A 121,896-nucleotide genomic window follows, 5' to 3' on the forward strand; every position below is an offset into this window, starting at 1 on the left:
TAAATAACAGTCTTATTATAACCTTTTTTCATACGTTTTCATACTTTCATACTTTGAAGAACATTTGTTATTCTATAGAATGCCTAGGTATTATGTACAATGCCTAGGGAAAATATGTAATAATTCTCATATTTCATACTTTGCCTAAAATCGTCCGATTGTATATAATGCCGGGCGCTTCATACTTTGCCGGTAACATATATATTTAACTGTTATCATAAGTTTCATAAAAATAAATGTTATCATGTTTGTTATCAAATTTTTTAATCAATTATAATTATTTGTCCTTGATTTTTAAAGTATGGCAATTTTTATAAATAACAACATTTTTACTTTTCATCACAATAATTTATTTCTCTTAATAATAACATTTATTTTCATGAAACCTATGATAACCGTTAAATATAAATGTTATTATTAACCTTATCATTTAAATGTTATTTGCATTCATTGGATAGATGTAAGTTATTTACCAATTTAATAATTTTAAAGGAAAATGCATTCATTGGCAACATTGTATTTCATATCTATTTTTGGCAACAATAAAAGAAAATTCTGAATATGGATTTGAAAACCAAATGTATGAGAAACTTCTATTGTATAACAAAAATCCAGTTTGGACAGGATTTATGTAAAATCCGTTCTTAGTGCGCGTTTACATCGTAGAATGAGTAAGTATGCAAAATTTCAAGTCAATCGGATGTCTAGTTTCGAAGATCTCGTGAAGAGTCAGTGGTATTTCGCTTATATATATATAGATAATGTAGTCTGTACCTATACTATTAATATTGTTTTTTGTGACATAATATGCTGCACGTGTTACATGTATTGCTACCATTAGAAATAAAAAAAAAAGATAAATTCGTTTGTGTTTTATGTTAGCAAATGATAAAATAAACAAGAAAAAATATCGATACATATTTTATGGTTCTTTGATATGTCGGAAATTTTTAGAATGTCTTCAATGTTTCACTGTTCTTCTGCTCTTTAACGTTTTTAATCTGTCCCAAATCTTTAAAATAGTATCTATTGTTTTTGCTGCAAAATAAACAACTCGTATGAATGGAGTTGTGCAGTTTTTATCTGCAACTTCAATAAATTATTGGATTCTGTTATTGATTATAATAAAGCATAAGGGGATTATCTACCGAAAGTGAATGAAGAACTTTGTAAACAAAGAACTTTTTAATAAAGGCTAGCTTATACTATATTATATTCGAAGAAAAGCAAATTTCCATAATGATAGACTTTTTTCTGAGAAACAAATCCAGAGAAACTTACCAGCGATTAACCATGTTGCTTATTAATGAGTACAATGATCAACTACAGATACATAACCATAAAAATTAAATTTCGAAATCTGCTATTTTGATAAAAATTTAACGAGAATTTAAAATCATATAAAACGTTTTATATGCTATCCGAATTAAAACATTTTTTGCGACATGTTCACAGTTAGCTAAATGGGTACACAAAATCCATATAGAAACAGTTTCAACGCAAAATATTTTTTAAATCAGGATCAGATGAAAGTGATGATTTTCGAAAGTAAAACGTTTTAATTTAATGAAAGCCGAAGAAACAAAATATAATGCTCAGGAATGTTTCAAGCTGAAGAATTTTCAATCGATCAATTTTTTGTAAAATTTTTATATGCCAAATTAAATAAAATGGTACGCAATTGAATGCAAGAATGAAACGTTCTAACAGGAATAATTAAAATTAACAAAAGTAATGTAAGTGAAAAAAAAAAAAAAAAAAACTGATAAGCGTTCACAATCATAAAAGAGCGGGAAAAGGTGGCGTAGCGAATGCAGGCAAGAGCATTTTGGACGTTTGAGTCAAATCGATGGGCATTTTCATCCCTGTGATGCAACTATTTGAACCAGCGCACAGTTCTTCGAATTTCAGTTCAGGAAGTTCACTTAAAAGCTTTTCGCGAGTTCGCTGGAAGAAAATGGTTATCGAATTCGATGCTTTTGGTAAATTGTTACCATTCTGTAGAGTTATTTTACGTCTTTTGCAATTATCTTAACATGCATTTAATGATAGTCTGAATTAGCTTAAAATATTTTAATATCCAACGATATATTTCAGCTTACATTTGTTGCAGAACTTTTCAGACTTAACACGTGCTTAGCTGAGAATTCATCATTTTTCCGAAGAGAATTTTGGTAAGATTCGTAATAGTTTTATTATTTTCCAAAATATTATGTAAGCATTCATAAGTTTTGGGTCTATTTGGATTTTATTTATATCATTATGTAACATTGTGAGAGAAATTATTTATGTACAAAATATAATTGTAAATATTTGTAAATATTTTCTGCTAAAATTTAAAAAAATGCATATAGTGGAAAGAATTTTATGGTCAGTATGGGATATATTTGAACTACTTAAGACCAAAACTGTTTCAATCAAATCGAAATTTAACTGCAGCAGGTTTCTTCTTTGGGAATAATACTTGGAAAAGATTCAAATGTTGGTGTTGATGACTATATTGATAGTACAAAAGCTCGCTTCCCGAAAGACTAATGAGACCCTAAAGATTTTACGAGCTTCTTCATTATAGTTTATCATACTTGTATAATATATTTCATTCGTATTCGTACAAAATAGTTCAGTCATACTTACGTTTCTGCGCGTATAATGTTTCAGCAAAAGTGGAAAAAAACTCAAAGAAACTTTTGCTTTTATAAAAAAATTAATTAAAATGTGGAAAATTATTCTTTTAAGTTTCATAGGAGTTTATATTTTATTTGAAGCTTTTACCATTTTTGTTGCGCATTTTTGTTTTGAAGCATACGGACTTGATTTACTGTAAACACTAAACAAAGTATCCAGTAAATGTTTTGAAGTAAGCAAATCTAAAGCTAATTAGTGTTTTGCAGACATTGAAAACCGAATTAAATGTTGCAGAAAATTTAGTAGGAGAATATATCATTTGCAATAAAAAATGTTTATATACTATTTTAAATTTTCTTGACCTTTATATCAAACCTCTTTCCTTTATTTAGAGAATTAAATGTTAAAACGTAACAAAGACATACTGGCTGATGTAATTAACGCGCTTAAGAAATAATTATTATGAAATATTTTGTTGAACATTACAGACCTATCTCCATTTAAAGAACGATTGTTATCTTTGTTTTTTAGAATTTAGTTACTGGCGAATAGACATCTAAGAAAATTTTCCGAAAAACATTTTTCCAATTTAAAGAGCTAAAATATAATATGGTGAGATAAAATTTATGCTTATTTATGCTTAAAAGTTAAAATACTTGAAGAAAGTAAAAAGTAGTCAATTCTTGATTTATCTGGGTACCTTGATTTACTTTGTGGCTTTGTTGTTGAATTGTATAAATGCAAAGAAGCTAAGAAAACGATGCTTAATAATGAAGTTAATAAGACAAAAAAAGAAAAGAAAAAATAGTTAGCAGGAGCGAGTTGCAAGAGCAGACTGGTAGATTGCGACATCTGCGGGAGCGTAAAAATCTTAGCAAACCCTTCTGGGCAACCGCTAAAATCTGAAACCTTCCAGACTTTTTTAACAGCTTCTGATGATTTCTCCTCCAAATAAAAAGGAGTTGACCGTAACACATAAAATAAACTTCACTTAGCTTAATTTTGCTTAGGATGAATAATTGTTTTACTTACCATAACACTATAAGAAAAATGTATCTCGGTTTTTATTTGATTTCTTAAAGCATACATTTTTTTATTTTGTCCTGCATGCTAGTGAGTGCTAATTATTAAATCTAATGTCTAAGCAACAGACATAAGTATAACTCAAATGCGTTCAAATTTACATATGACAAAAGTATTTTATTTTCCTCGTGCATATACTGTTTATTTTCCTCATACAAATTCTATTGAATTCTTCAAATAGAAAAGTAAAAATCGAAAACTAATAACATAACATTATACCCGATTTTTGTTTATTTTAGCTCCTGTCTTCGGTACAAGAAAATTTTGTATTGAAGGGGAAAGAGAAGAAAAGAAATCCAACTATATTATGCCAGGCTTTATGTTTTTATGTTTTATTAACTCGCTTAAAATAGGATTTAATTCTAAAAGGGTATATAAGTAATAATTAGGTGTTTTATGAAGTTAAATTGTAATAAAATAATGCAATAATATATTAAGTTTTAGTAAAATGTGATTTAATGTAAAACATATAAATTTAATATTAAATTTGAATTTGAGCTATGAAACTGAAATTTTTATATTTGGAGAATATTTTAAATTTCATAACTTTTTCAATTTTAATGAGATGTAGCATCTAACTTCTTTCCGATACTAAAGAGCCCTTTAAAAAGAGCTTTTCATAATATAAACTATTATCTGATTATATCAATATATATATATATATATATATATATATATTCACTTCTTAACCATGACTGAGAAAGCTGCTGCTGCTTAGATGGCTGGAAACTAAGGTGTAGGGGATAACCGGATGCAATTTTGAAAGAAGCACGACCAGCTTGCCAGTTAAAACACCATTTAGTTCTGGTTGACGAATTTCTTAACACATCTTCTTAGTTGGTAGAACACTAGAAGTGCTAAACGCGCCCTACAATTTTAGAAATGTAATTACATCTTGCATAAAGGAGAATAGCTAGCAGAGGCTAAGCGATACGTTGCGAGCAGAAAAGCAAAATAGCAAAAGAAAATTCGTAATTAATTGCAATATTATTCATAGGATCGCAGCGATTGGGCAAAAGATTTCGCTTTCAGTTACTGCATAGAAAGCGTCATGTAACATGGTGCTATGTGGAGGCTTAAAGAGCGGTTGTATGCAATTAAAATTAAGAATTTAAAGGACCGTCCCAATTAAATTTAATATGGTAATGAGTTTTTCTTCATATTTTGATATCTTACACACACAGAGACACGCGCAGATATATATATAGTAATAACAGCTTTTTAAATTTATTTTTCAGTGTTAAATTATATCTGCAATAACAAGTTAACATTATTTCTAAATTTAGATTAAAAATAAACCTGGCGTGAGGTTTCATTGATAATTTTTACAAGTGCTTTAGAGGCCTTTAATTTATAAAAACTAATTTGAATTAATAATTTGTAAGATTAACTATTTAAATCAACCAGTTATTTATAATTTTAGCCTTTGCTATAACTTCTCCTTTCCGTTTCCTCACCAGAATGTAAACGAAGGTGGAGAGCATTAAAGCTGAGGTTTCAGATTTTCAGACACCGTGTTTCTGCCTCTCGCGGGCATGTTACGTAGTTTCTAGCAGCTCTAATAAGTTTATAATTGTTCTGCTTTACGTTATTCCTGCCGACATTTAAATTTGATGAGGCAGTGTCATAGCCAATGAGGTACTACCGAGGCGTGACTATTGCTAGTTGAAAACTCTGGTTAGAGCTCTGAGCCAGCATAGATTTAAATTTAATTGTGTAGTCTCTGACTGTTAGTATACGTTTGAAATTTGAAAGTGTCTGTTATTTTATTTAAATCGCAACAAGTGGTGATTTATTCTGTTAACACAAGAAATGGGTTTTATGTTCAAAAGTTCTGTTTCAATAAAAAAGTTCAAAAGTTGTTTAAAACTTTCAAGTATCTGTAGTTACTTCAAACACAGCGATAATTCTCTTATACGTCTGTTAGTAGTTTTGAACTTGTTTATGCTTCCAAAGCCAAACTATAAACACTTTGTGAAGCAGTTTCTTATTTCATAAATCCTTATCCTGTCACTTTCAGTATCATTTATTTCCTATGGGAAATAAATGTCACACACTGTCAAATATTTGATCAAAATGGTAAGATTTACAGAGCTTTCGAAAAAGATGTCTGCGTTCTTTGTTTCCTTCAGCTGTGAACTTGAATGTGTAACTTTCAAATTACTTAATTTTTTATTTAAAAAACTTTTTTTTAAGTTACTAATTTTCTTATTATAAAACAAGTAATTTTATAACGGTTGCCTTTACATGACTATGGGGAAAAAAAACCCTATGTTTTATGCAACTTGCGCAGAGTAAAAATATCAATTAGTGAAATATAATACTTAGGCAAAATTTGCCGCGGTAATCTTAGTACACATTTTGAAAGAATCAGTTAAAAGGTTAATGACAAATGTTCAATCGAAATGTTCAGTCGTCAAAACCAACAAATTTTGTTTCGTAGATGCTTCTTTACAATTTTTATTTAAATTCCCCAATTACATCAGTTAACTCAACTGCATTGCGGAAAATTCACTGTAAATTTTATAGGTAAGTGGAATTATTTGCTTTTTACTAATTAAAACATAAAAAATTGTCCAGGAGTAAATTTTTACTTTTTGAAAGATCGTCTATTAGTTTAGATTTTATTTTTACAGTACTTTCTTCCGCGATTTGGAGATTTTCCCATACAATTTTGTATATCCTTTATTTAAACTTTAAATGAAAGTATATGTATAAAAAATTAAAAACATTTGGAAATCAAAGTATAAGATCCATATTTAAGTGCATAAAGCCCATAGCCACCTTTTTTCGAACACTCTGTATATCTGAAATAAATATGATTAGTTTGTAAAGAATTATCGCCTACCACCCTTGCAAGTTTTAGCAGTGTAACTGGTAGTACGTCCAACTAGCACCAAAAGATGTATGGCTTGAGTCCTGGCAAGGGTATAGCTGATATATTACGTTTGCAACTTCAAAAGAAACCTGCTAGTTTCAAGTTAAAATCTATCTTTTTAGTCCAAAGCGGCTTTGTGCTTGAAGGACTATTGTTTTCGTTTTGCGATTTTGTGTTGGTTCACTATAAATGTCCGTTTCACTTTTTAAACTGTTGCCACCAAATGTTAGAGTCCTGCATTATATATGAAGAAATTAAATAATAAAAAATCTGCATAAATGTATGTATATTTCTAACAACGGTACAACGGTTGTGATAAAACAACGGTACATAGAGCCATCGAATTTTGAATGAAGTAATCCTACAACGAATATGGGCATGTGGAAGCACAAATTTGAAATTTGGAATTTGTTTTATTATCTATTTCATATTTTGTAGAACTTTATCGAATTTTTGATTACTAAAGGACTTCAAAGTGAGCAATTTCAAAGTGAAATGTGTGTGGAAAACATTCACCTAAAAATTATAATACATATTAAGAAATTCTATATCAGTTAAAAATATCTTTTTTGAAATAAAAAGAAATGTGGTAAACATTTCCCAGAAAGTTATATATAGATACTGAACATAGAATTGACAGGCAAATGCTCCTACCAACGCATAAACAATTTGACTCCTCTGGAGCTTACTTGCTTTCCAGCATTGGACAGTTTGATTTCCTATAATATCTCAAATTTGCCCAATGGAATTAAAATCAATCAATTCAATGGATAATTATATTCCTTAGGAGAATGTTCACTGCTATGGTTCGTGAGGTCTGATACCCATACATAGAAATGTTTCTCCAGTAGTCGTAAGGACAAAATAAACAAGACTCGTAAGAAAAAAAATAAACAAGACGATAGCCTATTTGTAGTAGCAATCGTTTATCAAATTTCCACTATCTAGCACTTGCAGGTCATTATGTCTACGAAACATCATGCCGCCCCATATCATCACACAGGCACCAGATATTTCTTGTAACTTCATTATGTCAAGTGAATTGGCATCCGGCATTCTATTGTAGACTGAAGTAACCCGCATTAGAAAGCAACAGCGTTGCTGTCTTGTCTAACTATGATGGAAAAACCATTGTAAACTCCTTTTAAGTTGATTTCTGGAGACTGCTGTATACAGATGATAGCTTTTTGAGCGTACACCTATATGTAATTCTAAGAATTGGCCACAGTTTTGGTGAAATATATTCGTTTCTATATTGAAACAGAGGTAATCTGGAAGTTGGTTGGCCATATATCGTCCACTGAGCTTAGCTATTTTCTCTAAATAAGGTTCTTTAGCAGTTCATCTGGAAACAATACCCTGAGTGATTCCAAATTCTGACGCAAAATTTATCATTTTGAGGCTTTCATCTAATATTTATGTAAACGTTCCCAGGACAAAAACAATGCGATAGTGTTTATGAGATATGATGAAAAGTTAACATTTGTAGATTTACTCTTTCGCATTTAAATTTTCTAAAAAATACACCTGATCAACAGGGCTCTTTTACTTTTATCTGCTTTCTAGATAACGTGTGACTTCAAAAAAAAAAAAAAAAAAAAAAAAAAAAAAATCAGAATCTGTCTATTTATTCGCTTTCTACAATGCATACTTCATGTATGTAATAAGCGAATGTAATAAGCTGTTTCGTTGAAAATTAAATATCTTTCGGATACTCAGAAAAGCACAATTATAAGAATAATACTTTTTATTATACCTTAGTATATTTTTTCATAAGAAATGACTGTGCAAACTAGGATTAAAATCTTTGCTTCGACTGGATATTTAGAAATATATGTGTTCAAGTATTCTGCTGATTGAACACTAAAGTGCTTTATTCAAGTCCTTTTTTCATAACAAGGAGACTTTTGTAGCTCAAAGGGGCCATCTGCTCAGAAGGGCTATTAATTTAGTTTTGGCATTTTGCGTCTATTCACTATAAACGACGAATCACTTTTTAAATTGTTGCCACCAAGTATTAGAGCCCTGTAATATATTTAAAGAAATTACGTAATGAAGAATCTGTATAAATGCATGTATCTTTCTCGCATTGTGATAAACTAACGGTACCTACAGCCATCCAATTTTGAATAACGCACGTCTCCACTCGAATATGGGCATCTAGAAGCTCAAATTTTGAATTTTGAATTTGCTTTATTATCTATTTCATATTTTGTGCAGCATTTATGAGTTTTTTGATTAAGAAACTCAACGATTTCAAAGTGAGCAATGGCAACACTACGAAAAAACAAAACAGCATTTTTATCTCCAGCGCGAGACTGTGTATCGGAAATTCTAAAGATATGTTCTTTTAAATATTCTGTGATATTGCTGTTGAATTGAATTTTATGGTTTAAGTGCGAAGAACATGATATTTAATAAATAAAGGTAACGCACAAAACGTTAAAAAAACGCCGTTTTGGACGTAATATAAAATCTGAAAGCTTTCAATTTTTTTATCTATATTTTCCCTTTTATTATTGTTTATTTCTTCCAATTTGCAACATATCTTAATTTTATCGGCAGTATGTCTTGCCTCAAGAGCAAACCTACTGCGTCTAACTGCATAACGGAGAAATCGCTCCTTCTAACTCTCGGTTATAAAGTATTGCTAGGCGGAACTTTTTAGCGGGCCATTCTTCGAATCTGGAATCACTTGAATTGAGTATAGAAGAATATTCTGTCAGCAATTTTACAAAGTTCGTTTCTTCTTAAACTTTCGTTTTCGTATTTATCTGCGTTCTGCTCAAGACAGAAATAAGCAGACATAAACATAGTTAAATAAAAGGCAGTAATTCATGGATCATTTATCTGTTTAAAGGATGACAAAAAATGCTCCCCCACAAATATGATAAAAAATCATCAGTCAAAATATTCTTTATTTTAATGTTGTTTATTATTGTGAAACACAGAGAACTATGTGTTTTAGGAAAGAAATCTTCGTGCATTGCATTCGAAATGAAATTAGATTAGGTCTGAGTTAGAACATCTTCTAAAAACGTTAATTTAAGTGAATAAACTTATATTCATACTACGTATGTGTGAAACTACGAAAGACCATGCAACAAGCTCATTCAGTCGCTGGACACGGATTTCCGGATGAACTAACATCATTTGTTGTTGCATTCACTGCTCCATTGGATCAGCCATGTTAAATGAACATCTAGTGATTTAGTTGAAAAATAAATATCCGTTGTACAGTAAGTTCTGAATTTTATGTGTTATTCGGATCTAAAGTTAGGGTATTAACTAAATATTTTGAAGTACAAACAACTATTATCAAGAGTTCTTTTTTGTTTGTTAATGGCAGGCTCTAATAATTTTTACCCTTTCGCAACCACTAAGAGCAAAAGTGGTGGCCATTTTATTATGGAGGCAGCTAGTAGGCAGCCACCTTACCACTTATGAGGAGGCAGACAATTTATATCCATGCCTTCTCCGGGATTTGCACCCGTACCCTTCGGTATCGTAGTCAGCTCTCGTAACCACTGTACCTTTTATCAAAGGTACTCTACCGAATTTACTAGCGTCCTCAGAGAAAAGAATTCAGATTTCGAATCGAAGTTCCTATATGACAATCCGAAGCCAAAGAAACATAAACCAGTACGTAATCACAAAAATGTTAATTATTGTTTTACAGTTTTGGTAACACAAATTATTAAAGTGACTGCCTTAAGAAAGAGAGAAACATGTTCTACATTACGGTTTTCCTTTCACGTGATTTCACCAGATTTTCTCAAATAATATTTGGATTGAATCTAAAATTGTTGATTTTAATGTACTTGCATACTTTAACAAGCTTATCTTTAATTAAGAAATTTATTCGTAGAAAAAAAGTGGAATTTTCTCTTAAGATTTATCCGGTTTGAAAAGAGTCTTCTTAATAATTTGAAGAAAAAGAATCACTACATTAGATTGAAAGGAAATTTACTAAAATATAATTTCGGGAATGAAATATCGTAATATCCATTAGTCTAATGCCAAGGTTATTAAAAGATGTCTCAGATACAATGATCTTAGTTAAACAATAGGAATTATGTTACATGCTAAGGTAAGAAATTTTCGCCTTTTATGCAACGAAGAACCTTTATGTGATAGTAACATGAATGCATTAAGCTCAGTTCTAAAATCAGAACAGCCCATTTTATTTCTAACTGCATTCTCAAGAGAGGGAATGGCCAGATATAAAACACAATGATTATCGGTTGTTAAATTTTGCTTCTAAGCGATTTCACTTTATGCAGCCTTTCTGTAGTGTAAATCTCGAGCTTTCTTCCGTAAAACTAAGAAATGGATTTTTTTTTTATCTTAAATATTCCGTGTCTTAAACTGTGTCAGATAGAAATACTTCTGGATGAAATATTTTGATAGGTTTAATACTTTATGGATTCAGAGGTAATAAACGCATTATGAGTGTTTTATTGCAGAAGAAAAGGTCAAATGTATGAATAAACTGTATTTTTAATCTTAAAACAGCATTTAAAAGGAGTCTAGGAAATTTTATTACATGCATCTCTGTGATGAATAATTTATTTCAGTTTCTATGAATGAAATAAAAATATTTAGTATACGTAAGGAAATATTTTTATATAGAGTAAACGTAATTGCAACATAAAAAAATATATAGTAGAACGTTTGACAATTTCTGTATGCGAAGCAGGAAAATGAAGTATTTCACTTCGAATAGTCTTAAAGATTTTCTCCGCTTAAGTAGTAGGATTCAATAGCAATGTGAAGTATTTTGAACAGAAGATGAAAAGAAAAAAATGTTTCAAGCTGTAGTATTCAAATCGGAATGCAAGGAAAGATTATTTTTTAGAAAATTTATTACAATATTACCTGTTTGGTACCGCATATCTACACGATGATGCAAATGGGCAAGAAAAATGTTATTTTATGCAAAAACGTATTCTCAGTGTGAACAGAATTCTATTAAAAGTATGGCCTTTAGAATAAGAACCGAATCAGTACTGTCTTACATAATTTTGTGATATCTGAAATTAGAAACACTTGTACCTACTTTCTGCTCTAAAGTTTAATTAAGCCATCCCCTATGATATACACCACCATTAAAATTCAACGATTCACTCTTTTGCATAGTCCTAGAAATAACATGGCTCAGTAGGGAAATTTCAACATTTCTCTTCTTGGTTAAGTTTGTTTTGGTTTGGTTTATTTAATTACTGCAAAGCATTCGATGACTATTTACCTAAGAGGAGGGATGACTTTGTGGAAGACTTTCTAAGGGAAGCTGACATGTAATGCACGTAACACATTGAAAAAACTAGGAAACGGCCAGGTAGCCAGCCTGTTCGCCGAAGGAATCGAAACCCAGACCGAACTACCAGTGTTCAGCGACTTTACCGCTCGGCCGTTGGCGGGCCCTTCCTGGTAAAGATAGTAAATAAGCAAATAATTATGATCGCCCACTGTCTAATGAAGACCATTAGATTGTGGCAAAAGTAACAAAATTTCTTTACTTATATAAGAAATAATTCCCTTCAACTCCGCCAAAAGACGCAAAGTGGATAAGATAGGAAAGACATGTAAGCACAGAAGAACCACGGTTGACATGACGTGTTTGCACAATACGGAATATCAGTAATGACTGGCTCACTGTGTTACTGAACTTTCTGTGGCCAGAGCTGACAGTACAACCAATCAACGATATATATATATATATATATCGCCCATCGCCATATGTGATATTTTAGATGATACTGTAGGGCTTCCCTTATTTTGCATAACAAATTATTTTAAGTCTTGCTACCTTTCCTGAACCTGTCATTTTCTCCTCATATGTCCTCACCAGGATGCAAATTTAAGGTTTAGAGAAGTGAGTAAACAGACGAATCTTTTAATTTATTCAGAGCGTGATTTTGCTAGCTAGCACACGTTACGAGTCTGTCCTTGCTGTTAAGCGGAATTGCTGATACACCTTTTGGCCATTTAAAAAGTATATCGTCTGGTAGATTGTTGAGTCAGCCTCGTTATACTCAAATTAAATTGTTAGTCCAGCACTACGTTTTATCTTTGAATTTATTGTGAACTATTCTTAAGTTCCACCGCAAGTCGTAGGTGTTTTTGTAAGCACGAAATGCGTTCATTTTATGTTAAGAGTTTGACGAATAATAAAAGGCTATTTTACTCTTCTTTTGTGCTGGTATTCTTTTACACCTGTGCGAGAAGTTGCCAGGTTATTTAGTAAGATCATTTTTACTTTATGATAGCTAAGAAGGCACGATCTTGACAATGAAACTGTACAATGAAAAAAATTCCCGAATGAATTCAGCAGTTGTGAGTGGAACGGTGACAGCGTTACAATGTACAACGACTCAGCTGCAATCAGCTTTACCCGTCAATGCGATTAAATATCCATTTTTACTTCTGAGCAGGAAAAATTCTTGATTAATGCAACACTAGAGGAGCTAGATGCGCCCTCATTTTTATATACGCAGTAACATTTTAAAACGACGGATAAAAACTTCAGAAGAGCTAATAGAATGCTAGCTAGGAGATAGCAGGCGTGAAAGTGATGCGCAGTAAGCAGCAAGACCTATAAATAAACTCAGCTCCCTTGTTTTAATCCTGCACAGAGATTTGAAAAGTGCTTTCACAATGTGGAATGCTGTAGGGAAAGGATGATGTCATTGTACGTGCCTTGAAGGAGGCTATATTTAAATTGAAATAAGGAACCTTAATGGCTATTGCAAATGAAGATAGCAAGGTTTCCTTCATATTTTTATATTATACACACACATGAACACACTAGAGGAAAATGAAATCTCAACAAGAAGAAGAAGTGATGATAGATAAACGAAATTTGAGCGCTAGCGCCAAGGTGGGCATGGAAATCACGTTTGATTTAAATACGTGATGTAAATTTCGTGTGCTTTACTTATCTTTTGCATTGGGAAATGCGAGCGAGGTTTGAGTTAAGAATGCCTTAAAGGAGAAGAAGAAGGCAGTATCAGCATTTTACTGAGTACTTACCCGAACTACCCGTGTAATAGAGCTACGAGAAGGAGAAATTTCTTTTCACGATATTTCAGGAAGACTAAGGAGAGATATATCCACTATTTATGAGTGCTGACAGCAGTGGTTACGGGAAGCTACTCTCTCAAGGAGGTCGAGGTCTGCCCCATACCTACCACCACTCAAAGGGAAGACCACCCTATTCCCCGCAGGTGTGTGGAATATAGTAAAACATTTGCAGTAGACATTCAAGCTTTTGTTGGCACTAGAGTGTGCACTGTAACATTTCGATTGCTTGAACAATAGCTCTAAGCCAGACGTCCTGTAGCTGCTATACCCCTACCTGTAAATCACCGCCACCTGTGACACCTGTGGAACTCAATCGAGGGAGGAGTGGAGATCTCTTGTGTTCTCCGATGGCAGCCGTTTTTGTCTTGGTACCAGCGATGCCCATATGTTGTTTAGAAAGTGGCCAGGTGAGCGCTTGAACCGAGCTTTGCACTGGGTAGATACGTTGGGCCTGCACCACGAGTTATGGATGGTCTGCGGAGCAATTTCCAATGACAGCAGGAGTACTCTCGTCGTTTACCATATACATTGACAACAAATCTATACGTCAGACTGGTGATGTTACCAGTTGTGCTACCTTTTTTGAGCAATATTCCAGGGGGCATCTTCAAACAGGATAACGCTATTTCCCATACCGCTGCTATCACCCATCATACTTTAGAGTGTCGACAAATGGCTTGGCCTCCGAAATCACCTGTTCTTTCTCCAATTGAGTAAATATGAGACGTAATCGGACAACAAATTTAGGATAATCCACATCCAGCACGAACAGTTGACAATTTGACTGACCAAGTGCAACTGGTATGGAACTCCATCCTACACAATGATGTATGGCACAATGCATGCGCGCTTGCATTCAATATTATGGCGACTACACCGGTTATTAATGCACTATCATTTTCCATTTGAAATGGCTTTTCACGCGAGTACTTTAACCTGGGACCCTGAAATCTATGTTAAATAAATATGCTACCTGAAACACTGCCTTGACTAAATTTCATTTTTTTAACCTGATTTCTTGTTGGTATTTGGATTTAATTTTTCAGCAGTGTATATAAGAAAAAAATTCTATTTTAATTTTGAACAATTCACAAAAGTACGGGTTCGTAATGCATAAGTCGATAAAAAGTAAGTAATATTTATTCATATCCCAAGAAATTTCCTCGGAGATATTCTTACAAAATCACAATATCTCACAGTATTTATATTTTAAATTACTAAAACGTTAAATAGAACACAATTCAAAGCAGAGAAAGCTAAAACGATCTCACCGCGAATTCGCTACAATCAAAAAGAACAAACAACTGAACTGAGATTCACTGAACGGCTTTTATAAGCTTTTTAATCATGCACGGGAACATTTGGTAGTTTCTCGAAGTTTCTGGAAAGCAAAAGAGTAGAATTACAAGATTTCTATTTATTAAATATTATTAAATATTAAATGTGCGTGCTCCTGTATTTTTACGTTTTCGGTGTAGCTTTCTCTTAAAACTCGTCGCGCGCAGCATTGCATGGGGCCCGGCGAAGGCGTTCGCAAATTTTTCATCTTGCCTGCTTCCAAAAAATCCTAATGTCTCTACAGTGACACCCGAACTAAAAGGGTTGAGGATGATGACTCTTCACACCCAGAATTTGGCGATTGGGTTCCCTGAAAACCCCAATCGCTCTTTAAAAAGGGGAGTATATAAGGTATTTATCCCCCTTTCCTAGCGTGCCTTCGTTGTGTAGTGGTTCTGCACGCTGGGCCGGTGTCCAGAGGTCTTTCATTCGATTCCCGGCGAAGGCGTTTGCTAATTTTTCATCTTGCCTGCTTCCAAAAAATCCTAATGTCTCTATAGTATGAAGTGTCGTTTATTTGTTTTATACCATACGCTAAGAATGGTTGTTTATACATTTCTATCATATTCAAAGATCTATAAAGTTTTAATTTGTTCGTTAAAATTGCTGCATAATTCTTCTTGCATACCTTATTTCAAAGCTTTCTATATAGATTTTGACTAAGAGTTATAATATTTATGTTTATCTCATATAAGAAATTTAAATAGTGTAATAAATTTATAAGGAAAAGACGATCATTGTTTTATTTGAAGGTTTGAACATACTTAAACACTTGAAACATATAGTTGTTTAGAAGTAACTAGTTGTTTCTTGATTTATGTTTAATTAAATGAATTTCTCTAGCGTATCTATGTGATCTCGTGTCCACACTCAGCTAGCAGTTGCATGATCTCGAGTGCAATTCACAACTTGTAGAGACATTAAGTTAATTGGAAAAGCCGGAGATATAAAAAATTAGCAACCGCCTTTGCCGGGAATTGAACCACGGACCTCTGGAAAACCGGCCCAGTGTGCAGAACCACTGCACCACGAAAGCACGCTAGAACGACGGGAGAAATACTTTATAAACTGAGGCATTTTTACTCCCAGAATAAATGCTCAAGAATCACCTGATAACTCTACAAGTTTAGGATTTTGCTAATATATAATTATGGATCGGTTCATACATTAATACTTTTGAAGACGGCTAACTTGAACAAGATTTGCCATATGTCACACAAATATACTCATTTATATTAATTTCCTTTTATTCATACATCAAATCAAATGTGTTATTCCAGTATTTGAAACGACATACTTCCTTTACTATGATTTAAGTTACGGATTTTGGTGTCACTTTGACGAGTTTTATATTCTGTCTTGGAATTTTGCTTGTTTTGAAAATTTCAGTTTGATAAAGAAACCTGTTGTATGAACGTTTGGCAGATAATGAAATTGAAAATAAAAGAAGTCTTCTAAACTGATTGAAGAAGTATCATATATCTGCTAAACAACGAACTTTTATTTTCAAATAAATTTATTTAATTATTAATAAGCAGTTTGATTTAAAAAAAGTCTTAAAAATGTTAGTAAAATGTTTACATTAAAAATTTTCACTTCGAAAACGTAATGCTGCAAAATTGTTGCATTCCCTAAGACTTTCTACATTTCTAAATCCATTCTTTATTCTCAAGGTTGAGAATTCCCTTTCGATTTCTTTCGCTGTATTTGCATCTTTTATCCATGAAAACAAATCATTGCGAAAGAATGTTTCATTTCTGCTCCTTGAAAAACGGAGAATGCTTATGTTATTTTTACTAGAACAACGGAAAGAAATGAAGATCGAAAGAACAAGCTGCAAGAAAACTGGTCTTTGCATCAATTTGTGAAAACTGCCTCAAGAGGGAAAAGAATTCTTATGCCAAGCTAATGTTCGAAACAATAAATAAAGGCAGTTACAGAACAGTTTCAATCCCTTTGAGATAACTGCAAATTTATTCCGAAGACGTTTAAACGAAATGAATGAAAAGTAAGACACAAAGAAAATAAGACCTATGAATGTAAAAATTCATGAGAGTTTCCGCATTATTTCAAATATTATCAAGCTTCTTCTGTTATAAGAGTTTTTAAGGTTTGTTAAAGTGTTCCTCAAACTGAAAATACATTAATATATTATTATTGAAAGAACAAGTAAATCTTTCTCAGATAATAGCCACCAGTTTTTTAATGAAGCCAATACCTAATATAATTCAATGCTTTGGTTGCAATTTAATTTTAAAAGTTAGCGGACAACTGAGATACTCATTCGAAAGTGTGTATAAGAAATCTCGTTATCGTCGTGAAACTATTTTAAACAACTTAAAATATTTAACCCCAGATTTTTTTAAACAGATTATCATTTTGATTATTATGTAGAGACATTAGGATTTTTTTTTTGGAAGCAAGAGAGATAAAAAATGAGCGAACGCCTTCGCCGGGAATCGAACCGCGGACCTCTGGAATACCGGCTCAGCGTGCAGAACCAATACACCACGAAGGCACGCTAGGAAAGCGGGAGAATACCTTATATACTCCCCTTTTTAAAGGACGACTAGGCTTTTAGGGGACCTAGTCGCCAAATCTTGGGTGTGGAGAATCATCATCCACATCTCTTTTAGTTCGGGCGCCACTGTAGAACCGTTAGGTATATTGGAAAAGCTGGAGAGATGAAAAATGAGCAAATGCCTTCACCAGGAATCGAACCACGGACCCCTGAAATACCGGCTCAGTGTGATGACCACTACAGGAAGGCACGCTAGGATAGCGGGAGAAATACCTTATCATTATTTATGGAATAACTCTATGATGAGACATGTTATTATCACAAGGTAGCGTTATCTCTAAGACGTAGTGTGACTGCAAATATATCAACAAAATAGAATTTAATACTTAAGAGCATTTCCATGAACTCTAGAAAAGTCGTTATCGTTTTGCATAAAATATAAAAATATGATAAAAATGTATTTGTAATAAGAAAAGTAATTGCAAAATGTTACGAAAATTTAATTGTCAAATTTTTGTTGATTTAAAGCCAGAAAATAATTTATATCAGCACTACAGCTCCACTCTGCATACACCCACGGAAAACAGTTCAGCCTCAACCCGTCATACGAAGAGAACCCTTTGACATCTCAGCGTAGCCATAGATAAATAGAGTTCAGTAAGCGCTGCTTAACGTGATTACGGTTAATATTATCATTCGGATATTGTTATCGAAATGTTGAAGTCTCGCCCATTCGTAAAAGAAAATTTATAAATTCCATCGCTTCTTGTGATCAACAGTTCGGTTAATGTTATTAAAATTCTATAGAATGAATCTTTTAAGCTGAAAAACTGCAATCAAATAAAAAATAAAATTTTCGAATAAGGTCCAAATATAGTAAAGAAATTATAAAATGACAGAAACATGTCGCCCAGAAAGGAACAACTCACCAAGAATCTTGATTTTGATTTCGAGCAATATTTTAAGTCTTGAAATCGCATCTCAGAAAAGTAAAGAACTGTTTTAGACAGGCCAGACTTTTAATAAAGGGTGAAACAAAGGAAGCTGAGTGACTATAAACACCATCAATCGACATGAATTGTGAAGAATTTAATGCTTGGGCAGATGGTAACAAAAACTCAAGTTGTAGGGCTAATGAAAGAAGGTATCTGCTTGTTACCTTCTAAAATTATGCTTGAAACATTATGAATGCGAATGGACTTTTGCAACATAAATGGACTTTTGGGTAATGCTTACAGATCATAAACTATTAATGATATCTTTCCTAATTAAAATACTGTAAAACTAAGTATTTATGCGTTTCCAGTTATGTTAAAGAAAAGTACATTTATAGTTTGAAGGATATTTTTCTCATCTTTTAATGTTTTATTAATGGTCATGGACAGTGATCACATTAAGCGTCGCCTACTGTATTGTGATATCCGAACACAGAAAAACTTGTCCGCCGGTAGGAAAATCACTAGGAACTCAATTCATATACAGTATGCTCCTATAGTTGAGACTTTCAGTCTAGAGATCTCACGCAGTACAATAAACCCTTCGGTGGAGGGTTGGACACGGGAGAGTTTATTATACTACGTAAGTGGCTTTCAGACCCTGGAGAGGTATATCTGGGATAAAACCAGTTGCTATTATTTACAAAAATATATTTCTTATAAATTACTTCCCTCTCCTTCAATATTCTACTTATCCTCTGCACTATATTTCGCCTTCCTTTAAAGAATTTATAGCTAATTTGATCAAAATCTTCATGAGAATAGGAAGCTATATGAGATTACAAAGATATAAAGTTATGAAGATCTCCACTGAAACATACTTATAAAAGCGTCGCCTATTGTATTGTGATATCTAAACACAGTAAAACTCAGCGTGCAGAACCTTATATACTTATATACAGAACCTTATATACTTATATACAGAACCTTATATACTTATTAACCGCTGGTAGGTTCTTGAATTCGTGATTTTGGTATAACTTGAATTTTCTTATTGTTAAAGCAATTATTTAGTCTGACTTCTTTCACATTGAATGCATTTCCCAGCATCATTGTGTTACTGATGCACTATTAACGTTGTTTTCCCTGCATAAATTGGTTTATAATACCATATTTATATTCTGCATTGAGCAAATAAATGCTCGCCATGAGAGTATATGCTACACAACAGCAGCATTGCGGTAATATTTTGGACCCTAAAATTTACTTTTATGTTTAAGAAAAATGCATGTTGGAAATGATATGAAATAATGTATTCATATGGATGTAAAATAATTTATTTTTGTGAATTCAAAATTTTAACTATTGTTTCTCTTTTATTATAGATAAAAATATTTTTAAACTTATTCTTATATAATGCAGTTAAATTGGTATATTTTTTACCTTACACTGGAACTCGGCATTTTAGATATTATTTTCTGCCTAGCATCCCAGTAAAGTGTTCAAACAAGTAAAATGTTTACAACTTCTGAGGAATTACTATTTGCAACGTCTTGAGTTTATAGTAATTTTAGAAGTGATAGCCAAACCTGTCAGCCAAGTCATTTCTGTGTGTTTATATAAAAAAATCCTTGCATTTGAAATTTTGGAATGATGTAAGAATTAAGGAAAGTCTGGTAATTACAAAGCGATTTTTGACCCCTAAGGTACACAGAACAAAGGTGATCAAATGGTAGCATGGGTAGACAATACAGATAATAATATTTGACTTTATTTTATTTATAATTTCCTTAAGAACTCAAGAACTCATGAAGCGACAGTTCTTTCGCCATCAAAGTTATTGTAGAATTTGCCAATAACTCTGATCACATTGAAATGTTTAAAGTGTTGTCCCACAGGTAAAATGTTTTAATGAAATCCCTAATGGAACCATTCGCTTAAACATGCTGCCAGTTTGCGGAAGGGTATCTTTTGTAAGTTTTAGCCAATGTAGCCATCTTACATTTTGTATCTGTAGGATATTTCTCCCTTATGGGAAGAATAGTGTCCAGACTATAGTTGATTATATTGATGTGTCTCCTATAAATGGTTGGTTTAAGTAGAGCTACTTGTATTAAACACAGGAAAGTCAAAATTGACTGCTAATTCTTTTCTAAGAAAGTTTTCTTTCTTTTTATATATATAGCTGACCTATCTATAGGCCAGAAGCTATCCGATTTTAAACTTTTTAAATAGTTTCAAAGAAGATCCTTGCCTCCTGTCAACTATTTGTTCCAGACCAGTCCGTAGTTGCATTAAGGATAAAGTGAACCTTACCTGTGATTATTCTAAATGCATTGTTTTGAATTATTTCCAACTTTTTCTGGGTGGTTTCAGACGCAGTAAACAACAGCGCAGCTTCATATTCAGTAGCAGGTTTGATGTATATCTTGAAGCTGCAAAAAAAGTTTTGTGAAGTATCCCACTTTGCCCTTGATAATATACACTGGTGTGCAAAAATTAAGGACGAAGTTGAAAAATTTGCTTATCAGTGGAACTAAGAAGCCGAGCGGACTGAAAGACTAATTAGGAGATTGACTAGGACATTAGCACATGCGTATATATGCAGCTAGACATAATGGAGGAATGTAAAGATAGCTGGAGGTTTAAACTCAGCATTTTGGGAAAGCTATTTCATGACATATATCAGTTTACACGACGTCGAAGTGCTGCATCAGTGTAAAATGTCAAAGAATAAATCTGTTAGACGACATCTGGATGTTTTCTCCCGAAGTCAAATCATTGGAAAGACTGAGGAAGGTTGAAATGTGACAAATGTGACTGTGAAGTTCAGGATTGCCTACAGCATTGTTTCACGACTTTGGAGAGCAATTCAAACTACAAGAACAGCTGTCTGACGGTTCATCAGTGGTCTTTCACAAGCAACCACAGCAGCGGACAACCAGTACATTGCAATGTAGGAAAGAAGAAACAGTCAGCAAATAGTGAGAAAAATCTCAAGATACATGGAACAGGCGAGCGGGGAATACTCAACAACCCTTTTAACATCATCAAAAGGGACCCGTTTGGAGGTCGCAGAGTTCTCGTTTGAGGAGAATAAAGCTTGGTAACCGTACCGACCTTCACATCTTACAAGGACTTTCAGCTACCGAGAACTGCTATTGTTACGAGGTTCCTTCTTTACCTGATTCTTTTCAGAGTTGCTACAAGTTCTCAGTTTCTCTTCTTGGATGATAACGCTCCGCCTCATAGCACAGTTGCTGTCGAAGAGCTTTTGAAGAGTGAGGATATTGAACACATGGATTGACCGGCAACGTCTCTGGATCTAAATCCCATCGAGCATGTATGGAACTTTCTAGGGAGACGCGTGGCAGCGTGTAACGTATCACCAGCAACGATTCCGGAGATGATATTGGTGCTACAAGAGGAATGGGCAGCAGTGCCTCAACAACGCATTGACAACCTCACATTCAGTATGGACAAATGATGTGAAACCTGCACAGCACTCAGGGAAGATCATATCTCCTACTAAAGACTGGAGTTTTCTTGCTGGACACCTATCACATGGAATTTTCAGCCTTCTGTTGCATTGTGCTTCCTGCTGCCTTTTCAATAAAGTTACTTTCTATCATTTGGATTTCTTTTTTGGGAAGTTTTGCTTACATTATCCATGTTCTTGCATCTTGGGGATCTTATGGTATTATTTTTGTTGATTTGGAAAGCTTTTGCACAACGTTATATTAAAAAAAGCGTCTCGTCCTTAAATTTTGCACACTAGTGTATTTAACAGTGAATTTCTGGAGGTATCAATCTCCACAGTATTACGAGAATATTCGTTCCAGGTCGGTCTGGAACCCAAAGTGATTCCAAGAACAAACCATTTTTAGCTTTGTTTAGTTGATGCAATGTATATAAAAAAATAACACATTTAAGTTTTGTACTCGAAATAAGAACTTGATATTTCTAAGTATTATTTATAATCATTTATTTATTTCTCTTCACAATAATGAAAGACTGTCATCTATCTTTTTAAAGAAGTCCTAGAATTTTTTTATATTCTTGTCAGTGGATTATATTACTATATCATACGAGAACACAAGAGGTTCAACTGCGTTATTCATGCTCATAATCATGTGAACCACATCACTGACCTTAACGTTGAACAGGATCGGACTAAAACATTTAAACCTGGGAATTTGTATGAAACATGACTTGCCGAAGTGATATGAAAAGAGATAAAAAGCCACGGAGCCTGGCCCTAATAAAACGTTGATCTAGGAAAGATTTAATCAACTTTAAATATTTCTACATTTTCCTAAATTGACAATTCCTTAAGAAGACCTTTTTCTACGCACCTTATAAAAGGCAGATTAGTTACAGGCCTCCGTTTGCATTAAAGACATCTTTAATTAATTGGGTAAGTCTGGCTATTTGTTCCAAGGTATTTCGAATTTTTTTTGAAATCCCTTGTCCTTCAAGGGTTAAACAAGTCTGCAGAAGTTTTATTTCTTTTTTATGTAGCTTACCAGATGGCTTACAGTTACTGATGCCAGCATAATATTTATTGAAAGTCCCAGTAATCTCTCTTTTCAAAGCAATTTGAAGGCCATCTTTCAGTTTAATAAGCTTATTTCTTAGCCTAATAATTGAATTTGGAAAGGAAACGATGTGCTTTCAACGCCTCCTTCGGCAATTCATGTCATCCCTAAAAGATAGAAAAGAGTAGCTTTTTGCCTTTTAAATAGCCCATTTAAACATTCGTTGCCTTTAATGAAGCTCAATGCAATCAGACATTAGACAAGTAGATTTCGCTTTAAGTAGAATTTCATCTCATTTTTCTTTAGGGTATTACAGTTCGTCCCTTCAAAAATGGAGCCGATTAGCTTTTCTTAAATTCCAGTAGAATCTCAGTTCTATACATTTTCTCCTCTAACATATAATGAGGTCAAGAGCAGTATGTTCCCTGCTCCACCACAAGCAGGTAAAAGAACATGAGAGGTATAATTCAAAAATTAGTATGCATCATCAAAAGCTCAGAAGAAGTGACCACCCTATAAGAAAGTAAAATTGAAAGTCTGTATATTCACAACAAACTGCACCTGAATAGAGTCAATGACGTTCTCAAAGATATGGCCAACTGGGTTTAGTATTACCATAAGCACATTTCAGAAAATAAGGGAAATCATCTAATGTAACCAAGCGACTGTTCCAATAAACTTCAAGGTTTGGGCAATGATTAGGGATGCAATTATTAAAAAATGTAAAAATACCTTTGAATCCTCCAGTCAAATATTTTCAGTCATTTTTTTTATGTCTCATGCTTGCCAAAAAGTATTTCTAACATTGAGAATATAGCCAGATTAATGCAGATTAGAGTGTTTCAGAACAGAAGGCTTGAAATCCCCGAATACGATAAAAATTAAAATTTCACACAAATTCACAACTCTGCATTGTGCTTGAACTGTCAATATTATGATTTGAAATATTAAGTATGAGTTCGGAGAATTTTATCAGCAGTAAAACCACTGGAATTCCTAAACAAAATATTTAGCTTAAAGCTAACCATGCCCATATCTTGAAGAAAGACATGCCAGAAATCAGAAACAAGATATATCCGCCGCTGTAAGACAAGAATGGCTGTTCATTGCGATAGCTGTCAATCGCTTGGCAAGAAAAAGGACACCGCGAACAAACAACTGACATCATCTCCATAAAAGCGGCAATGCATATTTAATGTTTAACTTCTATTAAGTCAATTTGAATTGTGTCTTGAATATTGTGTCTTAAATCAATTTGAATTGGTTAATAAAAATTAACTTCTTCAGAATATTTCAGTCTGAGATTTTGAAATTTGAGTTTAGAAGGAAATTTAATTGAATTTAGAGAATTTATTTTTAGTATGAAATGCACAAAAAACAAACATTCGAGAAACTAACATAATTGAAAAATTGTGTTCTAACTATTTGAGTCTCCTGTATATTTTTTTATTAAGAAAGGATACATTTAATCCATTTCTGTATTTTTCACTGCGTTCTATACTTGATAGTTATATAACTATGCTGGTATAAGCCCATCAGTAAGTGTATGACGCGATACAAGAAATCCCATAAATCCAGTATCATAGAAGTTATCGTAGGCTTCCAGGATATTGGTTAGGTCATCTAGAGAATGTTGAAATGTTCCGTCAAGCTTAGAGCTGGTATTGCTAGCCTTTTAGTTGAGAGTTGCTTATGTATACGATTTACACCAAGAAGATTAGTGTAATGGCTAAAGTACTAAATTCTTGACTTTATAATGATCTAACTAAAATCTAGCAGTTTTTATTAAAATGATAACACCAATTAATTTAAAAAAAAAGAGTTATTTTGAGAAAATACTCTGAAGTTTTCAATTATGTTTCTTTTATAGTGCATCTTGTAGAAAATCAACCGAAACAAAACTGCAAGCAGATTTCTAGCTGCTAGATACAGGAATTAAAAAACTCGTTTTCTATCTACTTCTTTAAGGCTGTTTTGATATGCAAAATGACAAAGTAATAGCGATCTGAATAAATTATGAATGCTGTAATAAAACTCCGGCAATAAAACACATAAGTAAGAAATTATTCCCCATTACCTTCTTTGCATAATTGTACATATAACAGCATATATTCTAAAATTTTACAGCGTTTAAACAGCTTAACAGATTAAGGGATTTTTTGTGCAGTGCACATTTTATAGACAGATTTAAAAGTAACATAGGACTGACATAAAAGAAGAAGATGTGCAAATAATATTACACAAACTCTATAATAAAAATATTTCATCTGCTTTTTTATTATCTTTAGAGCAGTATCAAACTGTCTAAATTCAAAATCACACGTACCTGGTTAACAAAATGAGTAAAAGTGTCTAAAGATCTTTCAATAGAGAAAATCCTTTTATTTATTTTGAAATTACAGCTTTGAAAGGTTACGAAAACTTATTCTTGAATCATAATTGGATGTTTCCCTAATGCACTTTTAAAACTTAAAAGTTTATAGTTTTTTCCTACTTCTAAAAGCTGTGATCTTCAAAGAAGCTAGAATAAATAATAGTGTTTATCTCTTAAACAGAATGACGTTATTGTGAGTGAATATTTTTATACAGAAATGAGAATTAACCTTGTTTATACTTTTAAGTTGTTTTTCGAAAATGTAAGCTAAAAATGGACTTACGGCAGTTAATATTTAAAATATTGGGGTGAAAGTTAAGTTCCAATTTAGGAGTTAGAAACTATATAATTTTCAATGCATAATATTAAAATAGAGCTAAGTATCTGTCTATTATTTAATGTTCCCAAAATTATATAGTGGTCTGAAATATGGAATATTAAACGTGATATTAGATCGCTTTTATACAAAGTAAATTGATGTTATGTTTTCACCGAAATATGCTGTATAAAGTTTAACCAAAAGCACTTTCAATATATTCACTTGATTTAATGCATACATATGTAGAGACATTAGGTATTTTTTGGAAGCAGGCAAAATGAAAAATTAGCAACGCCTTCACCGGGAATCGAACCGAGGACATCTGGAATACGCGCCCAGCGTGCAGACCACCACACCACGAAGGCATGCCAAGAAGGTGGGAGAAATACCTTATATATTCTCGCTTTTAATTGGCGACTGGGGATTTAGGAGACCCAACAGCCAAATCCTGGGTGAGGAATTCTCCTCACCCAGGATTCCCACAACACAATTAATGATCATCCACAACCGTTTTAGTTCTGGCGCCACTGTAGAGGTATTACGTATTTTTTTGGAAGCAGGCAAGATGAAAAATTAGCAACGCCTTCGCTGGGAATCGAACCGCGGACGTCTGGAATACGCGCCCAGTGTGCAGACTACCACTTCACGAAGGCATGCCAAGAAAGTGGGAGAATTACCTTATACATAAACTTAGGAATTATATATTTTATCTTTTAATTTTGTAAACTGCTTCTTAATAAAAATGTTTTTGATAAATTGTGATGCAGAACTTCTTTAAATTTCTACCAGCAGCTGTTACTAAAATTACTCAAAATTGGTTGCAATGGAAAATAAACTTCAGATTGAAAATTTCTTGATTTGTGTGTTAACATCTGTTATTAAACGTAGAACGTGAGAATGACTACAAGTAATGAATAATGTGAATTCCATTTTAAGAAACTCTAGTGTATTTACATTTTTAAACTCTCCAAAAAACTTTTAGTTCTCCCACCGACGAAATTGACATTATTCGATACATATTTTCGAAGCAATCACTTTTTCATCAACTCAGAGAGCAAACTGTCATTCAAGTTTCATAAAAACTGTTTAGAGACTGAATTCAAATTAAATCCAAAATCAAAAGGATAAACAACAGTTACTTTACAGATTTTTCAATTTAATGCATGCAACTCTAATTTAAATTACGTATACTTTATGCTTGTGTTTCCAAGCGCACTCACCATAATTAGGAAAGAAAAAACATAAAAAATACAGAGAGTCAAGTAAAAGAAATTTTCATTTATTAAGTATTTGAAATTGCTCAACTTTGTTTGCTAATTTCGCTTATAGTAACAATTAAGTTAAGTATGGTTATTTGTCAAAGTTTAAAACTGCTTAACGTTTTATTGAAATGAAATAATTTTTTAAAAACAAGGAATTCGAAAACTGAAATTACTAATAATATTTTAATTCTTTCTAATAAAAAGACTATAATTAATCCTTTTCTATGCACATTTTTATTATTGGTGGAAGCCAAACTACGATATGGTGCACTGTCATTCAGAGATCTACAGCAGTCTCTTGAAATTTCTTGAAAGTTCACTAAGTTTATTGCAACAGACAGAATTGAGAATCTCTCCATTCTTTTACTGCAGTATTTTATTTTAAAATGGTTCTAGGATTATCACTAAAATTGATGTCAGGATTGTTATTTGACGCGTCAAAGCACAGCTATTTATCTCTTCTTTGTGTACGTTTTTCTACTTTAGATTATCTTCTTCTTTTATAACAAGAATTACAGCTGTCATCAAAATATGCAAGAAAACAATCCCAAAACTAACACAGCATTTCATGTCCTCTGATTTGTAGTTAAACGTCACGGAGTTAAACGTAGCATACACATTTATTGTCAAATATCTAATCAAAATGTACTTCACATATTATAAATCTGCAATTATAAAATGAATATAATGTTAGTTCGTCAGGAAAAAAGTTCCACTTTAGGGTAGTAGTTCAAAGTTGAAGACGCTTTGCAGATTCAAGTCCTTTCGTTTTCAATGAAAACTGAATCAACAAAGCGTCACGTTAATCTAGGTTTCTCGGATTTATCGGTTGGTCTAGGTTTCTCGGAAGTCTGGACTTCTGGGATTTTAATCAAATTTTTTGCTGAGATTCATGAAGCACTGTTGATACCAATATTTATCAGTCTATCGGTACCTTAATTATTAAAATTGTAAAAATTATTAAAAGTTCTAATCATTTTTATTTCTTATGAACTTTACGAAAAACGCATAAAAATTCGCACTGTATCATAGCTCGACCTGTTCATTTTTCTAAGATTTACACGTCTTTTTCAAATCTTAAATGCATCAAGCATTTTGAAATTTCTTGAACATACTATGGATAATACTGCTTTTAAAATAAGTATACTTCACGACATAAAAGTTCTATTCATGTCATGTGGAAAGCATGTAATGAGGATCTTTTGCCCTTTGATTATAGTACAGAGAACTCGGCTTATGTTTCGCTTAACTCTGTAGATAGCAAATGCTATTGGTATGTTGCTGTAACACCGACATAAAGTTGTTCAATACAGCATATTTGTGGTAATTTATAATTTAAAAATAAAAACGTTAAAATGTACTGTTTTTATAAAAACTAATAACACTGAAATAACATAGAAAGTACTGCGTTAATATTCAAACTCTTTCTTTATTAATTTTTCTTGTTTTTACCAAATAAAACCTTCAATGATTTATTTCAAAATCTACTTCGTTATGTAATTTGTGTTCTATAGAGAAAATAGTGATATTTCAAAGTTTTTTAAGGCGAAAAAAAGATTTAACTCTTTTTAAAAATTATTATTGCTATTTAAAATTTTCTAAAGCTTTTTTCACCTTAACAATAGTAATAATCAAGGTTAAGCATGTTTTGAACTCTGTTTCCGTATTCAGATATAATTAAATGAAACTGCACTTCTGAGTAATCTAAGGACTGGATTTTGTTTTAGCGATTAGAATTATCGAAATAACGTAGTTTCGAAAATCAGATATTTCTGATAAAATATCTCTAGCATTTATATCATTGGGATATTTAAATGCTAATTTAGAAGGTCCAAGTTTTAAAATACCCAAGCATCCCTCTCCTTACGCAGATGGTCCTCGTGTGCTTTGTCAAACTCAGCCTAACCTAACCTTTAAAATATCTAAATCCACTGGCATTAACTTTTCACCAATTATAAAAAGTGGAAATCGGAGGCTTATTCGTATAATTTTCGATATATTCATTTTAGTTGTGCGATCAAAATATAGATCATTTCTACTGTAGAGTTATTTTTGATGCTGGGAGACGTGAAAATGCCCTCGCCGAGACTCGAATCTGGACCTCTGGAATACGCGCCGAGTGTGCTTATGATTGCACCATGAAGCGCATGCTGAAAAGAGGGAGTAATCCCCTTTTAAACAACGACTGGGGATTAGGGGACCTAATCGCAAATCCTGGTGGTGAAGAATCTTCATCCACCACCTTTTTAGTTCGGGCGCCACTGTAGAAACATTATATTATTTTGCCGAGAGACGTGAAAAATGAGCAATGCCCTCGCCGGGACTCGAACCTGGACCTCTCAAATACGTGCCGATATTGTTAAGCATTACACCACGAAGGTATGCTGAAAGGAGGAAGAAATACCTTATACTACTGTGAAAAAATATTTACGTATTTTTGAAACAAGTTGTTTGTTTATCAATTGATTTTTGACAGTCTGATTTAGTAACCTGTTTTTTTAACTTTTTGTTATATTTTGTTGATATAGTTATCTCTAAAGCTAAATTTTCCCATTTCTCAAGAATATTTTCTCTCATTTTTCTTAAAGAAAGAGATAATCCTTCTACTTTTTTTGTTTGTTTCATTCAATATGGCAAAAGTTCGAGACCTATTTTCCTAACGAGAGGTATGCCTGTTTTTTTAAGGGAAACAGGTTCATATTTACTTTTTAAGTAAGGAAAATAACTGAAACACTTATGAAACCAAACCATTTGCCGACAATAAATGTTAGGTTAATCCCTCTGTTAACTGTTCAGATTTATGTACATTTATAATACTAAATCCACATCTCAACGAAATATTGGGTACGTTTTTGATTGCAAGCCTCTATTTTACGTTTCATTTTCTTGCATTAAATTCCAAGAAGTCATACATATAAAATTTTAAATTGATTTGCATAAAGAGGTTATTGTGTTCAATTCATTGTAAGGATTTATCATTGGATGCTTTAGGTAAGTTTGAATTTTGTATAAATATGAAGTCATGAGTCGAAATTTGATATATATGATAATGATGTTTTTTTCCCCTTTTAAATATTAAACTATTAGTAATTAATTCCATTTTCTTTTTTTAAATGCATTTCTAAAATTTGAAATGCTATTTGGCTTTACTCCCAGCCGTTTACCTGAGGCAAGTGAGGCACTTGCCCCTGGTTTGTCGATATGTAACTTAATAATACATTTAAAGTTCATTTTATTATCTGCTTTGTGCTACGATTTTTTTAACCTGTCAAATACGATTGATATGATGTATAGCATGGTTTGTTACAGACGAAAAAAAAAGATAATTTAAATTCTTTCAAAATGAAAGGCTTTATATTGAATATAATTTCATGTTAAATCATAACATTTTTTTGAATTACTTATGTTAATTGTATTAATTGACTTAGGCAAAGCACGCGAGGGTTTTCCTTAGAGCTTCTCAGTTTTTACTGAGAGTCTCCCAAAGGACGGAATTCGTACGCTTTTCCTCTACTCACCGCTTAACAGTACTTTAAAACTCTTATTCACATTTATTTACAGAGCATATGACTTATTTGCTCACATGTTTTTCCCTAGAAATCCGTAGATGCATTTTATGTTTGTTAGTTACATATTAAGCATACAGACATTAAAAATTTGGATGCCGTTATGAATTCTTATTACATAAAAACTTATTTTAATTTGCATAGTAATTTATTCTACTGTCTTTTCCCTAATCATAAAATCATTCAGATAGTTTCTATATCATGAAAGAAATAGCTGAACAAAATATTTTAACAAAGGAGACAATATGTACAAAAAAGAAATGTCTGATGAAAGTGTATATACCATGGAGAGTTTATCCCTTTACTATTTTAAAAGTATTCCTTTCATAATTTATCAAAATAATTAAGTTAGCCTTTCAGAATTATTCTTTTCATAATCACATATAATAATTATCAAATGAAAATGGATATGCATATTAAGAAATGAATTTTTATTACATTTTGGATCATTTCACATTTTATTCAGTTTCTGTTGTGTCATCAAGATCATGGATCTGGTCATGAAATAAAATTCTGTTCAGAATACTAAATGCATATATGTCTAAATTTAGTAATTCATACTTGTTTAAGCAAGAATGCAGATAGTGCTTTTACAGTTTAATTTTTAAACAGTTAGTTTTTCATTTCAAAAGGGCGTTTTCTTTTAAAAATTTTTATTCTTTAATCTTTCCTCCCTTTTTCTCAAAGCAATTTCGCTTCTTCTCAATCATTAATCACCTTCAGGTATCTCATTCGTTTCTATTCTAAAAGTGAAAAACGCTTCTTGATCATTTTTCTTCTTGATTATTTTTCGATTAATAATAGATCGCTTCGCTAGAGAGGAAACATATTATCTAAATTTGACCACGGTTACTGCAGAAAAAAAAAGTTGCGCAAAGCCTTTTGTTAACGTTAACGGCATTATCATTTACGAAGAAGAATTTTATTTCTCTTCCCTTAGTAAATAAAGAGAGCTAGCTCAGTTTTAACAGAATAAACGCTTTACCTTTTCTGTTATGGCTAACAGGAATTGAAGTTTTTGAGATGCATTTTTCAAGATTTAAAAGGTTGCTATGGCTTGAAAGGCTACCCTGGTGTTTATTAAATGTATGTTGAAAATGAAATCCGTTTTCTAAACTTTTACCGCTTTTAAAGTTTAAAGTTTTACTTCTTACAAAAGTAAGATAAATTTATGGAATTTAATTGTAAAGCATTAAGAAGTTCAACGTCATAATTAAGTAAAAAAATAATATTGCTGATTGCAGTTGCATTGGAGTATTGATTGTAGTTTCATTTGAGCTTAGTCGAACTTTATCAAAGAGTTGTTGTTACGTTGGTGAATGAATGGACCGTAACAGCAATGTCATATTATCAAGAAAGCTGTCTGACAATCGTCAAGCAAATTTCTATTCCTTTCAAGAAACAGAATAATGTCCTTTTCAACTTTAGAAGAATGATTGTCTTTGATTGTTTGTCTTAGAATGCAAGCAAGCAGAATAAACCTTAAATTTCTGCTTTCGCAAAGCGAAGTTAAAGATTTTGTGAATGCTGATGTTCGAGATTCCATTAAACTGATCTTTAATACAAGTGATAAAAGCAATAGTGCTACTATCTGTTTATTAAAATCTGAAATATACTTTAGGGTACTCACATAACGAATCGAAATATCGATTAAAATTATATTTAGAAGCCTTTCTATAGTTTGCAAAGAAAAAGACCGTTTGATGGTTATTTAAGATACGCATCTCTGTGACTTACGTCTAATAGTTTGTGTCAGAATCTTCTTGGCTTGTATTTTCACAATCATTCTCTACCTCCTTTTTTCTTGTGACAATTGAAACGATATCCTTGTTACGTTGTTGAGCCAAGCCTAAAAGCCTGGCTCAGTCAATAACCGTCATATCTTTCGTCGATATTTTCCCAGCCCACACTTTAAAAGAATTTTACACTTTCAATTATTGGCTCGCAACTTTAGTTATTGCCTTGAATTCTTCCCAATTAGATAAATCTGCGATTTCTATATTAAGAATAATCTTTCTCCATGATCGAATGAGTGTAATTGGTTTACATAAAAATGCTCAGACTATCGCGTGTTTGTCTTTTATTGTTTGTTTTTATAGCGTTAAATTACACACGAATAATCCTCAAACAGAATCATCTGCACCAAAATAATATACTATATATTCTTTCTATCATTTAGCGTGAAATACAAGAACGCTTTTTTAATCAAAGTTAACATGCATGCTATAATGCCTCGCCTGTCCATATTTCTATATATATTCGATACACGTCTTTACCACTTTTCATGACGTCCACAGCCATGTGACTGCTTACGTACATGGCACAGCGTTAATATCTGCTTTTATGAATCCAGATCACGCCTTGGCAAAGCTACAGTAAAAGATTCGCTGCATTGAATATAGTACTCTGTTTGAAGGATTTCAGTTGAGGGACCAAATTGTGAAAACTTTTAATTAAAAGTCTTAGAAACGTAGTGTATTTGAGAACATGTTTTACTTCGGAGAAGATAATGCTGAATTCTTTCTGCTCATTGTTTTGGTATAAAAAGGAATTCCAAGCACACCTAATTTTTTCTGTTACCTGGGTTGTAAATAAAGCCAGCAGGATTACTATACTTTTTCATCTTTTCTTGGACTGATCATCAGACCCATTATGAGTTACGTACCACCTGCTTAGTTGGTGCACTGTTTCTGGTAATGATTTCAAGACGCTACAACAGCTTTACAACAAAATTTGTAAGCGTTACTGGACTTTCCTTGGTTTATTCGTAACAAAGCAAATTCTTTATATTATGAACTACGACCACAAACTTCAATGACAGATTCTACTGTGATGCTACCTCGTTTTAGGAAGTTCACTACCATGAGAACTTCATATACGAGAGTTGTCGGTCTATTAGAATTCGTTATATTTATAATTTTACTGTAAAATTAATATTGTAAATAAATGTGTCTTTCTATTAGGAATTTTAAGATCCAATTGTTTTTAAATTATCTGTTAATGTCACATTGTTTGAACTTATATTCTATCTTGGTTGCCTTTGTAGTATTTATTCTTCCCAGAATCTCCATTTGCTACCTGACAACTGCTACCTGACTACTCTTTCTTTTTTAATATTTTGAATACTTTTTACATATTTACTGTTCTCTTATGTATCTTTGTGATGTATCTTACCTTTTAGGTACCTTTTTGACCTTTATTTTAAAGTGCACAAAATGTCTTTGTTGCTTAGTCTCATATTTATCAAATAATATCTTCTTGGCTTGTATCTTTACGTCACAAATCATGGCTCTTGCTGGAATGATGAACCACGTTTTTCTTATTAGCTCTCAATGAAATTTTCAGATTTTTGACGCATCAGTTTGTAGGGTTTATATTTATTTTAACTAACATTTATTCTAAGTTTAAGCTATCTTTCCTGTCAAGCCTTACTTTCCCCTGGAATTGCCAATGCCAGAGTATGTAAATTTTAGTAGAACGCGCAAAGTATTCAAATCTTTAGCAGAAGTAATTTTGAGTTAAATAGAAGGGAAACGAGTTTGTAGGTGTGCTTTCTTGATTCACGAGCGTGAAGGTTGCTAGGTAGAAGTTTAAGAACCGCGCGTTTCGGCCTGTGTGCTTGCCTCGGCAGATAGTTGAATCTTTCAACTTAATATTCAGAAAGTTTGCTGAAATATCAGCTGTATCTTAGAACGCGGTTAAGTTAGTTACGTTTTAGAGAGCCTCGTAGGTAGTAACTTGTTATTATTCATTTTTAGTTTCTTATTTTTATTTTACCGCCGGGTCGGCGTAGTTTGTGAGCGTCAAGTGCACGCATCTGTAACTTCTAAAGTTGAATAAAAAGGGAGTTAAACCCTTCTTAAGAGTTTGTGTACTTTCCAGTTCATAGCAGTCACTACTATTGTTGCGTGCAGGTTGGGGCCGCGCAACACCACAAGTTAATCTTACATAAGGTTCTTTTCACCGCTTCTATATGAATAATGCTGCGTCTCACTCTCCCTTTTTAATTCTCGTTAAATTTTTATGAGACTTCACATCAACTAAACCTCACATATTAACTTGAAGTTCCTTAAAAAAAAAAATTTATAACTAGTTTCCAATGGAAAAAATTTATAAATAGACTCCATAGTAATATTTTTAATATCATAGACTGATGCAATTAAACTACTAATGTTCTTCAGTTCATATTGTGAAAGTTCACTAATTAAGTTTTTTCATTAAGTAGAAATTATCCAAAACCGGTAGCAGAAATTTATTTGCGCTTTCTTACTGTGCTACAGGTAAGAACAACCTCACCATTGGGAACAGAAATATGGGAGTTCAAATTCAAACTGAAGCCCAAGTCTTTACAATATTTCAAGTAAATATATCTGTACTTAAACAAAAGTGGATTAAAAATTATCAGTATTTATGCATCTGAATATTTCCTTAGTATAGCTTACTTATCAGAACAGCTATAAGAACAGCATGTACTTTTGTATGTATGCATCTAATTTACGACGAAATCTTCATCAGTGTATTACGATTTTAAGATTCTAATTTTAGGATTATTTTGATTTAGTCTTATCTTCGAGAATGAAAACATTATAAAGAAAAAAATAAAGGAAGATTGGTGAATGTATACATATATATCGAAATATACTTTTTATTCACGATAAAAATTCCTTTCCGTTATATAAAATAAAAATACTTAAAAAAGTAATTAATCCCTTTTAAAAGGGCTATTTCGATCAACCATCAAAATATGATTTGATTCCGGGAATATTACTTTAAACTTTTCTATGCTCCAAACTATTTTTTAGCGTCCTCTTCCGTAAAAGAATTTTTTCACTGAATACTTTCTTAAATTTTATAGAATCTCATTAAAAACTTGAATGACAAACATGAAATATAGAGTAGAGTTTGCTTTCTTAGATTTCTTTTCTTTCTTTCTTTTTTATCGTCTTTTATCTTGAGAGATTAGTTTGGCGAGGCAAGATAATAAGTGCTTGTTTGTTTTTCCTCTTTAAAAACTTTTAACGAAGCAATTAAGGGGATATTATAAACTACAAAAATGACATTTGCAATTCTAAAATACTTAGTGTAGTAAAATGCCGCGTGGCTAATAGAATACAACATGGAAACGTGTTTGTATAAAGCATTCTTATTTTAATAATTGAGCTTCAAAACATATTAAAAATATTTTGAACTAAAAATTTAGTATCTTTTTCATTAGATGAAACTAAATATATAAAATTTTCGGAGATATAGTCGAAGTTTTAAAATCACACTTTATGGAGTTATGCTGAACAGTTCATCAGCAACATTTATGCTGATGCTGTATGTCCGTATTTCTTTCTTTGCACATCTAAAAAAGGAGAAAGAAGACTTAGTAAAAGAGCGGATGCTGTTCTAAACATAAATTATTATGTATTAGAAAAGGCAGAGAGAAAAAATATGTGTATTGTCGACGCAGTTAGCTGATCAAAGTTTATGGTTAGACAGCTGCGGAGACATTAGATATTTTTTGAATGCAGGGCAAGATGAAAAATTAGCAAACGCCTTCTTCGGGAATCGTACCGCGGACCTCTGGAATACCGGCCCAGTGTGCAGAACCACTACGCCACGAAGGCACGTTATGAAGGCGTGAGAAACACCTTATCCAGTATTAAAGTGTTGTCCGACAATTTTGATTTTGTATTCGCTATACTATTTATAATTGGGATGCAAACTGATGAAGACCGCCTGTAAAGATTGTTACTGCTTGAAATTGTAAAAAAGGGTTCAAAATTTTTGGTTCGGTACTTTTTTTTTTTTTTTTTTTTTTTTTCTTTTTTTTTTTTTTTTTTGTCCGTAAAGTTTATATGAACTGTTAAACTGCTAATACACAAGAATGCTAACTCAGTATTTGAAAACACTAAAAAATATCAAAATGCTGATTTTTTATTTATTTATTTATTTTGAAGCTGAGGATGACAATGATTTGTAAAGCAATTTCAAATGAAATCTTAAGATTTTATTTTGGAAAACAGGTAAGATGTTTCTTTTTATACATATAAAATTGTGAATATCAAGATTTCAATAACGCAGTGAATGGAATGTTATAAACCTTATTATTATGATTTGTATTCTATGAAGTGTTTTGATGTTAGGTTTTACGTATTGAGATGAATGAGCTTTAAAGAGCTCGTTGTTTACTTTAGTTTGTGTTTGCTTTTTCTATTATTTATTGTTACTTTAGTTATCATTTTCAGTTTTAGTGGTGACATTTGAATTTTGGTTAACATTATTCAGAAAGACGACGAGAAAAAAAGGGTGAATTAAAAATGAAGGGCGAAGAGCAAAAACTGCGCGTGTCGTGGACGCACTCAGCTGAGCAATTTTTACTTTCTTAAACGAAATAAAGGAAGTATTGTAATTCCGGGTACTAGTAAAATTTCCGGGTACCATATTACAACGAAAATATCCATTTTTACCGCTATCCAATGCAATTTAACGATTTTTTGCGTGACATCTGTAAGTAAGGAGAGAATAAAGGACTCTTTTTTCACAAAACGGTTTTTAAAACGGATTTGAGATGGATTCAGAAGAGATTTTTTGTGGCGCTTGTAGTTACGTACGTATGTATCTCGCATGACTCAAAAACTAGTAGCCTCAGAACGTTGAAATTTTGTATGCAGGGTGTCCCTTAAATGTTGTGATAAACTTCTGGGGAAGGCAGAACACATCATAGGGATTAAGAAATGTATAAGAACCCATGCCCGGAAATGTCAGGGGTAAGTGGTAGCAAAGGTAGAAGATGGAAATGGAAACAAGAATGTGATTAATTTGAAACGTTTATTGGACATGAATACAAATGGTGTAAGGCAGCTTGAATGTTACAACAGGTGTTTGAAATTTTCACCATCAGACGACAAACATACCTGACACCGACGGACCATTAATTGTCGGACATGTTTATACACTCCGGGAGTTTCTTTGATTGTAGAAGCTGTGCGGGCGAGTTTTGCCACGAGATCCATTTCAGACACAACAGAATCATGATACACTGCACGTTTGATGGCTCCCACGAAAAGAAATCAAGGCTGAATAAATCCGGTGAGCGTGGGTCCAAGCTGAATACATTAGAGCTTGGAGAAATTGACTTGTTAGGCTGAAGGGCCTTAATTCCAAGTGTGAAGAAATCCATCTGAGCTTATGAACACAAATTATTTCAGCGTCTTGAAATTCAGAAGTGTTTAATGTGCCACTATTAGCAGGCAGTTTTCTTACCCTAACAACGACTCGTTTAATCCATGCCACAATTCCAAGAAATTTCAACACATTACTGAGTTTTGTTACATTTAATAGTTGATCGTCTCTTTTCACAACACTATCATAACATGTATTTTACTATGGCGTTCTAGATGTTCATCGCTTTCCATGTCAAAATTCTGTTGAACTGGCCAATTTATGCAGTGGTTTTGCAACCATTCTGGACCAAACCACCAAACTGAACAAGTCTTCACAGAATTTATGGTTAAACCTCTGGTTAATAAATCTGCGGAATTTGCCTTTACCGTTACAATGTTTCTGGTTATTGGGTTTTGCTTGAACTTTTTTGCAACTCTATTAGATACAAAAGGTTTCCAGTTGCCAGAAGATCCTTTGATTCAGTGTAATACGATCTGCGAATCTGTCCATAAATACACTGGTGTGCAAAAATTAAGGACGAAGTCAAAAAATTAGCATATCAGCTGAACGAAGAGGCAGAGCGGACAGAAAGACCAATCAGGAGGTTAAGTAAGGTGATGTACGGTAGCACATGCGCAGATATGCAGGTAGACGTAATGGGGGAGTGTCTGAGTAGTATAAAGCATGTTGTCGGTGTATGATCAGTATTTCTGGCAAAGAGATTGCACGCCGTATAGCAGTTAAAATCACACCGAGTTGCTGCCTCAGCGAGAAATGGCGAATAATCAATCTGTTAGACGACATGTGGATGCTTTTAGCCGAGGTCGAATCATTGGGAAGTTGGAGGAAGGCCGCAGTGTGACAAGTGTGGCTGCAGAGTTCGGAATTGCTCACAGCATCGTTTCACGACTTTGGAGACAATTTCAAACTACAGGAACAGCTATCCGGGGGTTTAGTAGTGGTCGTCCACGAGGAACCACACCCGCAGATGACCGGTATATTGCCTTACAGGCCAGAAGAAACAGGCGGCAGACAGCGGGAGAAATCACTAGACACACGACACAGGCGACTGGACGACCGATATCGCGTTTTACCGTGGCCAGAAGACTGCACGGTGGTGGTCTGTTTGCACGACGCCCTGTACGGTGTGTACCTCTAACGCCTACCCATCGGAGAAGGCGTTCTCTGTGGTGCCGGGAACACCAGAATTGGAGAGACAATGAATGGGGACGAGTACTCTTTACAGATGAGAGCAGATTCAGTCTGAGTAGCGATTCTCATCGCATACTCATCTGGAGAGAGGGGGAAGCCGCAATCATCCCTCAAACATCATTGAAAGGGATAGGTATGGAGGTGGCGGTGTTCTCGTTTGGGGAGGCATCATGCTTGGTAATCGTACAGACCTTCACATCTTCGACGCAGGTTCAGTCAACGGGACCCGTTATTGTAACGAGATTCTTCTTCCATATGTGCGTGTTTTTAGAGGCGCTATGGGTCCGCAGTTCCTTTTCATGGACGACAATGCACCATGTCATCGCACAGTAGCTGCCGAACAGCTCTTAGAGAGTGAGAATATTGAACGTATGGATTGGCCGGCACGATCTCCGGATGTCAATTCCATCGAGCATGTATGGGATTTTCTAGGCAGACGCTTGGCAGCTCGTACCTTACCACCAGTAACGATTCCGGAGCTTCGATTGACGCTGCAAGACGAATGGGCAGCAATGCCTCAACAACTCCTTGACACCCTCATTTTCAGCATGGGCAGACGCTGTGAAACCTGCCTAGCAGTCAGGGGAGATCATATCCCCTATTAAAGACCGGATGTTTCTTGCTGGACACCCATTACAGGGATGTTTCGGCCTTCAGTCGCATTGCGCTCCATGATACTTTTTCAATAAAGCTTCTTTTTATCCCTCTGACTTCTCTTTTAGTAAGTGTTGCTTACATTACTCATGTCCTTACGTATTGGGGATCTTACGGTATTAAATGTGTTGATTTGGAAAGCTTTTGTACAAAGTTATATTGAAAATACCGTCTTTTCCTTAATTTTTGCACACCAGTGTATATCTGTTGACAAATATGATTAAATAATTTAGTTATATATTTTGCAATTCTAGCTGCCGTGTCTGCTCACAGCAATTCTAATCGGGGTAATGATATACTTTTAAGAGAAGCTACTTTTGTCGTCGATAAAATGAAACTCGATTTGATTTCACCAAACTTATTTGTATATTTGAAATATGCTACACATCCATAGGCGTTATTACTGGCATCACAGAATATGCATAAGAAAATGTCACTATTTTGCTTATCAGCAGTTTGAAAGTATTTTCTATCTATCGATATTTCTTGTAAATGAATTATTTCTGCTAGCCATTTCTTCAGTTCCAATATCATTTGAAAGCTGTTTGTTCCAACCAAGACACCTTTTGTCCGTATCTGCTACAGCAGGATTTTAATTGAAATCACGAATGGAGATATAAATTTATTTGGATCATAAATTTTAGCAGTAATTTGTTATACTGTTCTTTTAGTGTATAACACACAGCTAGTTAAAGATGATTCTTAACATTTTTAATCTATGTCATTTTCATTTCATGATTTATGTCATTTTCTGTATCCCAATCAAGGTATTCAGAAAATGACAAATCAGAATTTGAGCGTGTGCAAAGAAATCATTCATTGATAACCCATTTTTAATTACATGTCTTTTAATTCCTTAGAATTTGAATTAAAATTACAAGGATTCATAGTCGCATGCTTTAAAATGATAACTGCATCAGATGGCAGTTGATATGCCGTTTTTACTGAATTTTATCCATAATACAAATCATCGACATATAAAGGCGAATTCAACATTTCATAACTTTCAGGTTTTTTAATGATGAATTTTTTAATAGGATACTTTATTGTAACTGCTAAAATAAATGGACTAGTAGTAATACCAAATGGTAAGCGTGTCATGTTTATAATTTTGAAGGATTCAGTGTTGTCATTCTGAAACCACAGAAATTTTAAATATTTACGATCTTCTTCGGTAATTCTTATCATTAGAAATGCTTTTTCTATATCAGCACAAAACGCCCTATTGTGTTCTCGAAATTTAAGAATGACATCTAATATGTTAGGCTTTAAATTAGGTCCAGCCGGTAACAAATCATTTAAGGATTTAGAATTCTCTTCTTTACATGACGCATCGAAACCAATTCTAACACGAGACGTTTCTCAATCTGGTCTTATCACTGTTCTCTGGGGCATATAACAACCTTTATTCCAGATATTTATTTTGATATACTTCAACAATTCCGTCATTGAGCTGTTCTTCAATTATTTTTGTATATTCTTTACGCATTTCTACATCCTCATCCAATCTATCTCTCAAAATCTTAAAACGCTTTTTTGCAATATGGAGATTATTATTTAATTCATCAGGGTTAGATTTCCAAAGTAATTTAGTTTGATATTTACCCTTATTGAAGAATAAAGATTTTTCAGATTGGTTAATTATTTGTTTATCTTTAACAGGCAATTATACGCTTCCTTCTGAAATACCAATCAAGTCTAATTGCCAGAATACTTTTAGGTCATTCATTATCGCATTGTTCATAACGGCAATATTTTGTAAACAAGCTTTCTCTTTTCCAAATTTTGAACCTGTAATTACCCATCCAGAACAGTAATGTTTTCATCTAAGATGAATTTGCAAAATACATCGTCCTATTAGGATTTCAAGATCCCAAATATTTATCTCCGCAACATGAGTCAACGAGCTGTAATTTATAATTAGCCATGAATTCTGACAATTGTTTATCTGGAGGTGAAATTATAGCTCCAATAATGTTTGCGACAAAAGTTTGTATTTTAATTTAATATTGCTTTATTTCTAGCTTGGATTTCAAATTCTATGACTGGGTACTTCTTTTCTATTGCGTGTTGCATTCCCAAGAAATGATCTGAAAGTATTTCATAGCGAATAGGTTTTAACTGAAGAATTTTCGCTTAATGGTCACTGCAAAAATTTCTTCGACTTCCATCATCGAGTAAATGGCACTTTAGAATTAAATTCTGAATTTGCAACAAATGTACTCTGTTTGAAACAAGCGCATTTTGTTTTTCAAAATAAATATTACAAGCAAATTGAGGGATTAACCATGGGAAGCCCCGTCAGTCCCATCCTGGCTACATGCATTATTATGAATTAAAATTGTTTGAAACTTTAAATTTCCCTCTACGTAGACGATACTTTGTTTGAAGGTAATAAAGATGATTTAAATAAAGTTCTTTCAACAATGAATTCCATTGATCCTGTTATACAGTTCATTTTTGAACTTGAGACATGCAATTCTCTTCCGTTCCTCGAGATTTTGGTCACACGTAACACATCCAACTTCAGTACTACGGTTTACCGTAAATCTTCATTAGTTTGCCTTCCACCACACTTCAAATCATATCATTCGAATAAAAAAAAGTTAGCTTCATTTTATCCCTCTGTTTGCCGTATTCTTCAAGTTTGCTCATCCAAACTATCCCTTGATGAAGAACTAAATTATTTAAAAGCAGTAGCTATTGATAGGGGCTTTTCACCCAACATTATTAATCAAGCAGTTAAAAAATTCTCATCTCAACACACCAAAAGGCACACTCTTGTTTTAGGAGATTATAAAAATTCTGTTCTCATTCCTTTCTTTCCATCAATTAGCTATAAAGTTGCACGTATTTTACAGAAATTTAACTTTCGGGTCGTTTATTCTCCCATCAATGAAGTTCCGAGTTCATACTCGAGGACTCCATTTCGGATATGAATTCCTGGGGTATTTACACGATTCCTTGCCGGTGTGGTTTAATTTATATTGTTCAAACTAAGAGAGCCTTAAAATGTCGCGTTAAGGAACATGAGGCATATATTAAAAAAAAGGAAACACAGAAGTCTTCTGTTGCTCAGCATTGTTGCTCCGAAAATCACACTTTCAATTTTTCTGCAGCCAAAATTATTCAAAAAACATCTACCATTGGCGAACTGGATTTTTTAGAGGCATTTCACATTCAAAACAATCTTTCTATTCTAGTTAACGACCCTAATTCCAATCCTTCTTTGCCTTTAGCTTTTAAAGAAATTATGTTTTAGTTCTGGTTTCAGCAACAGATGGCGCCAGTAGCGTGACTCCTGTCCAGTCTTTCTTATCTTATCTTGTCTAATCACTATATCTTATCTCGTTCATTTGTGCTTTTGCAGCTGAGGATAATGGTTCGGTAAAACCATCGAAACTAGTCCTGCGAAAATTTGAAAACACAACGCTGATTTTTGTTGTTTGACTTCTAAATTAAAACTGTACATGTTTGTAAATAAATTTTTTTGGAATGTGTCATGCTTGCATTACACTATGAAAGTGAACTGACAATTTCAGAATTAATAGAATTATTTAACACTTTAATTACCTTAACATTAAAATTTAAATTCAATGATTCTTTACATTTGTCCTCAGTATTATTCATTTGATTTATTAATGCAGAATTATTATTTCGATTATTACCCAGACAAATGGCACTATGATAATTTTTCACTTGAAGCAAGAAAGATTATTTGAACAACAGTTTTTCTAATGTGATACATTTTGAAACATTCGAAACAACGTTTTCTTTAGAATTTCTAGTTTATTTTGTGGTGAAATTTACATTTAAATGAATCATGTGGTTCAGAACAGAAAATGTAGGTAGACTGCGTCCTATTGAATACTGTTGCTGACGGTGTTCTTTTATGAATTAGTTTCACGAATAATTTCCATAATTTGACTTCATTCAAAATTCAAATTTCCATAATTTGACTCCATTCATCATTCAAATTTGAATTTGAGAATCTATGTCCTTTTAACTGTTTAAATTTCAAATTTATCTGCTCTGAAAGTTCTTCCAAGTCTTCTTCTCTTGTTTCATTTTCTAGAATGTTAGTTTCGATTTTAGAAATTAATTTTGTTGTATGGAGTAGTTACGATTTAAGTAGTAGTTCGCTAGCCTTCGTTATTTCCATTCTCAAATCAAGTTCTAACAGTTCTTTCAAATTAACTTGATATCTTCATTTAACTAGTACATAAAGAAAAGGAGTTAGAAGTAATTTGCTATTTAAAGATTTATTTCTTAACAAAAAAAGAACATTAAATCCTACCTTGAGTTATCTCGCAGATTATTAATCTTACTTCTTTATGCCAAAGGTATCCAAAGCGAGCAGTACATATTTAAGCCAAAGGCAAGTAAGACTTTTACATTACCATATTCTTTATTCGTTGGAAAATAGGTTGATAACACTACGAACTGTATATAAATCTTTCAGTATTACATATTTCCGACCTGATGGCAAATATAGAAAAAAATATTTTAATTACTTCATGAGAGATAGCTGATCATACGTAGTATACTAATAGAAGCCAATACTTCAACACTTTAGAAAATAATAATTTTATTTCAAAGTAAACCCGGAATTCATCGGGTTCTTATTTACACTTTTACGTCGTAAACAAAACTAAACACTATTTTGTAAAAAAAAAAGAGAAGCGCTCTCTAACAGCGATATAAAAAATCGTTTGCGGGATTTTTCAATACAAGTTTATAGATAAAGCAGAACCCTACGAGGTAAGAAATCACCTATATAACTTAAGGCTTTTTTGAAGTTGTGAATAAAATACCTCTTTTCAAAGATCTTGTCGAGAAATTGGCTGTTAATGAAGAACGATTACTAGATTCTTAGATTTCCACCTTCTGATAATCTCGAGCACCTTCCAAACCTAATGAAATAGAAGATAAGCTGTATTAGTACATTTTTACTATCTGTCTCATTCCACAACACTTTTCGGGATCACACTTTCGTAGATTTGGTTAGCGAACTCAAGTCCTGTTCACTTTTGAAATCCGTTTGCAAAGTTCGGTTCTCAATGAACGATCTTTTAAATACCAATGAAATTCATAACTCTCATATATCTCGAATAGCTCAAAATGCATCTCGAGTACAAGTACAGTTTATGTCTGTTGCAAAACACAGTTTGTCACAGAACTTTTTCTTTAAAGTCAACTTGGTCTTTCAAGCTGAACTCTAGCAATGCAGGCTGCAGTCAAACTACGCGAGAATATGAGAATCGTATACATGTAGTTACCATACATCCGAACTGATTGAGTCCAATGTCCATCCAAGTAGTCGAGAAAGCCGAACAATTTGCCTGTCTTCCTCACATTTGATATAACTAAATAATAATTCCCCTTCTAAATACGCAACCAACTTGTGTTTCAAATAAAATAATGTAATAAAATAAATTTTTATTTACTCTGGCCTTAAAACTAATGCAACCGCTTCACAATAATTTAAACTTATTCATATCACTAGGAACTAAAATAACACGACGAATAACGACTATTGGAGATTCTAAAAAGACACCAAGAATCCTTCAGCTGCAAACATGCTGCTTCTTTACCACATTGTAATGGATTATAATTCGGAATTTCGGGATTATAATTTAGCAGACTATTATGCGCACGATTAATTTACGACTTACGAGAATTTTTGAAACACTAGTGGACAGTTTTTAATTACATTTAATTTGTTTCATCGTTTTCTCTTCTACCAATAAATTTCGTATTTCCATACTTAAAGGGCTCATTCCGGATATAAATTCCTGGGCTATATACACAGGATTCTTTTTCAAATAATTTAATTTATATTGGTCAAACTAAAAGAGAAACATTCGTGCTACGAAACATAAGGCATTTGTTTGGAAAACGAAATACAGATATCCTTTGTTGCCCAAACTGTTCGTCAAAAACTCCCCATTTTCTATTTTTTGAAGCCAAAATTATTCAAGAAACAACTTCCGTTGGTGAATTAGATTTTTTAGGGGTATTTCTAGGAGGTATCACAACCCGTCTTTACATCGTTTTTCATCAATAAATGGAGTCAATAACGTGATATCCTTCCTTCTTTGTTATCGCCTTACCACAGACTTCTCTTACGTCACTTCAACTTTTGCAACTGAAGAAGTAGGTTCTATATTTAATGCACAGAAGTATTGAAACACAAGAAGGGAAGCTTCAAATTGATGAATATTAGATCGGTTATTGTTGCCTCAGCACCTCTATCAAGCATATCGGTACCTTTTCAATAAAACTAAAAACCAACGCGTCTTTCGAATGTTTGCCATGCATTTTTCCGATTATAACTCCAGGTAAGCACCGAAAGTGGTTTCTAATTTTCTAAAATCTAGTGTAAAAAGATTAAATAAACAATAAGCAATTACTGTGGGCAACTAGATTAATATCGAAACTGTAAATAGATAACGATTCCTATCCCAATACGAAAATACGCATGCTGATCTGTCGATAGTCAGGAAAGAAATCAGGATAACTATATTTAACGATAAAAATTTATATCTCTTTCAACTTTAGGGGAAAGTAAGAGTGAGAAGGTACACGAAATAAGTACATTTTAGAATGGCCTTGACTATTTTTAAAAATTCTAGGGTATAATTGTCAAAAGATTTTGGGAAATGATCCTTACATACGGACGTTTTGCAGCTTTGAAGTCTAAAAGTATTTAAAAACAATTAAACAGTTTACCTCGCGAACTTTTTTTAAAAAAAATCTCATGAAGTTTTAAATGCAGCATCTCCATATATGATCGAGTTTCTTTTATAAAGTTATATTTTGCATAAAATTTGCTGCAGCACATTCTTATTTAAGGAAAGTCGAAGAGAGAAAAATATTTGTGGCATGGAGCATTTAGCTCATCATGTTTACGTTTATAGACTATTTAGTGTTAGCGTATTTTTAATATCTGTAGTAATATTTATATTTGGGATGTTAATTGCTGAAAATATCTGGATGATGAAGATATCCTGAATATATTCACCTGTAAAACTTGTAACTGCTTTAAGTTGTAAAAAAGGTTAAAAAACTTTTGGTAATCTTCGGGCATGTTTATTCACAGAGTACTGTTAACACACACACACACACACAAAAAGAAAAAAATACTAACGGAAAGTTAATAAATAAATTATAAAATAATAATTTAATGTTTTTCAATAATAAAATTTTACGGAGGGTTAGCACACAAAAATACTAACTCAGTATTTGAAAATCTTAGAAAATATCAAAATGTTTAATTTAATCATTCTTTGTTTTCAAGCTCAAACTGGCAATGATTTGCAATGTAATTTAAAATGGAATCTTAAGTTTTAAGGCATTTATTTTGGAAAACATATAAGAAGTTATCTTTATATATTATGAGATGAATGAGCTTTAAGGCATGAGTTACTTTAATTATTCATTTCTTTAGTTATTATTAGTCCAAAGGGGCTTTGCTCCTGAAGAATTATTGTTTTCGTTTTGCGATTTTGAGTTGAATCACTATAAATGTCCGTTTCACTTTTCAAACTGTTGCCACCAAATGCCTGCATTATATTTGAAGAAATTAAATAAAGAAAATCTGCTTAAATGTATGTGTATTTTTCGCATTGTGATAAAACAACGGTACATAGAGCCATCGATATCTGAATGACGTAATCCTCCTACGAATATGGGCATGTGGAAAACCAAATTTGAAATTTGGAATTTGTTTTATTATCAATTTCATATTTTGTAAAACTTTAGCGAATTTTTAATTAACGAACTCAAGGATTCCAAAGCGAACAATGGCAACACTCTACGGGGGGGGGGACCTTTTTATCTCCAGTGCGTGGAATTGTGTGTAGGAAATTCTAAAGATATACTCATTTTAAAATTATTTTGCGACATTGCTACTGAACTGGTTTAAGTGACAAAAACATGATATTTAATAAATAAAGGTAACACACAAAACGTTAAAAAATGCCCCTTTGGACGTAATTTAAAATCTGCAACCTTTCAGATTTTTTAATATTTTTATTGTTACTTTAATAATTATTATCAGCGTTAGCAGTAACATCAACATTTTGCCAGAGTTTCATGCATTCTCTTAATCAATACGTTAGAGAATCGGGTGTTTACTATAACTTTAAAAAAGCTGAAGTTATATTTTTTACCTTAATTCAAATATCCACCTTACTTTATAGAAACACACCAGTATTACATTTAAAATTTATTTTGATACCGTTATATAGTTTGTTCAAGAGAAAATGTGACATTGTTATATAACGTATGGGGAAAACAAGATGTTTATAGAATAGGTTTGGTATATATCTTTATAAAGGTGATATGTAGCATGAATCATGGTTCGATATATGGCCCATGATTCCTGTTGATGTTCTTTCTATTAGTAGATCATTAAACTTAAAGTCTATCTGTTTCAAATTAAGAGGTTGGATGAAATTAACTGCTTACGAGGAGCACTTGAAGACTACAGAGTCATTATGCACATTCACTTAGTTTTCGACAACATTCATTACAATCATTTACATTATTCATCAGACATCTTTTATTACATTAGACACCATCGTATCTGTTTATTAGTATAGCCAGAAGTGATATCACACTACTTTGAAGTCGCATAGATAGGAAAGAAGCAGTGTACAGAAATCAAGTTAACCATATTTTTTCTCTTCTAACCTCTCAAATACGCAATTTTATGATATCGCACTTATTCTAAGACACTCTGTATATACGCCTTAGAGGCCATCAGTGGCTGAGGGGACGCTAATATTTGAAAACTAACAGGTCATCGTGAATTGAATTCCACTGGTCGAATAGACTTGCTCAAGATTTTCCCCCGTGCATCATCTGAGTTATTTCTCCTAGAAACTTTTTTACTAAAGAACCCGCCTTAAGAAAGGTAATCTTCGTATACTTTGGCATTATAAATTACCAAAGTCGTGTTGTTCTTAACTACTCTCTCAGCAATTAACATGAAATTTGTTTTGCAGAAAATCTAACATCTGAATTACTAGCTCATGAACAAATTCATTTTATTTGCTTGAGTTCCATAATTAGAAACAAATTCATATGTTAGAAATGAAATTCTTAACATGAGTTTAAGGTTCAAGAATAAGAAATCTTCGATAAACGTCTAGATTCAATTATAACACAAAAAAGTCTCAGTAGCTTAAAAAGATACACCTCAAGTATTTCACCGATCTGCACTTTGCCTCACTGATATTTTGCAGTTTCTAGATCGTTATGTTTTATCATCTGTGATATTTGTTCAGTCTTATAGAAATACTGCATTGGACTGCTGTGTCGTCATCCTTTTCAAATGCGTACAAGTACATGATAACTGTGAAAAAGGAATTCAATTGTCAATCGATGATGCGAAGCTATCCTTCGCCTTTTTTGTTTGAAGATTCTATGCAGCTGCCGGAGGCCAATCTTTAGAGCTGTTTCTCGATTTTTCATCGCTGAGAAACCTATTTGTCAGTTTTCTTATTTTGTTGGAATCTATAGTATTGCCCTGCTCTGCACATGGGACGTTGAAAAAAACGATATTGTTGAAGTACAAAGTTAGACAGATTCATTCAGCAATAAAAATGTTATACTACTGCAGTTCAATACAAATACATTTTATCATTTCATTGATAGGTAACCAATTTACGCATGCAAAAGTAAATTGAATCTAAAAGATGCAAATGAAGTAACAATAAATACTGTTATCTTTATTATAAGTGATTTCAACACTGACAAATGGATTGATGTTTTTGTTTAGGAATGAAATTAGAAAATTTGGTATTTATATCCAAATTTTACAGGCTGAGCTAAAAATTCTTTTTTCAAAAAAAAAAAAAAAAAAAAAAGAGAGAGAGAGAGATAAATTGTTTTATATATTATTAATGATTTCAAACTATTACTCCATTTTTATAAATATTTTTAGAAACAGATTTTTTTCATATCCCAATATACCAACTTCCTATTCATTTAAATATATAGAACGAATGATGGCATTAAAAACTGCAGAGTGATTAAATTTGAATAAGTTTACTAATTCAGTCTGCATTTGACTTTCCGCAACTGAATTTTTAAACTGAAAGAGTTTTCCTCAGTCGCAAAATTTTTCAACGAAAGGATGTTATTGGCAATTAATCTGTGGCTTAACCTGCGCTTTAAATCTCCGGTTTCAATAACAGAAAGAACTCAGTCGTAAATAAACATTTCAAAAAAATGTTCATTTAAAGAAAATGGTCTTGGATTTTGCAGCAGGTGAGTTTTAGGAAAGTTATGCGTACAAATGGTGTTTACGCATTTTTAGACCGATTTCGACAAAGAAATGGAAAAAAAAATTTTTGGAATGAAATTTTCTAGAAGCTTATTATTTTAAATGAGAAATATCGTCTGCTACTTTTAAATTAATTTTTCTGTTTAAACTTTGCACGTAAAAAAAAACTGTGGATTGAACGACATGTTTTTGCCGTTTCCGAAGGGAAGTATTTCCATTCCATAATTCGCAAACATTGGAAAATGCATGGTATTAAAATTTCTGAGTGAAACATATGCAACATGTTTGATCGGAAAGGGAAAAACCATTACATCTATACGAAAAGAAGACTCCAAACGCATACTCGAAGGTACCTACTGTTCCTAATGCGTATAAAGTTAAATCATTGGTAATAACAGAAAATTCGCCGACGCACGAATCAGTTGCTGAATATTTAAATAAATTTGTAACAACACTAAATAAAATAAAAAAACCGAGATTTACAAATTAAAAAGTGAAAAAACATAATCATTACCAGCATTCGCGGAAGCATATGGCTCAACGCAGAACAATTTGGAAGAACTCTGTATGAAAGTTATTTAGCGAGAGCTCAATGGAAATATATTGTGACCCTTAAAAATTTATTTATCTAAATGACTGCAACAAAAACGAAAGTCCATTTAATTACAGAAAACGAAGAGAAACAAATATACAAATCTGGTTCTGTCAATGCAAAGAAAATTTTAGTAATGGGTTTAAGACTGTCGCAGAATTCTCTTACAGTGATAAATTAAAAAAACAAGAAGAGAGGGAAAATATAAAAATCTCAACATACTATCAAGAGACAGGTTTACGTCCCCTGTTTAAAGAAAAAGTTCTATTTCTTTATCCCTATGACTTTCAAAGAATAGAACTTCATCAAGACAAAGCAATAAGTCATACTTCAAAAAGTAACACTGAATTTCTTTAAAAAAATGAAGACCGATGGAGGTGTTGCATATATATCTTTTTAAAGTATTTCTGCAAAACTTGTGACATTTCAACTCTGGACTATTGCGCCTTTGGTCTCTTGAAAAGAGCTCTTTCTTAGCGCAAAAATGGATTGACCACGATGGATGGACTCTGGAAAGAGGGAAAAAGGTATGTAAATGTTATAAAATGACCTTCTAACATGGAAATTACGATGAAGACTTCTAGTACAGAAAAAAAAAAAAAAAAAAAAGCTTTATCAGATAGAACATTTAAAAAATACTCTTTACGTTTTAAACATTAATTAAACGGCCTCGAAACCTTTCTAAAAAATGAAACACCCTCTGTATTTTACTGGGCCATGAATCATTAGCCCTAGAAGTAAGTTTAATGCTTTAATAAGTCTATTCGATAACCAGGTTAAAGGGAAAGAATACTAGGGAATTAATGTAATTTCGATTATTTGTGATCCCAATGACTGGTTGAGGTTTCCCTCATTTAACATAGTAAGAGCCATTTTCTTTAAAATGTTATAAGGTATTTCTCCCGCCTTCCTAGCGTGCCTTCGTGGTGTAGTGGATCTGCACACTGGGCCGGTATTCCAGAGCTCCGTGGTTCGATTCCCGGCGAAAGCGTTGCTAATTTTTCATGTCTCCTGCTTCCAAGAAAATGCCTAATGTTTCTACAATGTTCTAAGCGAAAACATCCTTCTTTGAATAGACATCATTCAAATTATTTATCATTTAAGAACCAAAGGCAATCTAGTAACTGAATGGATAAAATCACAAAACGTATTAATGATTGCCCTTTGACTGAAATGGCTAATTATAAGCACTGTAATTTAAACTCCATGGAAATCAGAAATAAGTTCCTCTACCCATAGCAAAGTTTCAGGAATTTCTAAGGCGGAAACTATTGCATATTTATCAAACACAAAAACATTTGCCTGTTTTTACAGCCAGAGGGGCCATCTGCCTTGATCTTCATTTTTTATTCTTATCAATTTTTATGTAAAAGGTTGTTGCACAGGTATAGCCGCCATATATTTTTTTTAAAGACATAATATAATGAAAATAAAACAAAATGCATTATAACATTTATTACTTTTGCCAGAACTCTGAAGATATGCCGTTTTAAAATATTTTGTAAATTTAGTGTTGAATTTTATGTAGCTTACTTGCAAAGAAAGTGATTATTTTACACCTTGACTGCCATGTGCATCACCGATGATTCACAGCAGCTTTACCTTTCGGAGCTATGTACATCGAATGCGATTCACAGGTTTCTACACTGTTTAAAGCCGTGTGAATCACCAGTGCTTCACTGTCACACAGATTTACACGGTTAAAATTATTTCTATGACCTCAGAGAGTTGCTCCGTATTCTTGGTTTCCGGCTTTTAAAAGCTTTTTTCTATAAATTGTTATATGATTGTGATATATATATATATTTGCTGCCCTAACTGTGTAATTATTATTTATGGAATTTTAATTATGTAACTTCTGTAATTATTATTTTAGAAGTAAAATTAGGCACTGAACTGATTTTTAAGATAAATGGAATAAGAAAAACACTAGAATTTAAAAAGAATCCTGCAGAGTATTTTATCCGACATTGCTATAGCAATCAACCCGTTAAAAATAAAGTAAGAAAAAGATTTATAATGAAAACACAATAAAAGTTGTATAAATCATCTTACTAAGAAAATTAAACGTTGATATGAGGAACTGAGAAAAGATAAAAAATTATTGGTAACACTTAACACTGTGTCGGATTAAGTGTTGCCTCATCGTTGTTGCCTCAGTGTTGCATCGAGTTAAGATTAACGTTTAACACTGTATTGAATTAAGCAGCTTATGTGTTTAAAAATATGCTGCTTTAAAAAATTTTGCGATTTTACTGTTGAGTTTTATGTGGCGTAATTCTGAAGAAAGTTTTGTTAAATAATAAAGTTAAAAAGACAAAAAAGTTGTATAAGTCATCTTGTTAAGAAAACTGAACATTGCTATTATGAACTAAGACTGGAAAAAAAGTATGTAGCTACACTTAGCATTCTATTAAAAAATTATGAAAATATGCTTCTTTTAAAGGTTTTGTAATTTTACAGTTGAATTTCACATGGCGTAAGTGCGAAGAAAGCGATGCTAAGTAGTAAAGTTAAAAAGACAAAAGTTGTGATAGCAGGAGTGAGACCAAGAATTGACTCATGAACTGTGAGCTAAGAAGAAGTATAAAATACTATAGCAAATCCTCTGGTGCGACGTTAAAACCGAATGCTTCCAGATTTTCTTTCTTTGAGTTACTTTTTTAATTCGAATTAAAAAAGTAAGTCAAATTAAAAATTAAAAATTAATTCTTTTTTAATTCTTACTTTTCTAATTAATCTAACATTAAATCTTAGATTAAGAGACTAATTCAATAATTATATTGCAAATAATATAATCATAATGCTTTTAGAGACGAGAAAATAGTTCATAATAAGAAGTTTTTTAACATAAGGCATGAATTCCTTGCTTTACTAATGCTACTCTAATCACAAATCAAAAAGCTTATCCTTCAAAAGAGTACGCTTCTGTTATGAAAGTGCTCCAAAAGTAATGTGCTGCTTTTAGTATTTTCACTGAAATGGTCACTGAGCGTTTGCAAAAGCAGTATTGTTAATATAGAATGTTAAAATAATTTATTCGTCATTAGAAGTATAATTTTGCCGTATCTTGATGCACGCGTATTTACCATTTTTCTAATCTGTAACATTCCATGAGAAGAAAAGACAAAATGCTCTTAAGCTTATTTCGTTCTTTTTAGTGAGAGATGACATGACTAATTTAATAAAAAAAGTAATATAAGAACCTAGTTTTGGGCGGAAGATTCTAGACACATAATTCTTACTAAAGAGTGGAGTAAATTTTTCTTGAAAGAGTTCCTCAGGGAATGGCTGCATGTTAATAGATAACTCGGCACTAAATATTTGTTGAGGCTAAGAAAAGAGTCTTAGAGCGTACGGATTTATTTTATACTGAATCACAATATAGAAATTTTACGTGCAGTAAAAAAGAGAAGGAATTTAGCTTCTTTGCATTAATATTTGCACGTTTTTGGAAAGCCTATGGTTCTTAACAAATTTTGTTCCTTCGGACTAATGATATAAGAGATTTTCTTGGGGGAGAGGGGTAACCAACTCGGAACATAATATGTAACAACTCTTTTTAAAAGTTCGCAAAAAAAAAAAAAAAAAAAAAAAAAAAAAAAAGATATTTGACATAACTATGATTTGGTGGCACTGCAAATTTGTTACATTTTGAATACTTAATGAAATAAAATAACTAGCATCCAGTTAATTTAAATCTTTATTTTTTTCCATGTACTCTCTGAATTTGGGAAACATGAAACAGGAATTAGAAATAATACTCACATTTATGATGAAGGAGTATTATCTCGCGAAAAGAAAATGCATTTTAATTCAAAGTTTAGTGAATTTCATATTTTATTTGTCACTTAATATCTTAGCTAAATTCGATATATTTTGTGAGCTTGAATACTGAAAGAAATGTGTAGCGACTATTCGCTGAATTTTTATAAGTCTAAAGAAGGGTTACATTTACCCTTTATTGCAACTCAAAATAAGTTAACAAATGGCACCTTCTCGGGCTTACAATAAGCCTCCACTTGGGCTTCACTCTAGATAGAAAATCTAAAACTAATTTAATACTAACTAAAATAAACCAGCCGAAGCTGCACAGAAACAACTAAGAGTTGGCCCTCATTCAAGATCACCGACGTATACTTACAGGCACGTAGTGGTACGACTGTATCACGGAAACGTAGGTGGGAAATAAGAAGGTAAAAGAAAGGCTTGTTCTACAATAAAAATTAGAAAAATATTATTGAAAAATAAAGCAAACTACAACCATATTTTTTACAATTGAGGCAGGAAGAACAATTTTTTGCATAATTTTATTTCAAACACAAACATTCCTATAATTCAGCAATGCTAATACATGAGTTCCCAACCTTTTTAATGTCTCGCATCCCTAAAATTTTTTAATGTGTTCTCGTACCTCCTAAAGCGGTTTTTTTTAAATAAATAAAGTTGTGACTCTAATTTTAATAATAAAACGGAAAGGAAACATGGAAAGAAAATATAATTCAACATTTGCATAAATCTTTCAAAAAAGAATTAATGACTTTTTGTTCCTTTTAATTGGATAAGAGATTTACAAATCGTAACACTTTTGTTGGTAATTAGCTTATTCGTATATTTGCTTGTGCATCCAAGCAATATCTGCATTTTGGTTTGTCCAAACTCGCATAAGTACTCGTATTTGTCGCAAATGAGATAAACATAGTTAGTGCCTTTTCGCTAAGTTTTAGAAACAAATTCATTGCCGAATACTAACATTGTTCCAAAGCATTGCTTTCGAACTGCGTTTCAAGAACGTGATCTGTGCTCAGTTCTAAAAATACCTTCCTTAAGTTCTCCATAAGTTTTTCACCATGCGGACCTATTACCCATAGTTGAAAAAAGTATGGGTTTATAATCCATGTTTCCCAAGTTTTCAGTTCTTCTTTGAAGTACACATCAAATGACTTTTCCAATTCCACAATTTCTTCATATACTTCACATACATGTCAGTCACTAACGTTAAAATATGCGAGGCAAATATTTTATCCTCGCAAGCGTAGAATACATGTTCTGCAGTTGCACTAGCGTCGCCTATAAAATTCTAAACGATTATTTGATTTATTTAAAACAAAAATGGTCTGATATGGACATTTTATGAATTTTCCTTGTTGTTTATTAAATTATCACACATTTTCTGCTGCACTTAAATTAAAATTTATTTACTTGAATAATTCTAACTCAATTAACCATTCCCTCAAGGTAAGTTGAAAATAAATCAAAAACTGCGTATTTCGAAATTAAATATACCGGTCAATTTTTGTTCGTACATAAGCCAAAAATCTTGTATTTTTATATTTTCATAACAGGGTATATAAATTTCCGGAATATAAGTACAGGAGCGAGACAACGCATTAAATGCTAGATTCCGTTATTTGTCCGGAAATTTAATTTAAAAAAAAATATATTGACAAAACATGAATATTTTCTTCGTTTAAAATTACATCTGTAACTGGAAGTATATGACTACCACCAACGATTGCCAAAATAAAGACTGAGTAATGAATGTTAAGAACGGTAAGAGGGTTGGGGTATATATATTCACTTTTGGTACCAAGGATTGCAATAAAACAGGGAAGGTACACAACTAGATGTTATAGCAGTTCCTTATAAAAAATTTCAATGTTCTTTGTCTAATCGTTTTTGAGCTATGCGAGATACATATGTACATACGTATAGACGTCACAAAAAATTATTTTAAAATCCTTTCTGGAATAAAAAAGTCCTTAGTTCTACCTTTACGTTCAGAAATTATACAAATCATGGTGAATATGGATTCGGAAGCGATCGGAATAGATATTTTCGCTTAAATCTGATAATTAACATTGTTCGCTCTTACAATGTATTATCCCACCTACGGCTGGGAAACTTTGTGCTAATAATAGAAAAAGGAAGGAGAAATATATGTACATACATTTCTCCCCTACTGCATATCATATCGTCAACAGTATGACAAAAAGTACTTCTCTAGACTACGCGTCTGCACATATATATTTCTTCAAAGTAGTACCAATGTATAATGCTCAATGGAAGACACCCAATATACTTTTAATTTGCAGAAGCATACTTCACAGTGTAAGGGCATAAGGCTTTCTTATCTATTTTTGTTTTCATCTTTCTTACCCAAACAACGCTAAAGGATGGTTTAGTTTATTGGATTATAGCAAAGCACTAGGACTTTCTAAGGAAAATTGGCTCGTATCCACAGTTACACAAGCTCAAAAACACGAAAACGGCCGCAAACCTAAAAGAAATTCTGAAAAGAATTCTAGATGCAGCGTTTGCTGAAGAAAGTATGAAATACGTAGAGAACAGCGTACTGTCTGTCTACGAGAAGAACAGTCCCGCCACAGTGTCTGGAGGGTGGCGGTAGCTATAGCAACAGGGCTAGTATATTTCAAATAGGGGCAAACCAAGGGTTGTCAATTCATCTTTAAATGCGCCAAGAAGGCAAATTGAAAAGTAAATTTTCAAGACACCCCTACCGAAAATGGGTCAAGGCTCGTTTCTATGGCAACAGGCAGCTGCAGACCAACTGGCTAGAGCTTTTCTTATGATAAACAGACTGTAGCGGGAACACCTTTTTTAAGGGATTTAATGTGCAAAATATATAGTGATACAGGGCTTGCCTAAGAGAGCAACCCTATAAAAATGATAAACTGAAAAACAGAATTTGGGAAAAATATGCTGGCATTGCCTTCGATTCATGATATAAAGTTAGTTTGAACGTACTTAATAGGACTTTTAATTATTGTTAATAGATATGAATATTTTTTCATACGACATTTTAAATGACACGGTTTCATTTTGAGCTATTTCATCTAGTGTGTCATATGCTGTACACCGTTATTATACGAGGTGCTCGCGGTTTTCTACAAGAAACATATAAAATTTTGATATCCTCTTCTTTCCGGAAGGCACTCTGATGATTAATTATTTATTACGTTATTGGAAAGAAGTAATACTTTCGTGGAGGACCTCTTTATAAAAAGTTTAATGTAGACTACCAGCCACTGAAATAATAGTTTCGGACCATGAAAAGAAAAAGAAACAGTGCTACATGATGCTACATGATGAATAGTGCTACATGATGACATCATCTATCTTCCTCAAAACGTTTTTATAATCAAAAGCTATAATACATAGTATATGTAGAAGCATATTGCAGTAATTTAGTCCTTTTAGATACTGTATTTTGTTAATATCAGGGTAGTTCACACATGCGCAGAAGAAATTTGTCATTCCATGGTGCCCAATTCAATTTTCCTTCAAATTTGAGATCTCACATGTGAGAATATTGCTGTATTACAAACGTAATAACAAACTTTGTTCTTAATATTTTATGTCCATATACATATATTCATGTAATGAAAAGCCCCGTAGCTGAATTAAATAAATAAAATTTTAAATTAAATATAGAGTTCTGTATTTTATTTCTGCTTAAAAAAAACTTTGGCTTTGAGGCAGAATTATACACTATTTCTCTCAGCTTCGTTACATGATTAAATTTGACATTTTAGGAGAAGACTGAAAATAAACTACTCTATAAATATTGAGAATATAAGTGTAAAAACCTATTCATTAAGTCATGCCTATGTTACGTTTATAATTTTTTATTGGCTAAAATTAAACATCGAGCACAAAGGTAAATTTTTCTTAGTTCGTAGTTTTCGAAGAAAACACATTCTATGCATTCAATTTTCGTCTTTCATTAAATTATCACCCCCAAAAGCATCCTTTGTTTCCTTTAGCAGGTAAACTTTGTGTGCTTTGTTATGTTCTAATTAATTATAAGAGTGCTATTATATATGCGAGTCGTGAACGAAAGAAAAAAGATTTTAGGAAAACATTACATTGTTTTGTCCAAAATATTTCAGACATAATGTAATATCTTAATATTTTTACACCTTACGAATGCAGATGGCAAGTGTATTAGCATGTTCTTAAGCTGGAATATATTAAAGTTTTTTAAAGAATGTAGAAGAATGGAATATTAACAAAATTTTAAATTTGGAGGTTCATATTAGTTAAACATAATATTTTTCTATGATGTCAATTTGTGGGAATTGTCAGATTAGTTTTTTAAAACAAATTTAGTAAATTTTTCTGTTAGTTAACTTCAAAAAGCCTAACTGAGGAAACGTTGATGCTGAAAGTCTTTATTGAGATGATTAAATAATTTTCTGCAAATTTTTACCTAGTGTATTCTATAAAATGCTCAACACATCCATTTAAGTGTAAAACAATTAGTGATTAAGTATCAATTCTAACTGGTTTTTAATATAGGCAGTAAAATATTTAGTTAATTATTCGTGATGATTAATTAAGAAGTTATTCAACAGAATTTTCAGGAAAATGAATTTTTATAATTTTGTTTGGCTTTTCATAGTTTCGTAAAATGAAGATGCTATGAATGAGTATGTTATTAGTTATACAATTACCTAGTTAAATAAAAATCACTTTTTTATTAAATAAAATAATGTAAAGGAGAAAGTCAGAACGGCTTTTTCCAGCCTTCAAATTACGTAAAATTCTTAGCAAAGTGCAGCTTTTTGTTGTTTTCAATAATATTTAGCAATTAGTAATTTTCATTCTGCGTTAAAATGCAGTTTTAAAGGAAATTAGCTAACGCAATCGATAACTTTTATAAAGGGAATTTTTTTAAATAACAAATTCGAAGCGTTTTGAAATAGGATTTTAAACGCAAGACTTCTTTTTTGCATTTTATTGAGCTATTTAATTGCTTTCCGTCATCAACTCAGCGTTGGAAAAAGTATAATTATATAGCTGAAAAAATAGCTTGAATGACAAAAATATTTTTAAAAGATTAATTTCTTTTTCTTTTCGATTAAAAGCATTATTTCCAAAATTCTATTTAAAAGAAGTGAGACCATTTCAACAGCTAAAAACGGGAAAATTTTCCTTATTAAATAACCTTATTACTATCGCAATTAAATTAATTGCGAGATTCAAAATATTTTATTTGTAGAAACTATACATTATTATTATGTTAAAGTAAAACTTTTATTTTTATGCCAAGTATTATATTTTTGGGAAAGAAATCTTGACAGGTCCTTGAGATGACAGATTTCAGATACATGATGGCATTTAGGTACATATAAAAATTTTTCTTAGGCATATAATCACTTCGAATTTGGATTGATATTTTGCAGATATGTTCAGAAATTTAAATGAACCTATTTTTATTTTAACACGCAGAGTCAAATTTAGAAAAATGTTTTAATTCAAGAAAATTTTAATTCTTAAAATATGTAGCACATTTTTAAGCAAAATCAGGGTCTGTGTAGTTCACTTTTTACTCGATATGAACATAAACAGTTTCATTCAACACATTTAGGACAGTAACATTGTGAAATAAAAATTCAAGGTTTATTTTACAGATAGAATGTTAGAAAAATGTGCTTAAATATTTAAAAAATTAATTTTGAACAAAAAATCATTCTATCTACATTTTCTTACCCCCAATCATGTTTTAATGATGGTTGTGCCGCTTCCCATTTTCTTTTTTTTTTCTTTTAAAGATTTTATAAATCATTGCTTCGACTTAATGAATCTTTTCAAACTTTTGAATTCCCTTATATGTATTACTGTACATTAATCTTTGAAATTTCAGCTCTACGGTTCCAAATTATAAGTTTCCCAAAACATCCTCCTTTCCAGGTCTTAATAATTTTGATTTTACGCTAACAAACCTCAAACCCTATTTTTAAAACCTTTGATTCATCATCTATATCTATGCATATGCATTCCCACCATCGGTCGAGCGGTGTAGTTGCTGAACACTGGTATTTCCAGTTTGTGTTCTATTCCAGGCGAACGGTCTGGCTGCATGGGTGTTTTCGTGATTTTCCCCATGTGTAACGTGCGTATGAGGCAGTTTCTCTTAGGAAGACCTCCACGAAGGCATCCCTTTCTATACGTTCTTAGTGGTAATTAAAAAACCCAGCCCTAGTTAAAGACTGCCCAAGTTATGCCCAAGTTAAAGATTCTTCAAACACTCACTTTTCTTAAAAGTACTTTTCTTGCTAGTACATGTAATTCTGAATAGAAATGCTTATGCATAATACTGTTAACATAGAGAATAATAATCAGAAAAAAATATTGACATGTATCAGTTAAAAAACTACTTAAGAGACATTTCTTAAAAATTGTCTTTTTAAAAAAGAGGCGTGTGCGTCTTAATTTACATCTCTCAGCCGTCTATTACTTCGCGTCGTCTTCGCCGTCTTTTCGCGAGATAATTTACAACCGTTTATTACTTCAAACCTAAACTAGTCAACTGCGTTTGGCCGACAAAACGGTAACAGTTTGGAACAATTGTCTGAAGGAAGATTACGTTCTGAACATTATAAGTAGAGTATCCGGTAAAATCGGAGGGGCGAACAAAATAACACAAACCTACAAAAGCCTTTCTACGAAGCCTCAAAAAAAGGAGAGGGTTAAATATTGATTGCTGAATAAATGAAGACGCGTAAGTTATTTCAGAATTCAATTCTGCAAGAACGACTTTCGTAGCTTTGGTGGGATTTTCGTCAACTTTCATGATTCCAAGACAGCCAACTTTCCTGACCAACAGGATAATATGTAAGTACTTTATATCGTTTTTTTTTTACAAAACTTTAAATGACTTATTGAGAATTAAATGGGGTTTTATAAATCCAAAGCGTTACATCACGCCAGTTCATCACTGGCGCTATAAATCGCACTAATTGGCGATAATTTTTGTTTTATTCGAATCGTAGTTCTATTAGTGTTTTATACCGGAATGACACATCTATTATTTGCTCCATTTTATGTTAAGAATTTTTATAAATTCGAAACTATTCTGGTTACTTGAGATTTCCGGTTAGTTGAATGCCGGATATTCGATTTTTTATTGTATATGAGATATTGAATTCAAACCTGTAGCAAACAATTTAGGAAAGAAGCGAAAGATCTACGGAAAAAACGATTCGTACAAGATTCAATTTTTCAGCTTACATTATTCATTTCAATATAACCATTAGTTTCATATTTTCCAAGAGGCTTAATAATAAATTAATATAATCGCGAACGTGTTAAGAACAATTCAATACGCTTGTAAACAATGCAATATAATTATGAATTTTAAGGAAAAAGGAACCAATTGAGAATGTAACTTAGTTCCTAAAATATAGCAGTTTTTTTGCTGAATATTTATTTATGAGAAAATAACATTTACATCTTTATTTTGGTTTTAAAAATGAAATAATATTTTTTTTAAATGCATAGTTTTATATTTTTATAAAGAACTAATTATTGTTTTTATTAAGAACTATCGTATTCTCCCCTGCATATTCTTATGGAGTAAATGATTAGCCTTTCTACCTTTCCATAGGAAGATTCCTGGCTCGAATCACGAAGATCGAATATTTGGCTTCTCGTGTTTCCCTATTCCGAAAAAGCGTAATAGTCTTTACAGAAATGCTCGAAGTAAAATGGGGTGGACAATAATTCCTCTCCACCGAGATTTGGTCATCTGGCTGTTGTGACTTTCCCCAATCCTTGTTTGAGAAGGGAAGGTATGAATATAAGGAATTATTGCAGTTTCCCTTATGTTTTCTCGTGATGTAAGTGGTTTGAATGTCCAGTAAATCCCTGTTTCGAATTTTGGAGAAAGCGTATATAATTTTTGACATTTCTTGTTTTGGAAACTTGACAGTCCCTACACCTTAAGATAAGAAAATTTAAAACAGAAAAGAGTTTTACTTGATGGTTATAAAATGTTAAAAATATTACAGTACATTTTAAGAAATTTTAATATTACATTTTATTTATATGTAAGCATTTTCCTATTGCAATTTCTAAATTGTTTTTTTATTAAACATGCAACTTCTACGCAAAGATATAATTTATTTTAACTTATTTTATGCTTTTTTGTCATTGAATATTTTATTCTTTGAGTCGTAAGTGCTGTTTTTATTTCACATTTTCAAGGTTTCAGTCTGTTTTTCCGTGAAGTCATAAGTTAATTTTGGGGCTTTGAGGAAGATTATGATAAGATGAGGATCACTGCAGACTGTGACAGATATACAAAGACTTATAAAAGTGTTTTTAATGAAATAAATCCTGTAGCTAGCGTTTTTCGAGCATACACAATGTAATTAATACAGTACACAATGTAATTAATACTTTCGATTATACTGGCTAATATGGGGTAAATAGGTTACGGATAATGGAAAACACGGACGATCAAAGCTATCAATTTTCATACATATTTTATGTGTCTATTTCTAAAACAAACGTTCAATAATTTTTCTTTGTTTCTGAGAACGTTTAAATACTTTTTGTGGAATTTCGCTATGTATGTTTCGAAGTCCTTATTTCATCACTGTATTCGAATCCCGTTCGGTTGATGAAGTCCAGTAGAGTTTCAACAGAAGTCATTGCTGTTTCGAGATTAATGTAATTGTCAATACCTTCTTGGCTTGTATTTTCACAATCAATCTCTCCTTCTTCTATTCTTGTGACATTTGAAACGACATTCGCATTACTCAAACACTGAAAGCCTAGCTCAGTCAAACCACCGTTGAATCTTTCATCGATATTTTCTCGATTGGCATTTTCAAAGAATATTACATTTTCAATTTTTTGGAATGCAATTTCGTCTACTGCCACAATTAGCTAAATCTCTGATTTAGTTCTATATTAGAAAGAAAGAATCTTTCTTCCTGATCAAACCAGTTTCATTGGTTTTACTTTTCACAAGCAATTGCTACTGTATATGGCATCCAATACAGTCAACGTTTCCCGGAACTTCATTAAATCTTCATCTTCCGAAACAAAAAAAAAAAAAAGATAGGAACAAAATCTTCCGAAACAAAAAAGGTAGGAAAAATTATGAGAAAAACTCAAGATAAGATAATCCGAAAGATAATGCTCAATAAGATAATCCGAAAACCGGATAATCCGCACCCAAATAAGAAAGAGTATACTATAGTTTTCAAGATGTGAGTAGAATTTGATTTTATATTTTCTGGCGATATTTTTAAATAAATATACTTTAGGTTTTAAATATCTTCCTTTTTCTATCAATAGTTTTAATGTGTGATCTACAAATAAAGGTGTCTTAAATTCATTTTCATTGGGAAATATTAACTTATTCCAAAAAAATATTGAGCAACATCGCATATTACCGGTCTGAGGTAATTACTTTTTGTACTTTCTTTTTGAAAACTCAGCGCTTTTAGTAGCTTTTATATTTAATTGCTTAGAAAGGTATTAGCAGAAACAGAAGGAATAACTTTATTGAAATATTTTAATAGCTTTCGATTTTTAGTAATCATCACAATAACTAATTAAAATGTGCATCTGAGCTTACTGACATAGCCTCAAACGCAGATTTTAATTAATTACTACAGTTCTTTTTCGTTTTTATAATTTGTTTTATTTCAATGTTCTGATTTCGTTCTTTGTTCATAATTACGTTTTCAGACTAGAGAATTTTATCGAATTACAGCTTCGTTTGCTATCTCAGAGACTGTTAAATTAGAAATACTTTCTGGAATCAAAATAATTGTTATTTTGCTTACTAATAAATATTTATTTACGACTCATTCTTCAATCTGTTACTGTTTGTATGCAAACACTACACAAAGATTCAAATATTATCTCATACAAAATGATAGGTTTGAAAAATGTTTGTATTTATTGAACATTAATTGATTGACTGTTTTACATCAAGATACGAGTACGCAAGAAAGCACTGAGATATACACTGCGGGGGAAAAAAATGGGACAGTTCTATATCTCCCGTTCTACTGGGCCGATTGACGAAATTCAAATTACGTTTTTCATGTCTCGAAAGCGCGACTTAATATATATATTAGATTTATATATGGCTCTTTTCTAACATAGTTATTTTGACACAAAATCGGACTTTTTCTGAAATAACATACCAATTTTTTTTTCCATGTTTCGACTCTACGACTCAAATTATGCCTGGATATTTTATATAACTTTACGGAGAAATTCAAAAATTTATCTTGGCGAAATGTTTTCAGTTTGGCCAAGAATAATTAAATTCACGAACTTCTTAATATATAGCAACCCATTTTCCTTTCCCTTCCATCATACCGAAGCGGAAAAAAAGGCACCTCGTTCCTACCTTTTTTACATTGTGCATGAACGGAAAAAAAGCCACATCGTTTCTACATAATTTTTGCAAAGTGTTTAAACCACATCTGATGTTTTACCGCTTTCAACAAATATGCTAAATTTTAAAACGCGCCATTATATAAATTCACGTATATCTTCGAACATTTTGAATAAAAAAATTGTAAATTTTTGCAGGTATGCTTAGAAATACGTCTACTTTCAGATGATGGTAAAACTTTTATAGGTTAAAATTCAAAATTTTTTTTGAAAAATTTATAAAAATTATTTTAAAATATAAATTTTAAAAATAAATAATAAAAAATCTGATGTGTGCACCACATGACTTTCTTGTACGGAATATTAAATTATACGCATTTTTTCTTGCATTTCATTTAAACTTTTTATTGAATTAAATCTACTTCGTCGATAGCACATAAAACACAATAGAATAAATGCACTCTTTTAAAATTCACTATATTTGTTTACCATAGCGACACTTTGGTCCTAGCTTCACTTAACAGAGTTACATTTCATTCATTTTTTTAACTCAGAATGCAGAAAATTTATAGCATCTTAAGAATTATCTAATCGTTGCCACATGTCCTATTCAAACACTATAATAAATCTAAACCGATGTATAAAAGAAATTAAGCAAACAAAACAAAAAAGAAACAGTTTTTCACAGACGATTTACTATTTCTCATTCAATTAACTCAATTCTTACTTCGCGACAAGGGAAAAATGCATAAATCTCAAAATATTTGTATTAAAACTTACGAAGTAAATCTTAAACACTTACTTCCTCGAAAAAATTCCAGAAAGGATTAAGCAGGATTTAATTCGCAATAATAAATGAAGGCGTTATCTTTGTTATTGCGAAGCTTAATTTCTCTAGATTGGCAACAAATCTACTATTCTGTTGTTTCAAATGTAAACAAGCAATGGCCGCCATGGAAAAAATTATTAGGCTTAAACAACTTTTAAATTGTTGATAATTTTAAAAATATTGCCTACAGATTTACTAAAGGCATAAAAATCTTAACTGGAAGATAAGAACAACATAATTCAATAATTGTTAAACCAAAAAATGCACAATTTACAAACATATCAGAATAAAGAAACTGAGACCATTGATCCGAGTAACAGAGTAGATATATATATATATTTATAAACTCTCGGTGTGACCAAAATACGAGGTGCACATCTACCTATCTGTTTTAGCAGTCCTGTATGCAAAATTTCAACGTTCTGAGGCTACTCGTTCTTGAGTTATGCGAGATGCATATGTATGTGCGTACGTAAGTACGTAAGAATTTTTCGTGGCGTCTGTGCTACGTACGCACAGACGCCACGAAAAATTCTTTCAGAATTCATTTTAAATTAGCTTTACAATTTTTTTTTTTTGGGGGGGGGAAAGAGTCCTTTATTCTGTCATTACGTATAGATGTCACGCAAAAACATCGTTAAATTGCATTATATTGCGGTGAGAATGGATATTTGCATTCGAATATGATGCCTGAAACTTTTCGCGATTACAATACTTCCTTTTTACTTTACAAGGAAGTAAAAATGGGTGAATTTTATTTGGAATGAACCTAAACTTCGAACTGTGAGATAAGGAATCAAGTAAATGTAATGAAAAAGGAGATATTAATAAATATATATCAAATTCAATTAACATTGGAGAGCTTATTTTTTAAAAACTACTCGTGCGATTTTTACAAAACTTGACAGTTTGGCATAATTTGAGTCGTAGAATCAATACAGGGAAAATTGGAATGTTATTTCAGAAAAATTTCCGATTTTATGTCAAAATACCTATATTAGAACAATGCTATATATAAATCTAATACATATCCTAAGTCGCGCTTTCGAGACATGAAGGACGCAAGTTGAATTTCGTCAATCGGCTCAGTAGAACGAGAGATACAGAACTGTCCCCCCTTTTTTTGGCGCAGAGTTCATTTTAAATATGAATGAAAACTTACGTGAGAAGTGGAGGTTAATTTTATTTTGAAAAAAAAAAAATAAATCATTTGTTTGCCTTAGACTCTGTGCTAATCAATACTTCTGTAGTGCTTTTCACTACAGAAAAAGTGAAAAGTCTTTAGTTCGGAACAATAGTTCGAAGTTTAATTTTAAATATTTACTTTATCATTGACTAGTATACCAACAAAGTTTGCGGTATTCAAAAGGATTCTCTGAAAATTATTAAAATACCAAAAAACATATTTACGAAAGATTTCAATAAATAGTGAAAAACTGAAAATTTTAAAAATTTCTGCAATGATATTCCAAATACACTTTTTCCCTTCTGATGAAAATTTGTCACTTTTACCTTCTCACTCATTTGTCTTCTTAAAAGGGACTTCACTTTAATTTCGTTTAAACGTTACGTATTCCATACTTTTCTGATGCAGAGATTTACAGTTTTTAACCAGGAGCACTGTTCTAAATTCGTCAATGTTAACTTCTCCGTCATGTGCCTTCTGAAAAGTTCTTCATTTTAATTTCGTTTAAATGTGTTGTATTCTATACGTTTCTGAGGTAGAGATCAATAGTTTTTAACCGTGGGCACTGGTTTCTCGGATTTGTAATCGACGGTCTTTGGTTGCCGTCCATTGCTGACCAGACTGTAGTACTTTCTGAAACTGAAAAGTTACGGTTATTTGACAGATGCTTATTCCATGAATTACAATATTATTACTACTATTGCTATATTATCTTCTTTTATGTACTTAATTATTGAAAATATGGATTCGTTTAAACAGGAAAAATATTAATGTTTCTCACGTATGGAAGACGGTACAATTAAGAAGGATAAATTCTACAAAAATTGCAGTCTAGAAATTTCAGTTCACAGACTTATTCTCGATGATGAAGTTGTATTATTGGGACTGGTGTCAAAGTAGTTATTGTTACAATTTTAAAATATAAAAATCATAAAATTTTAGAAACTGGAATCTAATATTCGTGTTCTAATTCTTCTGTATCTCTTAAAATAGTTTAAAACTAAACTATCATGATTAGCCAGCTGAATTAAAACTTAATTTCCCAAAAGCTCAAGATGCAGAAAACATGTATTCAAAACGAGCTACTGTATTTTTTATGTTTAATGTAAGGACGACACTTGCCATGCTATTAATTCATCATAAATAACTGCTACATAGAAATTAATGCTCTTATTTAACAACAAAAAAGATTTAATTTTAAGTCGCTGCTTTATGTTTACTTAAATGGATTCTCTAGCACGCGAGGCTTGCAACAAACATTTCCTTCAAGTAGAAATATTTTTAATTTTATCAAAATGCGAAATGTATTGACTGAAAAAAGAAGCACATTTTTTGAAATATTTAATAACAATTTAATACATCCTTTATAATTATTGATAAATTTTGTTTCTGTTATTTCATTTAAGTGAAAACTTCAAAAATAAAATCTGAAAATTTATTTTATGCAAGGTGTAAGAAATGATATTACTGACAGAAGTGATAAGAGGAAAATATTATTTAATTTTTTATGCAAATCATTTGCCTTCCGAAACAGTAAAAGCCTGTTTCGGACTTTGTCGAGACAGAAAATCATATTGCATACAACTGTAATTGTGGTGTAATTCCAAGAATGCACTTGTGGAAAAATACTTCCCTTCCGCATGTAATCCGCACGTTCAATTATTTTCAAAGGCTGGACACTATTTTAATATAAACTATATTAAATGGGCTAGAGTTTGTTAAGATAGCTTTAAAAAACTTAAGAGAACGAATTTTAAGTTTGAAAAAATAATTACCTCTAGCTTCATTTTAAATACCAAACATGCATTTTTCTGTAATTCGAGTAGAATAAATTTTGACTAAAATTTTTGTATGCTTTGATTTATTTACAATGAACTTTACCTATCAATAGTAGAAAATACCAGTAGTTAAGCTGAGTGTGAAAGAAAATAAGTTGTTTAATAAAAGTTCGAGTAACCTAAAAACTTAAATATGCAGATTACATTCGCTGTGACGAGCCTTCAAGCTTTAATAAACAGATAGAATATTAGAACGAGTGGTCGCTATAACGAAAATCAATTTTTAACTCATTTTTGTAATTTGGGGACTCAATGAAATAGCCGTTGTTAAGGAAAAGATCGCTATAACAAACTGTCATTACAGTAAGCATCGGCTATAGATTTAATCCTACGGAAACTACTTTCATGAGTAGAGATCACTATGACGTTTGCGTCTACTCCAGTCCTGCTAACGCCAGTTAGAAAGGCTTCTTAATTTTATATCAAATACCAACCAGACCACATTCGACTTAAAACAGATATTAATATCGATTTAAGAGCGCGCAAACCTTTAATAAAAATTCCCACTAACTTTTGTGTTATTTCGTTATTGCATAATTTATTTTCATTATCTGAAAGTCAAGTTTGATGTGAGTTGCAAATTACTTTCTGATTTTATCATCTTCTAATGCCAAACATGGTTGCTTGTCCAATAATGTAGATTTTTGGCTTGATAACAACTAGTTCTTTTACACGTTTGTTTAAGATATTCTTTTAAAGCATTATAGAAGATGAATTATTAAACTGTGGATAATGAGTTATTAGGAAAGTTTATGTTATGCATAACTGATAATTGACATTCAAATATTCGACCAAATTACTATTTAGTTCTTGACTTAAGAAGGTATATTCGATTACCTCTGTAGTAACTTAATCAATTGTTAGTGATAATTTAATCAATTTTATCGTAGAGTTCTGCTGTTATCCCAAATCAGCAGATGCATTAACATCTTGTATTATATAATGGTTCCAAACTAGTAAAAGCCAACGCATAAAAGACTATAAAATGCCATTTGAAACTAATTAAAACATAAGGATAGTGTATACTTAATGGAATGAATTATTCTAATTAAAAGATGTTTTATTCTAAAAATTCCTTTTTCGGATAGTATTTTAACATGATATAAGTAAAACTAACATGAATTTAATATATTTACTTAATCATTCTTTTCGTATTCATGATTTAAGACTTTTTATTCATAAAAGAAGAAATTTATGAAGTAAGTTTGTTAAGTAAAGCTTTTCAAGTAATAGCTCATTTACATCCCTTTTTAATATAACGTAGGTATCCCAAGAGAAGTGCTAGATTTAAAATGACCAACAGAATATTTTATCCTTAAAAAATGGGAAGTATTTTTGCATATTTACAACAGGTAAATGTTCCGATTTAAAAATGCAGTGTTTGATTTGACTTAGTAGCACTGCCATTTTATCATTTCATGTTCATTTATACCTTCGTTGTAACTTAGTCGGCATGCAGCGCTATGTGAAGAAATAGCGAGTGAAAATTGATTACGAGAATGACGAGTGTTAATCACAGACTATTAGAAAGCTTCGTGCAATCTTTGGACGTAAATGTGCATATATTGGAAAGCTAGTTCGCAGATTAATTAAAACATCTTACGACACAGGTTTGACAGCAGACATTAAATCCCCATGACCTCGATCTAACCTGTCTGGAAAATTAGCAATAGTTTTAACAGACTAACCTCTCTGTTAAAATCATTGCTAATTGGCTTGACAGTGTTACTGCAATTTCCAAAACGTCTAAATTTAAAGAGAAACAACAAGAAAACTTAAAATAGGCATATACGTGAAAAAGTGATTGCGAATTTTATCGATAGAATGCAGTTAGAAGTGTTAGAAGACATGAGCCATACATTATTTTTCACTCTTAAATTGGAACACTTACCTGTTGTAAGTGTTAAAAATAGTTTCGGTACTTTTATCGGAATAACCTGCATTACACTTTTAAATACTTCTCTTTAGTGCGAACCAGAGATCGATGAAATTGACAAATATTTAAATTTAAAAATGCAAAGTCTGATGAAGGCTACTTCAACTCAAACACATGGTCCAAATGGTACAATTCAAATAAATATGTTTTTGGAGGAAAAACATAGACATAAAAAAATTAACTGACTGAATTATAACTGCTTTTCAAAATTTAAAAATGGATTTTCATTTAATTATTTTTTAGCTAATGATATTAACAAAATAATGAACATTCCACTAATCACCGTTGCTCCTTTTCCAAAATTTACTTTTTATTAGAAAATATATCTCTTGAAGCCTTCAACATTCATAATAACTTACCATTTTTAATCCCTGTTAAAACTGAAAGCTTTCTTTAAAGTTGATAAGAATAATTACTTTCAGCCCTTTTCCCATCAAAAATTTTAAAAAATTGCTTAGCAATTTTAATTATTTATATTTTACTTTGCACTATGGGTGACATTTAAATCCTTCCTTTGATTTTTCTTTTTGTTTTTCATTGTTTTGTTAAGGGATTATTTTAAAATTGCGCATAATATTCTTTATCATTGCATAAGCAAACTTGTAAGAATTAAAATGATACGCCGAGTAATTGGAAGTGCTAAAACAACAAGAATCAGAGTGATATTTATAAATTTTCAGGACTAGTTTCGAATATTTAAATATAAAATCTTCTTCAACTTCAGTGGTGGAACTGACGATAAAGAAACCTGTGTTAGAGAGAAAACAATGAGAGAAAGGAAGTGAAGCTACTTGCGTCCTCTACTGATTGAAAATGAAAGCAACGATGAAACAATTTCATTAAAAGCTGAGGATAAAGGCGGATTGGAATTAGGATCGTTAACTGTAGTTGCTTTAACTTCTCATCAAGCGATGGCGCCAGTAGCTCAATATCATTCATCTCATTGTTATTGCCTGAACACAAGCTTCTCTTCCGTCATTTGAATTTCTGCAGCTGAAAAAGAAGGTTCTGTAAGCACTAATTAAATGATGAAACGTTTAAGGTCGTAGGATCCGCCAGTGGCTGCCAACTGCACATTGAATCTTCAAATCAGTAACTGGTTAAACCGCGTCTGGCGGCAATGTGTTCGTAAAGCTGAGGAGTGATAAAACTCCTCATCTAATCCTGCTATACATTCTGCAGTCCTCGGGTATTTCTCCATTGTTTCTCCAGACCTTCGACGTTGTAAGGTGCCCGAATCTGGAGCCTACCATATCTCATACATGCTTGATTGACGAAAGGTCTAGTGACCGTGCTGGGCCTGAATATTATCAACAGCTCAGAGATATGGGAGCAGTATGGGATCTAGTATTATTTTGCTGGAAAATGGCCCAAGAATGGCATGCAATGAAAGGTAATGCAAACGGCCGTAGACTCTCATCAACAAACCGTTGAGCTGTTAAAGTTGTATGCAGAATGGCTAGGGTCGATCTTCTGTCGTAAGGGATAGCACTCCACATCATCACATCAGGGGTAATGGCTGTATGCCTCTGTGAAACAAAAGATGATTGGGGCTTGGATTCATCGTTGAACAATGCGTGATGCCAATCGGCTAATATCCATGATGATCGGCTATGATACGACTTCAGATTCTGTTCATCTTGGGAGCTTAAAGGTAGACGTCTTAAAGGCCGGCACTGTGAACGCAACGTCACCTCAGCTAAGCACCGTGGAATGGTGGTAGGTTCCAGGGGCGGTATGGAAGAGACTGTAGCACATTGGACAACGGATAATGATGCCGTTGGGCCAGTTTGGAGCTGTCGGATAATCATCCATCTTGCCTCGCATATCTAATTTCATAAATTCGCATATATACACATTGCGATTAATTTTACATAGGCATTTTTCATAACCATTTGATTTATTTTATATTAATTAACTAATTACATTAGTTTCGAAACAGCAATAATTTCTGTCGGAAATCTGTTTGATTTAGTAAACCGAAGGGTGTAATTAATAGAATGATAAAATAGAACTTCGAAAAATACGCAATGAAATCTGACACACACATAAACATTCTCAAAAATAAAGTAAAATTACCTCTTAAGAAACAAACTCATACAATAGGCATGAAAACTAAAAGTGTCGATTATCCGTGACCTTCTTCCCCGCCATTAACCCGGTACACTAAAGATATAACAAGGCCAAAATTCTGGAGGCACACGAAGCAATTTTATGTGGCACTCGAAAACATTTCAATTAAGTATTTGCTGCGCATAAGATATTGCAATGATTTCAAAACTTTAGTTATTTGAAAACCGAGTTTATATTAATTTTATTTTTGATAAAAACGAACATAAATAACGCACCAAAAAACCTATAGAAAAAGATAAGTAATTTAAAATGTGATATCAATATTACTAACAGATTTGAAGATAAAGATTTTAATAATTTTTACTCATACTAGTCAAAAACAAATAAGCTCAATTACGAATTTTTGCAAAGAATAATCGCTTTGTTCGACAGTGCGTTTATACGTTAACAGCTATTTTCTCAAAATTGAAAATTAATAACAAAAGAAACCGATTGACCGATGAGCATCTACAATCTATAATGAATATAATTTTTAACTATTTCTCGAAAAGGCTACAAACTTTATCAGAATAGAAACGCTATCATGCATCAATCTACAGGAAGACATTAAGAAATTTATAATTATTTACGTACAAACATTTGCATTCTTTACTATGCGTCGAAGAACAATTTAACAAATAAGGAAAAAAGACTAAGGGGTCATCTTTTAATCTCAAGTTTTGTATCACATGGTAAAATTTTTTAAAACTGTTTCAAAATTTTTTTATTTTAATTTAAACTAGAGTAAAATATTTAATAATTAATTAAACATGTTAGAAATGTGTGCAAGAAATCTAGATCTAAGAACTTAATATTTAATTGTCCGTATATTTGAAATACAAAGTGTAACCAACAGAAATGTTTTACGGGTACCAAACTTTAGACTTCAGATAGAAATAGATGTAAATTTGAATTTATTCTTTCGCAATATTATTTTTATTCTTTATGTCTGCTTTGATAAGTATTTGGTAAGTGAAACGTAGAATTTATTTAATATATTTTTTATTTTGTTAACACATTTCAGACTGGTAATATGTTAGAAATAGACTGGTAATATGATCTGATAGTTTGTCTAGGAATAATTAATGAAGGAAATCATTCAATTTATCTCTTTCTTCTTCAACCATATAAATGGAAAATTATATTACGAAATGTCTTACCTACTACAACCTCCTTTAGAAATTCAAAACAAACTATCGCGCAGGGATTAAAAACAAAACAAACTTTGAAGAATTCTCAGTAAAATAAAATTTTCGGTATAATTTAAACAAAGCCTTTTAATATATTTTGTTAAAAGATACTTTAATTTAGTTTAATTTTAATAATACATAATATCAAAAATAAATTATTAATAGTTTAACGAACTATGCTCATGCTACAATCCTAAATGTAAAAGTAAAAAATAACGAATTTTAAACTGCAAAGGAATTGTTATTTCTCATTCAAATTAATTTACTGTTTGAGAAAATTAACTGATCTGACATATTAAATAAGAAACAGATTCCATTATTTAATTAAGTTATGTCAGTTTAATTAAATTTGAAAGCCTTTTGGGGAAAAAAAGTCGTTTTGAATTTCAGATTTAGAAAATTAATTTAAGTTTTAATTTTCTATATGCGATGTAATTCATTCAAATAATATACTACAACAAAATCGAAAGATATTTCTTAATTTTATACATTTTCTGCAGTATCACAGCTCGGTGTCATGTCAAACGGCAAGATTAAAAATATCTCATTAGTTTTGATATTTCAGTAATCCCACAATCAGAATGATATTTGATTTTTAAAGCAAGAGTTGTACAAAAATTTAATTTCTTTCTTCATGTGGTAAACCGTATGGAGTTGTATTTCAAACTAATCAAAATTGCATCTGAATAGTTTTTGTAAAATTCTTGTTTTATTAAAATAAAATAAAAAGCTTAAAATATGTAACAAAAGTTTTAATCGCTTTTTACGCTCAAATTTCTTGTTTTCGGCTAGTTAAAATGGGAAATATTACCTTTTGCCTTTTTAGTCCCAAGGGGCTTTGTCACTGAAGGACTATTCTTTTTGTTTGCGATTTTGCGTTGTTTCGTTTTTGTTTGCGATTTCACTATAAATGTTCGTTTCACTTTTCAAACTGTTCTTACCAAATATTATCGCCCTGTATTATATTTGAAGAAATTAAATAATGAAGAATTTGCATAAATGTATGTATGTTTCTAGCATTGTGATAAAACAACGGTACCCAGAGCCATCCAATTTTGAATGAAATAAACCTACTGCGAATCTGCAAGCCCAAATTTGAAATCTGAAATTTGTTTCATTATCAATTTCATATTTTGTAAAACTTTAACGAATTTTTGATTAACAAACTGAAGGATTTCAAAGCGAGCAATGGCAACGTTCTACAGAAAAAACATTTTTATCTCCAGAGCGTGAGACTGGGTATCGCAAATTCTAAAGATATACTCATTTTAAAATTATTTTGTGACATTGCTGTTGAACTGAATTTTACGGTTTAAGTGCAAAGAACATGATATTTAATAAATAAAGGTAACACACAAAATGTTTAAAAAACGCTCCTTTGGATGTAATTTAAAATCTGAAACCTTTCAGAATTTTATTTTATTATTTATTTTTTTTATTCAGAATTTTTCAGTGCCGCTAGTGTTTCCATACACACTATCTTTATTATAGCCAATCTAACTCTATATAAATTAGCTTTTTTTCGCAAAGGAATAAATTTGCTTTGAAAATAATTTCATCTTCAATTCAACCGGTTATAAAATTAGTTCGAAACCTTCTTCAGAAAATAAATCTTTTAGAAAAAGAAATTTCCAAGCTTTTTAAGCAAATATACTTCGTATATTTTCTGGAAAGACGTTAAAAAATTTCTTTACTTTTCTTACACTCAGCATACATTTGGTTTTCAGAAAGTATATCTTTCTATGTTATTTTAAGAAAAATTCTTTTTACAGTTTTTAAAAGGAGTATGTACTTCCATTTATTTCTCTGCTGCATGTTTGATATTCAAAATATGTTCGCATGTCCTTGTAACAGGAAGATAAATGATTCTTCTTCTTCTCTTACATAAAATCAATCAGGGAAATAACAATGAAAGTTTTCTCTGTTGCGTTTTTTCTTATCCCTTCGACTTTTTTCCCTTGCATAATACGTTTGGTGTGATCATATTTTTCTCCCATCATGTTATCATATTTTACAAGATTAGTTTAATCATTAATAGTAACAACCCAAATAATTTCTTGTAATTTTAGAAGCATTTAATTCTCGTAAAATAGCGTATTTATGAATGAAAATTTAGGAATGGCTTTATACATAGTAATTTCAGCATCTTATTATCGAAAGCTATATCCAAGCTACAATAGACCAGCGAAAGCATTAATTAAATAAGAAAAGATATAAATGTTAATACCTTATTCAAGATTTAGGATAGCAGGCCTCACAATTAATAATCACAAGCGAGAAAGACTGTATATTATTAATGACTAAGAAAAAGAGAGAAAAAGATGCAACTGGGAAAGGTTTTTGTTCAGTAAAGGGGCCCACCAGCGGCCGAGCGGTAATGTCGCTGAACACTGGTAGTTCGGTCCGAGGTTCGAATCCCGCGAAAGGGCTGGCTGCATGGGTGTTTTCGTGGTTTTCCCCACGTGTAACGTGTATATGAGCCAGTTTCCCTTAAAAAAGTCCTCCACGAAGGCATCCCTCCCTTAAGGCAGACAGCCCTCGAATGCTTTGCCGTTATCTAATAAACCAAAAGAAGAAAAGAATTGTTCAGTAAAGGTTTATTTAATATGGATGTGATAATTAATGTACGAAAAAGAAGCAAAAACATAATTACATAGTTTAATGGTAATAATAGATTAAATAATTTTATTTACAGAATACAATGACAAGTTTTATAGAAATTATAAAAGCATGGGGCGCCCATTGTTAATTAAAATGATAATGGCTCGTACGTTTCAAAATGCAATTAGCCTAATAGATTTCGTTATTTAGGCGCCTCACACTTTTATTATTTGCGATCTTGCTGTTGGTATTCTTCGCCAACTCTTATTAAAAGTTCTATTCCGGCTTTAGTATTCTCGGTAGCCGATGCTTTAAAATGCGCTGAATCAGCTTATTTTAATTCTATTTAATGTGTAGTCTTAGATTACGTTATCAATATTTGAATTTAATAGTCTGTTATGTTAATTTTAATAGCTTCAAAATTTCGTCTGTAGCACCAGTTGTGCCTGTTGTATTAAGCATTTGTAGTTAACACATTACCTATTGTTTTAAGTACTAATTGCAACAGTTGAACATCAAGACGGTTATTTCAAGCTTCTTCCGTATTTTTGCGTAGTTTAATAATGCGTAGCGATAACTCTATATTTGTCTAGTAGGCTCAACAGTGATTAGAGGACTCTAAATTTGTCCTTTATGCCCGTTTTCTCTAGATCTAGAATCGAACCGGGAAAAGGTGACGACTCAAAGATCAGTTCTCTATCATGCCGCGATTAAAGTCATTAATCTTCGTATTTGCTTAAGTTTTTTAAACCCACATTCTCTTCATTCGCTACCTGAGATTCGTACATTAGAGGTCAACTGATAACATCAAAGTTATTGGATCTCTCTGAAGTGAGTAACCGCTGCTAAACATGCTGGTTCTATGGCGTTTTAATAAGTGTTTTTTCTCTCCCCCCCTTTTTTAGCACATTTGGCACCAGATGTTCTACTAGCTTCCAGCCTCTTTTTTTATTGTCCATATCATATTTATATCTGTATTATTTTTCATATAAATGGATTATGCTACTAAATGTTATCGCTGTGTATTGTTTTTAAAGAAATGACATAGCAGATATTAAAAGAAGATATGGCAACATATAACATTCTATCGGGAATTTAAAAATCACGCTGTTTCTAAATATTTTGTGGTTTTTCTGTTACATTTTATGCGCCGTAAGTGAAAGGTTAGTAGTGTTTAATAAATAAAGTTAAAAAAAACTAGAAGTTTGTAATAAAAAGACAAAAAAATTGTTTAAGTCATCTTGCTAAGAAAACTGAACATTAGTATGATGAACTAACTGAAAGACTGAATAATATGTTAAAAGCAATATTTACGCTGTACTGGGAATTCTAAACGTATGGTTGCTTTTAAACGTTTTGTGGTTTTACTGTTGAAGTTTATGTGAAATAATTGCGATGAAAGCGATGTTTAACAAAAATGTTAAAGAGACGAAAAACGTTGTGTAGGTTATCTTGAAAAGAAAACTAAACAATGATATGATAATCTCAGAAAATAGTGAAAAAATAAAGTAAATAAATAGATGTTTTTTTTTTTTTTTTTTTTTTTTTTTTTTTTTTAAATCTGAAAGGGACTTTGAGGAGATTTTCCCTAAAGGGTTCTTTTAAAGTTTAATAAGGTTTACCAGCGTAGCTAATCAATAGCAAAACATTTTAAAGCAGGCTAGATGAATGTACATTTAGTTTAACATGAAAACGTAATGTATCTTGTATATAATTGAAAAGCGTAAAAAATGTGCAACGTAATTCTGTAAAAATATTTAATTTTTTTAACAAGCTGTATCATGAAATAAATGCATTTTTAGCCCAAAAAGGCGTTAGCCCAGAAGGGCTGTTAGTCTCATAATGAAATTTTGCGTGTAATCAATTAAACGTCTGTATCATTTTTCAAATTGTTGCCACCAAATATTATCGCACTGTATTATAATTAAAGGAATTTAAATAATGAAGAATCTGCATGAACGTATGTATGCTTCTTGCACTGTGAAGAAACAACGATACCTAGAGTGAACAAATTTTGCATAGCGTACTCCTCCACCCGAATTTACGTATAAGCTATACATGCTATAGCTTAGCCCCCCCCCAATTTCTTGGGTGCCCCTCCCAGAAATTAAAATATTGTATAAATATAGTATTAAAATATAGTATAACGGACTTACGAAGGGCCCCCATATCTCAAATTGCTTAGAGCCTCATCAAGTCCGACTTCGACCCGAATATGGGCACCTGGAAGCCCGAATCTGGAATTGCGAATTTGTTTTATTATCTATTCCATATTTTTTAAACTTTAGCGAATTTTTTATCAAGCAACTCAACGATTTCGAAGCGAGCAGTAGCAACCCACTGTGCAGAATAAAATATTTTTATCTCCAAGGCGCGAGACTTTATCGAAAATTCTAAAGCTACGCTGTATTTAAATATTTTTAGCCAAAAAGGGAGTTAGCCCAAATGCTCTAGAAACGTGTATGTGTGTAATTGAAAAAAATGCCCCTTTGGACGTAATATAAAAACTGAAATCTTTCGGATTTTTTTTAAATAGTTAACTTAATTGGATTCAAAATTTTTAAAAAATGTATGCTCAAAAACTGCGTCTTTTGCTTTTAAATAGCTTAATTTATTCATCGACATCAGAAAGATTAAATTTGAAAGATAGTTATCGACATTTTACAGTACATTTTTCCGAATGGCAACAGATTCCAATGAAAAGTGAAACAATGTAAAATCGCATTTCCAGACTTTTGTGGTTAAAAACGCTTAACACTTTGTCGGGAATTGTAAAAAAATACGCTGTTTTTAAAAACTTTGTGATTTTTCTGTTGAATTTTATGCAGTATGATTGAAAAGAAAGTAATGTTTTTAAGTTAAAAAGATTAAAAATTTGCATTAGCAGGCGTAAGTGGTGTTAACAGATTAAATAAACTGAGAGCCAGTGAGAACTTACGGAACTTTAACAAAATTAAAATCTAAATGCTTTAAGATTTTTTTTTTATAATTTTTTCTTATTTCTTAACAAAAGCATCAACTTCAAAAATCTTCCATGGAAATATTTCTAAGAGTAAATGACAGGTGTAAATTGCTATAAAGACTTACCCGTTCTAAGCTACTGCTCAAGTTTTCATATCAGATGAAAAGCTTTTAAAGTTACTTTCTGATACACAAGTGGAAAATTAAAACAAAGGAACATCATGCATAGGTAAGGTTAGGATTTTGAAACTAACATGGAAGAATCAAATTAACATAAGAAAATGAGATTACACTACGGAACAATGTTGCCTCAAGAGCTTGGTAGTAAGGAGAAATGGACGAGAAATCTTCATGCAAATGAATTTCTTATTCAATGCTTTGAGCATAGTGAGGGCTGTTTTTTCTTAGGAATATATTTATACTGGTGTAAAAAATGTGTTTCTTTTTTGTTTTCTTTCATTCCTCGGGGAAGATAGGCTTTAGAAAATGGCATAAAATTTCGAGCTTTAGTGAACGACTTATTCTTTATTTTCTAATTAAATGAGCTCATAATAAAGAGTTTCTTTTTGTCAAACAATAAACCGAACTAATCATCGTAAAAAGCAAATCAGATAATTGAGATCATACGCCTTTGCTATAATTATTTAAAAACATAGTAAGGCAATCAGAAATAACCATATAAAATTGAAAAGCTGTAAAAACTAAAGCTCATTAAATGTGCATTATTTCCTTTTCGTTTTTTTTTTAAGAATAATCACAATAAAAGAAAAGCATTCGAAAGAGGATTCTTTTCAGAATGGATTCAAACTTAAAACTAATTATTAAGAATATAAAAAATAGTCATTTTTATTTATGATATTTGATTTCTAATGTGTTTACGCTCTGCAAATCAGCTTTTTGTTCTTCAAGATCTGTCTCAAAGAATTCAATTTTCTTTGGAAAAATGAAAACGACTTCACATATTCTGTAAAAAGTAAAAGAAAAGTAAGTTACAGAAACATTACTTTTATTGTAATTATGCTTTTTTTGATGTATAATGCTTCATCTTACATTCTGCTGGCAAATATTTGATTAACGTTTTCTGCAGGTTAGAAATTTCTTTTGTTTATATACCCACCTATACCAGTTTTACGAATCAGCTTAGAACACTGCTGAATAAAAAAGATCCGAATCCTTAATCGAAAAGCTACTTTTTCAAAACACAATGACTTGAATAAGTCCAATTCTTAAAACAAAATAAGTCTAATCTCTAAAAACAAGTCTCATTCTTGAAAATGGATAAAATTGAAATGGTAAATAAAATAAATACAAAAGATTTTATCAAACTGATGGTAATACATTTAAACACACTGCATAACAAGAGAAGATCCGCGTTCTAATTGAGAGTAGAAAATGAATCCTTTTCCGTGTACTTGTATGTTTCATAAAATAGAGTGTACTTTCGATTATTCGAGTGCAGAATATCCAGTTTGTAGTTTATCCGAAAATGTTGGTGCCTACGCATATACACTCAACGCTAGGCGAAAGTGTGTGTAAGAAATAAACACATGCAAGTCCGAGCACGCTCTGGAAACCACTGAATTGCGTCTTTAGGTTTAGTTTCAACAATTCTCTCGCACAATTCCTTCTGCATGCATAGTTGAAGGCATCGCTTTTGTAAATCACTAGGATTTTTTTCTATCGTAGGTATTTTCGTACGAAGAAAAAAAAAATCTTTCGGACAAAGCGGCGAGCTTTATTGGCGAGCTTCGACTAGCTTTACTGGCAATATTTTCTTCTTATTCTTTTAAAAATTCATTTAATATTTTAGAACTAAAAACTGAATAAAGAACACGCTACAAGTACTAAGCACAAGAAAGTTTTTTTCACATTAAAACAAAAACTTACATTAGTTGGAAAAGTTGAACATGTTGAATTGCCAATATAGCTCGCCGAAGAATATGGAATTGGCTCACAGATTCATGGTATTGTTAAAACAAAAGTTACAAACCCTCGCAAGAGACTGTGACAGTGAGGCAGGTCTTTCAAATTGAAAGAGCATGAAAATCTAAGCAGATTAAATCACACAATCATACATTCTGACATCCAGAACACTCCACAGCAAAAATTATGTAAAAGAGCGCTTTATAGTTGTGTGTTATGCAAATATACCTGGAATGCATAAAATGAAACTTTTGGTGATAAAGAAAGCAAAAACGCCTAATAATCGATCAACTTAACTTTAAGGAATAACAGTTGCAGGCTTGCATATGAAGTATATCAATTTAACACTCTGAGTTTTCTTTTTCATTACTGCCTAATAAAATAAATTTGAAAATCTATGCATAAACTTTCCTTCTTAGTTTTATCTACTATAGGTATTCCTCTTATCACACGGTTTCGCTTTTATACGACAAGAAAATTGTAGAAAATCTAGTATAGCACGACAACGCGGTTTCTTTCTAATACGTTAATGAATATGAATAAACTCTCTTATAACCCTTTATTAACCCTTTATGTATGCATATATTTCGATAACACGATTCTTAATCTAAAGATTCACAATGTTCTATGCTCTCGTGTGTAGTAGGCAAAAACAACCTATTTATTTACACACACAAAAATCAAATAACCCGCTGTTCAATTGATAGATCGCATAAGTTAGGTAACTGTGATTAAGAAAGAAACGTTTTTAAAAACATTTAGGTATGTGTTACTAATTATCTTTATAGTTTTTAGGAGTAATTATTGCAAAATTATATTTTTATCCCAGACTATGCCTGAAAGTAGACGCATAGAAGAAAATTTATTCCTTTAGAGATGAATTTTTAATTTTTTGTTAAAAGGAAAAAGAGTCCACTCACGTTGCAAAAAATAAAAATTTAAATGAGGCAACAGGGGAAAGCACTGAAAAAATATTTTTTTCTCAAAAGTTTTGGGAAATGCATCTCTTTATTTTGCAGTATAACACAGTTTCACACAGTACGGTATTTTATAGTAATCTATCTACGTGTTACAGGAGAGATATCTATATATCTTTCATGTTTACTTCTAAGCCAACAAGGTAGTGAAAATAAATTTCTAATTCAAAGAATAAAAAAATGAGTCTTTAAATGTAACTTATTAGATTTCGTAGCATATCAGTTGGGTACGCTGCTTTATCCCAGTTTTACAGTTCTAGTGGTTACTTTGTGTCAAACCGTAAACACTTATAAAAAACATATGGTTCATGCAACTGCTTTAACAGAGATTTAAAAGGAAAGTAATTATAAATTGTTTAAAGGGGAATAAATTAAAATAAACTATTTTGAGACTATAAGGCCTGTGCAGATGAGAACAAAGAAGAGGTATTATCACGTTTTTACTGAAGTAGAAATTTAAGATCATGCGCTAATTTTATTATAGTGGACATAGCTTAATGTGATTTCGGGTAATGTTATCATTCGAATATTGTTATCAATTTGCTGAAGTCTCGTTCGTTTGTACACAAAAATTGGAAAAACATCGCTTATTGTAATCAATAATTTGCACAATTTGGGTCTTAATATTACAGGAAACATTTTCGCCAAATAAAAGATAAATTCATCAAATGAAGTCAAAATAGATTATAAACATTTTTAAGCGACAGGGAAATGTCGCCAAGAGATTATTTAAGTCGTCAAACAGCGTGCTTTCGATTTCAGTCAATCATTTAAAATTAAGCTAAAAAGCAACCTTTCTTTTACGTAGATTTTGAACAGCTCTTTCCATTCTTAGATCGATCAAACACAGGTCTTTCTTCTTCAGAAGCAAAATGTATTCTGCCAAAAAACAGTTTCTCAGAAAGCACCTAAGATAAACTAAAGCTACAGGCATCAGTCAAATAATATCTAAGGACGTTACCAACAGTTCATAAATGTTCTGCATTAAAGGTATTCTGAACAATTCAGTTCATAAACAAATTTTTGCATTTTTTTAATTAAAATGCTGTAAAAATAGTTATATATTTCTTGATACTTTTGTATTAAATTGATTAAATTCTTTTGCTATTGTGGAAGATATTTTTTCCTGTCTCTCAGTGGAACGGTGTCAGAACACCAGGGTGCTAGAGCAACAAATCTCTACCCCATGTGAAACGTATTATGAAGTTGCGAATATTGTTATAAATTAGCCAAAATAAGCAATAATATTTTTTTTAATTAATAGTAAGTAAAATGTTGAGGATTACTGGAGAAATTAATAGGAAATTAAATAATAGTTAAGTAAAATGCATCTTAATCTAGAAAGTTTAGGGGATATTTTTTCTCATTTTTTAATGCTACTCTTCGGTGTATTCTATCAAAATAGTAGTGGACAAACGTGATCACATTAAGCAATGCCTACTGTAGTTAGATCACCCTTAAGCACGTTTTCAGGAAAATCTTTCCGATAGAAACTACATTAATTTTCTTCCGAAATAGAAAAGCGAATCTTTTTCAGCACTGAAATTTAAAAGAATGCACAAACTGTTTAATAGTTAAATTTCATCAAACCCTTTATTCAATATTTAATCAAAGCCCGTTATTCAATATTTAATCAGTTTCTTATTCAGTATTTAATCAAAGGATGTTGTTTATGAAAAAAATAAAGGTTTTTAGATTAAAAGCAAGACATTTAATTTGCTTTTGAAAAAATAGAAAGGAAAATAGCTTTTTTAATTACTTTTGGACAGACCAATACGATCGATTTTCCGTCAGAATTCACATGAATTTTGATTTATTTCTAGAATGCTATATTTTCAGACGCACTGCAGAATTTAGAATTCTTTTTCGCATTTGTTTGCATTTCAAAATTTGAAACTTAAAAATCACAATTTAGGTTTAAAAGTTTCTCAAAATACCTAGATTTAAGCAAAGCGTTTCCTTTGAGAACTCTTTAAAAGGACATCTTTTGTGCCAAACTTCCTCGAAATTTATAATCTCCCCCTCTTGAAATTTCTATCTCTATTTATCTATTTTTTCTATTTAGTATTATATGTAATAATATTAAGAAAATAGTTAAATTGAATTAGTTAATAGAATAGCGAAAATAGTTAATAGGATTGCGTTCGTCTCACTGATCACAGTGCAAATAAAATTCTACTCAAAGAAATACTTCTCGGTAACACAGCCCAGTTAGAAAGATATTGTATGTAATAATTTTAAGAAAATAGTTAAATTGAATTAGTTAATAGAATAGCGAAAAATAGTTAATAGAATTGCGTTCCTCTCACTGGTCACAGTGTAAATAAAATTCTACTCAAAGAAATACTTTCCGGTAACACAATCCAGTTAGGCTACGAGTTAACGATATTTTAAGAAAATCGCATATCGCTAGTTAGTGACAGAAGATTAATATACATTTTTAATAATGCAACATCTAGGTACTATTTAGTTGCGTTTCGTGATTATTATATTTTTACATTAATATGATATAAATTTACTATCAATTTAGATTACTCGTGTGTGGTTACAAATATGGCATATGGAATCATAATAGAATCTTGTTTTCTAAGCATGATGAAAAGCGATATACGTGGGATTTTTTAATTATGTGAAACAATTTTATTTATGTTAGAAAATATTATTAATTCTGAAAAAATTAGCAGAAAAGTAATATATATTCACTCTCCCTTTTGTCAATCGTTTTAATGCTTTAGTTGGTGTATTTAATTATGGCAAAGCACACGAGGGCTATCTGCCGAAGGGGAGGGATGCCTTTCGTGGAGGACTTTCTAAGGGAAACTGGCTCGTATACACGTTACACATGGGGAAAACCACGAAAACACCCATGCAGCCGGCCCGTTCGCGGGATTCGAACCTCGGACCGAACTACCAGTGTTCAGCGACTTTACCGCTCGGCCGCTGGTGGGCATTTTAATGCTTTAGTTCTGTGAATATCGCAACAAAATAAAACTACTGCATATCCTCGCGTATTTTCCTTGCTAACATTTTACCCCCTCCCAGCCTTTATACCAGCCTAATACAGACACAGACACATCGCAACAAAGCAAACACAAACTGACGTTCAGTATATCATTTCGCCGAGTCGGCTGCACGATCGCCTTCTCCAAATATTTATGGATGATTTGAGGCTTAACGTGTAACAGAGACAACAAATAAGAAAGAGCGAGGTTCAAGTTACAGAGAAGTAGAACGGAAGATATCTTATCAGCTATTATAATGTTAATATTATTATGTATTCTTATTGAAAAGTAGGTTTGTTTTCAAGAAATAATATTGTGATAGTTACTTTTCATTTGTCCATAACTACTTTTAATTTGTTATAGTTTGTCTGCAGTCGCATCCTTTAGAAATTGAATTATTCTCATAATTTTCCCCTCTCAATTTTCAGACAATAAAAGTAGTACAAAAAAGGCTGAAGACTTATTCTTCAACCTTATTCAATGTCGTTTTTAATTTTTATTTTTATGCGTCGAATTATTTTTATGCAATATTTTGAAGTTTACTTAGTGTAATCGAAATAAAAAATATTATTCTTGAAAATTATAATTTTGATTATCTTTTGTTCAGCCATAGTATATGAATATTTTTACTATCAAGAAAAGCATTTTGATAATAAAGCATGTTAAGCTTCTACATATTCTGATATAAATTTTCTATAAAAGTTACTTAATGATCTTAGACTAATTAATTATTTTTATACTGCAAATTTAACAAATTAGATTTTCAAAGAGAGAGAGAGAGAGAGAACTGAATTGTAAATGCAGTTCTTAAGAAATCTTAATAATTTCTTATGTTCCGACAATTACTTGGTTCACTTCATTAAAAAATATTGTTATTTTATGAACAAATAAAATAAGTGTAAAAATTATTTCTGTAGTACTGAAGTGAGAAACGTCGATATCGTTCTCTTCATTCGTGAAATTAAATGTTAATTAGAAATCATCATCCGTGAAATAAGCTTTTATTTCTCAGAAAACCTTTACAATTACCAAAGATTTAGGTTACTGTAAACATAACAAGCCAATTATGATATCATATACCTAGACGCCTTGATGAGATTTATATTTTGGCATATGATTAATGTTCATATTCGTAAGTTAGCTTGGACCTGCAGTAAATGGGTGACAATTTAGTTTTAATTTATCGAACGAATTATTCTAATTTGCATCACGCTTTAGCTTCTGTCAAAAGTGATCAAAACTGATCTGTCAAAAGTTAATTTTTAAATATGAAAACGAATATAAAGATTTCTCAATGTAGAATATAACATTTATTTGAAAATAATTTTTTATAAACTTAAGTCTTCTTTTTTACAAAGCATGATTTTTCAGGACGATGAAATCAACACTTAATGCGGTTTACTTCTTTTTTCGTTCTCTTTTTTATTTTATCGATTTCCAATATCCTGTGTACATTTGAAGAATGGAGGAAACAAATAGTCTTATCTCTCGTATCTATACCTCTACTAAAATACCAGGAAATCAATTTAGAACTGAAATTTATTTTCGTTTAATTTTAGAAACTTATAGTGTATTTTATTTTAACATAAACTTTTCGTAACCACTTATGTGTCAAAATGCTTTTTTCTCCCTTGCATGAATTTCCCCCAAGATAAATTGTATTCAAATGATTATTTTTACTCACCATATTCAATTTTCAACATTATATTAGCATTTCATCCATTTTATTTTCTCTTGCTTTTATTATTTGAAACTTATTTTATGCAGATTCTTTGTTCAACTACCAGACCGTGATGGATGTTCTTACACTTAAGAAACTCTCAAAACACGTCACTTCACCTTACTTCTCTTGTTTATGTTATGTCTCATAGTAACCTTATCTATTTCCGAAGTGTTCAATCTTTCAAAATCCGGGTCTTTTGTTCACTCCTCTTCTTTCGTTCTTCTGATGTTCCTCCCAGGAATTGCAGTCTAGATCTATCCATACTAGGGTCCTAAGGAGTGTCTGACGCAAACCATTAGATATTGGCTCAATATCTGTCAGCTATTGTATTGTTAATTGGAATATATTTCTTTATTTGAACATGGGTTTCTTTTAAAGAAATAATATTGGGATAGTTATCAGTAGTTTATCAGTGATTACTTTCCATTTGTTATGTTCTTACTGCAACCGTATTCTTCGGAAATTAAATTACTCATATAATTTTTGCTTATCGATTTTCGAGCATTAAAATTAGTTCAGAAAAGGTGGGAGAAATACGGCATTTACGCAGTTAAGGATTTATTTATTACCTATCTAATATTTGCGTATAATTGGTTTTACTAGCACTTTTTTATTATTCTGTTATTCTTTAAGCTTACTTTGAACATCTGAACATGACACTGCCACTTAAATATGGCTTAAAATCATTTATACAATACTTTGGAACTATATTAAGTAATTTCAAAACTTCCGACTTACGTGAAACTTCACCAGAACTAGAATTTATTAGTGTTACTCAAAATTTGCTAACGTATCATATTTTCCACACTACTAAGAGCGAATTAAAAATTCATAAAGAAATATTTCATTCATAAAATTTTCAAGTCTTTCTTAATTCGCATATTTTGCTTAAAAGCTTTGCTTTGGTCATACAATGAAAGGTTATCGCTAACAACGAATCCATCAAATGCTTTTCAAGCAAGTTAATTTATCATAGTACTATGTATATCATCCAAAAAACATTTTCTTCTTCTATTAACGATCTAAAACATTATACTTGAATATAAAACGTTACTTTAAATACAAAAGATAGATGATCGAGTTTTCTACTTGAAGAAACAAAAATCGCTTTTTCATGATAATTTTCTTTCAGAAATCATGCCAGAAACGTTCATGAAGATAACGTAAATGCAAAGAAATTTATATATGTTGCCAACAGCCATTTGAATGAGAAATGATACAAGACCTTCGGGCTAAGTCGTATGCTTCTGGAAACCTTCCCGTGTTCGTACTGCCGTCACTGATAGTAATCAGTAAGTGTCAATATATTATTATTCATTTTAAAAGTTTTACTTATCGCCATTTACATGTTGACGTTACCTATGATTAATTGTAAATGAATGTTTTCCGAATTTCTTTCTTATGAAACCTTGAAATAAAGTTAAATGAACATAACTTTTCAGAAATATCTAACGTGAACATTTAAGTTTTTTCTTCCATAAGTAAGAATTTTTTAAATATATATTAATTTTTAAAACATCTAAGATTATAAAATACTATTATGTAAAACTTTCTGTTTTTGCGATGAAATTACGATTTAATGAACAAAAAATAAAAGTATAAGATTTGTTTTGATTTATACTGAAATAATACACATTTAAATTATAAAACGTGAAGAATGTGACATATGGCTTTTAACAAGTAGAAGTATTTCGAAATATTTTAGTAGAATGCGAAAGTTTAAAATGGCGAATTTTCACAATTGTTATAAAACGTGAATATCTGTATCCTTTCTTACAAGACTTGCTAATTCTACTGTTTCAACATTAATATTACGGGCATTCAGTCAGCTTTTATTTTATTAAATTTTGAGTTACCTCCGAGTTAAATGAAAACGCTTTTGCAAGTTTTCCAGACATTCATAAAATATGCTTTCTCTAATATCAAATATTTTCTTCAAAGAGAAAAGGTAATAACAAGCGATTTACCTTAAAGCAAATCTATCTTTTTAATTTTTAGGGCTCTACAAAATCGTGAATCTCGAACAAGTAATATTGAATAATAAAGAGCCGAATCGATGTATTGCAACCCATGAATAGAGAATAAGAATAAAGAAAGAATTAGAATTTGATCATTTATTTTTTAAAAATACTTGGCTTAGGGTGCTTATGCCACTAGCTGCCTTGACTCTAAATATCTTTACTGAATAAAAACAATCAGGTGCAGAGCATGTGTTTAAATATTCTCTGTCCGTGGATTGTCCAGAGTCACAAAGAAAACACATTGAAGAATTCCCCAGTCTAATGTGAAATAGATAAACCACCACTTAACCACTTGACAATTCAGCCCGTACGTCATACGAGCAACCCTTTTACACGTAACTTCATTTGCCCGTGTGTGTTACGGGCATCTCTTTTCCAAAATATAGTTTTTTTTACCATCCCTTATTATTTATATTAGTTTACTTTTCTCGTTGCTAGATGACTTTACCTGATGTTACGCGTCCGTAGACTTTTTCTCCTTCTTTATTGAAGATGCAGTAAAACATCTGCTTTGGTACGGGTATCTCACTTCCAAAATTTAGTTTTTTTACTATCACGTATTATTTAATTTACTTTTCTTGTTACTAGATGACATCAGGGATATGACATTACGTGATGTTACAGGTCTGTAGGTTCTTTTTTTCCCTTTTTGCTGTTGAATATATAGTGAAACATCTGCTTTCTTTCTGTTACACTGTATGGCATTTATTAAACGTTTCACTTAATGAAACTTTATTACAAATTAATAAAGTTTTATGATCTTATCACTGAAAACATATGAAATAGCTTTTAAATTATATTTTAATTTGCATGTTTTAATTTTCGTTCATTCCTTGTTTTATGATATACAAAAAAATATCCTTCTTGAGCCGTTCTTTTTTTTTTTTTTTTTTTTTTTTTTTTTTTTTTTTTTTTTCAAATAGACCATATTAAGTTGAAATATTAAGTTATGGCTGAAATTTCTGAACGTATAATAAAGACGAAATGTAAAGCTAGGTAAAATGTTTATTACAGCTTGCGTGTTTTTTTTTTTTTTTTTTTTTTTTTTCATTAAAAAAAAGGGTATTTTATGTAAAACAAGCTTATGCTTCTGTGTGCAAAAAACGCAAACATTACAGGAGAGTCGTAATTTTTATCTCTACATACAATACTTTATTTTTACCATATGAATTATTTTAGTTAGTGCAAGTACTAGTGATAATGGAAACATCAGCGCAAAATTTCAATTTCTAATTTTCAAGCAACTTAATGATAATTTTGTTATTTCAGCATTTGCTTCTCAAGTTCCGTTGAGAATTCATTTATTACACATCCCAACACCAGCAGTCACTGGAGACACTGTTTTACTTCGATGTGGTTATGATCTTGGCAACGAGACGCTCTATGCTGTCAAGTGGTATAAGAATATGAGAGAATTTTTCAGGTTCGTGCCTGGATCGGAACCATCTCTGAAGGCTTTTCCTCTGCATGGCATTGACATTGATGTAAGTTTTGCATATCGATTAACTCGTTTTGATTTGTAAACAATAATCTTAATTTTAACATAACACTTAACAACTCAATAAATCTTATCCTCCTTTGATATTAAGAAAGAAATACCATGACCAAATGAGGGAGAGGCAATATGGATACGGTTATATAAGATACTTACAGCTTCGCTGCCAGCCTTCGTCTGGGTTTTAAATGTACCCGAAAAATGGCTGAAGGAAAACCAAACATTAAATTTAAAAGCTGCGTAGAAGTTTACTCTGCAGAACAACTTCATAAAAAAAGTTATTACGTATAACAAAATTACAATGAAATAAGCAATATCCCATAATACAAATATTAATTATCATAATAAATAAATTAACCAACTTCCCTTTGCAAAATCTTAAGAACTCAAATGGTATAAAGGAGGTTAAGAACTTTGTTTCCTAAAAAAATCACTTAAAACTTTTCAATATCTTAAAAACAGTGAAATGAGCAATAAATAAAATAAAGGAATGCAAAAAACAAAAAATTCTGAAAAGCAAAGCATAATTAATGATATTTTATCTTATATTTTCAAGAGAAAAAAATTGCAATGAAATAAGCTATATCCCTTAATACAAATATTAATTATCATAATAAAAAAAATTAACCAACTTTTCGTTGAAGGAAAAAAAAAGCATGCAAAACTTTTCAATATCTTACAAACAGTGAAAAAAGCAAAAAATAACATGAAAGCAACTCAAAAAACAAAAAATTCTGCGCAGAATTTTACTCTGTAGAACAACTTTATCAAAAAAATCAATAAAATTGTATTATGTATATATAAAAATGACAATGAAATATGCTAATCTCTTAAAAATAGTCACATAAAAAATACGATTAAAAACAGTGACATATGAAATACGATGAAAAATTGTTGCCAAACCCATATTTCTAAAAGAATGAAACTATTAAAAATGATACGATTTCATCAAAAATCTATCAACAACAATAAGAAATGAAAATTGTTGCCAAAATCACATTTGTAAAGATGTGAGAAGTGTACTCGGAAGCTTCATTTAAAAAATTTTTTAAAAATACAAAATATTATCATTTTTCCAAAATTCTTTTTGTAAAAGCAGTCGCAAGGGTGAAAGTTTAACGTGTCCAAAAATTAAAGAAAAATAAACGGTACATTTTTAAAAATAAACTTTTTTAGAAAAAATCCCGTTGGAAAGCTGTTAAGCTCACTTTGTTAAATAAATTCGTATTTGATCGATTTATTGAAACACGAAATTTATTTGAAGTTCGTAAAATAGCTAAGTGCTTACGTTTCATGACAATGTGAAAATGGAGTGTGTAGAGTAAAATCTCGCTTATAACCCATTATGTCTCAAAATGACGTAATTTCATCACACAACATAAAATAAAAAAAAAAAATTCTAATTCGAATCTGGAAAAAATCGCTTCGAGGTGCACTGGCTCTTGTTTAGATGCACCTATGTAACCAAATTTCGTAGCCGTGGGTCTATTAGCTTACGCGCAGCGCGAACGAAAGACATACACACACACACACACGCAGACAGACTCTTTGTTTTATTATACATAGAGATTAATGGATATGGTTATCCTTGTCATGCACGGTTATGTGAAATTATTAAGAGAGTGTTCGAGAACGAAGCTATAGACTTTATTTCCTTAAACATTGAATTCAAATGTCCATTTACAGTCCGGAAGTTTCTCAGAATATGGTAGATAATTTTACGAGGTAGCTTCGGTAGAGTGGAAGGCTTTTTAACTATTATATAATCTTTCTATAACAAAATTCCTGATTATTAAATTATTCATTGTATTTTAATTAGCTAAGTACAAAGCTTTACATCCTTCTACAGACTCTCAGAGGTATATGGATTGTATGCTTTTCAAGGATTGGCTACAAATGAAATAAGAATTTAATATTTTTTTATTTTAAAGCAGAATCAATAATGCCTCTTCAAACTTTCATTTTATATCTTCTTCCTAAAACTGTTTAAAACATTTTGAATTTAAGTCATTGATACTCAGGAAAAAATACCTAAATCGGTAAGTTCGTTCGGTACTTACGTATTAACGCATCCACGATGCGGAAATTTAGCGATTTTTTACAGATGAAAAGATATACTTCTCTCCAAGTGTGGAGTGATCTGTTTTCAGTTAAAAAATTGTCAAAAAACTGCAAAGACTTAGCATCAGGCAAACCATCCCCAATAGTGGGTATCTACTAAACGCATCTTCCCGTAGTTTAACAAACCCATATTTTAAAATTAAGTTTAAAGCAAAAAGTATCATAGTTTGTTTATATAAACCGTTGTAACTTAAAATACAACAAACAGAACTCTTATGAAAATGGCGAAGTTGTTTGACTGAAGGATTGTTATGAGCATGGTTCCGAGATTTCCTGAAAATTTTTTGGCACACTTCTAAAATTTTGCAACTTCTACGAAGGTGGTTGTTATAACTCTAACGCTATTCATTCTTAAACACCTGTAGGCTCGTACTCTCTTTGGTGAGATAAAACTCTGCTAGAAACTACTAAGTAACCCGCCGACTTCTTGCACTGGCGTAAAGAAAACCAGCACAGAAAAATGGTAAAAATAACCCTTCATTATTCACAAAACTCTGAACAGAAAAGTCACGTACTTCGTGCTTACAATTACACCGACAACGTGCGGTGGAAGTTAAGAATCGTTACACAATAAATTCAAAAGACAAAGAGTGCTGCTGGACTAGCAACTGAGCGTGATTTAGCTATTGTGAGTGCACGCTGCTAATTCTGCCCCCTGTTAACCTTAAATATCAGTTAGCATTGTCGCCGACGAATTACTATTCTGCCAGTGTAGGTTGAGTCCACTTTCTAGCTTTAAATTGAACTGTGTAATCTTGTACTACTCCTACCTTCAAATTTAGTATTACGTATCTTTTAAGTTCTCACTGCAAATGGTCGGTGTTCGTAAGCACGTAAGTCTGTGCTGTTTGTATATTATATAGTACTCAATAGGTTCCCCTGGTTTGTACCCTTTCCCTGGTCGTGTTCATCTTCAAAAGTGTGCTTAAATTCACAAGAAGTAACACTTAGATAGATCTAGCCACATTTTATTCTAGATAAAAAAAACTGAATCTTACCCATATTGTGTTTTTTTAATTCATCACAATATAATGAATATTAACTTGTAGGGTTTATCCTAAGTTTCTAACAGTTAATTGCGAGTTAAGTCACTTTTCTATCATTCTTAATTTCAGCTTACAATTTCCTGAACGTGTTTTCAGAATTGTGGTTAAATGAAAATGAAGGAAGAGCAAGTACTTAAAGTTCATGTTCTACTGACTTTGTTAGTTAGCGTTAAGGGGCCAACTCTTGTAGAATCTTGATAGCTTTACATCCGCATGGTGCAGTTCAGATAGCTTCTGCTATTTCTCTTTAGTTAAATTTAGTTTTATTTTTAGTATCTCTGAGTTCAAGCCCAAGTGGAGGCTTTGCTGTAAACTCCAAGAAGGAGTCAACTGTTAAATTTATTTTGAATAATGAAGGATAATTAACCTTTCGTACGTTTATGTTTCTATCTTTCTGAACTAAGCGATTAATCGCTTGCCAGTTCTTAAGATTCCGCACATTTAGCTGTAAGTTATAGGCTGGAGCATTACAAGTTAACAAAACATATTTACTCTGAAGAAATTACCATATATACTCGCGTATAACTCTTCCTGTGTAGCCACAGTTTCGTCTTATGTTTTTATTTAAAATAGAAGTCTCGGCATAAACATAATATGCTGATTTAAAAATGACTCTTCTATTCAGAAGAAGATTTTCAATTCGTTGACATTTGATCATTATTTTACTGAATACTGAAGTTAGTTGCTTTCATTTTTTGAATCTGTTTGTTTATTTTGCATAACAACAGCATTCCAAAGTAAAGCAGGAACTTCCATTGCTTACCTCAGGAAATGTTTAGATGGTCCGTAAAGTATTTGTCTTGATTTGTTTTAAATCATTTTAGTTATTTTATCAGTCTTCTGCTTAAATTTTAATTCAAGCCTTTCAGTACTTTTTATCTTTTATATTTGTTTATTCTACATCGAAATCCTTAATATATAAAATAATGTTCAATGTGATAAAAATTTGCATAGCATTATTTCCAGCGTTATATTTATTATAAAACTGTATATAGAAAAAAAAGTGTATTTTAAAAGAACACCATAATTACCTTCAGAAATACAGGTTTGTTCGTGGGGAAGGGGACCTATATTAAATTTATATGCCCAAAAATATACATTTATATTGGAACCATGTTGTTAAGAAAAGCTCTTGAATAGCAGTACATTTTAGTTTTTTTCAATTTCCAAATTATAACCAAAGAAAATGAAAAAATCCAAATACTTCCTTTTTATTTTCTATTTCAGGATCTCATTAATTTCATTATAGATGTAAAAATACATCTTTCATTCTTGAACTTACCAAGCATAATAACGTAATAAAAAGTACAGTAAAAACATGAGAATAATTTTTGTTTCCGAAATTTCATTCTGAAATTTTTTATAACTGTTCCAGGCCTAGTTTTTCATTCGTTGAGCTTATTTTACATTTCCGTTTTTCATTGAACGAGCAAAGTGACAAGGTTTCTGAAAGGATGCTACAAAGAGAAAATAGGAGGAGAATGAAGAAGAAAACTTTATTTTGCTAATAAAATTGCTTCATAAATCATTTTGACGTCGCTATTCACAGTAGTGCCCGTTTGCCTGAATGCAAAGACTGTATTTGCTTCCTGTTACACAAATCTCTGCGGCTTCAGAGAGAGCTATTTGTGATTTGCGATTAATCTTCCCTCCTGATAAAGTAAATTCTGTTGCAATTATTTAACTTGAATTTTTCTTCTTTTTCATGCATCTACATTTATATCTTTATTTCTGTATATGCATACATATATATATATATAGAGAGAGAGAGAGAGAGAAACTTAGGGAATAGAGAATTAAACGACTATAAATTTCAAAAAGAAAGTTACGTAGCTCATAATTTTAATGGCAAAGAACACAACTTCCCAAACTCTTTAGTTTGCAACTCACTTGCGTCTAGCAGCGATTTATCACAACGCGTATGCACTTAGTTTTTTTGAAAGAGAGAAAACGGGAAAAGAAGATTCTTAGAAGAAAATAATGTAATAATGAAGTAAAAATAAATTAATATAATTCATAATTAGATGTACGCACACATGTGCATGCATATAAGATAAAAAGTATGTAAATCAAAATTTTACTTTGTTACTACTACTAATTTGACAAAGTCTGTTAGCTCTCCATTTCAATTTGGTTATTTACCCCTTTTCGTCCTAAAACAGTAACTACTTATGATAAATCGCACTGAACTGCACCATTTCAAAATTTTTCGATGTGTATGATTTTATGTTAATTAACCAGTTATGGAGTTGAATCTTTACTTTAACTTTTTCTTTCCATAGTTCTCATCAGAATGAAAGTTGGTTATCTTGTACTTAAGCTGAGGGTTTGAATGTTTTAAAGCCAGAGAATTAGGCTGATACGTGTGGCCAGCGGTATCTTAGTGAAAAACAGCATTTTGCAACCTTTAAATGTAGACAATGCGATCGACTGCAGCATCTTATCCAACCATAGCTTATCGTTGTTATACTCCTTATGCGAAGTAGGTGACCGATTATAGATGTTAATGACACTCTGTTGAACAATATGGCGCTTAGCAGCTACATTACGACTGTCTTCATGTTACAAATTATCTCCATGTGCCCTCTCCGCAGACTCTTATTCGCAAAGTAGACATATATATTCATCGTTAAACTATACCATTTATGACACTAAGAGGCTCTGTCTCGATATTATTCAAATTTTCGCATCGGTGAGCTGTCTTCGTAACTACGGGTTGACAGCAAGCAACTTTCGGATTATATTCTGGAAATTGTTCTGCTGATACTGCAGAATTCAAAGCTTCCTCAGAATTTGTAGAATGTCAACTGTAGTGGATTGTGGGGAAACTACCGCTTGACTTTAAGATTTAATTAAGATGACTTTAAGGGAATTTCACAGTTTCAAGGAGAAGAGAATGCGGGCAGCCGTTTATCTAGGTGTGAAGTATTTAGTTTTAGTTTATAAATATATAAAACTACTTTTTTAAGTTTTGGTATTTATCAATATTTACTGTACTTTTTTGCTTAATTTGTAAAACATATTAAAAAATAATCTAAATCTAAATAAATGCATATGCAATTTTCGTGTTTGGGAAAGTAAGTGGGGAATGTCCTTCTGACCATAGTGTAGGGAATGCAGGTGGCAAAACGGGTTGAAAACCACTGCTCTATAACGATTCACATTCTCTTCTTCAGTCCATCAAAGTTTGGCAAACTGTGCTTCTGCTGCGGAGCGACAGTAATATTATGTTATGTTAGGTTAGGTTAGATTAGATTAACGGGTTATAGGAAAGCAATTCGAGGGCTGTCTGCCTATCGGGAGTGATACCTTCGTAGAGAACTCTATAAATGGAATTTGAGCGTGCTCATGTTAAACATGGGGAAAATGAGGAAATCCAACCATGCAGTAACCCGTTTCCCGGAATTGTAATCCAGGTCGAACTGCTACTGTTCAGCGACTGCACAGCTCGGCCGCTGGTGAGATAAGTACGACGGTCTGATCAACCAAGAATATATGGGCGTGAAATGAAATACCTTGTTAAATCGTTTTGTGGTAAAAAATTTCTTCAGTTTAGCGTTTATTCAGAAAGGAAAAAAAATCTTTATTTATATTCTGACGGACTAGAACATTGAGAAGACTTAATATTATTTAGAAATTCTGATAAAGAATATAATTGAATGTATTATTTAATATGAAGCATTAGCAGCAAACCAAAGAGCAAAAGAGGAAAATTTTTTTAACATGTTAACAAAATTATTAGCCCAAAGGGCGTTAGGAGGGCTATTAACTTCGTTCTGGCAACCTTAAATGCCCGTTTCTTTCTTCAAATTGTTGCCACCAAATATTATCGCCCTGTATTATATTTAAACTAACTAAATAATGAAGAATCCGTATAAACGTATATATGTTTCTGGCACTGTTATAAAACAACGGTGCCATCAAATTTTGAATAACGTTCGTCTTCACCCAATGTGGGCATCTTGAAAACCAAAATTGGAATTTGTTTCATTATCTATTTGATATTTTGATTAAGAAGCTCAATGATTTCAAAACGAGCAATGGCAACACTGTACGGGAAAAAAAAAAAAATCTCCAGCGCGCAAGACTGTGCATCAGGAATTCTAAAGATATGCGATTTTAAAATTCTTTTGCGATATTGCTGTTGAATTGAATTTTATGGTTTAAATGAGAAGAACATGATCTCTACATATAATAAAAGAAAGAGTTTGTGTGTGTGTCTTTCGTTCGCTTTGCGCGTAAGCTAATTGACCCACGGCTACGAAATTTGGTACATAGGTGCATCTAGACAAGCGCCAGTGCACCTCGAAGCGATTTTTTCGAAATTCGAATTAGAATTTTTTTTATTTTATGTTTTGTGACGAAATCGCGTCATTTTGATACATAATGGGCTATAGGAAAGCGAGATTTTACTCCACACACTCCATTTTAACATCGTCATGAAACGTAGGCACTTAGCTATTTTACGAACTTAGAATAAATTTCGTGTTTCAATAAATCGATTAAATGCGAATTTATTTAACAAAGTGAGCTTAACACCTTTTCAACGGGATTTTTTCTAAAAAAGTTTATTTTTAAAAATGTACAGTTTATTTTTCTTTGATTTTTGGACACGTTAAACTTTCATCTTTGTGACTGCTTTTACAAAAAGAATTTTGAAAAAATGATAATATTTTGTATTTAAAAAAAAAAATTAAATGAAGCTTCCGAGTAAACTTCTCACATCTCACATCCTTAAAAATGTGATTTTGGCAACAATTTTCCTTTCTTATTGTTGTTGATAGATTTTTGATGAAATCGCATCATTTTGAATAGTTTCATAATTTCATTCTTTTAGAAATATGGATTTGGCAACAATTTTTCATCGTATTTTTTATGTCACTGTTTTTAAGAGATTCGCATATTTCATTGTCATTTTTATATATACATAATACAATTTTATTGATTTTTTTTTTTTTTTTTTTTTTTTTTTTTTTGTTTTTGATAAAGTTGTTCTGCAGAGTAAAATTGTGCGCGGAATTTTTTGTTTTTTGAGTTGCTTTAATGTTATTTTTTGCTTTTTTCACTGTTTGTAGATATTGAAAAGTTTTGCATGATTTGTTTCCTTCAACGAAAAGTTGGTTAATTTTTTTTATTATAATAATTAATATTTGTATTAAGGGATATAGCTTATATCATTGTAATTTTTTCTCTTGAAAATATAAGATAAAATATCATTAATTATGCTTTGCTTTTCAGAATGTTTTGTTTTTTGGGTAAAAGCGCAGAATAGGCTGCACCAACAAAGTTCAGTAGGAGGAGCTGTGTGACGTCCATAAATGGGTGGGACTAAGCTTATGACGTCACAATGTAGTCTCGCATTTACACTACGTGTACTTTCTACTACTTTCTCTTAAAAATAACAATAATAAATTGTTTATTATTGTAAATTAATATCAAATTCTTTACTTTTAATTTACATTTATAACATTTAAGCATAGGCGTTACTGATAATAAGTATAATAAATTGTTTATATTTAAAATTACCATGATACAGTGAGCGAATTCTACCAATTATTAAAACGATAAATAATGTCGGAGTCTCTAATACTTGTAGAGCTTCAATATTTTCAAAGATTTTTATTAAATTATTATTATTATTTTTATTATTTTTATTATTTTTTTTTATTTATACAAATAAAATATTTTTTTAAAATTTAAATTCATATTGTGGAACATTTCAATTTTATCAATTTTACAAATTACCTTCTTGCTACGTAACGACATAATTTCTTACATACCAATAATTAGACAATTTTCATTATTTCTAAAAATTTTAAATTTTACATTAATAAAAAAAGAAGAATATTTTTATTGCATATGAACATCATTACACAGATTTCATATTACTTTCTAAAATTCCTAAATCACGCCATATTCTGTGTAGGCATGCTAGAATTCTACGCATTAATAAATAAAAAAATCTAATTTCTCAGAATGAAAGAAAATAATATAATAAAATAAATACTACAAACTTGGAACACTAAGCAATGCTTCACATACGCACACACACATACATATTATCAATGAACTCATATTATCAAGTGCAATTACGATACCAAACACTACGTATTAAAATATGAGGTAAACGTTACGTCAAGAGTTAAAGTTAACAATTTTGCTACTGTTGAGCAGATTGTCGGGCTATCGATATATGTCATAAGACGGAAAGCGTTATAAACATATCAAAGCCAAAAAATTAAAAATACAATTTAAATGAAAAATGACGTCTTAAATATAATTCACAATTAAAACAACAATACAAATTTAAAATACACTAACGATATGTTAAACATTGCACATAAATAAAGTTTCATTACTGCTCGGCATCACACACAACCTCGTTTTCTCTTCTACACAACGATCAGTATTCACTCGAAAAACATCAAAGAATTCCACAAACTCGGTGTCCATGTGCTCATCCATCTATTTTAAATTAAAAGGAAAATCAGAGAATTGCTCAAACTCGGCATTGCGCACCATATTGACTTTGACCATGCGCACATCGATCTATTTTCACTTAAAAAACATCCCAGAATTGCACAAACTCGGCATCGCGCACAACCTCGGCATTGCGCACCACATTGGCTTGCCCATGTGCACATCGATTTATTTTCACTTAAAAAAACATCCCAGAATTGCACAAACTCGGCATCGCGCACAACCTCGGCATTGCGCACCACATTGGCTTTGCCCATGTACATATCGATCTATTTTCACTTAAAAAAATCCCAGAATTGCACAAACTCGGCATTGCGCACCACACTGGCTTTGCCCATGTGCACATCGATCTATTTTCACTTTAAAAAAAACATCCCAGAATTGCACAAACTCGGCATCGCGCACAGCATTGGCTTTGCCCATGTGCACATTGATAAATTTTCACTTAAAAACATCTCAGAGTTGCACAAACTCGGCGCTGCGCACCACTCAAAATCGTCTATACGTTTCAAAACCGTCTCTCTACTAGTTTCATATTTGTTCCACAAATTGGGCACTTATACGATATTGCAATCAAACTTTTCTCACCGCTCAATAACGCTCTTATTGCCTCTTCGCTCCAACTGATTAAAAAAATCCAGATTCAGATACTCATCCATTCTGCAGTAAGCACCGATTTTAACACACTCATCAATAATCAAAACATTCCTTAAGCAAAAGAATTATTTTCTATATTTTCAGAAGTTACGGTTATAATTTTTAATTCATGCATTTAATATTTTCAGTCGTTTCCTAATGATCGTTTTCAATCGTTTGGTATCTTAATAATACATTTGTGAGAGATAATTCGTTGCGTTAAATGCTAACACTACCACACAACACAGAAAAGTAGATTTATAATTAAAAAAATCTCGCGCAGAACATTATAAACCTACCATTTCAACTCAGTTAAAATATAATTTAAGTTTTCTTTAAATACGAAGCTATAGCATATTTATAACTTGTTTTTAAGAAGAGGCGTAACCAATATTACGTCATAAAAAGGCGTGTCCAAGCATAAGAGAAGTAAACACAGCATCGACTGATGCAGCCTATTCTGCGATTTAGCCGTTTTTTCTATTCTTTTATGTTATTTATTGCTCATTTCACTGTTTTTAAGATATTGAAAAGTTTTGAGTGATTTTTTTAGGAAACAAAGTTTTTAAACCTTCTTAATACCATTTGAGTTCTTAAGATTTTGCAAAGGGAAGTTGGTTAATTTATTTATTAGGATAATTAATATTTGTATTAAGAGGTATTGCTTATTTCATTGTAATTTTATTTCACGTAATAACGTTTATGAAGTTGTTCTGCAGAGTAAAATTCTACGCAGTTTTTAAATTTAACGTTTGGTGTTCCTTTCAGCCATTTTTCCGGTACATTTAAAAGCCAGACGAAGGCTGGCAGCCAAGCTGCTAATATTTAATAAATAAAGATAACACACAAAACGTTAAAAAACGCCCCTTTGGGGGTGATATAAAATCTGAAAGCTTTCAAGTTTTTTAAACATTTTATTATTTGTTTTATTCTATCAGTACTGTATAATATACTTGCTTAGAAATAACGTCTTAAAGATTTGAAATCGTAGGTTCTGCATAACTCTGTAAAAAGCAATAAAGCAAATGTTTTCAGCCTGGAATTAATCTGTAATATAAATTGAATTTTTTTTCTTTCCTTTTTAAACTATATTTGAATAATTTAATGTATAACCGATTTATTGTTACGTTAATAGTGACTTCATCATACTTCAAAGAATTAATATAAATTTTTACTTCTCGTTTTAGATATCGAAATCAAATAAAAATACTGTCGTCTTACGTAATCTTATCCTGGAAAGCCATGGTAACTATACATGTCAAGTTTCCACAGATAAACCCTTTTTCAGATGCGTTCAGTCTACTCGGCAATTGGAAGTTGTCGGTTAGTAATTCTGACAAAATATGCATTTTTGTAACTTTAGCTGTTTTCGTATTACATTGCAACAAATTAAAAAGAACTGTCTTTTGTAGATTAAACAGTTTGAATTAAAGAACTATGCTATTTAAAATTTTTTCAGTGCCACCTTCAGACGGACCAGTGCTTATGGAAGAAAAGTCTGATTATGAATTAGGCGATAATGTCTCCATCTTATGCAACTCAGGAAAGTCCAAACCTGCCCCAGAATTAAAATGGTACATAAATGACCAGTTGGTAAGTTTGTTATATCATTTAGAGCAGATAAAGTTCAATAATGTCATTACTTCAGAAACAAAATATGTTGTCTAATTATTCGCCCGAAATGAGAACCAGTATCATGAAAATCTTTTCATAAATTTTATAATATATATATTACTAATTAATTTGTTACAACTATTATTCAGACTTTAATTTTTACTCCCTAATTTAAGGTTTCTAAAAAAAAAAAAAAGGAAAAAAGGTGCGGGTGTTGTTCTTGTTACTTAAGGTAATAAATAAAACTGTTTTAGATTATCAAGGAAAACAGGATTTTTTTAGGGACATCTGGTGTTAGTTAAAGAAATAACTTCAGATTAATATACCTAGATGAAGTCTAATTCGAATTTACTCAATTGACTACCCTATTTTGCCCACCAGCGGCCGAGCGGTAAAGTCGCTGAACACTGGTAGTTCGGTCCGAGGTTCGAATCCCGCAAACGGGTTGGCTGCATGGGCGTTTTCGTGGTTTTCCCCATGTGTAACGTGTATACGAGCCAGTTTCCGTTAGAAAGTCCTCCACGAAGGCATCCCTCCTCTTAGGCAGATAGCCCTCGAGGCTTTGCCATACTCACAAACACACAAGACTACCCTATTTTCTTTATTCCTTTATTAATATTTATTGTTTTACTTGTTAATTTAGCTTTCTTTAGTGCTTGTGTTCAACACTCCAACAACAAAATTTTTGATTAAAGCATTTTAGCAGTTTTTAAAGTTCTCGCATTAATGTTACATTTTAAAAATGTTAAATATTTAAAACATTTTTTAGCTATTATTTTAAAGATATCTGTAGCTTTTTTATATATTTTTTGTCTTTTTGTTTAAATAAAGACATCCTGGATAGTACTAATTTACATTACCACAAAGGCAGACGATCGCTTTCTGTTGCTATGTGCAAGAAGCCGTAGATCACAAGCAGAACAACAGCTGACGTCGCATAGCAGAACAACAGCTGTCTACAGTTGCAAAACTGTGTCGCGTCGACTGCTTGAAGGTAGACTGTACATTCGACAGCCTGTGGTTTGTGATCCTTTGTCTCCATAGCATGTCAGAGCGCGGTTGAAGTGGGCCCGTAAATATCACTGTTGAACACTAGCGCATTGAGGCCATGTACTTTTAAGGGGGAGTCTCGATTTAATATTTAGAACGATTCACGAAGGGCAATGATTTTGCGAGATCCAGGAAGGCGCTATCGAGCACCAAACGTTGTCGAAAGAGACCATTACACAGGACAAGATTTACTTGTATGGGCTGGGATAGCAACGAACGGCTTCACCGACCTCTGCCTGCTGGCTCCGTCACAGCCGTCCGATATCGCGAAGAAATTCTATTCTTGTGTGTCCTTTTATTGCTGCAACGAATATCGTGGTAATATTTATGGTCGATAACACCCGCCCGTATAGAGTTCAAGTGGTGCGGAGTTATCTGGAGAGTGAAACCATTCCACATCTGCCGTGGCCTGCTAAATCCCCGAACCTGAATCCCATAGAACATGTGTGGAACATATTAGGAGGACGAACAGTACGTCTCAATGTGCCGCTAGGGACCTTCCACGAGCTCCGACATGCATTACTACAAGAATGGACACTATTGCTACAACAAGCGATAAACGGCACCATTGCCTGCTTGCCTGACCGTTGCGAAGCATGTATTTCAGGTAGAGGGTATCATACCAACTATTAGCGTAATGTTTCCATTGCATATTCTGCTGATCCATTTGGTCTTTCACGATATGATGGCCATAATATATATATTTTTCTATGGCTTTGTTTTACTGTTCGCACTGTGGTCTACTAATACCACACCAACCTCCTGGATCAGTTTCACGCATATTCATTAAATAGTTTTTGTTTTATTCCGTGTTTTGGCTTTATTGCTTATTTTTTAAGCAGGTGTCTTTATGTGTGTATGATTTAATCTAATGTTTTATATAGGAGTAGATTAGACAAATAGCAAAATAAATTATTATCTCCGTATCAGCCGGAATATGATCCGTGAAAGTAACAAATGGAAAAATCAAAGAACTTCAGAAATAAATAAATAAAATAAGAAAAAAAGAATTCCGATTCAGAAAAGTGTCTGAGAATAGAATTATCAAGAGAACTACAAGAACTAATAAAAGAAGTTGCTAAATTTAAAAAAAAATTACAACGAATAACAATTAGTAGGCAACAGGAATCAGCAGCAATATTGCTTGAATTCTTTAATAAATTGCTAAATATATCATAAAAACCTCTTCAGTATTTACTATGAGATAATAATTTTAGTATATAGAGAAATAGATATCTAGATGAATAGATAAATACAGTTATCTAAAATGTAAGGAGAATCTAAACTACAATATCATACGAATTCAGTCTCCAAAGTTCGTAGACACAAGTGTCGATTGGCTTTTCCCAAACAGTGAATTGATTCTAATATGGCTTTTACCTGTAAGATCAAGTTTTAACTTTCGTCGAGAAACAATGTGCAGAACTAGAAAGACTGATCATTTCTGCTTAGGACTACTGAATCCAGCAGTCCCTGCTTAGGATTTAAGTAGTCACTGCTTAGTATCACCAGCCTGCAGTATTCTGTTTGAAATGCCAGCATCGACTTCATCTGTATATAAAGATTTCAAATCGTCGTTTTGCCCAAGAAAAACACGTCGATTCTAAAAGTGTCATCAGGCATCAGCAACGAGACGCATTCGTCGAGATTAAATATGGCCCCCGGAGAGATATTCATCATTTCATGTCTTCCACCCCCCTCCTCCAGAATGCGACGAAACTGAAAAGAAAATTATTGCCTAATTGGTCATGCTCTCTGTAGATCGGAAGCTTTATCAGAACTACATAAAGCAAAGATGACTTAAAAAGGCGGGAAACAGGAAAGCACTTCCTCATTTTCAGCTGGCTTTGCAATGGAAACTACTGCTTGTTTGAAAGATTGCCTAAGGTATCGTCTTTGTTAATTTTCAGGAAAGAGACTAGGGAATACAAAAGAATTTTTTTATCATGGATAGGGTGACGCTATCCAACGTCCTCGAGTATGACAAGCAGACGGTTCAAGTTGATTTTACTTTGAATCTCTAAATAGGTCTTCACAGTTTCTGAAAGGGGAAAAGAAACATTTCTGTCGTAAACTGAGGCCAGTTTCAGAGGCAAAAGGTTGAATGAAAAAAGGTAGCAAATATTTGTGTTTTTAAGACAATGAAGTGATTAACACTTTGATGAAAGTTTTCTAAGTTGTTTTTCCTAAGCGCCGCAGTTGGGCCAGAACAGTGAAAAGTCCTCTTTCAATCGAAATTTCTTGTATAGCTATCCCAGCCATCTCTTCAAGAAAATAACATGGATGGAAGCTTTCGCTAGTTACTGAACTTACAAAGTTATAGACTTGAAAATATAATGAATGTTTAAGAATTCTTTGTTACAGACAGCCCTAATTTGTAGACTACCCTTACGCATTTTTCTTCTAGGCAGGAATTTTAATAATGTAGGCTGGCTGTAGTATAATAATAGTAGATATAATAGTAGGTAGAAACTATAATTTAAAACATTCTGTTTGGAGTAATTTGTGTTAATCTGATAAGTAAGCTCATCATTCTAATAATTCTATTTTTTACATTTGACGATTTCTTAATTATTTTCATTAGCCATTAATTTTTGTTTGTCATAAACAGACGTTGTAGCGAATTTGACAAAAAAAGAATGATCTTTCGTTTATCTTCATTACTTTAAAAATGGTTTTATCAGCATAAGAAACTCAATCATTTAAAAATAAATTTTGTGAGTTAATTGATAAGTATTCTTTTAAATTTATTTATTAATAAAAATAGGTTTATGCTTTCTTTTAACAAGTCAATAGAAAAATTTGTACGATTTCTATATACTATACTCTGAATCTAAAATATAGTATATTGGTTATGTTCAAGTTTTACAGTACTATATATTCTACACTGGTGTGCAAAACTTAAGCAACAATGTAAATTTTAATCAGATAGCCATAAAATTGTAGAAAAGGGGTTCTTGCGTTCAGTACAATGAACACGCAATTCAGTAGAAAGGTCATGCGTATGCAAATGTCAAGAGAAAAACGTCACAGGCTACGTGGACGTACGCAAAACGCGTACGGTCGACGCGCTCAACTCAAGATTACCATAAAAGGAAGGATGGAGATGCAATTAAAGACATTCGCTGCAAGTTCAAGGAGTTCTTTCGTGAAATATTGGCTAAAAGAAATGATCTGGGTGACTTCACACGTGGAAGAATGATCGAAAATCTGGAGTAGGGGCGAAGTGTGACCATATAGCTGAAGAGTTCGGAATCAACAAAAGTGGCGTTTCGCGCGTTTAGAAAGCTTTCCAAACCATAGGTGCAGCTATTAGAAAGGTTGGTGGTGTCCATCCCAGGAAAACAACTGCAGCAAATAACTGATATATAGTCCTGCAGACGAAAAGAGCCCGAAACCAGTCAGCAAGCGCCGCAGCTCAACAACTGTGAACAGCAACGGGCGACAATTGTCGTGGTTTACTGTGTCCAAATACCTTCACAAAGGGGGTCTATGCGCTTGCCGTCCTGAACGCTGCATCTCTTTGAAAGCTGGCCATCGGCATCACCGTTTACAGTGGTGCAAGGAGCGCAAAAACTGGGCATCTCACCAATGGAATCGTATCCTCCTCACGGATGAGAATCGTTTAGTGCCACAAGCGATTCTCAACATAAATTGATTTTGAGAGAGGTCGGGACACGTTTAATCTCAGTAACATTAGGGAAAGAGACCGTTACGGTGTTCTGAAGATCTTGTCTTGAGAGGCATTATGCTGAACGGGCGGACAGAGCTCCTGGTTTTCGACAGAAGTTCTATAACCAGAGATCCCTATCGTCAGGAGGTGATTCTTCCCCATGTGCGTCTGTTGCGAGATGCCATTGGAGCAGACTTCGTTTTTATGGATGACAATGCACGGCCACGCCGGACTCTTGCTGTTCAGAAGCTACTAAAAACTAAAGATATCACTCGAAGGGATTGGTCAGCGTGCTCCCCTGATTTAAACCCCATAGAACATGTGTGGGATGCTATGGGGGACGCTTGTGTTACGATTGCATTCTCCGGGGAACACTCAGCAACTGAAACAGATGCTGATTGAGGAATGGGCACTCTTACCTCAAGATCTGTTGGACAATCTGGTGCTGAGTCTGGAGAGACCGTTCGAAGCAGCCATTGCAATAAGGGAAGGGCATATCCCATACTAAGGAACACCTGCTTGGTGTTCTTCCTCTTGTACAGACAATCATGTGTAACGATACTATGAGTTCAATAAAGCCCGTTTTTCTTTGATTCCATATTGTATGCATTGTATTACTTTTTAGAGCAATTATGATTTCGTCATCGTTTAAATACAAAATGCTGTCTCTTAATTCTGAATTTCATGTCTCTCAGATGTTTTCTCGTGGAGTTATGCCAAAAAGAACACCCGTTGCTTAAGTTTTGCACACCAGTGTATATAACCACGATATTTTCTTCTCCAAAACGGCTATCCACGGATCCAGATGACTTTGGTCACTTGTGGAGAGGTGTGTCTTTGAGAAGTGATGCTCAATACCGATGATTGTTTATATTCTCAAAAAATGCTTTCACATTCTCAGAAATGCACTTTCACAGGTGCCCACCTCCTTTCTATGTTCTTTATTTTTCTTTTATGATTACCAAGGTCATTAGACAAACAAGGTTATGCTCTTTCCAATACTGAGGTAGCTAAGTTACAGAAGTGGAAAATCTAAGACGCAAAAGGAGAAGGAAAAAAAGTTGGTTTTTAACAGACTAGGAGGCAGTGACGTCATACAAAAGCAAATCTTATTGTATAATAACCTTGATGATTATTGCGAACCAATGCATCGTATTTCTTTTCTTCCCTAATTTTCTTGAATCTGTTGCATACGTATTTTCATATTTTGACTTTTCTCCTCTGTTTTACTACTTTATGTTCAAAAGAGAAATTCATAAACAAGCGCTGGACATTTTGAAGTTAAATTTCTTTTTCAGTTGAACTTGAATTCTCTTCACCACTAAAACTTTATTAGTTTAGTAATTTTATTCAATCGAAAAACATTCCTTAACTTTGTGAACTTTCTTCAATCAATCGAAAAACATTCCTTAACTTTGTAAAAGTGGGTATTATCTTTATTTAAGAGGAAAAATGAAATATTTATATGATTTTTACATTTTTAGTTCTTTTCCGTTAGTCTTATTTATTTTTTTTATGATTATTTCTTAGCCTGAAATTTTCAGGTTGCAAACATTTTTAATAAGATTTTTCTTATTACTTTAATTATCGATGTCAATTTATTTTTGGCATTACGAATCTGTGAGATACTTCCCTTCGTTACTATGTAAACCTGGTGGCTACATATGAATAGCTAGCTCCATACGTCACGCACGTGTAACGATGAAGCGCACATCTGTATATAGTATTCAGACACCACGTTTCAATTCTCGCATTTTTATAACAATGCTCAAAGAACTGTTATTATACTCTTTCTTAACCTCTAAATCAAAATCCTTGTTTTATTCGGCATTTGTTCCATATTCAGTCATCTGCAACGTCATCTTATAATATTGTCTAAAAGAGGCAGGCACGTCCTATCCACAGAAATCTGATTAATTAACTATTAATCTTAACTATCACGAAAGGTTTTTTTTCCGCAAGGTATGAATGTCACTTCTCAGAATTTTTCCATACCGGCATTCCTTAGCTCTTTGAGATTTTTTGAGGTTGTTAAGCTCCATAGCAGATTGAAAAAAAGCTATTTAATAGACATATTCTTGGAATTATACATTCATATCTGTGACCGATATTTTTTCTGTCTCCATGAAGTCCCCTTTATTTTTTAATATTTTTTTGCTCAGCTGGTATAGTCCATCGGCGGTAAGTAGGAAAATGGACTTGGATCTTTATATTTTTAAAACGGTACTATGGTATTAGGAATGCTATGAATGCAAAGACGCTTGGTACCGTTCCTTCGTAAAAAAAAAAATAAAATTCAAGTGACAGGTACATGCAGTTGTTTGGCTTTTAATCTCTTTTCAATGTTTATCAATTGTGTCATTTTTTATGTTATTACTTTTTATTTGGGGGTGAACGTTTATTCCTTACAGGCATTTTTTCCATTCTATGCATTTCCCGACCAATTTTTAAGGACATTTTCGATGAATTTTAAGGTCATCAGAATTTGCTTGATAATAACGAAAGAATCATTATATAATTGTCCATTTTCTTGCAAAATATTCTTTTTTTTTTATAAAACATTCAAACATAATTTTTTTAACATTTACACGTCACCATGATTCGCAGTATATTTAGGCAAATCGATGCAAATGTACTTATTCGGATACTTAAGTGTACAAACTTATGTGTAAGATAGTAACACAATAAAAAACAGAATTAAATTAGAAACATAGAAAGCCAGAAAGTATACATTCTATAAATTGCCTTTCCGAAAATTTATATGGTACAACTCCAGAAGAGAGTAAAAACTTATTGACTTCTTCGGTCGATGGAAACAATCGCAACTTGAACAAAACGTCGACCAGTGAAACCGAAGAATTGGTAATGACCTTAAACGCAGTCAAGAATGAAAGGGAAATAAATGATCCCGCAGGAAATTTCTACCCCTTTTGAGAAAATATCGAATTTCTTGCAGAATATCGGAACGAGTTGATGAAATCGAAGTTCTGGTGATTGATGAGATAACAAGGGACCTTTATTCTTTCTGCAATTTAGAAACGTAAGAAAATTCAGCAGTTAGTCTCCGAAGACTCAATTGTTATTTCTTTCATCTTGTGAACCACGCCTATTGAACAAGACAGATTTGGCTGCCCGTAAAGGCACCTGAATCGATTTGCATTACAGTAACACAGATAGATGGCAAATAGTTAATATTATTGTTCTGTAAGTTGTATAATTTTTTCATTTAACTTATAGTTAAAATGGAAGAATATATAGAAACTTATAGAGAAAACTCTTGCCGAACGCGAGGGTTATGTCAATAATTCATTGCGCGTATGGCAAAATATCTTTCCGTGACGTTAAATTGTGTTAAAAATGTATTAGGTACAAATCAGACTGAGAAAGTGTAAATAATTTAAACAAGCCTAAATATTGTTCTGTTTAAAAATGAAGAAACGAAACAAATGTTATTTGAAAGTGTCACTATTATTGCATAATAAGTACATCATAAAATTATTTTTTTAAAAGCTGGTAATTAATTGAGACAATAAATGAAGTAACTTTTTAGTAGTTTCGCTGTACGCAGCGAAAGGTTTTTCAGTGTCCTTCAAAAAGTTTCTTTCTATCTACTTTTTTCATATGGATCAATCTCCATGGCCAAATCAGACAATTCCTGTGCCTTCTTTAACAATTCGTTTAAATTCTTGTGAATTAAAAGGCGCTTTATATTTTTTGTTATCACCGCTTTCATTGAATGCTAATGTTTAATATTATACTTATTCATCGTTTCTCATTTTTCCCTGTAATGGTTATTAATACCTAACACTGTTTGATAATAATTAACATTTAATTACATCGTTAAACATCATAATTATTGTTTAACAATGCGTTTAACTGAAACACTCTGTACAGTGAAGTTTTTGATTAATTTTATGAGTTGAATTATTTTATTATATTATATTACTCATTGTTGACCAAAGTTTGAGTTATGCTGTAAAATAAAACATTAAAATAATTATTCTATCTTCGTTTAATCTTTATTTAAAATTACTTATTTATTATTTAATTCCGTTTGATCCTGTTGCCGAGTCTCAAAATGCATATACAAGTGGATTTATTCTATAAACTTTAGTTTTCTCATTCTCATTTGCATGCAATTCTTACCGTTGAGAATTTCACAGGTTCAATTTTTGGATTCAGTGTATGTACTAAATTTGAATATCTGCTTATCAGAAAGTCGGTTAAAAATCGATGACAAAATTCCACTCAGACTGAAACATCATGATTGAACTAAATAACAGATTATGAAAAGCATGAAAATTTGTGAAATATTTTTTATGTTAATTAATAATAATTAATAATATAATTTAATGTAATTTTGAAACTCAAAAACTATTTAAATTCAAAGAAACTGAGGACTTTTTTCTTATTTCTGCCATTTATAAACAATTATACACATTAATTTAGTGTAAATAAAAAGCTATTGTTATATATTACTGTAATAGTTATGATATTATTATTTGAACATATTACCTTAAAATGTATCGACCGTAAAAGTAAGCGTACGTATTCAATTCGTATTGCGCGTCGGCATACCTTTTTGCCTTGGTACAAAATAATTAGACATGGCTCTACCTAGAATTATAAGGAAGTAATGCTCACTTTTGATTATGTGATCAAAATTCAGTACATGTTAAAAACTCTATTCTAATTATGTACTCTATTCAGTACATAATTAAAAATATTGCATTTCAGGCTCAGTCTGATTTAACCGATCAAGAGACAGTTGTTTATCCGGATCAAATGGAAAGTTCAAGCTTAGCTCTCAGATTTCGTCTAAAACCAGATGTTCTTCATAATGGAAGAGTTATTGTGAAGTGCGTGGCCACAATTAAACACATACATGCCGCCACTGTCAAAGAGATCAGAACTGCAGGTAAGCAAATGAAAAGTATAAATGGAATCTGAGGCAAAGTTTAACATAAAATCATCATTCGAGAATAATGGTCTTTAAAATAAATAAACTTTAAATTCACTTCAAATGGTATCGTCCTTTCTTAAATCTGATATGTAAAACGAGTTTGTATTTTTTTTCCCCTTTTCAAATGTGCATTTTACGTTTGCTTCGCTTAACTTTATTACGTATAATTTCATACAGGAAAAGAATTTACTTGAATTAACTTTTAGAAAGTCGAATGTTTTTTTATTATCAATTTAAAATCAGTTTATAATTTAATCTTTAGTTTTGTAATTTATATCAGTATCACCCTATCAAAATATGATAATTATTAAAATTTTTAATGATTATATGTGACAAAAAAAAATAAACTGAGAATAAAAGTGAATATAGGTTTGTTTTGGAATTCACAGTATCAAAATATGGTAATTAAAACAATTTTCAATGAATATTTGCTATAGGAAAAAAAAAATGAAGGGAAAATTGAAATAAAAATTTTCTTGCTTTGCGTACGCAATTTTTTTTTCAAAGCATTTCAAGCTAGTCTACATATTTCTAAAATTACCTTTTAAACATTTTTTACTAGTGACATGGTTAAAATGATAAAACAGATTTGCATATAGTTTCATTATAATTAAGAATAACATTAGAACTAATGAATTCAGGAAGAACTGGTATCATGTGCAACATTTTCAATATAATATAAAATTAGTGATGCAAAAATCTAATGAACTAAACAGATGTATATATAACTTTTTCTCATAAATCCATATACTTCACCGGCTTCGTGACACAGATGCGAGATAATGTGTAAGTTATAACAGCATGTACCACGTTAGTCACAAAAGTAAATTGTAGTATACTTATAATATATATATATATATATATATGTGTGTGTGTGTGTGTGTGTGCATTAAATATTTAATAGGAAATTGTATATAAAGTGTGTATAGTAAATTATATATGAAGGATGCATATACGAACAAAGGAAGCGAAAAGTTGGATGTAATTGTATAGTTGGATGCCCCATTCATAGATGCGTGAACTACTTAAACAAACTGAGCACAAACGAATGTTATATTGTAAAGATGAAAAAAAATAGACAATTACGGCAAATGTTATGAAATAACGAGGTTGTCTCACGAATTATCAACTCTGAAGTTGGATATATTTTCACTGTAAATGTAGACCTTTCTTGTCTCAGTACCCAATTAGGCAAAGAAACTTGATACTAGTAACCGACTCAAAATTATATATTTAAACAATAAAGAAGCGAGAAGAAGGCACTGTACTAAAAAAAATTAAAGAAATGTTTACCAAGACGAAAAAAATAGCATCTTTCGAAAATTTCTCAAAAATTTAAATGAACTCATCGATGCTTGAAAAAGAGTTCATTTTCCTATTTAAAGTTTTATATCGATCTAATAGCCTAATTACTAATTCAGGTAATTTAAACTTGAAAAATGTTTCGCATCTCAAAATGTAGCAGTTTCAAATTAGATCCCCCCCTCAATCAACTGCTGCTGGATACCTCCTATTCGGACTTTTTTACTGGTATTTTATTTTTCAACTTCTAAAATCAGCGTAATCTGGAACTTAAAGCTATACAGCTTTCTAGCTGACATTCCCAACGGTGTCGGAGTTTACCTCCCTAGAGGTCGATGAGATTTTATAGGAGAGTGATGATGATCAAAGTGTCGACAGCCAAACGTGCACAGACAATTGATACACATAATCAAGATTCCATTGATTACAGAAAAACGTATCAATAATACTGATAATTTATTTTTTATTGATATAAAGCTGTATGGCGTATTAAGAGAGAAGTGATATAAAATATATATCTATAATAAAAATTTTAATAAAAACATACTAAAATTACTCAAAATATTTTTAAATAAATAATATTTTTTAAATAAATAAATTTTTATGTAATAAATGGAATATATGAAAGTAAAACGCAAGAAAACACAGTCAAAAACAATATATATATATATATATATATATATATATATATATATATATTGTTTTTGACTGTGTTTTATATATATATATATATATATATATATATATATATATATGAAGCACGCAAAATTAGAATGGAAAACAGGAAATAAGTTAAATATTTTTGAACGATGTGATTTAAGCAGTTTCATGCCAAAAACTATAGCTCTGTGTAAGAAAAAATTCGCCCCGGTGGTTTTTTATTAAGTTACCGATTGACTGAGTTTTGTGCATACTTTTCTAGCCTTGCATTCTGTGAGCATATATTTTAAAACACTGTGCAAGGTTTTTCTATGTTAATCAACCAGTTATTATGATTTTGATCTTTATTCCAATTTCTTCTTTCCGTATTCCTCACCAGAATGCAAATTAGTTTTGTGTGAATTTAAGTTGAGGGCTTTGAATCTTAGAGGGAGAGAGCTTCTGACACCTGCGTTTTTTGTTAGTTTTTCGCCAGATCTATTTAAGATATTCCGGTGTTGGCATTTTCGCTAGCCGATGCGTTAAACTTAGCGCCGTTAAAATAACTGAGCTGGCTTATTTCTTATTCTGTTGAATGCGTAGTCTTAGATTACGTTGCTCGCGTTTGAATTTAATCATCTGTTATTGCTTAATTTAGATAGTCACAAGTGTTGCTTCATACGTAGCACAAGTTTTGTCCTTATGTTCATTTTCGACTAAAGAAAAAAGGTTATTTTAAATCTTCTCCTGTATTTGTGGTTTCTTATATGTGTTTTACACGTATTTTGTATGCGTCTAGTGTATGTGTTTGTATATGATGTAATTTGTGTTTAACAAACCAACATGTAACAAATAATTCGCCTATCGATCAAAACTAATGTATTCTTAAGACGCCCCTGTATTCCCATGCACAATTACGTGAAATTCTTCAATAAGCTCCCGAGGTGGCCTCATGAGGCTCTAGGGAGTTGCTGCGACTAGATAGGGGAGGGCGCGGAATATATACCTGTTTACCTCTGTTAAACACCAGGCGTCCCCGTCCTCCGTCACCTGTCACCTGTATTTGTGGTTTGTTGAGACGTAGCAATAACTCGCTATTCATATCTGTAGAGTAGTAGTCTAATAGTAGACATAGTAGGGTCTTTAGGATTCAGGTTTTAGCTCTAGTTATCAATAGCATCCCTCCTACAACTCTTAGAAGTTAAGTCTTAATGATTCTGCAATATTGCTCTGAGGTTTTGGCAAAAAGAATGGATAACGCGAAGATTAAAGAGGAAAAATATCGAAAGTTCCATCTGAAAAAAAAAATACTAATGAATATAAAATAAATATATGAAATAATAAAATATTTAATACATGAAAAAATATTAAAATATTTGAAGTTTATTAGAATTTATAGACGTTTTATTTCAAATTATATTTATCTTAAATTACAAATCTTTGTAACATATTAGCCATATTGCATGTAAGTTCATGGCATATTTCTGAATGCCAGCTCATGAAACTAAAAAAAATTAATGCTTGTTAATTTGTATTAAAATCATTTTAAAGAAATATAAGTATTCATTCATGGCAACGCACTGCATTTTCCGCAATCATTCGAATCATTATAAATGGGAGGAGTTAATCCCCAGCGCAGTCGAGCTCACTAAACAGATGTCAAAGAGTTCAAAAGAAACTACAACAGAAAGTTTCCTTAAAATGTCAGTTTTATCTCTTTTGTAGCTCTTTTACTAAAACATTTCATAGAATACTGTTAATCCCTGTTTTGTTGCTCTTCCTTTTTTCATTTAGGTTTGAAAAAAGCGGAGCTTCACACATGGCTGCTTTTCGCGGCGGTCGCAACATTTATAATCCTGCAAGTGGCACAGGCTTAAGCGCTGAGGATCAAAATAAAGTGACATTTCTTTGAAGCCAAGTGACACAAAAGGAAGCCTTTGTCCTAGAACATTTGTAAACGTGCATAAAAGAATAAGCAATATGTATGGATGTATGCATACGAATGCATTCTTCAGTGATAAATAATCTCTTCTTTATGCTGTAAATAGTAAAAGAATTATGATCTATTTAAAAGAACAGTGAAGCATTGCGAATGAATAAAAGTATCTATTTATTGTTGTTCTTATTATTTCTCGTCTTTTTCTTTTAACCCACATTCTTATTCTTTGCTATAAGAGAAAAAACCGGAAAAAAAAATGTTTCACAATTTTTAAAACAGCTTTCCTTTTTTTTTTTTTAATTAATTGCTAAGATCCATTTGGTATGTAATGACCAAAGTCCGGATTTGGGAGCATTTTAGAACATTTTGAGGCATATTACAGTAATTAAAAGAAAAATAAAGTTACACTTGAAATAACACTGCCTCAACTTATTTTTACTGTGCAGGAATGCCTTATGCACAGAAAACTGATTATGTAAATGTGTTAATCTTATCTATTACGGCAGGCTATTTCCACGATGGATGAATGTCACCTCTAAGAACTTTTCCACACTGGCATTTCTTACCTCCTTAAGCCGTTCGTGCATGTTCACTTCTATGGTGTTTCAAAATATTCTAAGATCTATAAATCGACATCAATCACTTTTAAAGTGTAACTTTTAATATGTACAATATTTACAGATCATAGATCAAACATGGTGGTTCAGTTGACAAATAAATCTATATGCTTTCATAATCGAAAATCGAAATCAAATAGGAACCGAAATGTTCCTAATCAAATAGTGTGCGAACCATCAGACATCCATCTCTCGAGCTGCCGGTGGAAAGTCTATGGAAATTCAGAAGGCACGTCGCGTCGCCTTAACACGCTACGCTAGCGCCATCTATCAATTAATCAAAATAATTTCCACACACTCCCCACCTGAACTCTGTCAAGAGTTCACATCAATCTAACAACAATCAAATTTATAGCAATAAGTATTTTAACATATAATTATAAAACAATTGATAAGTATATTAAATGAATAGAAAATATTTTCAAATTATAATCACTATACTAAATTCTAAAAAAAGGTATGTTATCATCAAATATAATTTGACACTCAGTAAATTTAAACGATTCTTAATCTAAGCATATGAAATTAAACTAGTAAAATAAACAATTGCATAAAACATATTCAAACATATTCATATTATTAAACAATAAAAAAAATGTTTTTAAAGTTCCAAAGGATATAATAATTGAACTGGTCGTTTTATTATTGTTCCATCAGCAGTTTTTAGTTCACAAGAACGAACTTTGTTGTCACGACCACGAAAAACGTTTATCACTCTACCACAATTCCACAAAAGTTTGCACTTATTGTTGCCTTCAATTAATACAAGATCATCAACTTTTAGATCATCATAAACGTTAGGATTTTTTAATTGATGAGCTGTCCGAAGATCCATCAAATATTGTTTTTTCCATTTAGTCCACAATTGCTTAACCAATAAATCTTGATAAATCTTTCTTTTAGTCAGAGAGAACTTGGTAGAGCCATCTTTAACAATGGAATTAAAGTTGATAGGTAATGTAGAATCTTTGTTTCCAAAAATCAAAAAATTGACTGGCTTCAGTGGCAACGGTTCCTTGTGGTCATTGTACACATATGTCAAAGGACGAGAATTCAAAACAGCTTCCACTTGTGCTAAAACTGTTGACAATTCTTCAAACGTTAGTAAAGCTTTGCCGAGAATTTTTCGTAAGCACTCTTTCACTGATTTTACTAATCTCTCGTAGAAGCCTCCCCACCAAGCCCCTCGTTCTATTATAAACTTCCAACTGATTCTTTCATTCGACAGAAAATCTTGGAATTTCTCATTCGACAATAGTTTAGAGAAATGTTCGAGTTCTTTTTTTCCCTTTTTAAAAGTTTTCGCGTTGTCCGAATAAATTACTCGACAATTGCCTCTCCTAGATGTGAATCTTTTGAATGCCATCAAGAAAGAATCTGTAGAGAGATTCGGTACAAGTTCCAGATGTATGGCTCTAGTGATAGCGCATGTAAATAATGTTACATAGGCTTTTTGACTTCCTTCAATGTTTTTTACGTAAATTCGTCCAGCAAAATCTATGCCAGATACGTAGAATGGTGGTGTCTCATTGATTCTGTCTTCTGGAAGTTGAGAAGTGGTTTGGTCAGCAGACTTCAATGAATATCTTTTACAAATAAGACACTTGTTTATTATTTTCTTGATAAATTGACGTCCTTTTGGGATCCAAAAGCGACTTCGAATTTCAGCTAAGGTCGTTGCTACTCCTCCATGCATCATTTTAACATGTGCACTTTCTACTATCAAATTTGTTAGCCAGGAGTCTCTTGAAAGAATTGCCGGATGTTTTTCATCATGTGACAAACTAGAATGTTCTAATCTTCCACCTGCTCTCAGTATCCCGTTCTGGTCTAAAAATGGGTTAAAAAGATATAAGGATGATTTCTTTTCGACTTTATTCGCTTTCTTCAGAGACTCAATTTCTTCGGGATAGAAACGTTCTTGTTCAGATCGAATCCAATAATTTTCGGCATCTACTATTTCTTCAGTCGTTAATGGACCTGTCAAATGGTTTGTTTTCCTAATTTTACCGATGAATCGTTTCATCCAACCAGTTATTCTCAACAATTTTCTTAAATGACTATATTTTGAGATGTCTATTACCCTTTCTTCAACTGCCGTGCATACAAATTCATAAATATCATTAATATTTTTGCGGTATTCTAATTCTTCTTCAGTGACAGGTTTCACTTCATTCTGTCGAGGCCACAACTCAGACGACATTCTAAGCCATTGTGGTCCTTGAAACCAGATAGGATTGTTTTTCAAATCTGGAAGTTTAGCTCCTCTCGAAGCCAAATCAGCGGGATTACATTTACCGGGGCAATAATGCCAATCTTCTGGGGATGTCAAATTTTGAATTTCCTGAATACGATTTTTAACGAAAAGCTTAAATTTCTTTGCACAGTCTTTTATCCAGAAAAGTGTGATTTTCGAATCAGTCCAGAAAAAACAAGAAGGTTGTAACTTCAAAACTTTATTGATGCTAGTGCCTAATTTGGCTGACAAAAGAGCTCCCATTAGTTCCAACCTAGGTAAGGTGAGCGGTTTTAAAGGCGCTACTCTAGTCTTTGAAGCAACAAAAACCGTAAATATTTGTTCATTGCTAGAAATTATACGCAGATACGCTACTGTACCATACGCCTTTTTACTAGCGTCAGAAAAACAATGCAGTTCAATTCTTTCCACATCACTATTACCGATTGCAGAAAAATAATATCGTGGAATACCGATTTCGTCCAAATTGGAAACTTCTTTGCACCATGTTTTCCAAACAGAACATAAATTTTCTGGTAGTTCATCATCCCAATCTAAAGCAAGTGTCCAAATTTGCTGCAATATGATTTTGACTCTAAGTACAAACGGTGATAATAGACCTACAGGATCAAAAATTCGTCCTATTGCTTGTAGGACGAAACGTTTAGTATTAACTTGTTTTGAGAGAAATGTTATCAAATTTTTTACATCAAAGTAAATTATGTCACTTTGGTTGTCCCAAGCGACTCCTAACACTTTCAATGGAGGATTTCCAGCTTCCGAAACATGACTAGATTCCTTGGATTCAATACCTTCTTTAATCCATAATTCGCGCAGTTCTTGAGAATTGGTGTGCCATTTATGTAGAATCATACTAGCATCTCTAAAAATGCTAACGCATTCTAAACTGGTATTGAAAGCAAGTTCAACGTTTTGGTGTCCTCCAATGATGTCATCTACATAAATGTGATCATTTAGAAATTCGCAAGTGGCAGGGTAGGTTTTCTCATATTGTTTCAAATGGTGTTTAATGGTTGCAGCCAGTAAAAATGGACTGCTATTTACGCCAAATAACACACGTGTGAACCGATAAGTTATAAAATTTTGTGGATCATCGAATGGGTTTTTAGTAAACAGAAAACGCGTTACATCTCTGTCCTTCTCATCTACTTCTATCTGAAGAAAAGCCTGCTTTATGTCACTTGTAAATGCTACAGGATGAAGCCTGATGGCCAACAGAAGTTCAAGAATGTCAGGATACAAATTTGGACCAATATGCAAGCAGTCATTTAACGAGATTTCACCAGGTCCATGTGAAGACGCGTCGAATACGATACGTAGTTTACTAGTAGTTCGATCACTACGAACGATTTCTCTGTGAGGCAAATAAAACGTGATTTGAGATTCACTATCAACAGTGTCTGGAACTGGTTCAATGATGTTTTGTTGTAAATAATCTTGTAGAACTGTTTGATACGAATAAAAGAGTTCAGGGTTATTCTGAAATCGCTTTACAAGTTTCTCAAATCGTTTCAGCGCAATCGCTTTATTGTCATGTAACTCATATTTTCTATCAGACTTCCATGGCAGCCTAACCTTGTAACGAGAATTTCTGTATAAAATTTCCGATTCGAATTTTTCCATTATGGTATTGTCTAATGGGTCGGATAATTCATTTTCAGGTTTAATTCCTAAACTTTCAAGCTCCCAAAATTTCTTTATCTGATCAGATATTATATCTTCTTCAACTACGATATTAAAGGCTGTGGAAGTGTGTGTTGTACCTTTAGTGTAACCTAGCAGAGACCAACCGAATAACGTTTCAGCAGCTACTAAATGTTTGTTTAAACGCTTAAGTTTCCCAGTTACTACATCATAATAATGATCAGCTCCTATCAAAAGAGTAATTTTTTCTTTGCAATCCCAAGAATCTGCGAGTTGTAAACCTTCTAACTGTTTGCCTAAAATGTGTCTATCCAGATTAGGAGGTGGTAAATCAGAACTTGAAATTTGTTCAGTCACGAGAGCTTCAATTTCGAATTTCAAATTCGGTGTTTCCTTGTTCTGTAATTTTATCTTAACAACGTCAAATGTTTTTCTAATGGGTGTTTTATTTCCAAACGTAAATACCGAAAGAGTCTCTGTTCGAATAACAGGAAGCTTCAATTTATCCGCGATTTCTTTTCTTAGGAAGGAACGCATACTACCTGAATCCAGTAGAGCTCTAATTAAAACCGACTGCGTAGTTGTTCGAAGTGTTACGCAACACGTTTGAAGTGAAATAGTTTTAATTTTTCTGCGTGAGAATGCTGAAAGAACATGCGAATCTTCTATACTTTTATTTTTTTCATTTCGTTCTTTCTCAGCGCGAAAGCATATTGAACGGTTATGTCGACCTTTGCACTTGGAGCAGACGAGATCGCTTCGACACTGCTTTAGGCGGTGGTTTAATTTCAGGCAAAGGTAACATCGGGAATGTTTACGTAATAAATTTCTCTTCTCATCAACTGTCAGTGATTCACAGCCTTCAGTAACATGTTTGGATGTATTACAAAACAGACAGCAATTAGTAGTTTTGTTTTCTTTAACCGGCGCCAGCAGCTGCTGAGTGGAATGGACGATACTCTCCTTCCCACCCTTCTCTTTATAAACACAGGAAATGCTTTCTGATTTATGAGTGGAGAGCAAAAGATGGCTTCTCTCGCGACTTTCCAATTCTAAACGAACAAAGTGCAATAATTCGTCAACATTAAAAAAGGATGACGAATCCGTTTTACGATTGAATTCTAAGGTTATATCAGACGGCAGAGTTTTCATTATGGCTGGAATCAACATATAACTGTATTTATCCGGTGTAACTTCTAATGATTTCAAGCTGCGTATTTGAGTTTCGATAGTGTCACAAAGTTTGCGAAGTTTTAAAGTGTCACTGGATTTGGTTACTGGGGTAAGATTCAGGAGTTTTTGCATGTGTGAGTTTATAATTATATCTTTTCTGCCAAACCTGTTTTTAAGTATTTCGACAACTTCATCGTAATTTGGTTCCGAAATGCAAAAGCCTTCTATCGCGTTTGCGGCGTTGCCGCATAAGTACGATTTTAAATAATTAAATTTTTCGATCTTTGTTAAAGATTCATTATCGTGGATTGCTACCTTGAAAGAGTTCCAAAAACTTGTCCACTGGGTGTAAT

The 121,896-nt window shown here is 32.1% G+C and overlaps 1 protein-coding gene and 1 non-coding gene across 2 annotated transcripts; both read left to right on the forward strand.

Moving 5' to 3' along the window:
* The first annotated feature begins 1,875 nt into the window (after positions 1–1,875).
* On the forward strand, positions 1,876–116,028 carry LOC118187006 (cell adhesion molecule 2-like). Its single transcript, XM_035357187.2, has 8 exons — positions 1,876–1,982; positions 2,098–2,174; positions 88,006–88,165; positions 90,164–90,378; positions 101,860–101,995; positions 102,132–102,265; positions 111,747–111,927; positions 115,708–116,028. The coding sequence occupies exons 3-8, from the start codon at positions 88,087–88,089 to the stop codon at positions 115,788–115,790; spliced, it is 828 nt and encodes a 275-aa protein (XP_035213078.1). The 5' UTR covers positions 1,876–1,982; positions 2,098–2,174; positions 88,006–88,086; the 3' UTR covers positions 115,791–116,028.
* LOC118187011 (U4 spliceosomal RNA) lies at positions 5,313–5,458 on the forward strand. Its single transcript, XR_015043735.1, has one exon. It is a non-coding gene; the product is annotated as a U4 spliceosomal RNA (small nuclear RNA).
* Positions 116,029–121,896: the final 5,868 nt, after the last annotated feature.

This window comes from Stegodyphus dumicola, chromosome 10 (assembly GCF_044657685.1).
Source record: "Stegodyphus dumicola isolate Sdum_Otavi_A_Nest chromosome 10, ASM4465768v1".
In the NCBI taxonomy this organism is placed as follows: Eukaryota; Metazoa; Arthropoda; class Arachnida; order Araneae; family Eresidae; genus Stegodyphus; species Stegodyphus dumicola.

Coding starts and splice junctions, on each gene's coding strand:
- LOC118187006 (XM_035357187.2), top strand. CDS start 88,087: ATGATACAAGACCTTCGGGCTAAGTCGTATGCTTCTGGAAACCTTCCC. Junction 88,166..90,163: donor GCCGTCACTGATAGTAATCA/GTAAGTGTCAAT, acceptor TTGTTATTTCAG/CATTTGCTTCTCAAGTTCCG. Junction 101,996..102,131: donor TCGGCAATTGGAAGTTGTCG/GTTAGTAATTCT, acceptor AAATTTTTTCAG/TGCCACCTTCAGACGGACCA.